General features: G+C 53.2%; 2 protein-coding genes across 5 annotated transcripts; both read left to right on the forward strand.

Moving 5' to 3' along the window:
* The first annotated feature begins 8,612 nt into the window (after positions 1–8,612).
* Positions 8,613–47,490, forward strand: ELMO2 (engulfment and cell motility 2). 2 transcript variants are annotated; one of them, XM_055438160.2, is made up of 21 exons: positions 8,613–8,724; positions 20,497–20,624; positions 20,916–20,956; positions 21,397–21,469; positions 21,797–21,847; positions 25,857–26,038; positions 27,681–27,780; positions 28,846–28,997; positions 30,934–31,012; positions 34,027–34,077; positions 38,237–38,359; positions 38,680–38,814; positions 39,440–39,544; positions 39,630–39,738; positions 40,066–40,202; positions 41,256–41,419; positions 41,533–41,645; positions 41,823–41,930; positions 42,699–42,781; positions 44,793–44,870; positions 45,990–47,490. In XM_055438160.2, the coding sequence occupies exons 2-21, from the start codon at positions 20,547–20,549 to the stop codon at positions 46,188–46,190; spliced, it is 2,163 nt and encodes a 720-aa protein (XP_055294135.1). In that variant the 5' UTR covers positions 8,613–8,724; positions 20,497–20,546; the 3' UTR covers positions 46,191–47,490. The 2 variants fall into 2 exon arrangements, with proteins under 2 accessions (XP_055294135.1, XP_055294145.1); XM_055438170.2 differs by having other exon boundaries at positions 8,655–8,724; positions 20,526–20,624.
* A 1,536-nt stretch (positions 47,491–49,026) lies between these two features.
* SLC35H1 (solute carrier family 35 member H1) lies at positions 49,027–59,182 on the forward strand. 3 transcript variants are annotated; one of them, XM_055438183.2, is made up of 10 exons: positions 49,027–49,158; positions 51,600–51,953; positions 52,260–52,410; positions 53,216–53,279; positions 53,728–53,800; positions 54,356–54,524; positions 54,604–54,687; positions 56,891–57,066; positions 58,173–58,302; positions 58,629–59,182. In XM_055438183.2, the coding sequence occupies exons 2-10, from the start codon at positions 51,834–51,836 to the stop codon at positions 58,757–58,759; spliced, it is 1,098 nt and encodes a 365-aa protein (XP_055294158.1). In that variant the 5' UTR covers positions 49,027–49,158; positions 51,600–51,833; the 3' UTR covers positions 58,760–59,182. The 3 variants fall into 3 exon arrangements, with proteins under 3 accessions (XP_055294158.1, XP_055294175.1, XP_055294168.1); XM_055438200.2 differs by lacking the exon at positions 49,027–49,158 and adding an exon at positions 49,195–49,423; XM_055438193.2 differs by lacking the exon at positions 49,027–49,158 and having other exon boundaries at positions 49,499–51,953.
* The last annotated feature ends 65,154 nt before the right edge of the window (positions 59,183–124,336 follow it).

Raw genomic sequence — 124,336 nt, forward strand, 5'->3', positions numbered from 1 at the left:
ATTATGAGCCATCATATTAGAAACCCTTCCAATATGGTGGCAGGAATCATATTTCAAAAATAATTGTTTGTGAGAAGGAACATGCTTAACTTCTGAGTGTTTAGGAAGATTCAAACATAGCATGAGTCAAGCTCACAGAGACCAGTTACCCATTATTTTTTTTGTTTCTTTGATGATGCAATACGTAAGATTTTGACTGTGTATTATGTACTAGATATGCTCTAGGTGGACTTCCCAGGTGGCGCTAGTAATAAAGAACCCACCTGCCAATGCAGGAGTCATCAGAGATGTGGGTTTGATCCCTGGGTCGGGAAGATCCCCTGGAGAAAGACATGGCAACCCACTCCAATATTCTTGCCTGGAGAATCCTGGGGACAGAAGAGGCCCGCCGGCAATAGTCCACAGGTCACAAAGAGTCAGACACGATTGAGCGACTTAGCATGCACACACATGCTCTAGGTCCTGGGGAACAAGATTGTCAATATCCCTGGTATCCTGGAGTCTACAAAAAACAGTAATATGACACCAAATGCTATAAAAGAGATTGAAGGAGAATAAGGAAACATAGTGGGGTTGGAGGAGCTGGATTACAGATGATAGTGTGGTCAGGGAAGACTTGCCTGAGGAGGTATTAGAGTATGACCTCAATAAAGTAAAAAAGTAAGCCATGTGATGATGGGGGAAGAGCATTCCAGGAGAGGGAACAGCAGGTGCAAAGGCAGAGAGGTAGGAAAAAACTGATCAAGGAACGGGAGATTAGACCTATGAGACTCAAGTAGAGTGAGCTAGGAGGAGAGTGAAAAGAACTCAAATGCCAGATCATCTGAGGTCTTGAAGATGATGGTGAAGATTTTGTCTAAGCACCCCCAGCACTCTAGAGGTGGACTACAGTGTGGCATGGGTGGATGCTGATGGGAATAACCAAAGCATTGGTCTGCAAGGAAGAGGAGAGAACTACAGAAGGAACATTTCTGGGTAGGTGAGAGGAGATGAAATACACCTGCACCTCCAGGATCGCCCTCACGGAGGATCCGAGAAGGATGCAGAGCATTCAGGCTCTGATGCAGATGGATGGGTGGATTTTCAGTGAGAAGATGAGGTTGTTTTCGTCTTGTTGTCTCTTTTCCCCTCTTTTTTCTCTTTTGTCAGAGAGATAAGGTCATAAGAATAAGGAATCGTCTCCTCTGGAGGACTGAGGTGAGGGTCTGCATTTTTCTCTGGCCCCAGTCCATTGCTGGGCACAGGTATGACACATGGTGATTTAGGTTGAGGGCAAACACAAGGGCATGATTATAGTGAAGACCAGGGGTAAGGCTGTGAGCCGGGTAAGAAGGAAGTGAGGCCACAAAGGGGATGGCAGACTACATAAATGTGGGTGGTCAGAGGATTAGAGAGCTGGGAGAAGTATTTCTATATGCTCCAGTTTCAGATGTGACTTTAGAGGAACTAAGAGAATACAGTGAATACTTACTGAGAGCTTACTATAATTTTGAAGACTACATACAACTTAATGAGCACTTATTATGTGCCTGCTGTTGCTGTTTAGTCACTTAGTCGTGTCTGACTCTTTGCGACCCCATTAACTGTATGTAGCCCGCCAGGTTCCTCTGCCCACAGGATTCTCCAGGCAAGAATACTGGAGTGGGTTCCCATTTCCTTCTCCGTATTATGTGCCTGGCACCCTGCTAAGTGTTGGACATTTACTGTATTTCATTGAATTCTCATGACAATCCACCAAGGTCGGTACTGTTATTATCCCCATTGTACAGATGAGGAGACTGAGACTCAGAAAGATCTAGTAATGTACCCGAGAACGCACAGCTTGGCCTGTATGGTTAGGCCATTCAAGATGGCTGCTCTCTTGCCCTCTGTACATCCCCCGCTCAGCCTGGCCCCACTTCACTCACATGAATATCCAATTCTCTTAATTATATGGCTTAATTAGACCCTAGTTACTAATGCTCCTACCTAGCATCAATTCCCCCTATAAACAGTCGCCTCCTCCTCCACCCAAGTAGTGAAGACTGCTACCATGCCCTCCATCTGCCACACACAACAAGGTGTGGCTCCAGGACCCTTTGTCTAAGAGTTGTTGTTGTTTAGTTGCTAAGTCATGTCTGACTCTTTTGTGACCCCATGGACCGTAGCCTGCCAGGCTCCACTTGTCCCGGGCAAGAATACTGGAGTGGGTTGCTGTTTCCTTCTCCAGGAGATCTTTCAGGACCAGGGATCAAACCCAAGTCTCCTGCTTGGTGGATTCTTTACCACTAAGCCACCAAGAAAGCCCTTGTGTAAGAGACAATAAACCATTGATGTCTCTGTCTCTGGGCTCTTTCTTTGGTCTTGCAGGTCTGGTTACAAAGGGCTCTTGTATAATTACAAGGCCCAGGGATCATAACTATCATGCCATATTGGCTGCCAATCATTGTGCTAGGTTTGTATAATGATGATATTCAGCTTCATATACTTATCCTAGTTGATTTCAGTCTGAAAACAGGGTGCCTGGTCTGAAATGCCAGGGTCTCTGCTGGGAGTGGAGATGGAGGCATCTGGAGAATTCTTGCCTTGTGTAGTAGCCTTGGTGGAGCTTTCAATCAGGGTGTCTGCCTTCCTTAGCTAAGGGATGTTTCCTTAGCTGGGCATATTACCTGAGCCTAGCCAGCTAGACTCTTGCTTCAGGGACCTTGACTCTGATCAAAGAAAGATCTGATCAAGAAAGGGGAGAAGAGGGCGGAAGGAATTCATTTTGGCTACCTAAACACCCAAAGCATCTCCAGGCTCTGTCCTTTTCTAAGCCTAGTCCTCCAGCTTCCTGTCACCTCTGTGAATTGCCACTAGCCTGCCAAGAAACTCCTTTTCTGCTAAAGTTAGCCAGAGTTGGTTCCTGAGACTTGCAATTAAAGAACCTGCGCTGGGGGGTGGGGGTGGGGGGGGGGAAGGAGGAGGAGGGAAGGTGGGGAGGGTGAGGAGACCAAGTATTATAAAGCTAAAGGGAATGACTTATTCCTTGGCTAAATGCGTACTGAACAGGGCTAAGACTAGGGTGAGGCAAGTGAGATACCCAGGGCACAAAATTTAAGGAAGCTTTCACTCTCGGGGTTGTGTAAGTGCAGGGCTGGTTCTAGCAAATAAATATGTACCCTCCCGCCCCAAAAAAGTCAAAGGCTTAAAGAACAAAGATTACTTCTCTTTCACATCAGAGCATAAGGTGACCTAGAATTATTCCAGGTCTGCCCGTAGCTTTCTCTCCATCTGATCTATTCAGGGACCCCGGAACTTTCTATGTGGTGGTCCTTCCATCCCCCAGCATGTTATATCATCACAAGGTCAAGACTGGACCCAGCTAAAGAGAGAAGAAAGAGCAGGGAGGAGCCAGGCCCACTGACCAAAGGCCTTGCCTGAAGTTTCATACGTCACTTCCACTGGCAAAAACTTCCCCAGTCTTTTTTTTGTTTCGTGTTTTTAAATTTATTTGACTGTGCCAGGTCATAGTTGAGTGGCGTGTGGCATCTAGTTCCCTGACCAGAGATTAGCCCTGGGCCCCTGCATTGGAAGCAGGGAATCTTAACCACTGGGCCACCAGGGAAGTCCCTACCCAGTCATTCTTACCTGTAAGAACAGTAACCCACTCCAGTATTCTTGCCTGGAGAATCCCGTGGACGGAGAAGCCTGGTAGGCTACAGTCCACGGGGTCGCAAAGAGTCAGACACGACTGAGCGACGGAACGGAACGGAAGTAAGGCTGGGAAGGGAAGCTTAGCTAGGCAGCCCTGTCACTGTGAGAGGCTGGGAGAAGGGGTTTTGGCAGACAGCTAGCAGACTCCACCAAAACCATTGCCCACATGGAGTCTATTTCCCAGCAGAGTCTATTCTCAGTAACAAAGGCTCCTAGGGAAACAGACTCACAGACTTAGAGAACAAACTTATGGTTACCAGGGGGGAAGAGTGAGAGGGGACAGTGAGGGAGTTTGGGATGGACATGTCCACACTGATATATTTAAAATCCATAACCAACAAGGACCTAAGGTATAGCACAGGGAACTCTGCTCAACGTTATGTAACAATCTAAATGGGAAAAGAATTTGAGAAAGAATAGATATCAATATTCATACGTATAACTGATCACTTTGGTATACACCTAAAACATGACATTGTTAATTACCTATACTTTAACATAAAAGTTTTTAAAAAACGATAAAAATAAAAAGCTGCTTGGTGTGGGGGCTCAGGGAGGGAGAGGTGTTTATGGGCTACAGTAAATGAATAAGGGCTTCCCTGGTGGCTCAGAGGTTAAAGCGTCTGCCTCCAATGCGGGAGACCCGGGTTCGATCCCTGGGTCGGGAAGATCCCCTGGAGAAGGAAACGGTAACCCATTCCAGTATTCTTGCCTGGAGAATCCCGTGGACGGAGAAGCCTGGTAGGCCACAGTCCACGGGGTCGCATAGAGTCGGACACGACTGAGTGACCGAACGGAATGGAACGGAAAATGAATAAGGCAGGAAGAGGTGGGAGAATGTTCCTGAAGAAGGGAACTGCAGGAGTTATTACCACCCGAGGCCTGTCATCTTGTAATGGGGCAGGAAAAAAAGGTCTGCTAGACCAAGGAGATTCAACCAGTCGGTCCTAAAGGAAATCAGTCCTGAATATTCACTGGAAGGATTAATGCTGAATCTCCAATACTATGGCCACCTGATGTGAAGAACTGACTTATTGGTAAAGACCCTGATGCTGGGAAAGACTGAAGGCAGGAGGGAAAGGGGATGACAGAGGATGAGATGGTTGGAAGGTATCACCGACTCAATGGACATGAGTTTGAGCAAGCTCTGGGAGGTGGGGATAGACAGGGAATCCTGGTGTGCTGCAGTCCATGGGGTCGCAAAGAGTAGGATACAACTGAGCTACTAAACTGAACTGAGACCAAAGTGGAACTCTTATGTGTTCCTCCAACCAGTTCTGTAGACAGAAGATGAAATTGGGAATGAGGAAAGCTGGACCTGAGTTCTAGTTCCAGAGTTGACCTCAAATATAATCCTTAACCTTGCTAAACCTTCAGTTTCTCCTTTGTAAAATGATGAGGATGATAACGTCAACAGTAATTCATTAATAATTAAGAAGAACAGCCTGAATAATTACAGTCTTCTGTGAAGATCTCACAAAGCAATGGTCTACTAAAAGCTTTGGTAGGCAAGGGGTGGGCAAAGTACAGCCACAGGTCAACACCTATTTTTTGTAAATAAAGTTGCATTGGAACACAGCCACCCCCACTGGTTTACATTTCGTCTGTGGCTGCTTTCAAAGTACAACAGCACAGTTGAATAGTTTTGATAGAGGCTTTAGAGCCAAAAGCATTTACTATCTGGGAATTTATGGAAAGTTTGCTGATGACTTCTGCAAGGGCTGTAGCTACGTTAGCTATTACTAAGCCACACCTCCATAAACATCATTGTATTCACCAGTAAAAGGGGACTAATAAAAGTCATCTTCAATTCCAAGATGTTTTGAGGATCAAATGAAACAACATATGTAAAACTGCTTTTCAGATGCTTTGCAGAGTGTAAAGTGCCATATAAATGGGAGTCCTTATTTAGTCTCTTTGCTGAGTATCAGTTTCATTATTTCCTCTCTTCCTTGAGCATCTGTAAAAGGGACAACAAAATACCCACCCCTCAGGGGGTTGTAAGGATCCTTGAGACAAGATGGTTAAAGCATTGACTTTAGAATCAATCAGGCACAGGCTGGAGTCTTGCTCTGCCCATCACTAGCTGCACGGTCAGTTCAGTTCAGTCGCTCAGTCGTGTCCGACTCTTTGCAACCCCATGAATCACAGCACGCCAGGCCTCCCTGTCCATCACCAACTCCCGGAGTACACTCAAACTCATGTCCACAGAGTCGGTGGTGCCATCCAGCCATCTCATTCTCCGTCGTCCCCTTCTCCTCCCGCCCCCAACCTTTCCCAGCATCAGAGTCTTTTCCAGTGAGTCAACTCGTCGCATGAGGTGGCCAAAGTATTGCAGTTTCAGCTTTAGCATCAGTCCCTCCAATGAACATCCAGGATTGATCTCCTTTAGAATGGACTGGTTGGATCTCCTTGCAGTATAAGGGACTCTCAAGAGTCTTCTCCAACACCACAGTTCAAAAGCATCGATTCTTCGGCGATCAGCCTTCTTCACAGTCCAACTCTCACATCCATACATGACCACGGGAAAAACCATTGCCTTGACTAGATGGACCTTGGTTGGCAAAGTAATGTCTCTGCTTTTTAATATACTATCAAGGTTGGTCATAACTTTCCTTCCAAGGAGTAAGCGTCTTTTAATTTCATGGCTGCAATCAGCATCTGCAGTGATTTTGGAGCCCAAAAAAACAAAGTCTGACACTGTTTCCACTGTTTTTCCATCTATTTCCCATGAAGTAATGGGACCAGATGCCATGATCTTTGTTTTCTGAATGTTGAGCTTCAAGCCAACCTTTTCACTCTCCTCTTTCACTTTCATCAAGAGGCTTTTTAGTTCCTCTTCACTTTCTGCCATAAGGGTAGTGTCATCTGCATATCTGAGGTTATTGATATTTCTCCCAGCAATCTTGATTCCAGCTTGTGCTTCTTCCAGCCCAGCGTTCCTCATGATGTACTCTGCATATAAGTTAAATAAGCAAGGTGACAATATACAACCTTGACGTACACCTTTTCCTATTTAGAACCAGTCTGTTGTTCCATGTCCAGTTCTAACTGTTGCTTCCTGACCTGCATACAGGTTTCTCAAGAGGCAGGTCAGGTGGTCTGGGATTCCCATCTCTTTCAGAATGTTCCACAGTTTATTGTGATCGACACAGTCAAAGGCTTTGGCATAGTCAATGAAGCAGAAATAGATGTTTTTCTGAAACTCTCTTGCTTTCTCCATGATCCAGCGGATGTTGGCAATTTGATCTCTGGTGCCTCTGCCTTTTCTAAAACCTGCTTGAACATCTGGGAGTTCACAGTTTACATACTGCTGAAGCCTGGCTTGGAGAATTTTGAGCATGACTTTACTAGCGTGTGAGATGAGTGCAATTGTCTGGTAGTTTGAACATTCTTTGGCATTGCCTTTCTTTGGGATTGGAATGAAGACTGACCTCTTCCAGTCCTGTGGCCACTGCTGAGTTTTCCAAATCTGCTGGCATATTGAGTGCAGCACTTTCACAGCATCATCTTTCAAGACTTGAAATAGCTCAACTGGAATTCCATCACCTCCACTAGCTTTGTTCGTAGTGATGCTTTCTAAGGCCCACTTGACTTCACATTCCAAGATGTCTGGCTCTAGGTCAGTGATCACACCATCGTGACTATCTTGGTCGTGAAGATCTTTTTTGTACAGTTCTTCTGTGTATTCCTGCCACCTCTTTTTAATATCTTCTGCTTCTGTTAGGTCCATACCATTTCTGTCCTTTATCGAGCCCATCTTTGCATGAAATGTTCCCTTGGAATCTCTAATTTTCTTGAAGAGGTCTCTTGTTTTTCCTATTCTGTTGTTTTCCTCTATTTCTTTGCACTGATCACTGAGGAAGTCTTTCTTATCTCTCCTTGCTATTCTTTGGAACTCTGCATTCAGATGCTTATATCTTTCCTTTTCTCCTTTGCTTTTCGCTTCTCTTCTTTTCACAGCTATTTGTAAGGCCTCCTCAGACAGCCATTTCACTCTTTTGCATTTCTTTTCCATGGGGATGGTCTTGGTCCCTGTCTCCTGTACAATGTCACGAACCTCCGTCCAGAGTTCATCAGGCACTCTATCTATCAGATCTAGTCCCTTAAATCTATTTCTCACTTCCACTGTATAATCATAAGGGATTTGATTGAGGTCATATCTGAATGGTCTAGTGGTTTTCCCTACTTTCTTCAATTTAAGTCTGAACTTCGCAATAAGGAGTTCATGATCTGAGCCACAGTCAGCTCCTGGTCAGGGGACCCATTTAATACCTACATCGGAGTTGCTATGCGTGTAAAAGGCAGGCAGCACGAGTGAGGCCCTGGCGCAGGGCCCGGCTCCAATCTGCAGGTGCAGTGACAAATACCACCTCCCACGGGTCCCTACCAGCAGTACGGCTGAGCTGTACCCCTCTGCCTCTGCTCGGCGCCCACGGTCAGCCCTGGGTGCGGGTATAATTAGCTCCAGCTCGGTGGTGAGCAGCCGCGGCTGCTCACAGCCTCTGACACGACTGTCACCTCCCACTCAGTTCTCCAAACCACAGTTATCCCACTGCTGAGTGCGTTCCATGCCTGCTGGGCACCCGGCCTAGTGCCATTAGAGGACATCTGAGCCCTCAAAACCTCTGATTTATCACCAGGGACCCAGGCTGTGCGAAAAGAAAAGTTTCGGGGAGCAGGGGAATGTAGGGAGGAAAGGCTGCTTCTTGCATTTGCGGGAGTACGGGGCGGGGTGGAAATCCCATTTCTCCAAAATCCATAGCCCGAGGCGGGAGCAGCAGCCTGCGCCTTTAAGAGGCCTCTGGCAGCCGGGCGGGGACCGACGGCTCCCTCTTCCCCGCCCCGGCAGTTGGGCCCGCCCTATTTTGAGTGACAGGCAACCGCCCAATTGAAGAAAGAGAGTTCAGCGTGACGGCGAAACGGAGCAATAGGAGCCCGGGTCGTCGTGCGCGGGGCGGGGTTCCGAGAGGGCCGGGCTGGCGGGAGGTTAGCGGAGCGGCGGCTGGGGGACCTCGGCGCGAGAGCTGGGCCTTGGTCGGCGCCCTGGTGAGTGTGCGGCGCCCCTGGGGCCGGTGCACGCCGGGCAGCGGAGCGGGGCCTGGCCCGAGGGTCGGAGGGCAGAGGGGCCGGGCCGGGGAACGAGAGGAGGGCTGCGGCCTGCTTCTGCCCAGGGGCCTGGGGGCTGGAGAGGGCGGGCCTGGGACGCCCCATGCTGGCTCGACGAGCCCCGAAGGGGTCAGCAGGCCCCAGGTGGGCCCGCCGGGGCCGGAGGGCACCGGGTCCCCAAGCCGGAAGGGCCGGCTGGTAGGGAAGAGGGCGGACCAGGCCTTGAGGAGCGGCGGCTAGGCCGGGTAGGGGACGCGGGGTCGGGAAGGAGGAGGGTGGGAGGATGGAACCCGGGGGCGAGACGAGATGCTGGGAGCAGGGAGGGGGTGACCGGAGGGGGAGCGGCTGGCTGAGGACTCGATCGGAGCCCGGGAGTGTGTGGGGCTGGGTGGCACCCGTCGGAAGCCTGGGGAGTCTCCCTTGACATCGCCGCCCTCTCCTGCACAAACCGGGCCGGCCCTGTAGTCCCCCAGACCGTTTATTTACTTGCATCTCTGCCGCTTCCCCCTCAGTGGAGATCTCTCTCGTCTCTCAACTGGACTGATGTAGTGTTCTAACCCATCTGCCCGCACAGGCGCAGGGGCCGCTCTCCAGTGGGCCTCGCACGGTGGCCCGAGGGATCTTTTCAAAATTCCTTCCAGATCCGTTCGCTGGCTTACTTTGTAACTGGCCGGCTTCCACCTCTTCGCAGGACCACTCTCAGATCCTCGCCCAAGCTCTGGAGATGGGATGCCACCCACCTCTCCTCCCTACTCTCGGTCTACTAACCCTTCTTGCTCAATACTGTCCTCCCACTGGCCTTTTTGTATGTATGTTCCTTCTACATACGGAGCCCTGGGCCAGATCAGGGTCTGCACCCTTCACCTTCTTTCCTACTCCCCAGAAAGTACCTTCCCCTCCTGCGTTCTTCCAGTCAAGTCAGTCCTCTTTATCTTTCAAATCTCCACTCAGGTATCAGTTCCTCTAGAGGCATCCCTGGTCCCTGACTCCCCCAGCAAGTGAATTCCCCACTTTCATCATCCTCTCTACTTCTCCTTCAGAAACAGCAGCAGTTTGACTGTATTTATGAACCTATTCGTGTCTGTCTATCCTCCGCTCCCCAGGTAATAAGGTCCACAAGGGAAAAGAAAGGGTCCGCCCTTGCTCCTTGTATTTCCTGCATCTTGCCCAGGGCCAGGCACTGTGAATATGTATTAAACATATGAATGGAGGACTTGGCTTTGGCCAGAGGTAAAGGTTGTGAGTCGCGTCTCTGATGCCCTCCACAAACTGTGCCAGGCTCTGTGCTCAAGCCTTGCTGTCCAGTGGAAATATAATGCAATCTTTGTGGTTAAAAAAATTTTAATAGCCACACTAAAAAAGCAAATGACTTCCGTGGTGATTCAGTGGCTGAGGTTCTGCACTCCCAGTGTAGGGGGAGCCTGGGTTGGATCCCTGGTCAGGGAATTAGATCCCGCCTGCTGCATCTAAGTCCCGCAGCAGCCACAAAAAAAGAAAAAGGGGAAAAAGTGAGATTACTTCTTGTCATTTTAGTGAACCTAGTAGATTTTCGAATAATATTCTTTTGACATATAATCAATAGAAAAACATTACTAGTGAGGTATTAACATTTTTGTGTGTTATTAAGCCTGTGAAGGGCTTCCCTGGTGGCTCACTGGTAAAGAATCCACCAGCTAATGCAGGGTTCAATCCTTGGGTCAGGAGGATCCCCTGGAGAAGGAAATGGCAACCACTCCAGTATTCTTCCTGGCAAATCCCATGGACAGAGGAGCCTGGTGGGCTACAGTCCATGGAGTTGAGAAAGAATTGGACATTACGTAGAGACTAAACAACAACAACAAACCTTTGAAATCTGATGTGTGTTTTATACCCAGAGCCTATCTCAGCTTGTGATAACCGCATATCAGCTGCTCAATAGGGGTGTGCAGTGCTAGAAGCTTTATATACCTGCGACATTTAATCGCCTTAAACCATTTGAGGTAATTATTGTTATGTGCATTTCACTAATAAACATAATGAAGCTCCTAGAAGTCATGTTGCCTGCCAGCAATCATCCTAAAGTTTGTGAGCGTGAACGGAGGAAGCCTGATGGGGCCCAGGACCCCAATCTATTCATTTGGAGTTTGATCGTTCTGTACCCTATCCCGCTTCCAGGAGGTGCCAGGGGAATTTGGGGGTGCCAGAAGTGGGGGCTAAACTTCTTCCCCCCAAAAATGGCACCTGTGGGTCTATACTTATTTTGCCTTGTCCATGGAGAGTCAGTGTGTCTGGGTGCATCAGTGCCACCTATGTAGGTGGCTCAGGAACAAGCAGGTTTGATGCAGTTGAAGGAAAAACCTGCAAAACCAGTGCTTCTGGGTCCAGTCACCGCAGCTCCATGCCTGCACCAACTCAGCCTGGCCCTTGGGTCGAAAAATGTTCCCAGCACGCAGCATCTCGTACAAGGTGCCAATTAACAGTCCAGCTGTTCAGTTAACAGCAGCTGGCTGAGTGAGGTCCCCATCACTGTTTGACCAGGATCTGGGGAGACTGGAGAGTGTGGTCACAGCCCTCATCTTCAGGGTGCCAACTGGGTATGCGGAAAGACAAGGCCAGATCATGGAATGATTAGATGAGCAGCTGGATACTGCGCAGCGTAGTGGAGGACCAGAAACAGTGGTGTGCAGCGGCTGTATAATGTGTTTCAGGTGCTGGGTTTGAAACCCTCTAGGCTGTGGCAGAGGGTCCTTCGCAGTTTCCTGCAGTTCCCATGTAGATGCTGCCTGGCTTAAGCAGCCAGAATCTGTGAACCCATTAGACACACTAGTTTTAACTGAGGCAGTAGAGAAGTTTGTTGAGCACCTGTTTTGTGCTGGGCATTGTGTTGGCCACTGCTCTGGAACTCCGAAGCTCTCCAAGGTTGTTCTGCTAGGAAAGGAATATTAAGTATTATAATATATATATAATATAGTCATTATACTATATTATACAATTGTTATAATATTTATTATCTATTATATTTATTATCATTATTATTATATTTTCCCTTTCTGATTGCCTTAACATATGTTCTCTTATTCTGTCATCAGTATGTTAAAGCCCGGTAGGTAGGGCTTTGTCATGCCAGGGAGACACAAGTTACCATGTTTTTGCAACTTCGTCAAGTTCACACTGTTGGAATTCTGCTTACTGTGGGTCAGGTACTATGCTTAAATGATTTACATGTATTATCGTTCACAACAACTTTATAGGGTAAGGTCGGTTGATTCAAATCCCCTTACAGATAAAGAAATTCTTAGAGCTGGGATCTAAGTCCGGGTCTGTCCCACCCGAGAACGCGAGCTCCTAACCTCAGTAAGTTACTCTGCCGTGCTAGAAGGTCAAGCTTAGAAGGGACCTCACTTACATCTAGTCCAGCCTCCTTGTGTCGATCAGGACCTAAGGCCCAGAGAGGCTCGGGCTCGTGGCAGAGCTCTCGGCCAGGCCTCCTGTGTTTGGGGGGGACACCCAGAAGCAAGGGGCGAGGCCTTCTCTTGTCCCTGACTGGTGGTGGGGCCTTGCCAGCTTCTCTGGACCTCACTTCCCGTATTCATAAAACGGGAGGCTTGGCCCAGCTTTCCAGCGAGAGCAATGCTGTGTCGTTGGGGTCAGGATTGAAGGAGTCGGGCCCCCAGCCCGGGGTTTCAGTCATCCCCCAGGGCTTCTCAGCCCAGCATCCCTGCTCCCTACACAGGCTCTGCCTCCTCACTGCAGCCCCATGGAGGCCTGCAGGGCTTCTGATTCATCCTTCTTTTCCACTTCCATGTCTGTTTCATTTCCGGAAACTGAGGCAAGTGATCTGGAAGCACTGACCCCTTCTATGTCCACCTCGATGACTGTACTGATTTGCAGAGTTCTAGGCAACGGCTCTGTCATTAGAGTTTTTGTTTCTCTCTTAAAGGCAGTCAGGTCCAGGGGCATCCTCGAGGGTATTTTTGGCATGGGATTCCGTGGGCACAGCTGTGTGCCAGGCCCTGTGCCGCCAGCCTTAGGGAAAGGTGGGCAGGGGAGTAGGTGTGGACTTGATGAGTCCGTGCCCTCAGCTGGCAACCTGGAGCTGTGGCTCCCAGCCCTGGCTGCCCATCACAGTCACCTGCTGGGGGTGGGGAGGTAGGTGTCGCAGCCACCCGGGGTGGGCCTGGACAAGGCACAACCAGAGTGGAGAACCATCAGTCTCGAGTCTGGCTTCTCAGACTGTCACGTGCGTGCCAACCAGCTGGGCATCTTGTTTGAAGGCAGCTTCTGGTTCAGCGGGTCAGGGCTGGAGTGGGTGATTCTGCGTTATCTGGAGCTCCCTAGCAACGTCGGTGGCGCTGGAAGGCAGGTCACCGTCTGAAGAGCAAGAGAAAAGGCTGCACACGCAGTTGTGAATTAGCTGGCTTGTGACCAGGTGTAAAAGATGCAAATGCAGCCGAGAGCACAGTTCACTTGGCCTGAGGTCAGAGCACCAGGAGGGCCACACACAAGAGGGGCCGTTGGGCCTCGAAGCTCGGCAGCCAGACCAGATGGAGGCAGTGACGGCTGAGACCGAAGTGTGACTTGGAAGCATCTGGCGGTTAGGGGAACGGGGTAGTCCACTGGGACATTTGGAGTATCCACAAGGAGGGTCCGTGGTGGAACTGGAAGGAGCTGGGTGCCCTTCTGAGGAGTCTAAGCGCGATTCTGTAAGCACAGGGTGCTGCAGAAGTTTTCTAAGCCAGAGACCTGGGTGGTTCTTAGAGTGGGTGTTACGTGAGAAGAAACCCAGACAGTTACCGTCTTCCCACACCCTTCATCACCACGCTTGTGGCTCTAAGTCAGTGGCTTTTAACTAAGTGTTTGGGTGAGTTTTGTGTCCCACAAAAAAACTGAGGAGAAACCTCAGCCTGCCATTGATGCAATGGTCCTTCTAGGTGTTTCTAGCAGTGATTGGCAGAATCCAAGCCTGCAAACCCAGCTTCCCTCCCCATAGCCCCGAGTCTCGCCTTCACTCAGGGGTCTGACCCGAGGGAAGTTGAGTCACTTCTCACTTGAAAAGCTGTCCGACGGAGAAGCCTCTGTGGAGATTGTGCTGTCGATTAGAAAGAGGGTGTGACCTCTGGTCCCCTTTCTGGTGCGGTGGGTTCTATGGCAGGAAACAGAAACCAACCTCCCCCATGCCTCCCCCAGTGAATCAAAAGCAAAAGAATGAAACAAAAAGCACAGCCAGCCCTGATCCTTAAAGCAATGAGGGGGGAGGGTAGAGAGCTGGAACCTTCTGGCCTGCCTTCTTCAATCTGAATTCCTTACTAATGGCCAGGGATCGGCTTTCACTTCCTTTCTGCTGGGCTCTCAGCATCCTGCTCCCAGGAGTGGTCCTCCCACCCCCCCACCCCCCACGCAGGCGTGCTTAATTGATGGAGCTCCCTGGGGCCTTTTGTAACTGCTGATTTTATAAGCACACCTTCCAGCAGCCACTTAAAGAAGGCTCACTGGAGCACGGAAGGTCCTGTTTTCCTCTTGTTTTCCCCAGCTTCGCCTTTGAAAACCTGGACTTCCATTCTCAAGCCTTAGAGTAGAATTATCTTCCCCACATTGCTGTGCATCTCTCTTGTTTGGTGGCGTTTAGAGTTTCTCTAGGCCTCTTTGTGTCTGTAGTACTTGAAAGGGGGCGGGGTGGGGTGGGGTGGCGTGGAGAGTCATTTAATTGAAAGGGGTTGATGACTTCTTTGCCCTCTGGTCCTGGATGTGGACCCAAAGCTCCCTCATCCTGGCCGTTTGCTGTTGAACTCTATGGGACTGCTGAGCAGGTAGAGCAAGAGGCTATTTATAACCCTTAGAATTTTGCAATGTTATTGAATTGCTTCGACCTAATTTTCACTTCCTTTCTAAAGTGAAAATGAAAAGAGTAATAAGCAAAGGAGCGCTGAAAGGGTTCCCTACAAGGAGCTCCTTTATCCTCGGGCTGTTTGTTATTGTTGTTGAGTCACTAAGTCGTGTCCAACCCTGTGACCCCTCGGACTGCAGCCCTCCAGGCTCCCCTGCCCATGGGGCTGTTACCTGGAGAATATTACTCTTCTAGTCTCCTGCCTCCTAATGTTTCCAAGGGAGAAAAGCAGAAGGATGTTTTCCCTCCCATCTTTTAACTGGAGTCAGATGTGCTAAATCTGATTCTCCAGTGAGACACATCCTGATGTTAGATGTGAAAACACTGGAAATGCTGTGGAGTTGGAAGGTGCTGGGTTGTGGAGGGAACACACAGCCAGAGCACCCGGTGCCCTCCCCCTTCCGTGTGGTGCCAGCCCTGGCTTGTAGGAGTTGAGGAAGTCGGAGCTGTTGGATTTGAGCGATACAGATGTTCACAGCACTGTGCTCGGTGATGAAGCTGCAGGGTTGGACCTGACCCCAAGAGGAGAGAGTGGAGAAGAGAGCTGTCTGAATGTAAAGCTGTGATGGGGTAGCCTGGGAGCCTTTGCAGAGGTGTGGACAGAAGGCCATGAGAACACGGGGTCCCGTCCTATTTCACGTCGCCAAGACTGGTGCAGAGAGGAAATGACATTTGAGCAGGGCTCTGAAGCTTGCGTACGAGCTCTCCTGACAGTCCAAGGAAGGAAGGAAGTGTGCAAAGACACAGAGGAGGAGGAGGAACGTGCCTTGACTTGTGCAAATAGCAAGTAGTCCAGGAAGGCCCGGCTGGACCACGAAGGACTGAGCCCCATGCAGGAGAGTGAGGGCGCCTTCTTTGGGCAGTGGACTCCGTTTTCTGTCACCGTGGAGAGCTCGTGTTGGTGCAGCCTCGCGTGCTCCAGCTTCAGGTCCAGCAAGCCCACGTCCTCCCCGGAGGACCAGCTGCGGGTGCAGTGTCCCCTGCTTTCATGTGGCTTTAAACAGCCGGGCTGGCTGGGGTCAGATTCTGGTGGTGCTGCTTACTAGCTGCGGGACGCTGAGCACGGGAACTTAATTTATCTGTGCCTCTGTTTCTTGTCCATAAATGGAGTAAATCACACACAGAAGAGAACCAACTATGAAGTCCCAAGGCCCAGTCTGTTTTTTTTTTTTGGCTGCTCTGGGTCTCCACTGTGGTTCTAGTACTTAGTTGCCCCGAGGCATGTAGGATCTCAGTTCCCCGACCAGGGATCGAACCCACATCCCCTACATTGGAAGGTGAACTCCTAACCATTGGACCACCAGCGAAGCTCCCCCTAAGAGCCAATCTTGAGATCCAGTCAGATGTGGTCTCTTTGTTTTTTTTGTGTGGAGAAGAGATGGGAAGGAGGCATGTGGAAGACCCTTTCTCACCCCATGTCTGATGGGGATGGTGTTCAGGGTTCAGGTGAGCATCAGCAGTGGTGACACCACAGACGTGTGTGATAAAGTGTGAAGAGGCCGTCTGCACATTACTGTTACACACAGGATGAAGCCGCCGTGTAACTGAACTGTTGCAGACGAACTAGACTTGTCTCAGTGGGCTTTGCACTTCAGTGTTCCGGCCAGTGTTCCTTAAGGGCCTGCTCCAGGCCCTGTGCGCTTCTGTTCATCTGCTTCCTCTGCAAGGCTCGTGGTTTTTGCGTCTCCGTATCTTTGGCCTGCCGTGGTCCCCACTCTGAAGCTGACTGGCCTTCTGCTTCAGAGCCCGTCAACATCCGTCTCCCTTAGCCTGTGTCTTTTAAGCTCGAGAGTGGCTTAGAGTGGTCTGTGGAGAGCGGGTGTTTGCCCTGGTCCTGTAGGTGTGGTGTGGGTGGAGAGAGTGCCAGCACACATGGCTGCCGGGCATTTGGGGAAAGGGCGGAATCGCAGGGAACAGGTGTCACAGTGTCTCTGGAAGAGTCCCAGTGACTGCAAAACCCCATGCTTTCACATGGTGTGAACATTTGGAGCAGACAGGAATCACTCAGAACTGACTTTAATAAAGAGATAATCAGTCTAGGAAATGCCATATGGGGTCATGAAGTGTAACTGTAAAATGCAGTAATGAGCGTTAGGTTTGTTTAGGAGTTCCAAAATATATGATTTGTTTCTAAGCAGTACCACTGGAGTAAAGGTGAAGATTCTTAGGCATAGAAGTTTGAAATGGGCAGTCTTCATTTGGAGTTTTAAGCTCTAGTTTAGAATCGTAGACTTAAAAGGCACATTACACGTGCTTTAGTTCCACAGTGTCGCCTCACAGGTGAGAAGAAAGCTGAGACTTGGGTGAAAGGGACACGTGCTCATCACCCAGACCCTCAGTAGCGGAGCTGTGACTAGATCCCGAGTCCTCTGGCTCTGAACCCAGGTGCTTTCTTCAGCAGGGACAGGCGTCCCAGCCCAGCGCTCTTCCTCTTGCACCTACATGGCCTACTGATTTTAAAAGGAAGAAACTGGGGCTTCCCTGGCGGTCCAGTGGTTAAGACTCCGTGCTTTCACTGAAGGTGACATGAGTGCGATCCCTGCTCCAGGAACTAATATCACATATGCCTCACTCAGGAAAAAGTTTAAAAAAAAAACAACAAATTAAATAGCAAATGGTCTTAGAGGCCATGTTACGCATTTCCACATATATGAAGTATTATATTAATATAAAAGCCTGCAGGACAAATCCATGGTGATAGAAGTCAGAAAGAAGTTGCCTCTTGGAGGGCTGGTGGGTGAGGTGCTGACCAGAAAGAGGTAGGAGGGAAATTTGGGGTGTGTGAAATGTTTATAGTGTCTTGTTTTAGGGTTACAGGAAGGTGTGTGTGTGTGTGTGTGTGTGTATATATGTATTTACATGTGTATACACACATATATACATAAGCTCTGCATTTTATTATATGTAATTTGTATTTAAGTTAAAATGATATAACAAGGATATCCTTAGACAAGGATAAGGGTGTCCTGGGGATCCAGAGATTCATGGTACCATGCCTGCTTTGCTCTGTCACCTGAGCAGAGCATCTCCACCAGGACTTGGGCCCGTTTCTTTTCAGAGATTTGTTGTGTGTCTAGGCATATAGAAATCACACGTGAGAAGTTCTGCCTGGAGCTGCAGAAGCTGTGAAAGCTCTCAGGGCCACGAGGCCAGCCCACTTCACCTTTAGGCTTGATTCAGTTGCAGCAAGCAGAAATTCAGGCCAGCTCAGTGGGGGGTGGGGGGGCGCAGGGGGCACACTGGCCAAAGTCAGCTCCATGTCTGTCCCCTTGACTGCTTTTATGCTGGGTGAACTCGGGTAGCTTAACCCACTGAGCTTCAGTTTTGTCACCTTCAAATGCAGATGTCTTCAAATAATCCTGTTCTGCCTGCTTCATAAGGCTGCTGGCAGAACTCAACGAAGTAAGTGATAGCACGTCAAAAACCATCTCTTCTGCGCTGCCGTGTTCTGACAGTGCTGGTAATAGAGATATACCGTGTGTGTGTGTGTGTGTGTGTTTGGCCATGCTGTGTGTGTGGGTGTGTGGCTATGCTGTGTGTGTGTGTGTGGCCATGCTGTGTGTGTGTGTGTAATAGAGATATACCGTGTGTGTGTGGCCATGCTGTGTGTGTGTGGCCATGCTGTGTGTGTGTGTGTGTGTATGTGTATGTAATAGAGATATACTGTGTGTGTATGTGTGTGTGGCCATGCTGTGTGTGTGTGGCCATGCTGTGTGTGTATGTGTAATAGAGATATACCGTGTGTGTGTGTGTGGCCATGCTGTGTGTGTGTGTGTGGCCATGCTGTCTGTGTGTGTGTGGCCATGCTGTCTGTGTGTGTGTGTGTGTGTGGCCATGCTGTCTGTGTGTGTGTGGCCATGCTCTGTGTGTGTGTGTGTGTGTGTGTGTGTGTGGCCATGCTCTGTGTGTGTGTGTGTGTGGCCATGCTGTGTGTGTGTGTGTGTGGCCATGCTGTGTGTGTGTGTTTGACCATGCTGTGTGTGTGTGTGTGTGGCCATGCTGTGTGTGTGTGTGTGTGGCCATGCTGTGTGTGTGTGTTTGACCATGCTGTGTGTGTGTGTGGCCATGCTGTGTGTGTGTGTGTGTGTGGCCATGCTGTGTGTGTGTGTGTGTGTATTTGGCCATGCTGTGTGTGTGTGTGTGTGTGGCCATGCTGTGTGTTTGTGTGTGGCCATGCTGTGTGTTTGTGTGTGGCCATGCTGGGTCTTTGTTTGCCGGCTTTCTCTAGTTGTGCTGAGCAGAGGCTGTTCCTGTCGTGGAGCCTGGGCTTCTCTTGTGGTGGAGCACAGCTTCTGGGGTTCTCGGGTGCGTGGGCTTCAGTACTTGCAGCTCTCGGGCTTGGTTGCCCTGGCATGTGGGATCTGCCCAGGCCAGGGATCAAACACGTGTCCCCTGCATCGGCAGGCAGATTCTTAACCCCTGGGCCACCAGGGAAGTCCAAGTGCTGCCGTTTCTGTCAGTTGACTTCTGAAGCGGCCCACCCTGGTCAGGAAATGGTCAGGAAAGCTTCCCTCTGTCTGAGACCTGTGGGAAGGTAGGGTAAGGAGCTTGTACATGCCAAGTCGCTTCAGTCGTGTCTGACTCTTTGCGACTCCATGGACTGTAGCCTGCTGGGCTCCTTTGTCTATGGGATTCTCCAGGCAGGAATGCTGGAATGGGTTGCCATGCCCTTCTCCAGGGCATCTTCCCAAACCAGAGATCGAACTCAGGTCTCTTTAAGTCTCCTGCATTGGTAGGTGGGTTCTTTACCACTAGTGTCACCTGGGAAGTCCAAGGGACTTGTACCCTGTCAGCAAAGAGGTTTGTACTTACAAGTACTGTGAGAATTGACATCTGTTCTTGGGTTGAAAAAGTGATGGCATCCATGAATACCAGCTTAGCAGCAGCTATGTTGCATGTTCCAGGAGAGGCAGGCAGTCTTCATTCGGAAGCAGAAATTGCAGGCGAGTGGTTAAACCTGGAGGATACAGGAAAAATGTCTTTTTGATGAAGAGCAAGGCCTCTCCTAAAGCTGCGGGCACAGAGTGTAAACACACATTGAAATCATCAGACCTTGGAGAGAGAATGCTTTAGCTGCTGCCTGGAACGCCACTAAGCTCTCAGTTGCCTAGGAGACTGGTCACATGGGCCCATCTTCCAGACTTGTTCAAAATGATTTATTTTCCTTTATGTTGTAGGGCAGTGGGGGAGTGGGGTCAGAGGTACTTCCGAAGCCTTGTCCTCCAATAGTGGACCTTTGTGGGGTGTCCTCACCTCCCTCCACTTCTCTTTCCGCCACCCTTGCCCTGGGCAATTGGGATGAAAATAGCATTTCCTGTCCCGCTTCTCTTCCCCATTTTCTGAACCCTGTGTCATCCCACACGGAGGAGGCTTGAGGGGGAAGGAATGGCAGCAATAAGCAGGGAGGAAACAAGAGGGCTGTGGCCAGGCCCTGCTGACTCTGGGATCAGGGCTGACCGCAGAGCTGGCGGGGCTCCTTTAACCACCCTGCCAGGAACAGCCTGTGTCTGTTCTTATTGGTCTTCGGGCGTATGTTTCTCCCTGTCAAGGTCCCAGGACAGGGCTTTGCAGTCAATATGCTCCTTTACCACAGGGCCCTCCTGGCCCTCCAGCTGAAGCGTCACTTCCTGCTGGCTTATCTGCAGTGGATAGATAGGTTTGTCCCTTTTCTACTAGCCGATCTAAGCTAAAGAGATAAAAGGCCCAAGGAAAGGTTGTGGTGGGATCTTGAAAAGCTCAAAGCAAGTAGTCCTATATGTTTCTTTGGACACTACCTTCCGATTTTTCAAAATATGTAACAAAAGTGAAAAATGAAGGCAAACTCTTCCTTTCTGATTCTTTCTCCCCAGGCAGCTGTGTCTGTGTGTCTGTCTTACAGAGGCAGGCCACTTTGGGAACGATGCCACCACCATCAGACATCGTCAAAGTGGCCATCGAGTGGCCAGGTGCTAATGCGCAGCTCCTCGAAATTGACCAGGTAAGCTCTGGAAGTGAGGGGTCAGGGAGTGCAGGGCAGGGCGCGTCTTTTGGGGTGGGGACCACTGGCATCAGGAGTAGGAGTCAGTCAAGGCCTGTCCCCTGCTCTGGAAGGCTGGTCACCACGGCCTGCGAGAGGCTTCCTCTTTGAGAATAGCTCTCAGAGAAGTCCATGCTCAGGCGCTAGGCTGAGCCTCCCTGGCAGATCCTCTCACCAGGACCCTGGCACTAGCAGGATGTGGCAGCTGGTGAAGGATCTCTCCCCCATCCCCACTACCCCGCTCTCTTTCAGAAACGGCCCCTGGCATCTATCATCAAGGAAGTTTGTGATGGGTAAGTTGAAATTGCCCCCTGTTTTAGATAGGCTAAAGACAGAGGAGCACTCCCAGACCCTGAAAGGAATTCTGCCCGAGGACCTGCAGTTAGGCAGACCCCAGTCCAGGGCTTTTATGGATCGTTGTCCCATGATGGAAGGATCGCTGGTGGGAATGTCCCCAAGACCTGCTGTCAGTCTGTAGGAGCGTCCCACCTGAGGTCCTGGTGGGGTCTGAGACCTGCGCTGAATTATACGTGCCACCTTTGTGGTGCCAGTCTCTGCAGAAGGCAAAGGGGATTACTGTTGAATACCTCAACCCAAAGCTTTGTTTTTTCCCTCCGCGTCACACCAACCGCCCAGTCGCTTCAACAGCTCTACTGAAAGTTCATTTGCAGCTTCTAGACAGGCCCCCAGGCGTGTATGGCCAGAGAGGCTATCCTGTTCTTCTGTCTCATAGGTGGTCGTTGCCGAGCCCGGAGTATTACACCCTCCGTTACGCAGACGGCCCGCAGCTGTACATCACCGAACAGGTCAGTGCGGGGGCCGCCTGAGGCGGCGTGCCGATGCCCTCAGGGAGCTTCCTCCCACTGGGGTGAGAGCTGCTCCCTGGGCAGGTCGGGGCGCGCCAGCCCTTACCCTCCTCTAGTGGCTGGGAAAATGTGACTTCTGCTTCCTGAGAGGTGCTCGAAAAGCGTCTTAGAAATTCGTGGCCAAGAAACAAGCAGGAGGAGAGGGCCTGACTGAAGAGTGTCAGTTACAACTCCTTTAAAAATGACAGAAAGTTCTTGTTGATTCAGCTTACTTGGCCAATTTTAATATTTTATCTTAGCTGCTCTTTGTTTCTCTTTGCCGCCCAGACTCGCAGCGACATTAAGAACGGGACAATCTTACAGCTGGCTATCTCCCCGGTAGGTATTCTGCTTTCCTTAGGAATTCTTTTATTTGTCGAGTGTACATGAGTCCCTGCCGTGGGCCGGACTCTGTTCTAGAAAGTAAGACTTGGAGCTGAAAAATGCCCGTCTTTGCTCTCACAGCGTAGTGGGGAGTAAACAAATACAGTATAAGGCCTCCCTCCGGGGTCTGGAGAGAAAGTTGCTTAGGGAGCTGTGGGAACTCAGAAAACGGCCCACCTGACTCAGCCTGGGGAGTCCCAGAAAACCCTTCCAGAGGAGGGGACACATGGTTCCGGTGTTGAAGGGTAAGCAGGAATCAGCTGAAGAAAGAGGAAAAGGAAAGGTTCTCCAAGCCCAGAGATGTGCTTTGTTGGAGGGGTGGGAGTGGTGGGTGGCCGAGGGCCTGTGGCAATCAGTCAGAAGCCAGCAGAAGGTTTCTCGGTGGCCTTCTTGCAGGTTGGACTTTACCCAGAAGGGGATGTGGGGGACACTGAAAGACTTTAAGCGGGAAGCAATATTTTATTTAGATTTATATTTTAGAAGGATGACTTTAGTGACAGTATGGAAGATGGCCGAAGGCATCTTCAGGAAGCCGATGAGCAGTGTTAACAGCCCGTGAAGGCAGTGGCCATGGAAATGAAAAGGTGGGTGGGAAAAGTGGAGGTGAGCTTGGTGAATAAGCTGGAAGGAGCGAGACAGTCCACATTGGCCCCCTGATTTCTGCCAGGGCAGCCCTGCTGGGTAGCTGAGGAGGCCTCCAGAAGGTGGGAAGGAAACAGGAGCTTGAAGTGGCTTTAGGAGCTGAGGGCAGGAGCAGCATCAGGATGGAGGGCAGCGTGGTCTGCGGTGAGCAGAGAGAAGGGAAACTCAGGACGGAAGAGCCGTCTTTGGATCTGGGAGACCGGTCTGTGGCCGGTGGCAGCCAGGTGGCAGTGCGTCGACTTTCCGAGGTGAGGACCTTACACTCACGACGTTATCAGGAGGCTGGGTTTAAAATGAAGTAGATAGAGAAGGTACCAGCTCGGGGACATGGAGTTGAAAAGATACACTTTCTTAAAAAGAGGTGAAACATTTGTGTATTTTAAAATCAAAAACGTTAGAGAGCCAGCGAGAGGTCTCCCTCCCACTCTCGTCTCCTCTGCCTAGCTCCCCGCCTCCTCCGACCCATCAGGGTTGTTACCTTCTCTGGCGGTTTTTCTATGTCCTTGAGAATGTTTTCAGGTGGAAGAGACAGAGGTTGCCAGCGTGGGAAAGAGGGGACGAGCGACCGGGCAGGCGGGACCTTGGTGCCCACAGGACAGGAAGGGCCCACCACCCAGCGAGGGGTTCACCTTGACTGCTTGGCCGGAGCGGGAGCAGTGACATAGGGGTGACCTTGGTGCGTCTGCAGCTTCTGTTGCAGCTTTTCGTTTGTCCTGTTACGGACACGAAACGGATGGCGACGCTGGCCCCCGTTCCCTTGGTAACGTGAGAGACTGCTCCATCCGCACAGTACCCGCAGGTGCTTTTTGCTGAATGCCTGGGTTTAGCTGAATCCTTTCACACACGGTATCGTGAGATGAGTACTCTCGATAGCCCCATTTTTCAGACCAGGAAACTGAGACTCAGGTTCAACAACTCGTTAGTTGTCGACACTTAGGACAGGTCAGAGCCGCCTCTCAGACCCAGGTCCGGGAGCCCTGGGGCCAGCGTTTGCGGCACCTCTGCCTCCCGCTTCCCTTCCTCAGCTCTTCTCGTTCTAAGGACCCCATATCTGCTGCAGACGCTCTGCCAGTTAATGTGACAGCCTGGGAGCTGTGTCCTTCACAGAAGTGCCAAGTGTTTTCCGGGCCCCTGCGCAGAGCAGGTGACTTTCCCTGGAGCAGGAGCTGCAGGAGGCGGCCTCCCAGAAACGCCATCTCAGGAGGAGAGTGAACGTTTGGGGTTGGAAGGATCTCAGTGAGATGCAGGCCAGTGCTCTTCGAATCCTTCCGTCCTGTGGCCCTGTCTCTGGAGCTTATATTCTCCACTGTGGCGGTTGGTAACGGAGGATTTCTGTGTCCTCAAGAGCCGTGCGCGGTTGGAAGGGAGAGACGTGGGTAGCCTGACTCCTCGCCAGCGGAGAACGGGGGCTCCGGTCGCTTGCTTTAGCACTGTAAGAAAAATTAAGACCCCAGGAGCGGGTTTGCTCTCCAGACTCTTCCATTCCAACTGAGACCATGAAATTAACCCACAAAAAATACAGTGATGAACCAGTAAGACTCTTTTCCAGTGAGTCAACTCGTCGCATGAGGTGGCCAAAGTATTGGAGTTTCAGCTTTAGCATCAGTCCTTCCAATGAACACCCAGGATTGATCTCCTTTAGAATGGACTGGTTGGATCTCCTTGCAGTCAAGGGACTCTCGAGTCTTCTCCAGCACCACAGTTCAAAAGCATCAATTCTTTGGCGATCAGCTTTCTTCACAGTCCAACTCTCACATCCATACATGACCATTGGAAAAACCATAGCCTTGACTAGACGGACCTTGGTTGGCAAAGTAATGTCTCTGTTTTTTAATATGCTATCTAGGTTGGTCATAACTTTGCTGGGAGGGATTGGGGGTGGGAGGAGACGGGGACGACGGAGAATGAGATGGCTGGATGGCATCACCAACTCGATGGACATGAGTTTGAGTGAATTCCGGGAGTTGGTGATGGACAGGGAGGCCTGGCGTGCTGTGATTCATGGGGTCACAAAGAGTCGGACACGACTGAACTGAACTGAACCAGTAAGATGTGAGGCACCGGCTGTAAAGTCAAGTTCAGCAACAGGAAGGACCCATGAACACGAGAGGAGGGGTCGCAGCCGTGTTTGCAGGAAGGAGGCAGGTGCTCCAAGCGGGAAGGGTCACCTGCTCAGGGGAGGCTCTTGCACCTGCTGTCCTTCTCTAAAAGCTGTTTCGAAATTAGCTGCTGCTTGTATTAAAGTTTCTCCAGGGCTGGCACTTTGAGGAGCAACGATATGGACTTTTGAGAGAAAGTAAAAATATATATATGTATCAGGCTTACCAGTTTCAGATTGAAAAAGAGACCTTAGAGGTCATCAGATTGAATTCTCCACCCAGTGCAGGAATCCCTCCGATGGCACTTTTGACAGATGTCGTCCAGATTTTCCTTGATTGCTTCCAGTGACCAAGAGCCCAGTACTTCAAGAGACAACCTCTTCCACTGACTGATGGCTTTAGTTAATAGAGAACTCTTAATGGGTACCAAATGGGGAAGGGGTGGGGGAGGGGTAAATTAGGAGTCTGGGATTAGCAGGTACAAACTGCCATATATAAAATAGGTTAGCAACAAGGTCCTACTGCATAGCACAGGGAACTAGATTCAGTATCCTGTAATAGACCATAATGGAAAAGAATATGAAAAAGAATGTATGTATAGAAAACATGTAACACTTTGGTATACACTAGAAACTAACACAACATTCTAAATCAACTGAAAGTCAATTTAAAAAAAGAAAAACTCTCCAATATTGATTGAACCATTATCTGTTGATTCATTGGAAAAAAAACCCTGATGCTGGGAAAGATTGAAGGCAAAAGAAGGGAATGGCAGAGGATGAGATGGTTCGATTGCATCACTGGCTCAATGGACATGAATTTGAGTAAATTCCAAGAGATAGTGAAGGACAAGGAAGCCTGGTGTGCTGCAGTTCATGGGGTCACAGAGTTGGATACGACTTAGCAACTTAACAACAGCATTAGTCTGCCTCTTTGTGACTTGCCGTAGGTAGTGGATTGTCATCTCTCAGATCTCTTATATTCCCTCTGTGGGACTCTTTTAATACATAGACCAGAGTGATACAGAAAGGATACACGTGGCTACAGATCTGTCTTGACCTCCAGGTGATTCCCTGATGGATCCAATAAACATTTATTTAGCAAATATTAAGCAGTGTCCACTGCTTAATATTGAGAGTCCACAGGGGCCCCTGCAAGCTGTTCACAGAGCACCGACCCACCACGGGGAGCTGATGTCCTGTATCTTGTCCTTGGCCACATAGTCCCGGGCTGCACGCCAGCTGATGGAGAGGACCCAGTCTTCCAGCATGGAGACCCGGCTGGATGCCATGAAGGAGCTGGCCAAGCTCTCTGCCGATGTGACCTTCGCCACCGAGTTCATCAACATGGATGGCATCGTTGTGCTGACACGGCTCGTGGAAAGCGGAACCAAGCTCTTATCCCAGTGAGTGTTTCCGAGGTCTCGATGGGGGCTCTCAGAGACCTACAACACTCCACAGGGCATCCCAGTCTTTTTTCCATTGAGTCAGATGCACTTATTGAGCTCTGTCTGCATACGGACCAGCATGCCGAGCACTGAGGTCCACACAGGGGTATAACTTGTGGCCCCAAATCTCCTAGTCTAGTTGGGCTCTCACAAATTCAGAGACGGGACAAAGCAGCTCTGTGCTAAGTGAGAAGTAAAACTCAGGCCTGAGGATGTTGGGAAGAGAGAAGTCCGCTCGCAGCTGCAACAATTTCTGGAAAGTAGATGTGACATGACGGAGGTTAATGAGCGGGCTGTCCGTTATCAACTAGAATAGATACTCTGTCTGTCTATTCTTAACCACGTCCCACCTCCCTCCCTCTCCAGTCGCCCCCCCACATACACCCTCCTTATACACAGACATGTGTGGCCCTCCTCTGTAATAGCTCTCCCTCGCCCTCACTGTCTCCCTGTCACCCGTTTTCGCAGTGGGTGGGGTTAGAGGGGGCATCCAGGACTTTGTGATGCACCGAAAGTGTCCTTGTGATACCCCAGTGCCAAGGGGAATGTGGCGGGAAACTGCCCTGTTGATATCAGCAGTGAATAAACAGGTTTAGTTTGTCTTCTAAGCCCATGGAACCTAAGCCAGCAGAGAGGGAGTCAGAAATCTTCTTTCAGCTGAAGTTTCTTAGTCTAACTGAGCAACTCATCTCAAGTATTTGTTTTAAGCCGTGGATTCTCTGGCTGCACGGAAATCCTGAAGCCTGTGGCTGTCGTCAGCACTGACCTGGGTGTTCCCAGTCTCCCAGGAGCACAGGGTTAGACTGGCCATGGTTCCCTCCTCTTTAAAATGGAGGTGATACCCACCTGGCGGTCCTGTCCTGAGGAGGATCATGGGTGAGATGGGTCAGAACATGTTTTGTAAACGGAAACTGGGTCTGTAAATCATAGAGCACTGGTGTGCCGCAGTCCGAGGTGTAGCAGAGAGTCGGACACAAGCGAAGGGACTGAGCCTGCACGTGCACATCCAGGTGTGTGGCGGATGCAGCGTATACGGAGCAGAGAAGGGAGAAAACATTCCAGCCCCTCCTCTCCATCAGCTCTCTGCTCAGGTTTCCCATGCCTTATCATCCTGTGCTCACCGCAACCCCGTGGGGCTAACACTGTGAGAAGAACTCCATTTTACAGAGAGAGAAATAGAAGTCTGAAATTTGCCCAGCTAGTAAGTGGTTGGACAGGAGCTGAAACCACGGGCCAAAGTTCACCGTCTTTCTCCTGCGTTCTGCTGCCTCCTGGCCTAAAGGCGGACTGGGACGCATGCTCCCTTGGGCACCCCCACCAGGTGTTGTGGTTTGATGGGGTTTGGTGGACAGGAGATGGCTGAGGGACTGTTTCCCTGAGATGAGGAAGCCTGGTCGCCCAGCCGCCTTCCCGTCGGTGATACTAGAGATCCGGGGAGGAATCTGCCCCCCGCCTGGCGTAGGCGCCAGGCCCCAGTGGCGTCCGCGGATTTCTTGCTTGGTGCTGATGCTGAAACCTGTGCCTGCTGTAGCTCCCTTCCCTCATGCGTTCCCCGGTTCTGAATCTGTATCGTTTTGTGTGTGCTTTGCACATGTCTCAGCTACAGTGAGATGCTGGCATTCACCCTGACTGCCTTCTTGGAGCTCATGGATCATGGCATTGTCTCCTGGGACATGGTTTCAATCACCTTTATTAAGCAGGTGAGGCTTCCAACCTTCCTCCCTCAGTCACCAGGTGTTCTCTAGGCTCGAGGGGAGATGCAGGCAACACAGCTGCTCCAGGGAGGGTTGCCCTTCTAGCCCCAAGGCCAGGTTTTTCATCCTCAGGCTCTGGCCCTCCTGTGGCTCCTGAAGATGTCCCGAGACTTTGTTATACTCACAGGGCCTGCACCGAGGTGGGACTGGGCTCCTAGAACCCAGTGTGGCCAAAGTGGGATTGGACTGTCAATGAGACCTGCGGTAGTGCCAGCCAGCCCGCCAGCCCCATCCCTTAGTCTCTTGACTGCTTCCTGAGCCCTCACTCCTCTTGGGATTAAAAAAAATGTTCATTTGCCTTATGTACTCTTACATTTACTAGTGTGCCTTCTGTTTACGAATCTGCAGGCGAGCCTTTTTGTCAGATGAACTCAGTGTGGAGAGCAGAGACTTCTAGTTTTGTCCTTCTAGAAGAAGAGGCAGTGTCACCTCCAAAACCTGAACTGAAAACCTATAAATGATATCTCAGCTGATCTAGATTGCACCTGTCATTGGCTTGGGACATTGAGAACTTTCTGATGCTGGAGACACCTAGGCACAAGTGCAATGACCATGTGTCAAGGATATTCTCATGGGGACTGAACAGAGAGATTAGGAGACTCAGGTCCTTTCCGTGTCCCTGAGTCTCTGTGTGTACGGGGACAAAGTGTACATCAGGGGAACAGCACGTGGCGAGCACACGAGGTCCCAGGATCAGGAAGGCCCTCTGCTCCTCACACTCAGCCCTTCCATGCCCAAACCCTTGTTTTTAAAAACAAGGGATTAAGTCCTTAGGTTTAAGGAAACACAGGAGTGGATACTATCATTTGAAATTGAGTTATGCATTATTCATGCCCGGGGATTCCCTGGCACCCTGGCCAACACAGCAGACACCACTGTCACCTGGGGCAACTGTCCAGAAGTGGGTGGCACACCTAAGGTGGGGAGAGTCCTGGGCAGGGGTTGGGCATCTGAAGCCTAAGCCTTCAGCCCTCGCGGGCTTCCTGACTGCCTCGCCCTCTCTGGCTTTAGATCGCAGGGTATGTGAGCCAGCCCATGGTGGACGTGTCCATCCTGCAGAGGTCCCTGGCCATCCTGGAGAGCATGGTCTTGAACAGTCAGAGCCTGTACCAGAAGATTGCGGAGGAGATCACTGTGGGGCAGCTCATCTCGCACCTCCAGGTGTAAGTGGGACCCTGCCATCCCGCCCTGCCCGGCCCGGCCTCCCGTGCCCTCTGCCCTGCTTCTGCCGCACCTGTATTCCCAGGTGCTGGTCCGCTCGTCACTCACCACCTCTTCCCTACTACTCACTGCCGGAGCTCCTCCCGTAATTCAGACCTGGTCATGTCACGCTCCCGCCTGAAGCCCTCTGTAACCCTCTTCACCTCTTAGGATAGCTTGAAACTGTTCCCAATCCCTCTGTGTATCACCATGGTGCCAGCCAGAATTAGATGCTTTCTCCTCTATGAGCCCAATAGTCTCTGTTTGTATTTATGACAATCATATTTATGTGAAATACTGTATTTTTTATTATCTATCTCCTGTTTTAAATGTTGAGTTGGGAACAGGGACCAGTTTTGTATCCCTTGTTTTAAGTAGAAGCTCTGTTAGTATTTGTTGAATGAACTCTTGCTGAACTAGCAGCGTGTGGTTGAGGGTACCTAGAAGTACCTTGCAGAGCATGCGTTCCGATTCAGGCTCTACTGCGGACGAGGTCTCTGCCCTCGGCAAGCTACCTCGTCTCTTCTGGCTTCAGTTTCCACACCTCTACACTGGGGTTACTCCCTCCCACCTCTCAGACTTGTGAGGATCAAAGGAGAGAAAAGGGCTAGCGTAGGGACCTGCACAGGATAGGTGTTCATTCAGGAGGGGTTTTTTTTCATTGTTGGTCATTGTTTCTTTTGGTTTTGTTTGTTTTTTAAGAAGTTTATCCCATCCTAAGACATTAACAGATGGTAAACAAAATCTAAAGACAGATGAACCCTTCGGAGCCTGTTCTCCCCTCCCGTTCTTTTTTCTTCCCTTTCAGCCACTCCACGCAATTTAAGGGGCCTGGCCTTTCCCAAAAGCAAGGATGCTGATACTTCTGACACCTTCCTACCTCCTGCCCCCTTCCTGCATGTGGGTTGTTGACTGAATACCCTGCCGGTTCTCAGGGAAGCCAGAATTCCCAGACTCTGTTGCTTTTAGCAGCCTTTTCTTCACTCAGCTATGCTCTCAGCCCAAACCTTCCCACGAGCCCAAGTGGGAAAAAAAAGCACAAGAAAATTTGCAACTCTGATTTCTTTCTCCCTGTCACTTCTCTAGGGGGTTCTTCAGCCTCTGTTTTCATGCCCCAAAAGCCAAAAAGGTTGATTGAAGTGAGGGGACTTGATCAACCCTAGATGGAGTGTTCTGATTTTCCTGACCTCAGAGTTACCTCTGTTTCTTTGTTTCTGAATTGGAATGACCCAGCCACCTCCTTAGGGAGGAGAGAGGAGCTAGGCGTTTCTTAGGGGTCAGTCTGTGAATATTTTCAACTCATTGCTGTCCCTGGAAGTCATGTCTGCTGCTGCTAGGCAGAGGGACACCTCGTGCCCTCAATTAGACTTCCAAGATGCCCCCGCCTGGCCTGGGAGCCCCGCAGCCCCTTGGAAAAGAGCCCCAGAATGTAGCTGTGACACAGCAGGTGGAGAGTTCTCATCAATTGCTGAGAGTATGAGATTCTAGTGGAGAAGGCAATGGCAAGCCACTCTAGTACTGTTGCCTAGAAAATCCCATAGATGGAGGAGCCTGGTTGGCTGTAGTCCATGGGGTTGCTAAGGATCGGACACAACTGAGCGACTTCACTTTCACACATTGGAGAAGGAAATGGCAACCCACTCCAGTGTTCTTGCCTAGAGAATCCCAGGGACGGGGGAGCGTGGTGGGATTCCGTCTGTGGGGTCGCACAGAGTCGGACACGACTGAAGTGACTTAGCAGCAGCATTTGAATTGCTGGGTCAGGGGCTCTGCCCTGTTTTAAGACTTTTGATCCTCGGCCTCCGATTGTTGTATGACAGTCTGCGAGTGATTGTTGTAAACCATCTCTTGCTGGTCAGTCTGCTAATCTCCCTCTGCCTTCTTTCTCTGTTAACACAGCTCCAACCAGGAGATTCAGACCTACGCCATTGCACTGATTAATGCACTTTTTCTGAAGGCCCCTGAGGACAAGCGACAGGTGTGTGGCAGCCTTTTCAAGCTTCTCATCTGGGCTTTTCCAAGAGAAGACTTCTCACCCAGCCAATCATGGACTCTTGGGAGAGTCCTTTGTCCTGTCCCTCTGTAGCCAGAGCCCATCAGAGTGGCTTTGCTAATAAGGAAGACCCCGGGAAGACCAAGTGGGGAGACCAACCAGGTCCTAGGTCAGGGCAGGGACCTGAAGACTTTTTCCCCACAAGGCCGAATAAATATTTTTTCTCTGATGGGCCTCATGGTCCATGAGGCAACTCCTCAGCGTTCCCGCTATAGCCAAAGGCAGCCTCAGACAGCAGGTGGGTGTGGTGACTGTCTTTCCACGAGACCTTTGGACATCTCATGTGGCTTTAGTGCGGCTACCCCTGGGTTAGAGGATCAAAATGCAGGGAGAGGAGACTCTCCAGGCAGCCCTGCCAGGTCCTGTTCTTGCCAAAGGAAGCAACAGTGGAGAGAATTAGCTTGAGGTTTCATGTGTAAAGATCCTCTCATCCAGATTCTAAACTTTTCCCTGTTTGTTAGCTGTGTGACACGATTCAAATTGCTATACTTCTCTGAGCCCCAGTTTCCTTACCTATAACGTGGGAGCAGCATCTGCCCCATTCATTCATAAGGATATCATGAGAAAAAGGCAGACCCCTGTTTTCCCAGGGAGGAAACTAGGGATGAGCGGGCCAGTGGAGCAAGCGCTGACCTCAGAGGCCAGAGCCCCAAGGCTGAGTGTTTTTCTCACCACTGCTGGGCAAGTGCTCTGACCCCTCTGGGTCTCCACTTCTCTTTCTGTGCAGTGCAAGGGCCAGGTTAAAGGATCTGCAAGGGCCCTTCCAACACCATTCTCGATTTCTCTGGTCAAAGCCCAAGAGAGATACATAAGAAAGGCTTTGTAGTTTTCGGTCCACCCCCTGGGCTCAGTAAGTTGTAATTCCCGTGGGATCATATACTGAGTTCTTGGAAGGTTCTGGTGGGAGGACCTGGAGCATCTGTGGTTCTGTCTGTCCTTGTCTTTCTTGGATGGCTTGCTCTGTTCATCTCTTCCTCCCTAGTCCTGTTGTGAACGTAAGCCGAAAGCTCATTCTTCCATCTGCTTCTCTCTGTGCTTTTTGCTTTCTGCCGGCAGGACAAGCACCTTAATCCGCTAGACCTGCCTGTCACTGTAAGTAGCACTGCCGTGTGGAAAGGGCCCTGCTCTCTTCCAGGTGGGGAGGTCAAAGCCAGGCAGAAATCTCCTGACCTGATCAGGCGGTTCAGGGAGCTCCAAGACACAGGAAAAGCTTGTGTGCTGTAAATCTCATTTGTCAGGACACGGAGGGAAGCACTGCGGATCAGAGTCAACTCAAGGATTAAGGGGCTGCCTGCCCCGGGGAACATGGCCCAGTCTGTCCTTTGTAACTTGCCTTCACGTGGGTCTGTGGTTCAGCTGGAAAAGATCAGGTTCAGATGTAGCCTGTGACTTTCGTCTAGATGATGCCAGATGCGTCGCCTTCCTACTTGGTGTAGCAGTAGTAAAGGGAAATGTGTGCCCTTCTGGATGCTTACTAGACCATAGGAATTGGAGAAGCTTTAGACAGTTCACAGAGGGAATTTGGATGCTCGTTTCTTGGTTAGAGGGAGCGCGGAGAGGTCAGCTCTACAAGGATATGAAAGAGAGTGAGTGCTTTCTCCCGCCCTCCCCTGCCAGCACTGCAGAGAAGCCTTTGGTCGAAGGCCTTTATGCTCCAGCAGCAGACCACTGGCAATTACCCACTCTCTGAGTTGTCAACGGCAAGGTTTAAGCTCCATAACCAGCCTCCCATAGCTCCTGAAGAAGTTTCTAGTCCACCTTCTTCCTCTGCCAGCCAGTGTGTGCTCGGGGGACACAAAGTAAAACTTAATGTTCCTGGCAGTGTCAGTTGTTCGGAATGTGGCCAGAAATCTAGAAGCAAGAGAGGCCCTCCAGCTCTGAGAAAGATGATTATCTGTGGAATTAAATGGAGGCAGTTTAGAAAGTGAAGTCATACCAATTAACATTATAAGAAGTGACGGCTGACACTGGAAGGAAGAGACGGAAGAATTATGAAAAACTGTCTAAAAAATTAAAAGCATAGTAATCTAGACGCATTTTGTTTAGGGGAAAATAGCTTCACATTTCAGAAGCCCCTTAACAGTGTCACAACACAGAATAATAACTGATGTCGGTTTTACTGATGGAACCAAATCCTTGGCAGTGATTAAACTATAATCATTATAGTCTCTTCAGAAATAAAGAAGGGTATATATTTTGAGAAGATTAGCACAAGAATGGTCAAAATAATGGTTCTGAGAGGACCCTCAAGGCTTCATTCCCTGGAAGATTCACTTAACTTAGGACACTGTATTTCCTGAGTGTGCTAAATAATTACTGTCAAAATCTGAACCCAATATAATAAAAAAGGCGATCCTGTCATGAAAAATTACCCCAAACCACACAACAGATTGTTCTCTAAAACTGGTCAGAAGTGAGTCATGGACCACTTACTGTTTCAGAGCATCCCACCCGAGCTCCTGCTGGTGTGGTGCTGGGGATTGGGGGAATGGTGGGGCCAAGCCCTTTCCCTGGTTTGGAGTCAGCGTTTCATTGGAGCCCCTTGCAGTCTTGGCAGTGGTTCCAGCCGGGGACAGTGCATGTGGCTTGGGAACCATCACGCTGCTCTGTGCCCTGTGCTCATTGTCCGTTGCCCGGCGTCCTTGTAACGTCTCGTCCTAAAGCAGTCTTTGTCCCTCTCTGAAGATGACTCAGTTGATTGTGCCATTGAGAAAGGAAGCCCTGTTTGCCTCATTTGTACTCTAAATGCGGGAATTTTTCAGAGTATAAAATACGTAGTTGAAGGTCTGTGAATTTTTACCCCATGTGCCCACCTTTCATTTGAAAAGAAGAAAAAAATCAAGGGGAAAAGCCCGAGAGCTGTGACAGCCCTTCCTTTGGATCGTTGTCACAGCTGCATGCCTGCCACCCAGCTCACGTTTGCCTCTTCTTCTCAACAGGACATGGCCAACGCATTTGCACAGAAGCACCTTCGGTCCATAATCCTCAATGTAAGTTCCTAGACAAGCTGTATTTTGTTACTGTTATTTTGTTTCGGTTAACTGCAGCTGTTATTGTTTGTTTTTTTAAGTAATTTTACTCATTTGCTTTTGGCTGTGCTGGGTCTTGGCGGCGCGGGCTTCCCTCTAGCTGGGGTGCGCAGACGCGTCCTTGCAGTGGCTTCTGTCGTCTTGGAGCGCCATCTCGAGGGTGTACGAGCTCCAGCAGCTGCAGCAGGCGAGCTCAGTGGTTGTGGTTCCCGGGCTCTAGAGCACAGGCCCAGTAGCTGTTGCGCAGCACGCGGGATCTTCCCGGATCCGGGAGCGAACCTGTGTCTCCTGCATTTGCAGGTGGATTCTTTACCACCATGGAAGCCCCTACGATTGTTACAGTTGTACTATTATTAGTGAAATTGCTGTGGAGCAAGGTAGGCACTCAGGAAACTTACTGGTAGGTACTTAACCCTTCCTCAGTTGGAAAGCTGTGTTTTGTGATCCTTTGAAGCAGGGTTGTCTCGAAGAGGCTGGCCCACCAGGAGCTGCAGAGCCTCCAGAGAGGTCCTTAGCCAGCTAATACTGTTTGTTGCCCCACAATTCCAAAAATAGTTTATCCAGAAGGACTGTGTTAAAATAGACACAGAAAGAGCAGTTCATTCGACTGACACCAGCTGTAACCTCGAGTTGTGTGGGGCCTTGGGAGGGATGCCCAGCCTGTGGGCTCCATGGGAGGACCCGGCAGTCCCGCCATGAAGGAGGGGTGTCGGAGGCTGTAGGTGAGGCTGAGGGTAAGCGAGCAGACCAGTCAGAAAGGGCATTCCTGTGTGGGGAAGGGGGACACCAGGAGGAGTGCGTGGTCCTGTAAAGGGCGGAGCCAGGGCGTGTGGCCGGCTGGCGTGCCGCGCTCAGTCCCTCAGTCGTGTCCCGACTCTTTGCAGCCCCAGGGACTGTAGCCTTCCAGGCTTCTCTGTCCATGGGACTCTCCAGGCACGAATACTGGAGTGGGTTGCCTTGCCCTCTTCCAGGGGATCTTCCCGACCCAGGGATCAAACTCAGGTCTTCTGCATTGCAGGCGGATTATTTACCATCTGAGCCACCAGGGAAGCCCGTGACCATCTGGAGAGGTAGCAAAGAAGACCTTGTTTTTTTTTGTTTTTGTTTTTTGAAAAACAATTGAAGAGCTTTAATCAGGATGGTGAAATAACCAGGCTGCCCTTTTAGAAAGATCATACTGCAAGGTCTGTGTTTCCTGAGGGGTGGTGGTGGGGAGAGAGCTGAGGCGGGAGGTGAGGGCAGAGGAAGAGCCAAGGAGCTTGGTTAAAGGAAGGCCATTTTATTGGTTGTCAAAAACAAGGTAAAACTGGGAGACTGCAGTGAAAGAAGCAAAATGAGAAATCAGAGTCGAGTGTGAAAGCCTTCAGAATTCTGAACGTGAACTTTGAAGTCAGCACCCGCCCCGCACTGTTAACCGGTTTTGATCTTGAGCAATCCACTTACCTTCTGCGGGCTTCGATTTGCTCACCCAGATGTGAGGACCGAATGACCGCACTGGGCTTAGCGGGAGGCCTGGCGCTCTTTGAGCGCTCTGCTCACCGGGGCAGTTCCTTCACCGTGAACAAGACGTGCAGCGGGGACGATTCGAGACGTCCCCGTGGGCGCCTGAGAAGTGGATCAGCTGCTCTGAACGGGCAGAGCTGGACGTCACCCCGCAGAACTGGCCCCTGCCTCGGGGCTCTCTCCCCGCTCAGAGCCCCCTGCCATTGCGGCAGTACGGACAGGAGCAGACGCTGCTGCCCCCACCTGCCGCGCCAGGGCCCATCCACGTGCCCGGGCAGCCATGTCAGGCACCGTCCTCTGCCTGTGTGGGAGTGGGTGCCCTTCCAAGAGACCCTGAATGAATTCCAGGGCTTGTCCTTTAACTGAATGGGTTTAGAAGTTCGGCTTGTTCCTGGACAAACCTGGCGAACAAGCAAGGCTTCCGTCTACTGTAGGAGACAGTTCGGCGTCAGGACTCGGGACCCAAATGGTCCGCTTGGAAAAGGTTAATGCACGTTCATTTCAGTCTGGATTTAGCGGAGTCGGGTCAGAGAGTGGAGGCCTCAAGGTGCCTGGCAGTTGAATGAGACTCTGTCTGATTGGAGCTGTACCTCCTTAAGCCCCTGAGGGCTGGAGAAACCACCCTCCCCTGGCTCTGACATCTCAGTTTGAGGAAGGGGAATTGTATTGAAGGAAAACCAGGCTCTCTTCAGAGTGGCTTCTTGAACTATGGAGCAAGGCTGGGAGGGAGACACAGGGACAGGCAGGTAGGGAGAAGCCAGGATGGCAGTGGCACCTGGAGAAAGGAGGAGACTCGGCGCCAAGCAGCCAGGGCGGAGGCAAGGGGCTGGGTGGGGGCGGACCGTGACAGGGAAGCTCGAGAGACGGACGGACACCCAGACCCACGGCGGAGAGGGCTGGGGTGGGAGATGAGGGCGGAGCGCGCACCGCAGGCCAAGCAGGGGCAGCGCAGGGCAGTGGCCGCGCCACGTATGGCTGTGGAGCGCTTGAGATGCGCCTGGAGAACGGAGCTGGTCGTTCTTGACAGTTTGTTTCAATTTCAGTACCCACCTGTGACTTGTGGAGCCTGTGTTGGGCCTTGCAATCCAGGGAAAGGAAGAGCTCTGGAGTCGCAGGTCGGGAGAGGAAGCCTAGGGCAGTGCTGCCGGCCAGTGGGAATACGACGTGAGCCACTGGTTTCACCGTCAGTGTTCCAGTAGCAGCATCAAACAAGAAAGGAAGAAAAATTAATTTTTTTTTATAGCATAGTACATAGGGAAAATTAATTTTGATAGCATACTACATTTAACCCAGTATGTCTGAAACCCTGTGATATCACCATATGATCAATGGAAAAATGATTAGGGAGATATTTTGCATTTTTTTTCATGCCAAGACTGATATCCAGTGTGCAGTTTACATTCCCAGCACATCTCGGTTTAGACCAGCCACATTTCCAGTGTGCAGCAGACACGGGTGGCCAGTGACTACCAGATTGGGCTGCACAGTTCTGAAGAGAGTGTGCAAGCTCTGGAGAAGGCCTGATCTAGAGTGAAAGAGCTCTAGATCCAGCAGAACTTTCTGCGAATGGACATGTTCCACACCAGCTCTCTTGCTGGACACTAGCCACCAGCCACAGGTGCCTCCTGAGCTGAAAACGAGGCTAGTGCCTCAGCTTAAAATGAGGCCTCGGAACTTGAAGTAATTTTAAGTGACTGAGAGGCACATGGCCACATACGGCTAGGGGCTCACATACTGGACAGCACAGCTCTTGAGACGAGCTAGACGGAGAAGGGAGCGCAAAAGGCCCAGGCGGCAGTACGTGTGGGACCGGGCAGGAGTTTCATTTGATGAGAAAAGACAGGAGCGATGGCGCCTCAGGCTGGCGGGTGAGATGGAGGGAGCGAGGTGTGCAGGGAGCGGGCAGGAAAGGGCTGGAGGCCGCCGCAGACGGGAGACGGGGCGGCCCGGAGGACAGCAGGGCGATGTAGGGCAGGGCAGAGGTGCAGCATGGGCGGCGGAGGAGCCCTGAGGAGCTGGGGCGAGCGGGCGTCGGGAGGAGGCGGTGAGCTCGGGGCAGGGGGCATAGTCATCAGAGAAGAGGGACTGGTGTTGGGACACAGGGAGGGGCCATAGAGTGAGCAGGGGAAGGGGAGAGAGAAGGGGTGAGGGGGGGCCCTACAGGGAGCATTAGATGCCCCCCCGCCTTGGTGTACGTGTCTTGAGACGACTGAAAGAAAATGATCTTTTTGAAATCTCTCTCCTTGATGAGGCCATCCCTAACGTTTTCCTAAGACAAAAGCGTACCGTCCAGTTCTGCCAGTGACTCTTGACACACACTCTCTGTTGTCGGGATCGATGGAATGAGGCCCAGCCCCCCACCTCCTACATCATAACCTTACCCTTCGTTCCCACTTCCCTGCCCAGGGCTGGGCAGAAAAAAAGATGGTGCCCTTGGGGCTTGCAGTGCATCAGCCCTGCCTGAGTCAGGCCTGTTCACGTTCCCTCCCCTTCTGGAGCATCCAGGCACTGAATGGGGGAGGAAACCCTGTCCCCTGCCCAGTGCTCTGTCTTTTTCCAGCATGGATGCGACCCTCCAGCAGAAATCACGTCAACCCTCTGCCCTTGTTCTTTCCAGCATGTGATCCGAGGGAACCGCCCCATCAAAACCGAGATGGCCCATCAGCTGTATGTCCTGCAAGTCCTGACCTTTAACCTTCTGGAAGAGAGGATGATGACCAAGATGGACCCCAATGACCAGGTAGCTCTCAGTGGGCTGGGCTCCCTTGGCTGGCGGCATGTGCCATGTGACGTGGCCCGTGGTGCCCTGTTTGGAGTGCCTGCTGGGCGCCAGGACCTGTGCTTCGTTGTGTCTGCAGAAACGGTTTTGTCAGCTCTCTGCCTGATAGCGATCCCTCCCTGCTGGTGGTCTGGGCCAAGCCCATCTCTGTCCTGTGTGATGCCTCCTCAGGGATTGACCGGGGCCAGGGTTCTGCCCGGAAAAACTCGGCCCACTCTTTTCTTTTCCTTGTTTCCTTTGATCAGCTGACTCATCTGCTGACAGTCTGTTTTACCTCCCAGGCTCAAAGAGACATTATATTTGAACTGAGGAGGATTGCATTTGATGCAGAGTCTGACCCCAGCAACGCCCCAGGGAGTGGGACTGAGAAACGCAAAGCCATGTACACCAAGGACTACAAAATGCTGGGGTTCACTGTAAGTTTCCCAGAGCACTAACACCGTAGACCTTCTCCCCTGACAGGGAGTGGGAGGGGCCCCCCCAGACAGAACCCTGACAGCGCCCCCTACAGACAGAACCCTGACAGCCCTCCCTCATAACATCTTGTATCATCATGGGAGCCCCGGAACCGGAGACACTGAGAAGCTGAAGGGCCCTGGACACTTGGTCCACTTTGGCCGTGGCAGGTTCACAAGTTGATGTGCAGCATTTGGCCCCTTGAAACAAACCCATCTGTAGGAGGGCCCAGGAAATGGGCCAGATGAGTGGGGAGGGGACAGCTCATCAAAACAGCTGGTTCCATGAAAAGCTGGAGTGTGTTTTGTAATAGGAGACAGCTTGAGGGTGGAGTTAATTAAATACTTACTGGGCATCTATCTACTCAGCAACCAGCAGTATTCTAGGCCCTGGGGATGCCAGACAAGTCAGCCACAGTGGCCAGGAGCCCAAGCCCTCATAGAGGTGGCACGCGACAAGAGCTTCGGCAGGGGCAGGTGTGGTGTGCCGCCCCCATGTAATGGAGGGCCGGTCGGACTTCCCCTCAAGTGAGTCCCTACACAGGGAGACCGTCGGCTCTCAAGTCGGGTGTCTCTCTTCCCCCAGAACCACATCAACCCTGCGATGGACTTCACCCAGACTCCTCCCGGGATGCTGGCCTTGGACAACATGCTGTACCTGGCGAAAGTCCACCAGGACACCTACATCCGGGTAAAGGCTGGGGCCAGCTGCCCCCCGCGGATGCCCCGTCGCCTGCCTCCCCTCTCCCTTCTTCACCCCTCTCCTTGCCCTGCAGATTGTCCTGGAGAACAGCAGCCGAGAAGACAAGCACGAGTGCCCCTTTGGCCGCAGCGCGATCGAGCTCACCAAGATGCTGTGTGAGATCCTGCAGGTTGGGGAACTGCGTAAGTGCGTGGCTCCCCTGCACGCCCGTTCCCTGTGCTCGGGAGCCCGGTGAGACCTGAGGGTGCAGCGTCAGGCGTCTGTGCAACTGGACAGCCTTCTTGGGCCTTTTTTAATCACTGAGTGGGCTATAATCCATCTGCTCTTGTTCACGGGGGTCGTGGCCGTGGCTTGTTGGAGCTGGTGCTGTGAGCATGTTCGGCAGCTCCGCCGCCACCCACTTAACCTCCCGGTCCTCAGCCTGCTTCTGTTCCTCCAGACTACAGAGGAGCCTAGGTTTCCAGACGTGGGCTCCCAGTGTCATCCTTTGCCCGCTTCTCCTTCCACAGCAAACGAGGGACGCAACGACTACCACCCGATGTTCTTCACCCATGACCGCGCGTTCGAGGAGCTCTTTGGCATCTGCATCCAGCTGCTGAACAAGACGTGGAAGGAGATGAGGGCAACAGCCGAGGACTTCAACAAGGTCAGGGTCGCAGAGCTCCGAGGCCCGGCATGGCCACCCCAGGGCCACCTGGGACAGCTGGCCTGAGCCTGGCGACCCCTGAGCTGGAAGACAGCGTGGTTGGCAGCGCTGAGTCACAGGACAGAAGCGTTGAGAGCGTCAGCGCCCCCAGAACCCTGAGCAGATGTCTCCCTACTGGACCCCTGTTCTGCCCAGTGGACCAGTACCAGCCCCTCCCGCCTTCCTGTGGGGACGGGAGGAGAGCGTGGGTTACTGGGCACCACGCTGCAGGCACCGAGGCAGTTGCACGAACTGCAGGTGGCAGAGGTCCGAGTGGACCCGCACGCGCTCACGCCAGGGGGACTCAGCAGTAGTAGCCGCTCCTCAATGCTTTCTGGGTACCTGCCTCTGACAGCACCGCTAGGCCCTCAGAAGCTGATAATCTAGGAGTCAGCTCTTTTGAAGCTGTTCATCTCATTGTAAAAAGTTTGTAAAATATAAAGAAGGGTAGTATCTGTAATCCCCTACCCAGCAACCACGACCCCGTTTATGTTTCCCTCTAGTATTTTTTTTTTCTATTTTTCCTTCGTTGATGGGGAGCTGATGGGATGTACAGATGGTGTCCTGCTTTTTACTTTAGCTGTCATTCTGAGGGAACTAACATATTTTGCACACACACCAGTAGGCTGGGCATGGTGCATCCAGAGACTGGGGTCTCCCATTCCTCGTGGCAGCCTCCATCGAAGACGTTTAAAGATGAATAGGTGGGGCCTGAGGGTGTTGAGTGAGTTGCTTGAGGAACAGATTAAGGTGCAGAGTCGACCCCTGAACCCCTGTCTCTGGCCCAGCCACCTCCTCTCATTCTCCCCGACCATCGACCTGTTGAGAGGCACGAGAAACGAAGCGTTTGTCAGCATCACAGTCCTCCGTAACCGTCTAAGGCAGTGTGCCTCCAGAGCCAGTGCTCTTCCTCACCCAGCGGATGCCCGTGGTGCCTGCTCTGCCCCGGCCCCGGAGGGCAGAGCCCGGTGTCCGTTTCCCGGGGCAGCGCTGAGGCCGCGCCTCCTCTCTCAGGTCATGCAGGTGGTCAGAGAGCAGATCACTCGAGCCTTGCCCTCCAAACCCAATTCTCTGGACCAGTTCAAGAGCAAATTGCGGAGCCTGAGCTATTCCGAGATCCTGAGGCTGCGCCAGTCAGAGAGGATGAGCCAGGATGACTTCCAGTCCCCGCCGATCGTGTAAGTGCCCGGACGGGGGTGGGAGGGGGTGCTGCCAGCGCCGCCTCCCTTCCGAAGCCCCACCACCCCCCTTCCCCGTGACCTCCCCTTATTCCCGTGCTCGTCCACCCCAGGGAGCTGAGGGAGAAGATCCAGCCTGAGATCCTGGAGCTGATCAAGCAGCAGCGGCTGAACCGGCTCTGTGAGGGGAGCAGCTTCCGGAAAATTGGGAACCGCCGGAGGCAAGGTGACCTGAGGGCGCAGTCCCCAGGCGTCCGTCCCTCCTGCCCGGAGCCCCTGCACGCAGGGCTGCGGCGTCCCTGGGGGGAGCGGGCAGGGAGCGAGTCCTCTCTTGGCCCCATGTGTGCCCAGGCCTTTCGTAGAACTCTCCTCGTTCACCTGCCTGGCTTCCCGTGTGTTCCAGAGCGTTTCTGGTACTGCCGCTTGGCCCTGAACCACAAAGTCCTGCACTACGGGGACTTGGATGACAGCCCTCAAGGGGAGGTGACGTTTGAATCCCTGCAGGAGAAGAGTAAGTTCAGGTCCCTGTTGGGCTGTTGTGTAGCCGGACTCCCTGTCAACAGATCTGAGTTCTGGTCCTGGCTGCTCCAAACCAGTTATCTGGCCTCAGGCTAGCTGTTTCATCTGAACCTGTTCCCCCGGTGGTCAGTGGTCATCCCTGCCTGGCCGATGTCAAGGAGCTGTTTGGAGATTGAGTAAGACGCAGATAGGAATGGGTTTGCAGATTGGAGAGGATGATGCGATGCTGAGTTGAAAGGCAGTGGTTAAGAGCAGAAGCTCTGAAGCCTGACTGCCTGGATTCAGATCCTGGCTTTGCTGTTAATTCTAATTAATTACAAGTTACTTCTCGTCTCCGCCTTAGGTTCGCCTATAAAATGGGAATAATAGCCACATTGCCCCCTTCAGAGGACTGAATGAGCCCTACCTGTAAAGCACTGAGAGCAGTGGCTGGCAGGGAGGAAGAGTCGTTATTAGCTCCCGGTTGCTGCGGCCAACGTTGTCACCCTTACTACCATGAAGTGGGAGTGAGGTGTCTGAGGCCCCGTTCCTTAGGGAGACCATGCAGAGGTCCTGCACTGAACCCAGTTAGATTTGACACGGTCCAGCGGGCCAGGTTCCCGGCCAAGTGGCCACAGAGGAGGGAATGACGTAGGCCGCCTTCCCTGAGCTCTTCCAGCCCTGTGGGGTGGGGGCGGGGCGTCCCTTTCAGCACTAGGTTGGGTGCAGGGGCCAACCTACAGCATAAAGCTTCCGGAAACTAATTCTCTTCATTTTTCAGTTCCTGTTGCAGACATTAAGGCCATTGTCACTGGGAAGGATTGTCCCCACATGAAAGAGAAAAGTGCTCTAAAACAGAACAAGGTGAGTGGAGAGGTGGCCCTGAGTCTGAGCTGCTGTCCCAGTGATCCGGGGCGTAGTCGGTGGTGGCTGCTTTCTGGATGCATGGCCTCCCATTCTCTCTCTCTTTAAACTGACCCTGAATGTTTTATTAAGAACAATCTGAACAGACGCCAAGATAGGTAGAACCCTCATATAGGCCTTGCCCAGCCTCATCCACCATGGCGCAATGTCCATGTCCACTTGTCCCTCTTCACTTATTACTTTGAAGAAAATCTCAAGTGTTATTTCATCTTACCTATAAACATTTAGATTGTATTATAATTGTATTAGAATTATAAGGACTCTATTTAACATAATCACAATACCGTTTTCACATCTAGAAATAAAAAGTTGTTATCTAGAATCAAATATTCCACCGATACTTGATTTTTCCACTAACTGTCTTAAAAACATCCCAGTTTGTCTACATAAAAATACATAAATGTTTATAATTTATAAGCATTTGCATGCACATACACACACACTCAAACACAGTTTGTCTGCCAAATCAGGATCCAAATAGGGTCTACACACTGTGATGGGGCTTCCCTGGTGGCTCAGCGGTAAAGAATCTTCCTGCAGTGCAGGAGATACAGAAGATGCGGGTTTGATCCCTGGATCGGGAAGATCCCCTGGAGGAGCAAATGGCAACAAAGTCCAGTATCCTTGCCTGGGAAATTCCATGACAGAGGAGCCTGGTGGGCTACCATCCATGGGGTCGCAAAGAATAAGACCCAACCGTGTGCGGGAGACACAGACACATGTTGTGAAGTCTTTTAAGGTTTTTTGTGTGTTTTTTTAATTCTTTAAAAAATGTTTTTAATTTAAAGAATTTTATTTATTATTTATTTGTGGGATCTTAGTTACCTGACCAGGGATTGAACCCAGGCTCTCAGCAGTGAAAACACAAGAGTCCTGACCACTGGACTACCAGAGAATTCCCTTTTTTAATTTCTTAATTCATAAGTTCCCTCTCCATCTTTTTCTCCCCCTCTCTTTGCAGTTCATTAGTTGAGGAAACCAGGTTGCTTGTTTGGTAGTTTTCCAGAGTCTACAATATGCTGATTGTCTCCCCATAGTGTAGTTGAGTCCGCTCCTCTGTCCCAGATCTGTAATTGGTAGCGAGACCTTGAGGCTTGATCCAGCCCAGGCCTGACCTTTTTTATTGTGGCCAGACTCCTTCCTAGATGGCATTATATTCTATCAAGAGGCACATAATGTCTGCTTGTCTCTCTTTGTGATGCTAGCAGACTCTGGACGCTCAGTGTCTTGTTTCATTAGTAAATTGAGGTTTGCAAACTAGTGATATTCCAGCGTAGTCATCCCTTTTCATGTATTAACTGAACTACTCCTCTGAAGAGAAACTTGCCGTCATTGATGTGGTTTCTCAGTGGCACGGTTTATATAAGAAGGGAGGATAAACGCTTGATTCTTTGCTTTTATGTACCTACTTTTAAAACAAGGAGTTAGGTCTCTGGTATCATCCAACAGTGACCTACTTTGTGCATGTGTTTTGTTTTTTCGTATTATTATAGACGCATGGATTTAAGCCTGTTATATTTCTTTCATTACACTTGTGTTGTTGATGCTCAAGTTGTCCCATCTGTGGCCACAATTTGTTTTTGTTGTGGTGGTTTTTTTAAAATTATTAAGACTTTCAGTTTAATTACCCATATATATATTTACGATAATCCACAGTCATGGACTCTGACATTCAATGGTTCAGAGTATTGAGAGATGAGTTCTCTATAACCCTAAAAGTATCATCACATCCCAGGCATGACTTGGGCAGGGAGTGGGCAAGTGAAGGTTGATGACTGCTGGCCTCGTCTCCAGCCCCACTTGTGCATGAGCCCTCGGACCTTGATGCCATCACATCTGAATCGGCACATTTGGTGATGGGGCCAAGTTGCTAGGACTCTGGCCAAGATCTCGGTGTGTAGAGCTCAGGCCATTCCATTGCTCCAGATAACTGGAACCCTTTCTTCTTTAGGAGGTGCTGGAGTTGGCTTTCTCCATCCTGTACGACCCTGATGAGACCTTAAACTTCATTGCACCTAATAAGTACGAGGTGAGCGGTGTGGCCCTGCCTTGGACAGCCGAGCCTTCTCTATGACTCTGCAGCTGGAGGGGAGGAATGGGCAGAACAGGCATGTCTTTCTAAAGGCAGGGGCCTCCAGAGTGTCTCGAAGACTGTGACACCAAAGATCTGCCATGCCGGGGGTCCTTCCAGCAGCAGTAGGCTGTCTTAGAAGGACAGGGTCCACTAGGGGCAACTTATTCGCCTGGAACTAGGGAAAGTCTCCTCTTTGAAGTTTCTGCATGGCCGGCCACCCACCCAAGAGAACCTGAAGGACCCTCCCTCCTTGGGTTTCTGGGGCACATGTTGTAGTGGATCTGACCTGGGCTTTGAAGCCAGGTGGATCTGGTGCTCCTGATACGGGGCTTGCAGTTTCATCTGTAGCACCAGAAGATGCTAGATTAAGAGCAACTGTGGTTAAGAACACACGTGTCTGGTGATCTCTGGGAACCACTGGAGGGAACTGGAAGTGGGGCTTCTGGAAGAGGAGACCCTAATGCAGGGGGCCTGAGCTGCCAGTGGAGTTTATTGGGAAGAAATGAAGAACTTGCAGGTGGGAGAGAGGTGAGCAAAGGTATGAAAAAGATGGAACAAGAGGAGTTCGGGAGGAATGGGTTGAGAATTCTCTGTTGTTCCCTCTTATCCTGAAACCCTCAAGTTCAGCTTTTCTAGTACTTATTTTTAACACTTACTGACTTTTTTTAATTGACTTCTTGAAACAGAGTTGATTTTTACCAGGATTCCTTTCTTGCCTTTTTCACCAAATATGCATTTCCTCCCCACCAGTACAGATTTGGGGCAATCTCAGGTAGTTGATGTCCCTGTTCTTAGATCCCGTTTTGCTGTTTTCCTTAATAGTATTTTTTTTTTTAAATCACACTTCATATTATCTTAGGTAGTTTAACTGTAAATCCCTTATAAAAATCAAAAGGTCTTTTGAGCAAGTGACTGACCACCTCCCCGCTTACCTTCGCCGTTATCTCGGATCAGTCCTGCCTGTCCTGCAGGGGGCCCAAAGAGACTCTGTGAGCCCTCTCAGCAAAGGGACCTCAGCAGGCCCTCCGGCTGACCAGGGGCCCCCAGGTGACATTTGCAACTTGCTTCCCACAGTACTGCATCTGGATCGATGGCCTCAGCGCCCTCCTGGGGAAGGACATGTCCAGCGAGCTGACCAAGAGTGACCTGGATACCCTGCTGAGCATGGAGATGAAGCTGCGGCTGCTGGACCTGGAGAACATCCAGATCCCTGAGGCCCCACCGCCGGTGCCTAAGGAGCCCAGCAGCTACGACTTCGTCTACCACTACGGCTGAGCCCGGAGCTGGAGAGGACAGTACCCTGCAAAGGGACTTGGGGCCCAGGAGGAACTCACAGTCTGGTGCCTTGTCTTTGCTTGTACAGAATCTGTAGTGACCGTGGGGGCAAGTCTGTACCAGTCACACCTCAGACTCACCTCGGACCACCCCGAGCTTCCTTTTGGTCCCCATCTACTCCGAGTCGTGAAGGCAGGGTGCTCTGCCCTTGCCATCGCTGTGGAGCCTGGGGATGGGCCATGAGGGACAAACAGCAGACACTATTGCCTTCCAGGCCAAGAAACTGCTCCTGGAGCCGGAGTCGACCACAGCCACTCACTTTTTCTCCCTGAGCCTGCTCACCGGTCTCCTGGGTCCCCCAAGGGGGCAAGAGCTGTCCCAGGAAAGGCTGCCCGCAGAGGACAGACATGCTGGGCGTGTTGAGAGCCTCAAGTGACCCAGGCCTGTGTCTCAGATCTAAGTGGAAGCCTCGGCCTTTGCTCAATAGATGCCTTGCCCTTGCCTTTGCCGTCTTCGTGAGGGCTCACCCGGCCTTGCCCGGGGCCAGCGTGCTGCTGCTCTGACGTCTCGGCTCCAGAGCCACTGGGTCCTCTTGCCCACGCATCTGCCTGGGCAGAGGGTCATGTCTCCCTGCAGGCTTGCAGTCTCTCTTCCTGGCAAGTCAGAGACATGCAGGCTGAGTCCCACCCTCTTAGCCTCGAGGCAGAGCCGAGAGGAGGCCTGGGCCTAGACTGTGGTGCGGTCACTAGAGTCCACTCCTCTCCCCTCCACATTTATATCATGTCTTTGCTTGGGGAGAAAACTCCCACCTAACCTGAACAGCCGCCCTTCTAGTTTGCGCTCCTTCGGCCTTTCAGACCTCGGGAGGTTTGCCTGCCCTGCCCCTCTCCCCCAGCGCTGTGGTCTCTGCCATTGGCCATGATTTCAGGGAGCTGGCCGGGGCCCACGGAGGCCCCCGCTATGCCCATGAGGCTTCCCTGGTGCTGCAGCACTCGTAAACCACACGTGCGGGCACCGTGGCATTCAGTATTGGTAGCCTAGCATGGTGGGGACTGCCCAATGAAGAGTGTACTGTATATTTTCTTTACTATAGGCCATACTTCTACAGACATGTATATATATTTATATAAGATCTCCCTATCCTAGGGTGGAATGTTGGAGGGAAAATAAAATGGGAGGCCAAAAAAACAAAACAAACCAAAAGTCAACACTTGCAGTTGCAAACCAAGATTGTAACCTGAGAGTGGCCAGGAGCTTCCTGTCAGTAACCATGTTTTCAATAAATACTCTTTCATGTACACACCGGTTCCCATTAACAGCTGTTTCTCTGTACTTGCTCCCTGCCCCGAGGAGCTTTCACCTTGACAAGCCTTCATTTCATTTTGTCTGGGAGATGCTGGAGCGCTCCAGCTGGAGCCCTCAGCCACTTTCCCAGAGCCACCGCCACTGCCTCTTCAGCCACTCTGCCCCACCACACGCGGGACCACACACACACTCACACACAGACCTGCCTGCTGGCTAAGGACGCTCACAGATTCTTCTGCCAGGACAAAGTGCTTTCTGCTCAGGCCTGCCAGATACAGCAGGAAAGGCATCCTGTACACCCCTGAGGACATGACCTCCCTCTTCTCCCTGCCGGGGACACAGCCAGGAAACAGCTTGAGTCCTTGTGCCTTACAAGGAAGACATGCTCCTCACCCTGTGTGCTGCCCGTGCTCAGTGCCCAGCCTGCCAGCTGGTGCTCCATACTGTCCTCCAAACCTCAGCCTTGGTAGCCCAGAGGCTTGAATGAGGGCCGTGATGAAATAGATACTTCATCTTGCTTCTGTGGAAGAAGTGGGTGAGGACAAGTGTTTTCAAAAGGCACAGAAAGCGTATGCAGTCTTGACTGAATAAAGCCAAGAGCCCCGGTGCCATTTTAGGTGTTGGTGTAAGTGCTGAATGAACGAATGCCTGGTGATGCCAGCTGGTGGGGGCAGGGCAGCAGTGGTTTGCATAAAGAACTGCTTACACTCTGCCTTGAGCCTTCTGTTCAGAGAGGCCAGGGAGCCCAGCTGGGTCACTTGCAAGGACTCCTGTTTGCAGCCAGCCTGTGAGCCATCCAGGAGTGGCTGGAGAGGGAGAGCAAAAAGTTCCAAACTGAACCCCACTATGTACGCTAGCTGGTTCTGGCCTCCAAATGGTCCTCTCTCTCGGCATGGTCTTAACACTCTTCCTGAATCCTGAAAAGTGGGTAAGATCTCAACTCCCCAGTTGGCGTTTTGGGGCCTACTGCCACCTGCCTTTTGCCTACTTTTCTAACGCATAGTTTTTGTCAACTTCTTGTAAACAAATGGGCTCCAAGCCAGACTCCAGCCTTCTTGCCCTCTTACTTCTCCTGCCTGGAATGTTCTCCGCTTACTCAACTTCCTGAAGTTGAGACCATGCTCACAAAATTTTCAGGCACTCAAAATGTTTCACCAATGTTTACTATTTATTCCCTCCCACGGATCTTCTAAGTCCTGAAACCTGATGCCTCCGACATCACTCCCTAGCTGGCTTGAGCTCCCATAGGAAAAAGCCCAGGAGAGATCGAAGTGTTTCCATGGTTGCCCAGCACTGGGTTGGAATAAGGTAAATACTTAAAATTTGTAAGTAGGTGACCTTTTCCTGGCTGCCAGCGGTGCGCAGGGCTCTTGCAGCAGGCACCTTGGTTGACCAGGACCTTGGTTGATTACAGGAGACACAACCAAGGGGGATGCTCAGGCCGGGCTCCTGGGGAGACAAGGCGCGCAGCACGCGGTTTCGTAGACCGCACGGGAGGACCAGTCCCCCGACCTAGACCCCGCCCCGGCCCCGCCCCCGACACGCTCCGCCCCTGACCCTGGCCCCGCCCCTAGCGGCTTCCGGCAGAAGCGCCCCCCAGTGGCGGCAGTGGGCCTCGCACTTCCGGCAGAAGGATCCGGGCCTGCAGCGCCGGCAGGGCGAGGTGAGTGGGCGCGCGGCGGGCCTTCCGCGCGCTCCCGGGGTTGGAGGGGAACCCGGGCGGGGCTGCGAGCGGGGTCCAGGCTCGGCGCCGCGCGCCGCGGCCGCGGGGCCCGCCGGAGTCCTGCTCCTCCCCGGCCTCGGTATCGCGGTCGTGGAGGGGCCCGGGCCTGCGCACTCTCTCCCCGCGCGGTAACCCAGGCGGGCATCGCGCGGACCCGGCCCTGCACTTGGAGAGGCCGCATCCCTCCGTGGGGTGGGAGTCGGGGGTGAGTGGTAAACACGTGGACAAACAAGGAAACGTCAGGTAGTGGGAGGTGCCACCAGGATTAGACGCCCCCTCCCCCACCCCTCCCCCGCCCCAGGCCCCAAGATGTTCAGCCAAGCAAAGATCTGCGGCCGCGAATACAAAGGACACAGGCCTGATGTGTTGGACAAATGGCCAGGAGCCAGAGTGGCGGGTGGCGGGTGGGGAGGAGAAGATGAGGTTGCAGAAGCTGGCAGAGGCCTGAGCCTGGGAGGCCTTCCCCTGGGGTCTGCTGAGGAGTTGGGATTAACCCTGTGAGGGCCTGGTCTGCTTTCTGTGCTCAGGCCACCTCTGCGGCTGGATGGCGGCCTCCAGGCTGTAGGAGGAATTGGAAGCAGGGACACCAGTGAGGAGCCTTGTTAACTTTCGAAGAGGTGCTCCCTGTGGGCTGGGGTCCTCATGGGGACTTCCAGGATTTGAACAATGGAGGGAGCGCGTGCATGACACCAGAAGCCGGAAGATGCAAGAAGTCAATTCCCAGCAGAGTGCTGACCATCCTGGTGTGGGAGCCTGGGGCGATCCGTGGAGGGGAGTGCCAAGAGATAGCTCGCCTAGTGCCAGCAGGCCCCGCAGTTGCCTGTGGGGCTTAGCAGTCAGTCTCAAGGGGGAGTGGTCCCCCCCAGCGTTAACAGTTGGCAACATCTGGAGACGTTTCTGGTCATCCCAACTTACTGGGAAGGAATGCACCAGGCCCCTAGTGCACAACGACCAGGGATGCAGCTAAACATTCTCCCACGCACAGACAGGGCTTCTCCCAGCAGAGGATTATCTGGCCCCAAATAGCACTTGTGCCACAGCTGGAAGGCCTTGGTATAGGGGAAGGAGCCTGGGCCTGGAGTTCTGTCAGAGGTGGGTTTGGTGCCCACACACTCCACTCTCTGGCCACGTGAAGGAGTCTGACGTGGGGAGCACAGGTTTCCAGAATTTCCCGAAGAGAACCGCAGCCTCTGGTGTCCTTTGGGCCAGGCCGTGCCAGCTCCCACAAGGGGGAGGGGACACAGTAAGCCAGGTTCTAGAGTACAGAACTGAGTGCTACCGACTCTGTGGACATGAGTTTGAGTGAACTTCGGGAGTTGGTGATGGACAGGGAGGCCTGGCGTGCTGTGATTCATGGGGTCGCGGAGAGTCGGACACGACTGAGCGACTGAACTGAACTGAACTGAACTGGGGGTGGGGGAGGTAAGATGTCTGATCAGAAGGCTTCCAGAAGGAGGTGGCATTTCAGCAGGGAGGAGCGTGGGGAAGGAGAGACACACAGATGGGGCTGCAGGTGGGTCACACTTGACCCGGGACCACCTGGTCTTCCCCCCACCCCAGCCTGCACGCTTTGGACGTGCCTTCAGCTTGGCTGGATTGATAAGGAGGTAGGGCTTGGTTTCATTGGTTTCCTTTGGCTGAGACTTGAAGGCAGGCACCGCCTCTTTGGAAGTAGTTGTTAGAGGCTCAGGCACAGGAGGCGTTAGTTTTCTGGTTTATTTTCAATGCTTCGAAGACCAGATTGTCCCCTGAAAATCACATGTCCTCTCTCATCGAACCATATAGGGAACACAGGGTGCCAGGTGGCTATGAGCTGTCGTGAACACCATGCCTCCTGTATGCCTGGGGCTCACCACCCGACGACGGAGCACACAGTTGGCTCTCAGGCCTGGCAAACATGTGATGATGGAGGAGAAGGGGAGCAGCCGTAGCCCTGGGGTCCAGCGCTTCCCCAGGAAGAGCCATCCAAGCTGATGATCAGTAGGACCCGCAGAGGAGGGAATGCAGGGCGTGCAGAGCGTTCGGCTCCCTGGGGCAACAGGGAAGAGCCGGATGTGTCTGGGGAAAAGCAGGCCCTGGGTGAGACAGGGCACCCAGAGCCCAGCCACAGGGCAGGCCTGCTTCGCCAGGGGTGGGTCTTGGTCTTGCTGTAAGAGCCCTGGCAGCTGCTGAAGGGCTGCAGCTGCTCTGACATGATCATATTTGCATTTTTAAAAGGTCACTTTGGTGAGAATTCATGGAGAAGAGCTCGAGGTGACAGGTTGTGGGGAGTCCCGTGGCCTGGTCAACCCCTGCTCCCTGCAGGCCAGGGCCGGGGTGGCCGTGTAGGGTCACCCGCCCCCTGCTCCAGCGAACCGGCATGGCCCTTTTCCTCTTTCTAGTCTCAGCCCGGGGGTCCAGCGAGCCACGTCCACCATTGATCATGGAGAGGGTCGGCTCGGGCCACCAGCCCCGAAGGTGAGGGCGGCACCTAGGGCTCCGTGGACGATTCCAGATTATGGAAGCGGCAGCCGGGAGGTGTGCTTGCTGAAAGTCGCAGGCCCAGCCCGCCCGGCCCCTCCTGCGGGGCGTCTTCCTGAGAGGTGGCGGCTGCCCCCGCGGGCCAGTGTCCGCGGATGGGGAGGTGCGCCCCCGACGTGGCCTTCGTGTGGAGGGCGGTGCTGACCCTCGGGCTCGTGCTGCTCTACTACTGCTTCTCCATCGGCATCACCTTCTACAACAAGTGGCTGACCAAGGTACGTGGTGGACCGTAGCGGCCCCTAGTATTTAGCAGTGGGGAGGTACGGGCTTCAGCCAGCCAGGCTGGGAGCCAGTCCACACCAGTGGTGGGACAGGGCCTCGCCAGGGAGTCCCCTAAAATACCAGGATGGAGGGGCATCAGGAAAGGGGGAGATGGGGAGTGAGCCGGGGCAGACGGGGGGTTAGGGGGCCCCAATCACTGCAGAGGCCCCTGAACCCGCAGCCAGGCCAGCAGCAGGGGGGGCCGGGGGCCAGGGGAGGGCGGTCACGGAGGCACCCCGCTCTGTGCTTGGGCTCCCCAGAGCTTCCACTTCCCCCTCTTCATGACGATGCTGCACTTGGCCGTGATCTTCCTGTTCTCTGCCCTGTCCAGGGCCCTGGTTCAGTGCTCCAGCCACAGGGCCCGCGTGGTGCTGAGCTGGCCCGACTACCTCAGAAGAGTGGCTCCCACCGGTACGTGCCTGCCTGCGGGCTGGAGGGAGGGGGCAGCCCAGAGGGGAAGGAAGGCATGAAGCTGAGCCCGGCCGGGGTCACTCCTCTCCACGCCCTCCCCACCCCCACTGCTGCCTCATGGCGGGTGGGCGGGGATGAGGGGTGCGTTGGCTCGGCCTTCCCACACCCTTGAACACGGGCATCACGACCTGGAGACGGTGGTCAGAGGGCGCATCACAGCCGGCCCTGAGACCGGGCACCAGAGCCCACAGAGCCCAGGGGAGGGGGCCAGCTGGCAGCTGCGCGGGAGGGCTTCCGGGAGTGGGGGCTGTGGGCTGAGACCTGGAGGGGTCGCGGGTCCCCTCAGAGGGGAGGCCCCGTGTCCCCAGGAGAGGCTTGGTGTGTGGGCAGGTCTGCGAGGGAACTAAAAGTGTCTCCGGAAGCTGAGGACTCAGCTGTCGGGAGAGGAAGCAGAACTGAGAAGGCAGCTGGCTCAGATTATGGAGGACCAAGTCCTGAGGGTGGGGGTGGGGGACAGTGTGTTCCATCCCGAGGGAGGTGGGAGCCAGTCTGCAGAGTTTCCGGTAGGGGGTCCTCAGTATCAGATGAACAGCCCTTCCTCATGGGGTGGGGGGCGCGGCATTCCTAATATCCAACAAGCGGGAAGTGGTTAGATAGTGGACCTTTGCCCTAGTGCTGGAGCAGCCCCCTCCCCTTTAGGGGCGAGGGGCCAGGAGTTAACCCTTCAGTTGCTGGATGGAAAAGAAAGCTCCAGGAGGGCCCCTGCCTGGGCGGGGTGTCCCACAGGTGTCCCATGTCTTCGCAGCACTGGCCACGGCGCTGGATGTGGGCTTGTCCAACTGGAGCTTCCTCTACATCACTGTCTCACTGTGAGTACTGGGCCCCTCTGGCCTTCTGTCCAGCAGGCTGGGGCGGGGGTCTGCACCTCCCTGCAAGGTCCCTGCCAGGCAGCGGGGAAGCGGGCACGGAGGGCAGAGGGAGCAGCTCTCGCTTATCTCAGATTCTGCGCTTCAGCGAGCCGTGTGTGGCTGCCCCCTTTCTCCATTTTTCTCTTCCCTCCTTAATCCTGGTCTCCACTAAAGAGCAAGAGGCCTCCGAGTCAGAGATTCCTTCCGACTACAGGTTGCGTGTCAACCCAGAGGACTCGCCTGCCTTCCTTAGGTCTTTTGTGTCCCGCGGGGCCTGCAGCCCTCAGGGAGGTCAGGGATCTCCCCTGGCCTGCTCTGGCCCCCTGGTGGCGCAGCATGGGCTCCTTTCCTGGCAGTAAGGCCGCATTGCCGGCTCCAGCAGCGCGTCACGGGGACGTTTCCCTTGCAGGTACACGATGACCAAGTCCTCAGCTGTCCTCTTCATCCTCATCTTCTCTCTGATCTTCAAGCTGGAGGAGCTGGTGAGGCCCCAGCTTTCCTCGCATCCCGCCAGTCTTGCCAGCCCCCACCGATGCTAAGAATAGAAAGCGGGAGCTGCGCAGTGGCTTGTCCCTGCCTGTGACCAAGGAGGCAAGCCCAGCTCAATGGTGCTCCGTCCCTGGGGACAGACCCGGGGTGCTGCTGGAGAAGATGTAGGAACTGGTGTGGCAGGAGCGGTGACCGTGGGAGACAGGGTTCAAGGACACAGGGCTGGGGCAGTGGGTCCTGGGGGCTCCCCGCTGTGCAGCTGGAGCCCTTCATTCGCTGGGTGCAGGGGGGTGGTGGGGCCACGTGGGGACCTAGGACCGCTGTAGGACAGCACTACTGCCGTGTTTCAGGGTCTTGGGTCCGTGCCAGCCAGATGTCAGCCCTGGTAACCCCGAGGGGAAGGGACCAGCCAGGACCCCAGGGTGGGGCAGGTAGAAGGATGCCTTGCCCCAGGGGCAGCCAAGATGGTCACTGACCCCCAAACTCCCAGGTGTAATGAACTTGAGACCCCCGAGTTGACTGCAGCTGCTCCCCACCCTGTCTTTCAGCGCGCGGCGCTAGTATTGGTGGTCCTGCTCATCGCCGGGGGCCTCTTCATGTTCACCTACAAGTCCACGCAGTTCAACATCGAGGGCTTCGCCTTGGTGCTGGGTGCCTCGTTCATCGGCGGCATTCGCTGGACCCTCACCCAGATGCTCCTGCAGAAGGCGGAACTTGGTGAGCGAGGGCCCGGGGCACCAGGCAGGGTGGAGGCGGGCCGGGCCGGGCACAATGGCTCACGTGTCACTCTGTGCAGGGCTCCAGAATCCCATCGACACCATGTTCCACCTGCAGCCACTCATGTTCCTGGGTCTCTTCCCTCTCTTCGCTGTGTTTGAAGGTACGTGGGGTCATCCACCTTGGGGGACCTTGGCACAGAGCTCTGATCTCTGCTTGGAGCCCAGCACTGTGGTAGCTGTGGAGGCTCCGGAGATCAGTGATGGTGGTCCCGACCCTGGCAGTGCCTGGTTTGGGGGCTGGACAAACACTTAAACCAAGGGGCTAGAGTCTTGCAGAATAAATGCTACTGAGAAGTCACATGTAAAACACACCGGACGGTAATGATGGTGAATGCACACAGCCCTAAAGGTATACAAGGGCTGTTCTAATTGTTCTAAATACGTTAACTCCTTTAATACTCCCCCAAAACCGCATGTGCCGGTACTGAGCCTGCCTCATCTTGCAAATAAAAGAAACTGAGGCGGAGAGAAGTCATGATTGCCTTGCTCAGGGCTCCATAGCTCATATACAGGCCAGCCCCTGGCTCTGGAGTCCCTCTCTTAACCACCATGCCTTCTTTCTCTTAGTTGGAGCAGAGTCATGAATGACTCCAGGTTGGTGGGGCGAGGCTTCCCAGACAGTGCATTTTTGGAGAATGAATGGGATTTTGAGCCCCTAATGGGGGTGAGTGCCCCAGGAAGTGGGAACAGGAGGTTCAGACATGGAGAGGTGTGTGGGATTGGCCTTGGCTGTTTCTCGGTCAGGCAGCGGGGGAGTGAGGAAAGGGCAGGTGGGCATTTCCTTCCCCGCTTCCCTCCTCACCTCCCAGGGAAGAGTTAGAAGAATCTGTCTAGCCTGGGCCGGGGGGCCACCATGTTCCTCTCCCTGACGTTTTGGAATTGGTCTTCGTCCCCTGTCTGTTTATCCTTCCTCCCAGAGTCCCTTCTGTCCTCAGGGTCATTACAGAGAATTCTGTCCCACATCCATTTAAGTTTCAAGCAGTGAAGCGTCTCAGGCCTCTCGGAGATTACTCTGCAGCCCCGTTGTCCAGGAAACTTGTGTTCTGCAGCCTCATTTTCCCCCCGTTTTGAAATCCCTCTCCATCCCTTCCTTATGCCCCTCAACAAGTGCCACACTCTCCCTCCCTTCCCGGATGTTTACACCATTTCCCCATCTCTGCAAACCCTCACCCGAGAGCCCCTGGTAGTCATCGCTTAGCAAAGCTGCATGGATTTAGCTTCTTTAATCTTTTCTGGTAAATTAATCCCCCAAGCGCCTTCATTACTTACGTTGCTCTTCCCCGAATTCCCTTCAATTTGCTGACGCCTTTGCAGTGCTGCCGAGCCCAGCACCAGACAAGATGTCCTGCGTCAGAAGGCTGTGTGCCTGGGGACCTCCGACATTCTGCTTCTCCTTGGTACTTCCCTCCAAAACCCTCACAGGGCTCGGCCAGCCTCCCGCTCCCACGAGTGTCCATTTGCCGAGTCTGGGGCTCACCTTCCCACCAGCTTCTACCCCCGGAAGCCTTGCTTGTTCTCTCAGATGGGCAGTGCTGGAGAGCCACGGGTCCTCTGAAAGTCTGGGCACAACTTGGTGTGTGGAGGCCTGTGTGGGTGTCTCCGGAACAAAGGGCCGTGGTTTTGTCGTCTCTTTGAACGTGTGTGTGTTTACTCTTTGAGAACTGTTTATCAAACTATACTGTCCAGTCTAGTCCCTTTCGTTTTGTCAGTGGGGAAACGGTGGTCCAGAAAAGGGCACATGTCTCGGCTACACCCCACAGCTCTGTAGTTAGATGGAGAAGGTGTGCATGGATGGACCCACCTGAAGTGAAGGGCCTCCTCCAGTGGTCCAGGGCACTGACAGTCCTCATGTAGCAGGTGCCCCATCTCTCTTTGGGCAAAGGGGTCTCATAGCCACCAAGGCCACAGGAAGTCACATCCCTCCCCGCCACCTCCTCCCCAGAGATGGGTGGTACACAGGTGTGAAGGAGCAAGGCGCTTCCGCCCAATGCCCCTTGTGGTACCAGCCCCCTGCTCTAGTCCAGAGGCTCAGAAGCCTCCATCAGTCTCTGTTAGGATCCTTGGCTTGTATCGCCCCCAGGCTCCCTGGCAGCTGGCCTTGCTTCCCGGTTTCCCCAAGTCCCCGGCCATCTGCTGGAGATTCTCTGACGCCTCCCATCCCGGGACTCGGGACCTCAGGCGGCGGGTGCAGGGAGGGTGGGGTGCAGCCGTGGCAAATCACACCCGACGGCTGGGTGGGGTGAGGCTGCCCAGGCAGGCACACCCAGGACGTGGCCCCCTGCTCTCTCCCCCCGTTGCTTCCAGGTCTCCATTTGTCCACATCTGAGAAAATCTTCCGTTTCCAGGACACAGGGCTGCTCCTGCGGGTGCTCGGGAGCCTCTTCCTCGGCGGGATTCTCGCCTTTGGTTTGGGCTTCTCTGAGTTCCTCCTGGTCTCCAGGACCTCCAGCCTTACTCTCTCCATTGCCGGCATTTTTAAGGTACAGTCTTGGAGGCAACCCCAGTCCTGTCTTAGAGGGGCGCCCCTCTCTGGCGGGCGTCCCAGCTCGTGCTTCCCAGAGCCCTGTGGGGAAGAGATGGACGTGCCTGTCTCACCAGGCAGTCCATCCATCATCACCACGGCCCAGGATTGGGGTGGGGGGGGCAGTCCTGCTTCACAGATGGGGAAACAGACATGAAGAGCTGCCCTCACCCAGGGATATATGGCTAGCAGGTGGCCAAGCTGACTCCACTAGGCCTGGGACATGTTTACATTTTACCAAGAAAGCCAACTCTGGTCATTAGGAAGTGGCCTGGAGTCAGGATTGAGAAGCCCCCAGTCAGACTCATCAGCACAGGGTCCTGTGCTTGGCAGTGATTGATTGACAGCATCTGCCAGGAGCACAGTGAGGGATGGTTCTATCACGGGGCCCTGCGGCTGCCGATCCTGTCTTTACCGCTGTCTAGGAGCCCCTAGCCGTCTCCTTGCATCACTTCTCCCCTTCCTCCCCCCATCATCACTCACTGCTTCCTGCTCGGGGCCGTGGACAGGCAGATCCTGATCCTGGAGCAGTGTTCCCTAAAACCAGCAGGACAGGGCTCCCTGAGGGTCTCGCCCACCCAGTGATGACGTGTGAGCCGCATTTCTCAGAATGAGTCATCTGACCAGTCCCCTTTGCAGCCAGTGCTTACAAAGAACTCCACGATCAGTGTGTCCTGTAGAGCCCAGTGTGACTGCACCCCATCCCCGCCCCACGGCAGCAGAGGCGCTCCGTGCACAGGTGCTTCTGGAAGGGCAGCTGTCCTTCCTGCCTGTGGACGTGGCTGTGGACTTGCTACCCTGTGTCCCCAGCCTGGATTCGGTCTGCCTCTTCCAGTCCGGACAGAATTCTGTGAAAAGCACCCCCACTCTGTCCATAGTAACACAGAGTGGGGGAGGCCTCAGTCTGGTCCCCGAGCTCAGGGAGGCTTCCCCCTTTGTGTTGCAGGGAGTTTGGGCAGGTCTGGCTCTCCCCTGTGGTGTGACGGCACCCCCGGGCCCCACCTTCCTTGCCAAGGAACCCCTCCCCGGCCCTGAGCACACCCCTCCTTGCCTCTCTTCCCGCAGGAAGTCTGCACTTTGCTGTTGGCGGCGCATCTGCTGGGCGACCAGATCAGCCTCCTGAACTGGCTGGGCTTTGCCCTCTGCCTCTCGGGAATATCTCTGCACATTGCCCTCAAAGCCATGCACGCCAGAGGTACCCAGAGTCCCCTTTTGGAAGCCTGTCTCCTGGTGACCCTCTGCCCCTGGATTTCCCCTCCGCCCATCCCTACCAGCAGGAGGCAGGTGGCTCTCGACCCCCTAGGCCACTCGCAGTCCGGTCCACTCAGTTCAGCTGCCCCTGCTCTGGCTGTTCCTCTAGTTCCGGGAGTTTGCCTGGTGATTCAGCCACCGCCACTCCTCCTGTCTCAGGGGTCGTCTCCAGGGAGCGGGCGGGGGCCTGGATCCTTCAGCATGTTCTCCCATCAGGCCGGGGTAGGCAGACCCTTGCTGGGTGTGTGATGCTGCTGTCTCTCTCCCCAGGTGACGGCACCCCTAAGCCCCTGAAGGGGCTGGGCTCCAATCCCGACCTGGAGCTGCTGCTCCGGAGCGGCCAGCCGGGGGACGAGGACAATGAGGAGGAGGAGTACTTCGTGGCCCAGGGGCAGCAGTGAACAGCTGGGGGGCCAGTTGGCGGCTCGGGGACCCGGGTGGTACCTCCCAGCCGCTGGGCAGCAGCGGGCCCAGTGTCTCCCGGGCCAGGCCTCGGAGGGCACGTAACTGGTGCTGGGGCTGGGGCAGAGAGCTGGTGCGCCGGGTGGGCTCCAGGCCAGCCTCGGGCCTGGCCAGAGCAGGGACCCAGCGGCGCTGGTGTCGCAGCAGGAACAGGGAGCGAGCAGGCTGTCTTAGCTGCTCACCAGGCTCTGAGAGCCAGGATGGTGATTTTAGAGAGAAGACGTTTCCAGGGGGCTGGGCTTGAACTGCAGTGCAGTTAGGGACGGAAGGTGGGGATGCTGGGGCCCCGTCACCTGGAGACTGTCCTTTCTCCACAGGCAGACCTATTTATAGCTTGGAAATAAAGGGTTTCCGGTCCACTGGCCACCTTGTGTTGCCTGGAGGTATGGGGGCAGGGGGGGCCCAGCCTCTCCCCTTCTGCCTCCTTCAGCGGACTCATCCTACTCCAGGCCGCCCGTGTCTCTCGTCTCAGGTCAGAGCCCCAGGGCCCTCTCTTGGGGCCTGGCTACAACTGCAGGCAGCAAAGAACAGGTCCTGAGTTTCATATTCTGGGGACTCCAGTGTTTTCACAGCCTGATTTGAATATTGACTCTCGTCATTCACTGTGTGACCTTAAGTTACCTAACCTCACTGAACCGCAGTCTTTTCATCTGTGGAGTGGGGATCATGGTTATCTCAGAGTTGTTCCAAGGACTGAGTCAATGTTGGTAGCAGATCAAACGTTATTTTTGCACATATTCTGAAAGTCCTTGACAACCATGGAGCCAAGACCTTAAGTGAGCAGGCATGCTAAAATTCATGGCCAGCTCTGTGTGTCTACTGGACATGTGTGGAGGGGTTATGGGCCTCTGGGACCTGGGCCTTCCACCCACCTGCCCACTAGTCTGCAGTCTTCTTTATAAAATGGAGAGGGAGGAGATGAGATGCGGCCTCTCCCTTGCGCCACTGCCCTGCCTGGGGCCGGGCAGGCGGGCAGTCCTTCCGGGCCCCAGTGCGCCCAGCACTCACAGCAGGTGGCGCCACCGCACCAGGCTTTGGCTCCGGAGACCGCCTGTCGTGGGCACCAGCCAAACCCAGGCAGAGTCCTGGGAGGAGGACCCGCCCTGGTGCCTCCAGGTAGAGGGACTTGTTATGAGTTGGTCTAATCAGATCAGAGCCAGGACAGCCCAGCCCATCAAGCCCAGGAGAACGTTAGTATTTTAGAAACAGGTTGACAGACTTTCTCCGTGAAGGACCAGATGGTAAATATTTTCCTTTTGGGGGCCACATGGCCCCTGTTGCAGCTCCTCAAGTCTGCCTTTGTGTCAGGAAAGCAGCCACAGACAGAGATACAGAAGTGAAAGGGCGGGGCCGTGTTCCAGGGAACGCTTCCTGCAAAACCAGGACTCCACCTGCATGCTGGAGTTTGCCAACCCCTGCTGTAGAAGAAGCCTTAAGAACGACTTTGAGTCCCATGCTCAGTCTTACGACTAGGAAAACTGAGGCCCAGGAAGGGGCAGTGAGTGGCCTGAGGCCCCAGGAATTAGAATTGAGGTCTCCTGCCACCAGCTCAGCTTCACAACGCAGACTTCTCCCGCAAATGGAGATGTGACACCCAGGGCTCCCCTGAGGTGGTGTCTTATCTGGTTCCTGCACCTCCACCCCCGCCCTTGGATTCTGTAGGCTCAGAGGGTAGGATTAAAGGAAGCTTGTGCTCCACACCGCTGATGTGGGGAGAGCCAGCAGACAGGAGGGGCCGGGGCCTCCGCCTCTGCCAGAGAACCTGCTTGGGATGCAGGATGCTTGGGCGGTGGGGAAAGGCTGCCAGAGCCCCGCTGGCTCAGGTGGATGAGAGCTTCCTGTCTGCTCCCCACTCCATCTCCCTCTCCCTGCACAGGGAGCAAGTGCTGTCTGGTGCAGTAATTACAGGGTGCAGAGTGGAGGGCCCCACTACCAGCACGTTGGGTTCAGTGGCAGCCCCTCACTTAGCATCTATTACCAGCCAAGCCTAGAGGAGGGCTCCCCTCTTCTCCTCCCACTACCGGGCCTGCCCCAATCACCTGGCCTCCCAGGTCAGACAGCGTCCCCCTCAGCTTTGAGCCCTGGGAGCACCCATGCTGTCTGCAGCCATTGCATCTCGGGGCTGCAGTGTCGCCATGGCAACTCCGTTGCGCACACAGGTTGAAGGAAGCTGAGGATGTGACTTGTCTCCAAGGCTGTGGCGTCTGTCCCCACGAAGCCTCCAGCTCCAGCGCTTCTGCTGAGGAGGGGGCGGGGAGGAGGGCTGACCCAGAGGTTCGAGTTTTAAGTGCTTACATGCCCACCGCCTCTCCAGGGGCCTACAGTGGGAAGAAGGTTAATGCCCCCAATACATGAGCATGTCTGCAGTTGGGGGCGTGGTGAGGATGAGGACAAGCTGGAGTTTGTCTGTGGGAGAAAGCTGAGACATGAGGCTGTACCAGAAATACCCTCATCTTCCTTCTGGTACCTTCTCTGCCAGGAGGGCTCAGGTGATCACGTCTTACCTGTTAACACTCCATTCTGCTAAAAAAATCTAGAAGTTCCAGTGGCTTGACAGTAGAGTTCCATGGCACCAAGAGAATTATCTTCGTGGAACTTGCCACAGCTTGCTGCATCACAGACTAACGGACTGAGCAGGATCCCCGATTTGCAATCCAGAGAGCTGAGGGTGGGGACCCCCAGATCATCCATTGGGGCCAACAGCATTCGGTGAGTGCTGGCCATGTGCCGGACACAGATGTGTGTCCTTGGAGAGATGGCAGATGGGACCATCATTCCTCCCGCCTAGGGAAGCGTTGAGGCGCAAGGGACGAAGGAGATGGGGAGGAGAGCACAGTGGACATTCACCAGGCACCTTCTCAGCCTCTCACATCAGTCATTTAATCGCTAACAGCCCCAATACAGTCAAAGTTGATTGTACCTATTTTCATTGCTGTGGAAACTGAGCTCATAGACATTGAGCATGACAGCGCCTAAGAACACAGCCTCGGGATTCCACCAGACCCAGGTTCACATCCCCCTTGGCCCTGGGATCAGCTGTGTGTCTCGGGCATGCCGCTGATCCCCTCTGAGCCCGTGTCCTTTTCTGTAAAGGTGGAATGCTAATATATATCTTTTAGCGAAGCTGTTGTGAAAATGTATGTAAAGCAGTTAACACATACGGGACACAATAACCATTCAGCAAATGTCAGCCATGGGGATGCAACATAACTTGCCTGGATGACAAAGCAAGTGAGAGGCAGAGCAAACACTGAGGTCCTGGCCTTTTGAGGTCACCATCCCTGCTGCCATGCCTGGGACAGTGGAGACACTTGACAGATATTTGTTTCATGAAGGAATTTCCAACAGTGGAAAGTGAAGTGAGGTTTTCCCTGGGTTCCGAGGACTAGCCTAACTTCTGAATGATCTGCCGAACAAGAAAACGCTGTCCCCTCACCACCACCCATCCCTGCCGGCCTCCCAGCCCTCCCCTTGAGCCTCCATCTTAACCACACAGCCTTGACATCAGCTGGGCCCCTTTGACCTTGTTTCATAGCAACCAGTTAGCTTGACTTCTGTTCCCATGCTTATGCACCGTTTCGTTGGCAACTAGTACATTTCCCCAGAACAGGCCCACAAGCCTTAGTCCGGCTGGCATCCTGCCGACGGGTTCATCTTTTTCTCCTGGATATCTGATGAGAACTCTCCTGCTGGGCCAACAGAGGGACAAAACAGAGAAGCAGGAGGAAATGCATTCAAATGCATTCAATAACTGTTTCTGGAGCAAGTCCCCCCATGCCCTGCCCAGCGAGAGCTGCTGGAGATACACAAGGCGTTACAGATGCTGTTGCTGTCCTCAGGAAACTTCTGCAGGGCTTTTAAATCTAATGGGTTCCCTGGGAAGTATACCCAGAGGTAAAGATTAAAGTCCAAGATGTTATTCAGAGAGGGGGCTTGGAAAAACACCTGTGGAAGGGAGGAAACGGAGGCAGGTTTCAGCGGAGGGAGGAGTCAAGCTTCAAGGAAGGTGCGACAAAGGCCTCAGTCAACCCCATGGGGAGCTTTGGAGCTGGGATGACCCTGCAGAGCTGTCCCAAGCCAGGATGAGAGAGGTTCAGGCCTTTGTACTAACACACTGATCTGTCATTGGAATTGAGTCTACCCTGGAAGGAGGCACAGCCTTGGGTGAGGCAGTTTTCTTCCAATCAAGACAGTCCTCCAAAGAGGGCTGACCATCCTTCCGGTTACACTCCCAGGGGCTCGTGGAGTAAGTCTTTCATTCCCAAAGGGTGACGTGCAGCCTGTCACAGCATCCACCACACATGGCGTCCACAGTCTGGCCCAAGGTCACTCACCTCCCTCGCCCCCAAGCACACCGGGGAGCCTTCGTGGCAGGGCTCACACCTCCCAGTGCCCGCCTTCCGCTTGTCTGCTCTGCAGATGACCGGGGATCCCTGAAGAGGAAAGCAACATCTGACATGTATGTGCATTTTCCTAGGGGAGGCTCTCTTGACCCCCCTCCCGAGATTAAGAACCACTAGTCCAAGGAAAGTGAGACTTTCCCCAAACTTCAGAACGTGATCAGAGATGCACAGTTAGTGCTCAGTGAATACGAGCGGATGGATGGAGAAATGGGCAGATGGGTGGATGCCATAACAAGACAGTGTGGGAGGTAGAGAAGGAGTGACCAATTCTGCTTGGGGCAGGAGGAGAGCAAAGATTCCCAGTAGCAGCTGTCCCTTTTGAAGTGAGCCTTGAAGACTGGCTAGGAGTTGCCAAGCAGACGAAAGGAGACAAGCATACCAGGCAGGGGCAAGAGCAGACGCAGGCACAGGTGTGAGCGCATGTGGGGACAGAGCGTTTCGCCACCACGGGAATTAGCTCACCGTGGCAGCTCACAGGTGCGCACAGGTAAGGTGGGGGAGGGGGTCTTCTCCTTTGAAAAGCTCCCAGGTTCCAAGGAGGTGTCCTGATAGGAATTACTCAGTTGTTCTTGAACAGGCAGGTGTCTCTTCTCCTCCACACCGCCAACACTTTACCTCCAGGTGGGAGGGTGGGGGAAGTCCTAAAGATAACCCCACCCAAGCGAAGGACATCTGGTCATTTACCATGTCCTTTCCCATCCTTTTTCGCCTCTGCAGTCTCTCCCTGGGAGGTCGGTGGTACCAGTTGGCCCACTTTGCAGAGGAGAAACAGGCTCCAGGAGCCAGGTGATTAGCCCAAGGTCACTCACCTCCCTCGCCCCCAAGCTTAGCCAGGAGCCCTCAGAGCAGGTCTGACACCTCCCAGTGCCCTCTTGTGCACTTCTTTGCTATGCAGCCCTCTACTAGGATGCCAGGAGTCTCACCTGCCTCCTGGGATTCCGCCAGGAAGAACTGCCTGCCGCAGGGGGACCAAGGGCCTGGGGGCAACCACGTCCCGCTGGCCATGTTTTGCTCTGGGAGTAATCCCCCACTGAGCCAAAGCCTCCGTCCTGTTCCAGGGCTGCCCTATGAATTAAACATGCCCCCGTGGTTAACTCAGTAATGCTTTTATTAATAGTTAATTACTCAGTGCGCACTGGGGAAATGAGGCTCACTCAGGCCTCGTAAATTAAGGCAGCGATCTCGTGAAAGAAGCCAAAGGGAGTTCATTACCCCCTCTGTCGCCGCCCCCCCTGGCTGGCCATTTAGCGGCGCTAAACGACGGGGGCGGGCGGAGGGGGTACCGTCTCCGGGTGGAGGTGGGAAGCGGCGGATGAACGTACTCCGGTTTCCTAGGTGGAAGGGCCTGAGCTAGGTGTGGCGAGACCTGTCGGCCGCGGGGGTGTGATGCCCTGGCGGTTGTCATCGGCCTGTGTCCTTGTCACTGCCCGGGAGTCGGCGCGGGCCCCCAGGGACTCCGGTCCAGGGCAGGGCTCCCTGTCCCAGGCCGGGAGGAGCGGGTCTCGGCGCTCCGGCCTCCGAGCCGCGGGCTCCCTTCCCGACGCGGTCCTTCTCTCAGCGGTCAGGCTTCCCCGGCTAGGTTTTTGTTGTGGCTGAAGCCAATTTCCCGTCCTGGTTTTGCGGCTGAGCTGGAGAAGGGGCTTGTGCTAACCTGGTTTAGCTTCTCTAAATTTAACTTTCTCCCATGTTTTGTTACCCCAGAGACAGAAGCCCCTTTGTTTATCTTCCTGCGAAAGGAAAGCCAGCCTCTGCTTTGAACCTACTATGTGCCAGGAGTGTCCCGCCCCCCGACCCCCACCCCTGGGTTTATGTGCCTTTGGGTCAGTGACTCTGCCTCCTTGGGTCTCCATTTCTTCATATGAAAATGAAGATCATAATACTACCTGCGTCTGGAGTTACCGTGATGATTAAGTGAAGTAATAGATGTAACAGGCTTCAAATCCTGCTGAATACATAGTAAGGTCTCTCTAAGGGGCAGCTACTATTATTATTTCTACAACTGCGTGGCCATTTTACAGATGAGCAAAGTGAGGTTTTAAATCTTTGTTTTGACTTGTTCGAGGATGCTGTACCCAGAACTTCATGTGGCCCACACCTATCACTTCCCTTCTGTGGAGGCAAAGCCAGGCGTCAGTCTCTCCTCCAGAAAGGCACACTGGCCAAGTCCCAGCAGCCAGGAAAGGTGTGTCCCTGCCTGTGATGCAGAGCCCTGCCAAGGAGGGCTGAGACAGGAGCTGGGACCAGCTTGGGTTCAAATCCTACCACACCCACTAGCTATCACATCCATCCCTGCTGCCCCAGCTTCCTCTTTGGGCAAAATAGGCTTCTGGAAGAACCTACCTCCTTGCACGGTCGTAAGGATTTATGCTTGAAAGCACCCAACACCCCTTAGCCTTCTCTGAGAGCTCCCTGCACCTGGACTCACAAAAAAACCTCCCTCCCTGGGTTGTCGGAGGCCCCCATGGAGATGATAGCATCCAACTGCCTTCAAGCAGGAAATCGTGAAAGAGGCGAGGTGCTGGCGTTCTCTGCTCAAAGGTGGAGATTTTTGGAGAGCCTCTGAGGTTAAACAGACTTCCCAGGTAGCTAAATGGTAAAGAATCCACCTGCCATTGCAGGAGACACAGGAGCTGCAGGCTTGATCCCTGGATCAGGAAGATCCCCTGGGGGAGGAAATGGCAGCACACCCCAGTAGGCTTGCCTGAAAAATTCCACAGACAGAGGAACCTGGCAGGCTACAATCCAGGAGGTCACGAAGAGTTGGGCATGACTGAGGCCTGAGCACGCATGCGGAGGTTAAAACCCCACGGATGTGCTGTCCCCTGGCCTGATGAGGATTCTCCTGGGGCAAGTGACACAAAGGATGGGGACATGTGGCCTCCTGAAACCTACTCGAGCCACGAATTGCCTTGCAGGCGAAGGTCAGCCTCTCTTCTGTGACCCCGCCTCCAAACTTCCAGAACCATACACACGGGCAAGGAGTCCGGGCAGGAGCTTGAGGAGTACGGCTCCGGGTTCATCTATAATATGTGGCGTTAGATTTAAATGTCAATGCTGCAGGCAGCTGACCCGGGTCCCCACACAATGGGCCACGAGGGCCGCCTTCACTGCCTCTTCATCTTCCTGGCGGTAGCTGACCAAAGGGAGAGAGATTTGGTTTCTTAAAAAACTAAACAGTTGTTGAGCACTCTGGCGTTGCCTGGGCAACAGCCGAGAGAAACATCTTATTGTTTAAAGTTATTCTTGCTCGATTTCAAAGGGTTGTTCTGAAAAGACCCGAATCCTCCAAGCAGCCAGGTTGGTCCTCTCTCGCTCTTTCTTCCTCTCTCTCCCCTGGCCTGGCCGGCCACGCAATCCTGGCTCCTGTCCTCCATCAGCCCCAGCCCCGTCTTCCCAGTCGGGGGCTGTGGGAGGGGTCCTGGCCGTGCTGGACATCAGGGCCTGGGAGATAATTCCCTCCTGTTCTCTGTGTTCACCCCCAGCTCAGGGGCCTCGTGTGGAATAAACACACAAGTAACAGGCCAGCAAGGAGGATCCCTGTTCCCCCACTCCACGGACTGCTTTTTCAGCCACCTGGCCTGGGATATGGACATGGGTTTGGCTCCGTGACTTAGAAGTCAGCTCACAGAGTGCCTGAACTTGGTGGAGTTGGGGCAGGAGGCGTCCCAGCCATATAACCCAGAGGTGGGCATCTCAGTTCTCAGGCCCAGCCTGGGCAAGACCAAGGTGACTCTTGTGCCAGGTCATTGCTCAGGAGGGGGGCCGAGTGTAGCCCCGTGCCCCTCTACCCTTTGAGTGACACTGTTTTGGAATTGTTTATGCATCTCTCTTCCCCATGAGACTGTCAACTCCCTGACAGCAGAGCCGCATCTATTCATCTCTGTGTGTTCTTGTAAGCTGCCTCAAATCCTTTCAGGAGCAAGGCAAATTCTGACAATTTAGATGAGACAAACATATATTTTTAATTAAAACTGTTTAGATAGTGAATGAGTACATACGATGCAAAATTCAAAGTTCAGAAGGAATGAGTACCCATGTCTCCTGCAGCCCTGTCTCCCTCTGGGGGGATAACCATGGTTTTCTTCTGATGTTTCCTTCCAGAGAGATCCTACTCATACTGAGGCAAATGGGCATCACATAAAATGTATCAGTCACATCTCTAGCTCCTGTGTCTATCACAAGGCCCAGAATACATAAATGCTTGATAAAGGTTTGTCAGATAGCTGGACATACAAACAGATGGATGGATGGGTGGAGGGTTGGGTATTGCAGGCATGGATGGATGGGTGGGTGGATGGATGGATGGACTGATGGTTGACTAGATGGATAGAGGGATGGATGGATGGATAGAGGAACAGACTGAGGGATGATTGGATGGATGGATGGATAGTTGGATGGGTGGGTGTAGCTCTTATACTGTTAGTTCCCTTTTCCCCCAGGTGTCTGAGATCCCCGACCAGGAGTTCCTCAAGAAAAACATGGAGACCCAGCATCAGACCTGTTGGCCTGTGTTCTTCAGACAGAGACATTTAATAGGTAGTTGGATTGTGGCTGTATCAGCTGGCATCTTATTTGACTGCTAATAACAGAGATCTAACTACAATGGCTTGAGTACATAAAGCTTTTCTTTCTTTGACGAGTTTGATAGGGGTTCAGCCCTCAATGATACCAGAATTGGGACAAATGGACAGGGAGGAAGCACCTTCCTCTCCATCACTCTCCACTCCAGGACTTCACCCATTTGGGGCCACAGATCCCTGGGCCTCTGGTGAAGCCTATGGACTCCTTCTCAGAATAGCCTTTTTAAATATATAGAAGATATATAGAATTACAAAAGAAGCCAGTCATACTGAAATAGGGAGGCACTAGTGGTAAAGAGCCTGCCTGCAAATGCAGGAGATATAAGAGATGCAGGTTCAACTCCTCGGTTGGAGAGAGCCCCTGGAGGAGGGCATGGCAACCCACTCCAGTATTCCTGCCTGGAGAATCCCATGAACAGAGGAGCCTGGTGGGCTACAGTCCATAGGGTCGCAGAGTCAAACACAACTGAAGCGACTTAGCATACTGAAATAGAGTTTTCAAAATATTTACAAAACAAATGTGTGTGACACATTTGTGACACACCCTATAGGTGCTTCTCTATTAACGCACTAGATAACAAGATCTAGTGACACCTCTATTAACTCCCACAATTTTGAAGTGCTGATGAGTGTCAATGATATTTTTAAATGTCTGCAGCCACTGTAATGTGATAGGAAATATCTGATTTCTGCCGGTGACAAAGTCACAGCATTGCCAGTACAACACGATGTGTTGCCCACGCTCATAATCAAGGAGAAATGTTATATTTCATGAAACAAGTGAAATAAAAATGTAAATTTCCCCCTTTTGATTTCACTGACCCCCCGAATTCTGTCTGAAGCTCCCTCGGAGGAGTCTGGTTTGTTTTGATTTGGGTTTTCTTGAAAGCCCCTCTCTCTGTCTGACACTACATATTTATTTATTAATAACTTGCTGACTGTCAGGTCTGTCCAGGAGGGCAGGGGTTTTATCTGTTCTACTGCTATATCTCTAGGACTTAGAGCACTGCCAGGCACATAAGGAATCAATATCTATGTATTTTTAAATAAATAAAACAAGCAAGGGGTGAGGCTAGAGAGACAGGGATGCTGGAGGCAGAGCTGAAGGACCTTGAACGCCACACTCAGGGGCATGGCTGTGACCGGCGGTGATGGACTCACCCTGGAAGGAAGCATGCAGACTGGGGAGATGAGAGATGGCCCAGGCTGCCTTCCCGAGGCAGCTTTGTGAGAGAGGCGCGGGCATCAGCCACTTGGCACCAGCGGTGAATGTCAGCAGCCACTTCACTCCCTACATCCCTGCCTCCTCCTCTGGCCCCACCCACCCAGTTAAACAGGAACTTTGAAAAAGCAATCAGTTCCTCCTTGTTTCCTGGGCAATAAAGACACATCAGGCGCACTTCCCTGGTGGTCCATTGGCTAAGACTCCACACCCCTAATTCAGGGGGCCCAGTTTCAATCCCTGGTCAGGGAATTAGATCCCACGTGTCGCAAGCAAGACCCAGCACCGACTAAAAAAAGGAAAGCCATACCAGGCAACAGGACTGGGCCCACGGAGCTGGGGAGGCACGTGCGAGGTTGGAAGGGTGGGAAGAGACCCCAAGGCGGCTTCTTCAGGGGGACGCCCTGGTGTCAGACCCTGGAGTCAAGTTGTTGAAGGGTCACGCCTCCCAGACGTCAGCTGGCTATTCGGAACCAGGGGTTCTGTAGCAACTTGAGAATCCCAGGAAAGGACAAACTTCTGGAGTCAGCCCTTATTCAGCCTCTTGCTCCTTAACTGCACGCGGTTGAACAGGTCCCATAAACCTTCTACACCTCTGTCTCCGCGTCTTGAAAGTGGGGAGGGAGGGTTGAGGATTCAGTGGGGAAAGTGATGGATCTAATGCGGCTAGCTCCATGCCAGGTGCATGACTGATACTCAGCAAAACACTGTCACTGTTAACACGCAGCAAACGACTGGACGATGGACCCTAGTCCCTCATTGTTCGCTTTCCTGAACGATCCACTTTATCATCCAGCCCATAAATGGGGGTTGGATGATGGGAGGCGGGCACCAGAGGAAACAAGTCCTTGGTGAAGAGACAGAAAAGTTCTGGAGTTAGGCAGATCTGGGTTCAAATCCACTGAACATCAGAAAACAAGGCTGGAACCTTCCTAGTGCGGTGAGGGGTGCTGGATACAAATGATGTCGCAGCAGAGCCCGTGAATATGTGATCACAGCCCCAGCCCTGTGCTGGGCAAGGAGGGGGAGAAACAAGAGGAATAATCCCCTGCTTGTGTCCAGAGGTCCACACTTTCTAAAGCACTCTTTCACCCCCATTATTCCACTGGAGCCTCACTTCCGCCCTTCATGAGGAGCAGGACTGAGAGATCCTCATTTGACAAACGGGGGCACAAGAGCTCGCGTGGCGATGGACTCAGGGAAACAATCTGCTCAAAGGTCGCACAGCCGGTGAGACTCCAGGATGGACACGAAGCCAGGTATGTCAGCCTGCACCTCTTTTTGGCTCAGCTGCTTAGGTATTCATCCTCTCAATGGAGAGTTTCCCTGAGCTAAGCCCCAAAGATAAAGGAGCAGACAGGACTTCCACCCTCGAGGAACTTGGACCCTGGTGGCAGAGGACACAGAGATCTCTTCCGAGGCTGCACCAATCCCAGGGAAGACTTGGGTCTGCTCACGGATGACAGATGGGGAAGCCCTCTGAGTCCAGAGTCACAGCTTTGTGTGCCCACCTTGGACAGTGAGCAGGAATGGAAGTCTTCTTTGCCCTCAGGGTTGAAATTCACTTGTTAACAAGCCCAGAGATTTGCACCAGGATCTCAGCATCAACAGGAGTCCTAAAATAAAGGGTTCCGTGGCCAGAGGCCTTCAGGAAAAGCTGCACTTCTCTCACCCTCTCTGAGTCACCCTGCTTTGCATTCGTATTCCACGTCCCTAAAGAATCCTCAGAAAAGAACCCTATTTAACTTGCTGCTAACCAGACATGCTTAACCACATCATACCCACTAATTTGGGAATATGCAGGCAGTGGGAAAGAGCATGGGGGTTCTGGAGCCAGTGACTTGGTCTTAAGCCCAGCCTTAGATGTGATTAGTGCTTGGTAAACTGTGGAAACATAACCCAGAAGAGGGGAAGTGACTTGCCCAAGGTCACTCAGCATCAGACCTTGAACCTAGGTCTCTACTCCATTGATAATGTGAGAGGTGTCCTTAGGGCATATGTTACTTTGCTTCCCCTCTGACAGGGGCAGCTCTGACAACTTGCTGGGTGTGTATAATTGGAGTCTACTAGTCTAAGCAAGTGCTTTTACATAGATTACAGAAAGGTGCCTCTTTCTCTTGAATCCACAAAATTCCATATGATGGCACACAGATGGATAAAGCATCACATGGGCTGAATTTTAGCCCCCACTAGCTTCCTTGGCCAAGTATCCTTGTGCAGGTTACAACCTGTGCAACTGTACATGGCAACCCTTACTAGCCTTTTTCTCCTCCTTCCTCCACTCTCCTTCCACCCATGTTCCCTTCATGAGAGCTGCACTCTCCCCTTAGGGTGCGAGCTGAAGCTGATATGGGAACAGCCGTAATACTGGGCTGAGCTACCCAAGCCCCAAAGCGGCATTGGCCAAAGGTGCTGACTCAGCAAACTTTAATTTATCTCACAGGCCAGGGGTGTGCATGAAGCAATTAGTGAAATAATGGTTATGTCGCACTAAAAATTATTTATAGAGTCACCGTGCACACAGCTGTGATTAAATTAGACAACCAGGGGGACTTCAAACTGCCAACAGAGCCGGCGTCCAAGGCCCCTGGCTCCAGCTGGCTGGGGTTGGGGTGGGATCCCTCATCTCCTGCCCCGCAGGTGAGCCAACCCGGAGCCAGGCAGGGATAAGAAGGGTTTGCCGGGCAGGGGTGAGGCGAAGGATGTCTGTCCCAGAGGGACCGAGCTGCTAGGACCTTTGAAGATGAACAAGGCAGAGGTTTTCACACATTTGGGGCTTAGCAGCCAATGGCAACCCACTTCAGTACTCCTGCCTGGAAAATCCCATGGATGGAGGAGCCTGGTAGGCTGCAGTCCATGGGATCGCGAAGAGTCAGACACGACTGAGCGACTGCACTTTCACTTTCATACATTGGAGAAGAAAATGGCAACCCACTCCAGTGTTCTTGCCTGGAGAATCCCAGGGACGGGGAAGCCTAGTGGGCTGACGTCTCTGGGGTCGCACAGAGTCAGACACGACTGAAGCGAATTAGCAGCAGCAGCAGTAACCCTTACAACTCTTTCAGAGTCTTCTGTTAACCCACAGGGAGTGAAAGGGAGGTGGTCTGGGTGAATTAGGAAAGATGAGCCTGGAGACCTATGAACTTGACATCGACCCCATCTGTGGCCCCTAAGAGCCCAGAGACAAGCTGGAAACCAGAGACCAATCCAATCCTCTCTTCTTGCAGCTACAGATCTGAAGTCCATAGATTCTGTCTCTTGTGTTCCTCCCACAGGTGTCAGAGATCTTTGTTCCAGCCCTGGGTTCTGAGTGAGACTTTATCCCGATCTGGACCTCCATGTACCCTGTGAGAGTTAGCGTTGGACACGGAACTTCTACAGGAAGGAACAGATATTTCAAGCACCTGTGGCATACCAGACATTGTTTATAATTGTCCCTTATTCATGTTTATCTTTATAGTCTTATTTAGCTCTTTGCAACATTTCAGGCTTCCCTGGTGGCTCAGATGGTAAAGAATCCACCTGCAATGCAAGAGACCTGGGTTCGATCCCTGGGTTGGGAAGATCCCCTGGAGAGCATAGCAACCCACTCCAGTATTCTTGCTTGGAGAATCCTATAGACAGAAGAACCTGGACGGCTACAGTCCTTGGGGTCGCAAAGAGTCGGACACGAGCGACTAAGCACAGCATTTCTGTGAGGCAAGTCATCTTTTCCCTCTTTACAAACAGAGAATCTGGGCTTCAGGGAGGTAAAGATATTTGCCTACAGCCACAGAGCAAGGGAGGGCAAAGCCATTTTGTTTCTTTTTTTAAAAAAATTATTGTATTATTTGGGGCCGTACTGGATCTTCGTCGCTGCGAGGGCTACTCTCCAGGTGCGGACACAAGCTTCTCGTCGCAGTGGCTTCTCTGGTTGTGGAGCACGGGCTCTAGGATGCGAGAGCTTCAGTGGTTGCAGCTCGTGGACTCTAGTTTCCGCTCCCGCGCACTCGAGCACAGGCTCAATAGTTGTGGCACAAAGGGTTAGTTGCTTTGCGGCATGTGGGATCTTCCCAGATCAGGAATCAAACCTGTGTCTTCTGCACTGGCAGGAAGATTCTTTACTAGAGCCACCAGGGAGCCCCAGGGCCACTTTCTTACGGCCCATCCAACTCCCACGGCGGGGCATTGTGGTGTCTGAGTACTGTGAGGGGTGCCTCCCAGATGCTGGTTGTGATGCTGGAAAGTGATAACAAGGCTTCCTTTACCCTGGACACGGGGGCCAGACGCCGGACATGTATCGTCTTGTTTCCTCAACAGCCCCTCGGGCCCACATGGAGAAACTGAGTCACAGAGCACTCCTGGAAGGGCCCCAGACTCTCAGACGGGAGCATCAGGGTGCTCATCAACAGCTGTCCGTCTCTTGCCGAGATACAGTCAGTACAGCACCGATCTCTGCCCAAAGACTGGGGCTACCTGTGTGCCTCCCGGATTCTCTCAGGGACCTGAAGGTCCTGGTAGCCTAAGGGGTGGTGACCAGGCTCCGGAGTGTGGGTTGCAGTCAGGAGACCCTGCCTCCCAGCCTAGCACCAACCCAGGCCCCCACACCCCTGGCATTTCCATCCCTCCCCGTCTGAGCTAAAGACGGGTGCAGAGCATTTCACCAGAGTTCTCCATCATCTTTTAGGTGCCGGAGTTCTTTCTGGACTCACTGGCCCTCCCTCCAAACAAACTGCTGGAGGTGCAGAGCTGTGGTGTGACTGAGCAGGGCGCTGAGTTCAAGGCTTCTCGCCCACCCCAGTCCTCCTCGCTTGCAGGCTTCCCCAGCACCCTCCTCCCCTTTCTTTCCCTCACCTCCGCCCGCAGGTCCCTCCCTCCCTCCACTTTCCTGGCAAGCTGGACCAGCTCGCTCTCCAGATGTCTGCTGCCCGGGTGGTGCGCACTCACAGATCTCCACAAACCCCATGCCTGGGACCCGCAGGAGGAGGGCTAGGTGGGGGAGGACGGAACTGAGAGAGGAGCCGGATGACCTGGGTGCCCCCCATCTTCACTTGGGTCCCCCCTGCAGTGAGGAACCTCTGACAGAGTAGGACGCATGGTCCTGCTCACTGCCCTCGGCCACTGCCCAGCCCGGCACCTCATCCGAGACAGCACTGGCCTCCAGATCCCCCTGGGTGTGCCCTGTGTCCAGTCCTCTCTCCCCAGCCTGTCCTGAGTCCCTCTGATGCCTCTGGCCACTTAGCATGCAGGCCCCGGTCTGCAGGCTGCAGCAGCCAAATGAGATTAGCTTGCCTGCAAAAGCAAGTCCCCACTCGCCGCCACCACCCCCGGCCCTGCACAGCCCCAGCTGTTCTGGGGAGCCTCCCCTGGCCTGCTGGGCCCAGCCTGTTTCTGCCACCCCATCCCCCACCCCCATCGAACTCAGGACCAGTCAGGGCCAGGTCAGAGAGGATGAGGGATGCTGCCCAACTTCATCGCCACTCCTCCTCCCTCTCACTAGCCCTTCTGGAGTCAGCCAGGGGAGGAGGGCAGGCAGAGGGAGACAAACAGGATTAAAGATACTTTCTTGCTCTGTATCCCTCGCCAGTTCTCCAGCAAACCTCCTGGGGGGAGCAAACAGGAGGCACACCCTGCCCCTTCTCCTCACTTTAAACCCCTGAGTGGGGCGGATCAAGGAGACCAGGAGTGGGGAGCCAGCAAACTGAGGACCACCCAGCAGCACTCTGTCTACCTCCCCTCCCCCGGGGCCACTAGGAATCAAGCATCAAGAAGGTCTGGCCCAGCCCCGCACCTCCCTGACTCTCTCCCCAGTCGGGGAAGGAAGAGAAGGACCCAGTTCAACCGCCCAGCCCTAATCCAGCTGGAGCCCCTGTCCCCGGTCCCCAGGAAGTTTGCAGGGGTCTATAAAGGAAACCAGGGAAAGACTGGGTCCCCAAGCAGGACCCTGGGAGAGGTGGGAGATGTTTCTGGTGTCAGGACCCGGGTGGGTGTCTCAGGAAGGGGTTAGGGGTGTGGCGGGGCCCACCCTGCCCAGGGCTTCTGCTGACAGCTGCAGTGGCTCCCCGACCACACTCCGGGGAACCCTCCTCCTCCCTGTCCCCACCTCTCCCTGTTCTCCAGCCCACAGGCTACCTGCCCCTCCAGCAGTGCCTCCATCCTGAGGCCACTCCCATGGCCCTGAGCTGCCCTGGGGCTGGCTGGGCACCATTGAGCTGCTCCTTTTAAGGTCGGAGGTTGGCACCTGCTGGCTGCAGAAGGCATGCCCCTGGCGCATCCCCCCCCCCCTCATCTATCTAGCCAGCCCAGGTCCAGGTGAGTTGGAAGGGGGCTTAGGGTGAGGGAGGGACTCTTCTCCTTGCCTGGAGGGGCAGGCTCCCACTCCCTGCCCACCCCACTCCGTCTCTTTCCCCTGTGTCCCCCACACCCTCAGCAGCTCAGCTCCTATCCTACACACTTCAACTTGCACTTCTCTCTACCCATCTCCCTGTTCAAATCATTGAATCTCTCCAAGCCTCAGTCTCCCCATCTGCAGAATGGGCATGATCCCTCCTTAACTCAAGGGCTGCTGTTGAGAAGCAATTATGTCACAAACGTGTACACCCTTGTGAATCAGAGGGAGCGGAGGGGTTGCTAATCCCAGGTGACTGGGAATCATGGAGCCTTCTGGGTTTGCTTCTTTTGCCCACAAGGGCACCCCAAGGGTTCACCCCAGCCATGCAGATGCTCCTCAGCCTGGTTTGTTTGCCGCAAGTATGGCCCCTCTGTGTTGGGCAGCAGGGGTCCCTTCCAGCTTCTGGCCCTGGCAGAGGGAGGAGGGAGCCTCGGGATGCCAGGATGCAGAGGCAGGAGGGCGTGGATTAGAAACCCATCACAGAAATGACTTTCTTATCACTCCACGACCTGAATTGACAGGACCAACTCTGGAAATTGAATTGCCTCCTCCCTCTCCTGCCTCCCCTCCCTCAGCTCCTAGTTCTCTCCCCACCCCAACCCCTATCTCTGAAAGCCCTGTTGGAAGAGACCAAGAGACAGAGACACGAGAGTGGGGTGGGCAGGGACCCCACACCCCTGGGGGCCACGCAGCAGAGGTGGGAACAAGGAAGAGACAGAGAAGATAGGGGTGACTTGTGACCTCAGCTCACAGGGGTGCCGCCCTCCCTGCTGTTTCTCCACCTGCCGCTGCACCCAGCAGGCGGGTTGGGGCCTTCTTCTTCCTGCTGGCCCCTCTCCAGTCCCCACCTTGGCACCTTCGTAGGGTCCAGGGCAGGGCCATGGTGGCTGGGGCAGAACCCTGGGATGGAGCCCATGGGTACTTGGAAGCAGCCAGAGTGTGTGCCTGGCAGAGCCCAGCTGCAGGTGGTGGGGAATGGGCGGCGGGCGGCCAGGGTCAGCCAGCTGTGTAATCAGGCGGTGCTCACCCCGGGCGGGAAGTGAGGCGAGCAGAATGAGACCCCAGCTGCCTCCAACTCCCCAGACAGGCAGACCTGGAGCATCCCATGGGAGCTCAGAGCCCAGGAAGCTCAGGAGGGACTCCAGGTGTCTGGGCAGGAGGGCTGAGACCCGGTACATAACCCTCTAGAGCCCCCATGGTACAGACCAGCCCATCCCCCAGGCCCGAGGGAAAGCCAGAAGCTCAATGCTGCTGCCCTGCAGCTGAGCTGGTGGGTCCTGGCTCCCCCTTCCCAGCCGTGTCTCCCTCACATCCCTCTCTCCTCAGCTCACCCATCTCCCCTCCCACCAGGTATCCATGCATCACTGGTCTAGTGAGGGGCCAGGGAACCCAGCAAGGGTAGGACCCCAGTCCAGGATCACGTGGTCCCAGACCTTTCCCCACCCAGCCCATCCTCCCTCCCCAAACACACACACACACACACACACACACACACACACACCCCTTCTTTAGGGTCATTCAGAATGTGTTGTTGGATATCAAGTTCACTTAGTATCAATTCCAGACACCTCTTAATCCAAGCTCCATCTTACAGGTGGGGAAACCAAGGCCCAGGGAGGGAGTAGACTTGTCCAGAGTCACATGGCAAGCAAATCCCTCTAACCCCAGCCAGTCCCTTCCTCACAGGGGGACCTCCCCTGGGTGCTCCCCACTGACCCCTAGATTCTCTTCCCAGACTTTCCTGGTCCTCCTAGCCTCCCTGCTCACCTGGGCCTCCCAGGTCTGGCCAATTGCTGGGCCCGAGAGTTAATAAATCAAGGTGACTTTGGGGACGCGCGAGAATCGGCCTCTTTCTCCCTTGTCCCTCCCATTTACATAATCCTGGCTGGCAATATGATAATGATGTTTGTTAAAGACAGAGCACAATAAATTAATACCGTTAAGTTGTTGCTGCAAAATGCAAAGTAGGTAATTTACTGCCAGCGAGGAATGGAGCCTTTAAACTGTAATGGATTAACTTTCCCAGCAGCAAATGTGTCCCTCGGGGGAGGGAGAGGGGGAGGCAGGGGCGGATCTGGGTGGATGGTAGGGGGGCTGCTTGCCGCCCAGGATCTGGGCTTCCGTGGCTGATCCTAGGTCTCCAAGGGATGTCAACCCCTTCCCACTGGACAAAAGGGGAAACTGAGGCCTGCACAGGGTTGGGAGCTGTAGAAGCCCATGGGGAGACAGAGGTGATGACCAGGGACTTCTTGTGACAACCCACACTCCTCTAGAGAGGGAGGCTGCAGGTATCCCACTTGTGGGACCCTCAGGGGAACCCCTGCTGCAGACCACCTGTTCTTAAAGGTGGCTAGAGCCGTCCCCACTCCCTGCAGGCCTGACCCCAGTGCCACAAGTGGCTGAGCCCCCAGCCCAGCAGAGGCTCAGTCCCAGAGTCAGTGGAGGCCCAGGCCCCAGCTTCTCCCTCCAGGGGTCCATATCACAGACAGGAGGGAAGGACGGGGCTTGGTTAGGGCTGAGGAAGTGGCAGAAGGGGAAGGGCACCTCGGGAACTGAGCCTGGCCTGACACCCTCCCCAGCTCCCCCCAGACACTGCCCTTAGGTCCTGGGAAGGGAGGGGGCAGCATAAGAGAAGGGGAGGGGCCATCAGGAGGGGAGTGGTGATTTCTGGGCCTGGGGGATGGGAAGGGAGTGGGGTAGTGGCAGTGGGGAAGGTGGGTGGTCCGTGGGAAGGCAGAGGCGGGAGATGCTGGCAGGCCAGCTGAGATGCCACACCGGTTGCTCAGCAGCACCTCTGGGGCAGCCCCTCCATGAGGGCTCAGGCAGCCCCTTGGTCCCTAGGAGACGTACTGCAGCCCCAGCTCAGGGCGGGCCGCAGGTCTCAGAGACCCCGGCAGAATTCTAATTTCCCATTTATCTCTGCAGCTTTTCCAGCTATATTAAAGGGGCGACGCTCGGCAGGAGGCTCCCAGGCTAATTGGATTTGGGCCTCCTCTCACTCCTGGGCAAGGGAGGGGGTGGATGGGGGTGGGGCAGCCCCGGCTAGGGGAGGGATGCTGGGGACCTGGGCTGGGCCTGGGCTCAGTATGGGTGGCTGTGACCCGGGAGTCCAGACCCCTGGTTGTATCCTGACTGCTGTGTGGCCTTGAGTAAGCCTCTGTCCCTCTCTGGACCCTCGCATCCCTCATCTTAGATGATGATGAAGATAATAACAACAACAACCATCTCTTACTCAGCATTTCCTAGGTACCAGGTGCTGTCCAAATTGCTCTATGACAGCACACCTCTAATCTCAACCGCAACCCAATGTGGTAAGTATATTCCATTGTACAGATGAGCAAACTGAGGCACAGAGGCATTCAATAATCTGTTCAGAGTCTGGATGACACCCACAATGAATTTTTTACGTTTGTCACATGTCTGGAGTCCCAAGTTTAAAAGCTCATGCATCCATGCTAAGTCACTTCAGCCCTGTCCGACTCTTTGCGACCCCATGGACTGTAGCCCACCAGGTTCCTCTGTCCATGGGATTCTCCAGGCAAGAGAGATCCAGGGGTTCTTCCCCACCCAGGGATCGAACCTGCATCTCTTACATCTCCTGCATTGGCAGGCAGGTTCTTTACCACTGGAGCCACCGGGAAGCCAGTTACACGTAATTAAAGCCAGAGTTGTGGTGGCACTCCCTATGCCCATTTTGCAGATGGAGAAATGGAGGCCTAGTCCATATGTACTTTCAACTTAAAGATTATGTCACTCCCAGGAAAGCTCCATTTTATTCCCTTCCAGGGTTGCAGGCTGGCATTTCCAAGGCAGAAGGCTGGGTTTTCAGAGGGTGTATTTGATGCTAGTGTCTGAGCTGGAGCAGGGGTCCATGTGCCCAATACCTGCCCATCCTCCATGCTTGGGCTCAGACCTCAAACCTCGTATCCTCTAGGCCTGCTGAGGTCCCTCATCTCATACAAGGGCTAAGCTGGAGGGCGGGCCTCACCTCCTGAGCACAGAGGTGCTCAAGATCCTGACCTGCACTGGATCCTGTTCCTAGAGACCCTGGGACGAGGTCCTTTGCATAAGTTACCTCATCTCCTCTATAAACCAGCCCCATAAGCCATAAAAGGACTCTTGAGAGTCCCTTGGACTGCAAGGAGATAAAACCAGTCCATCCTAAAGGAAATCAATCCTGAATATTCATTAGAAGGACTGATGCTGAAGCTCCAATACTCTGGCCACCTGATTCGAAGAGCCTGATGCTGGGAAAGATTGAAGGCGGGAGGAGAAGCGGATGACAGAGGACCAGATGATTGAATGGCATCACCGACTCAATGGACCTGAGTTTGAGCAAGCTCCAGAAGATAGTGAAGGACAGGGATGCCTGTTGTGCTGCAGGCCATGGGGGTGCAAAGAGTTGGACACGACTGAGCAACTGAACAGCAACAGATAAGCCGTACCACTTGCATGCTCATTTCACAGACAAAAAAAAGGAGGCTCTTGTGAAGCACTTTGTTCAAGGCCTCCCAGTAAGGACTTGGTTGAGCTGAGATTCAAACCCAAGTTTGTCTGAATCTAGAACCTGAGCTTTTTAAAAACTATATTTGGCTGTGCCAGGATTTAGGTGCAGCATGTGAGATCTTCACTCTCTTTGCAGCAGGCAGGATCTTCAGTCTCAGCATGTGGGATCTTTAGCAGCAGCATGCAAACTTGTGGCTTGTGGCATCTAGTTCCCTGGCCAGGGATCTAACCCAGCCCCCCTGCACTGGGAGCATGAAGTCCTAGCCCCTGAACCACCAGGGAAGTCCCAGACCCTGAACTCTTAATAGCAGGCTTTCCCAGGCAGGGGAAAGTCAGGACACAGAAATTCCAGTGAAGGATGCCCTGGAACCAGTCATTGGAACCAGTGTCTCCAGTGGAAGGAGCCCTGGACTGGGAACTGACATCTCTACTTGGCCCCAGACTGACTGTGTGATACTTTACTTCTCTGAGTTCAATGGCAAAATGGAGATAATAATAGAGCCTACCTTAATAGGCGAGTGTATTGCAGAACTATTTAGAAAAGCAGTGCCCGGCACATAGTGGATGCCCGAGCAAAGGCAGCCATCCTTTCTGTGGTTGAATGCACACCAGCCTCCCAAGACTATTGGGGTAGCACATGCCTGCTCCCCGGTCTCAAGATTGTCAGTTATGAAAGCGTCACGTGCAAGGCCTTCACGTTTCAGATGGGGAAACTGAGACCCAGGTGGCAGGGCCGGGACACAGCCCCAGGGCTCCTGGTGGCCTTGCTCCAGCCAGGGGGACGGTTTTCTTTCCAGTTTCCCTTTGCCCTGTGTGTCCGCTTCTGTCCATCCAGGCCTCCCTCCAGTAGGAGTCCAGCTGGAAGGCTGACCCTGGCAGCCCTCTTTTGTCCAGCCGCTGGCAGGAACCTGCCTAAATAAATGCAAAGAGACCCCCCCTCTGGAGGCTGCTCTTGCTGTGTCCCCATCCAAATGTTAATTTTGCCAGGGCCGTGATAAATCTTCCTGTCGCCTCCACCCACTTGAGACATAGATTTCATCCTATTGAGAGGTGACACTTCTGCCCTTTGGTACCAGCTATCAATTTCAGGCGGCGCCCAGAGTGGAGAGAGATGAAGAACCAGGCTGAAGGTTTACCGCCTTCAGCCACCCCATCCTTCCCTTAAACCCCCATGGGGCCAGCGCACCTGAGACACTGTCTCCTGCCCTTCCAGAAGAAGTACTGGAACCCCACGACTATCTCATGGCTGTCAGCGATTCCGTGCTCACCTGCCTGACTTTCAGCTGCCAACACCTGAGCCTCTTTCTTCTTTTTTTAAAGATGTGTGTTTTGTTCATATTTTTAACATTTATTTATTTACTTGGCTGCGCCAGGTCTTAGTTGTGGCCCGCGGACTCTTGGTTGCAGAACGTGGGACCTGGTTCCTGGACGGGGATCAAACCCGGGCCCCCTGCATTGAGAGCGAGGAGTCTTAGCCCCTGGACCACCAGGGAAGTCCCCTTTTTTCAGGCCTTCAGCGCTAGTTTGCTGCCCAGATGGCAGACTGGAAAAGCTACGGGATAACGCCCGCAGAGTAGCTCTGAACTGCTGACTCTTTGGAGCTGGAGTTTGGGCGCCTCAGCTCTCTTGCTCTTTGTGGGGGTGGATGCTCGTGTCCACGTGCTGGCCCCCAGAATCCCCTAGTGGAGTTAAGCTCCAGTCACCCACAGTGGTAAAGGGCTTGGTCATCACCCCCTCATTGGCTCTCTCCCTTCTCCCCTGTCACTTCCCACCCTCCTGCTCCTGCTTTCTGGGATTACCTACCCCAATCAACTGCTTGACCTTGAATCCTTTTCTTCCGGTCCCTTTCCACAGGAACCCAAACTAAGATGCTCAGGAAACCTTTCTTAGCAGCTCAAGATGTAAAGCGCTGTAGTTAGCAATGGAGATATGGGAGAGGTCTGACATTTACTGAGTGCCTACTATGTGCCAAGGTCACAGAGCCAGCAAACGAGAGTCAGTATCCAAATTCAGGCAGCTCACTCTCTTACTCACTAGACGGAGGCATGAAAGGAGCCCGGGTCTACTTCTGGGTGTGATCAACAACTCAGTTGGGAGAAATTCTCCCAGGGGTCGGGCAGGCAGTCTCCTGCAAGGTGCTGAAGACATCATAATAAAAAGATACAAATAAAAAGATATCCTGCTCTCACAGGGGCTGGCGATCTGGTGGGGGAGATAGATGCATAGATAGAAGACAGTATGGCTAAGACCCCTCCCGGAATGCTCTGCAACATCTTCCCTACAAGGTCTTCTTCTTATAGAATCTTGGGGCATTTGTGGTGGGAGGCAGCAGAGAGTTTGTCTATTTCAGCACTTTCATTTTATGGACCGGACATCTGAAGACCAGGAGAGACAGGGACTCACTCAAGGTTGTAATCCAGGGCCAGGGCTCTTGTCTTTGAATCTGGCTGAGCATCAACCTCCACCCTGCCCTGCACTTCCCACCTTCACCCTGGCCTGTGTCTTGGTCTTACCCTGCAATTCCCCAACAGAGGATCCATCATAAGCAATTCTCAAAACTCAGAAGCCTCAATGTTAACAGAAATCAGGTTTTACTACATAAAATGTTTAAATTTCTGCACAATCTAAGGAATAAAAATGTACAGACTTAGGATAAACTGTTTGCACACGGCAGGTTAAGGGTTAATAGCCTTAATATACAAAGAACACTTACTAATCAATAAGGGAAAGACAATCAGAAAAAAAATGGACAAAAGATATGAGCAGGGGAAACCAGTCTAAGGAGTCGATGCCAGGGCTTTGGACTTCTGAGGATCCCGAGAGTAGTAAAACTGTTGCAACTTGTTAAATAAATGCTATTCATTATTAAAAGATCCATTTGTAGTGTGGGTCGCACATTACTGCTTGTTAAACCTGTTAACGTGCTAGGAGTCCTCCCAGCTGTCTTATTTACAGTTATAATCATAGGAAAAGCTGGCCAAATGCCAGAGCTATGACCCCTGTGGTGGGACCCACTCCCTGCCCCTCTCCCACTGCCAGCCCTATGCCTGTGGTCCCTCAGTCCCAAGCAAAGTGACCTTAGAGTCAAGTTGCCTCTGCATCACTCTGGGGCAGACCCAGAAAGAGCTTGGCTGGCGTATCAGGATGCCTGGCCCTGCCCCTGACTGTGTAATCTTGGCTCCCACCTCTGGACATCAGTTTTCCTATCTGTAAAATGGGTGTGTTGGCACCAATGATATCAGAGGTCACTCTAATGCTGATGAGCCAACATTTGGAGGGAGGAGTGGCAGGGGGAGATTTGGCACCAACCACCTTCCCTGTCCCCCCACCCCTACCCCGACCACCCCATGCAGAAGGGCATATGCTGACCTAATCAACTGAAACTCAGGGAGTCATTTTATGTGACTTAGGTCAGAGATGTCATTTTACAAATGGAAAGTCAGAGGCCCAGAGAAGAGCAGGGACTCAGGTAAGGTCTTCCAGCCCCCCAGTTAGGACTAGAACCCCCATCCCTGGATTCCTCCTCTTTCTCCCTGAAAGGGACGCAGAGGCCAGAGATGGCTGCAGAGCCTGAGTTCTATGGCTCGCTGCCCTCCTCTCCCAGCTTCTCTCTCCTCCTCCTTGACTCTATGGAGATCCCTCCCGCAGGACCATAAGCATCCTTGCAGAAGAAGAGGCTTGTCGGGTGTCAGGCCAGCAGTGTCCACCCAGCCAGCCAGACTCCCTCTGTCTCTGCTCTGAAGACAAACCCTGACCCCGAGTGAATGATGCTCCCTACACTGTCTGTCACTGGGAGCCGCATAGCCCTTCAGGTTAAGCATTGCCTGCTTCAGGAAGTCCCCAAAGGGGCACCGAAGTCCTACCGAACACCTGCTCCGTTTCATCCTGTGCTTAGTATCCTTTATCTTAATGACTCCTCTTCCATCACTCTCAAATTGAGTCAGTGTGTGCCCAGGGCTGGCAGTGAGCAGATCAGGGCTTGGAGCCAGAGAGTGCCACTTCCTGAGTGACTCTGGGTGAGCCATGCAACCTCTCTGAGCTTTTCAGTAAATGGAGCTGTCACAGGGAAACATTTGGAGAATAAATGAAAGGTATTAGCCCAGTACCTAGGACATAGGGGGAGGCCAATAAAAAGTTGCAGCTATTGTTATCTGAAAAATGGGATTAATAACATCTACCTGAAGGTTCTTAAGAGGAGGTAATGACATGATGGATCTAAAGCAGATGGCAAAATATCAGGTGCCCATTTAGGACCATCCTGGGGCAAGACCAAATCTGACAGCGGCGGTGACTCAGGCAGGGGTGTTCAGCTCCTTTGTGGACAAGAGGGGTTCATCCAGGTGGCCCCGGGCGCTTGCCGCAGAGATGGCCACCTCATCAGCGCCCAGCTGGGGCTGACCTCAGCCCTGTCCAGCCTTGGGGTGTGACCCAAGCCGGGCGTGCGAGCATCGAGCCTGGATGAGAACCTGGAGCCCAGGAAGACACACATGATCAATACTAAGCCAATCTCCCACAAGATTACCCTGGCCTCTGATATCTAGTCGTAAAGAAAATCACTCAGCACACTAGGGAGAAGTGAAAAATGCCACGGATTACAGTTTGGGATGTTCCAAGTGAGAGTAAGTGAGTTCAGGATTGTTTCCTGCAGTAAATAATTCATCCACTTTAAATTTCGTTTCTTCTTACCAATGTCTTTCTGCCCTGCCTCTCCCACCAGCTCCCTCGCAGACCTGATCTCGCCGAGGCTCCCACCCCACCTCTGTTCGGGGCTTCCCTGCAAGCCAGCAAGGAGCTCGGAAAACAAATGTTTTGAGGCCGTTAATGACACTAATCATCTCTCACTGCTAATTAGTAACACTGCCAAGAGAAACTTCTTTGTGACCCAGCGGGAGGACCACCCAGGTAGGAGAGCCTAAGTTGGGGCAGCCTTGGGGAACGTTGGAGCTATGCTGGGGACCCAGGCAAGGGGTAGGGCCCGGGAGAGGGTCAGCCCGCTCGACCAAGGGTGGTCTGGCCGGAGACAGCTCCTGCTCTAGAGGACCCCATCCTCTGCTCCATTGGCTTCATTCTTCAGGGGTGATGGCTTGAGGTGGGGCTGAGTCTCAGCCAGGAGGCCAAGAGAGAGATCTGGCAAGCAATGGTCCCTTTACCACAGCCACAGGCACTTCAGGGTCCCAAGACAAAAGCGTTTAAGAATCAGTTGAATTACCTGGGGGCTGAGAGGGGGAGAATTAGAGTGGGTGTTTGGGATTGACATATACACACTGCTATATTTAAAACAGATAACCAACAAAGATCTCCTGAATAGCACGGGCAACTCTGCTCAATATTCTGTAAGGACCTAAATGAGAAAAGACTTTGAAAAAGAATAGATGCATTTATATGTATAACTGAATCACTTTGCTGTCAGACCTGAAACTAACACAACATTGTTAATCAACTATACTCCAAATTAAATTTAAAAATTTTAAAAAGAATCAACACAGCATTGTAAAGCAACTATACTCCAATTAAAAAAAAAAAAAGGAATCAATTCTGAGACCCGGGGCAACTTTTAACACCAGCAGCTGGGTCTCTAGGAGATGAACACTCAACAAGCAAACCCTGGGGAGGTGCTGAACACCTGATGTCCAGGAACTCATAGCTTGGCGTGGGGAGATGGATAATAACAGCCAACATTAATGGAGTTTTACTATGTGCCAGTCACTGTGCTAAGAATGTATGCAAATTCATTGATTCCTCCAACAACCCCCTGAGGTAGGTAGTTTTTTGGGCTGGGGTTTGATTTTTTTGTTGTTGTTTTTTGATAGGTATTCCTTTTATCTCCATTTTACAGATGAGAAACCTGAGCCACAGAAAGATCAAGTAATTAATTTATCCACAGTCATGATAAGGCAGAGCCAGTAGTGGATTCAGGGAGGCTGGGTCCAAAGTCAACCTGTTTTAACCACAAAACCTCTAATGGGGACATAAAAGAGTTTTGATTCAGCATGAGTCACACTAGAATAGGGTCCATTTGGGGTTGCAGGAGCATGGAGGGAGCATGCCATGCAGTCTTGGGTAATCAGTGAAGGCTTCCAGGAGGAGGTGAGGTCTGAGAGCATCTCGAGGACTGCGTGGGAGTCCACTAGGGGAACTGGAGGTGGAAAGGAGGTCCAAAAGAGGGCAAGATTCAAGTGGTCTAGTGATGTTTGAGGATAAGGAGTGAGGGGGGGGAACTGTAGGAGACCAAGGCGGGGAGACTGGAGGCTCCAGACGCTGTGCCAAGGGTGATAGGGGCCCCGCAGGGAGAGCAGCAGAGAAGAGCCGACTTCAGGAAGCCCCTTCTGGCTATAGGATGAAGGGCGATGGTAGGGAGAGGCACATGGGAGACCGGTGGTGGGCCAGGGAAGGGCTGGCCGGGGACTAGGGAGGAGGAAACAAATTCAGTAAGTGATTTGGAAGTAAAAGAGGGCAGAGTGACTGATGGATTGCAAGCCAGAGGGAGGATAAAAGACAGGGAGAGTCAGGGACGTGGGACCCACAGATTCCAGGCAGACAGGAGGAGACCACCGTTCTTCCCCCGCCACCCCCGGTACAGGGGAGCCCTGCCAGGCCTCTCGGGGCGGGGGCACAGCCGGCTGATTTCAGCCCACTTTGGACTGTAGGGGGGCCCAGCCGCCAGCAGCTGATAAGGCAGAAAAGTGCCCAAGCCTGAAAGGTCCCCCAGCCAACTAACATCTCCTCCTCCAGCGCCTTGACTCCCACCGTTCGAGCTTGATTCTCTTGGGTTAGAGCATTGCACGCTCTCTGATGGGGAGATGGTATTAGGCCTTGAACTCCTCTTACACAGCCTTGTAGACAAAGCGCACATCATCTTCTTTGCAGGGGCTGCTTTCTGGGGTTCCCTCAGGCAGAATAAATTGTTCCCTCATCTGTGGTGCCAGAGTGCCTTGTATGCTTGCATAGCCCTGATGATATTAGAGTGAACTGGGTTTTCCCCCCTCTGTCTGCTGCATTAGCCTGGGAGTTTCTGGAGGGGCGAGGCGACAAGGCATCCGTCTGTTTGTATGTTTTTGCAAATGAGAACAATTTTGCGTGAATGCAATTTTTTAAGCGTGTCTCCCCTTTTAGACTGAAACCTCTGAAAGGGGTCTCTTGTCCTATTTTATTTATCATGCTGGAACATTGACTCTTTTTTGGTATTTGGCTTTATACATTTCAACACACATAGATTCATGTGACCACCAACTGAATGCACTTTGAATTCACATAAATGGTATTATCTTCAGATCCCCACTGGCTTCTTAATCCTTTCATTTCATGTTGTAAAGACCCATCCATGTCTATCACTGTGTACAGTCTGTTGCACAAAGAGCTGCCTAGATCTCCATGCTCTGTATCCCAGAATGTGCCTGACCCCTCCCCCAGGGAGGTCATCCAGGTCACCTCACCTCCCTCCTTCACCGCAGATGCATTTGAGATGAGCACCCTCCAGATTTGTCCCTCATGGACATGCTGAGAACTTCCGTGGGTCACAGGTCACCATATAAACAAGGATCTCTAAATCTCGTGTGACTCACAAGGGTGTCCCAGACCACCTTGGAGGCCGGCAGGCCATGGAGAGCACAGACACGGCTATTCCAGGTGTTAAAAGTTGACACCCTTCCACCCTAGTGGCTCAACAGCTGCCTGCCTGTCTTGTAAGTCTCCCAAGGGCTCAGCCCACCTTGACCTCCAGCTCCTCTCGGAGCCCCTGACTTCCCCCAGGATCTAGCAAGTAATGGGTTACACCTCACCCAGAAAAGGCCTCCAGGGTCCTATTCTAGTTCCCAATGTCCATTCACAGCTGTTATACATTTTGAATATCATCCTTGTCCATAATCCCATGTCAGAGAAAGAGCATGAGCAGGGCCCCAGGGCTTGAAGCTCAAGTCCTCCCCAGCCAGTCTCTGGAAGCTCCCTCCCCCTACTGGAGCACAAGACCAGCACTTTAGGGATGGCCATGGCCTCCCTAAACACACTTGCATCATTCCCACAGCCACCCTGAGAGCCAGGGAGTGGTTCTCCCCATTTGACAGATGAAGAAACTGAGGCCCAAAACGTGGGAGTGACTTGCCCAGGGTCACGCAGTGATACGGAGCAGAGTCAGGACCCAAGAAAGCTTGCAGATGGAGATAGGCCCATTACAGTTCTCCTCTGAGAGGTCCCCACTGCACACCACATGCGGTAAAACACCCCCACCCCCACCTTGTGCATCTCTTGCGCATGAGTATGGGGGAGGTGAGTTGAATTCCTGTCGACGAGTTGGCACAATGCTAGGTTTTGTAGACATTTAATTAAACACTCATTAATTTCGATTTTGCAGTTTTCATTTTGTGTTTTGGAGCTAATCTTTTTTCTCCTTTTTTCCTTTCACGTCTCTAACTTTTCTGTAGGCCCTCAACAAGAAGATTAAGGGCCCTTCTGAATGGCTGAACGATCACCTGTGGTTCTGAGTCCTGTGGGAAACTGGGCCCAGGTCTGTCCTGGTCTCAATGATGGGCCCTTGGTAGATAACCAGGCTTCAGGTGTTCTGGGGGATGAGGGGGCATAGAATTCAATCAAGCTGGGGTCATTCCCTCAAGGGGCCCCAATCTGCCTCTGAAACTCAACATTCCCAAAGGCGAAGGCTCTCTAGTCCCAGGAGGTGTGGGCTCAGGGTGTCTGAAGGGAGTCAGTGTCACTTTGCCAGTAAAGGTCCATCTACTCAAAGCTATGGTTTTCCCATTAGTCATGTATGGATGTGAGAGTTGGACCATAAAGAAGGCTGATCACTGAAGAAATGATGCTTTCAAATTGTGGTGTTGGAGAAGACTCTTGAGAGTTCCTTGGACAACAGAGAGATCGAACCAGTCAATCCCAAAGTGAATCAACCCTGAATATTCATTGGAAGGACTGACACTGAAACTCCAATACTTTGGCCACCTGATGCAAAGAGCCTACTCACTGGAAAAGACCCTGATGCTAAGAAAGATTGAGGGCAGGAGGAGAAGGGGGCGACAGAGGATGAGATGGCCGGATGACATCACCAAGTTAACGGATGTGAGCTTGAGCAAGCTCTGGGAGATAGTGAAGGACAGAGAAGCCTGGTGTGCAGCAGTCCGTGGGGTTGCGAAGGGTCGGACCCGACTTAGCGACTGAACGACAACAACAGGGAGTGAACGCAGAGATTCTCTGAAGCTAGCAGTTGGGGTGAGGGTGGGGGATCCCTGGTGGAGAATGGAGGGTACTGGCAGGCTTTAAAAAAAACGTTTATTTATTTGGCTGCATCGGATCTTAGTTGTGGCACGCGGGATCATTTTTCGGGGCACGGGCTCAGTAGTTGCCGTACGTGGGCTTAGTTTCCCCTTGGCACATGGGATCTTAGTTCCCTGACCAGAGATGAGACCCGCATCCCCTGCATTGGAAAGTGGATTCTTAACCACTGGACCACCAGGGAACTCTCTGGAAGGCTTTTTTAAGGTAGGCAGGAAGAGGGAAGAGTGGAGACCTGGGATGCCAGGATTCCAAGCTTAGAGCCCTGGTCCAGTTAATAATAGTGTCAACCAGGATCTACCGGGCACCTCCTGGGGGCCAGGTGCTGGCCTCCTGTCATTTCAGTTCATTGTCATGACATCTGTGGGATGCAGGCAGGGCACCCCAGTACAGCATGTGTGGATCCATCAGAACATCCACCACTGATGCCGGAGCAAGTCCTTGAGCTCCCCAAAGGGGCTGACCTTCTGGATCGTGGGCAGGACAGGCATCCTAGGTGGGGCTGGGGTGGTAGCAGGGAAGAACATTGGGCCCACTGGCTGTTTACTGACCAGTCTGGAAGCACTGCAATGTTTGAACAAGCCCCGCTGAATATCAGTTCAGGTTATGGATATTTTATCATCATCTCCACTTTACAGTCAAAGAACCATGCTTGGAGAAGTGTGGGGCCTTGCCACCTGTAGGTGGGAGGCGCTCCTCAATTCAGACATCTATGTGGCTGAGTCCAGGGCGTGTTCCTTTTATCATGAAGCTTCTAGCTTCTGGATTCTGACTGTTTTCTCTTTCCCCAAAAGGCCTTGACAGAGGCCTCCCGGCTGCAACCTCCAGTTCGAAGGATAGCAGCTTAAGCAGGAGACAGGGAAGGGTTAACTAGTGGTGGTCACGGCACCTGGTGGTCATGGCATGCCCCTCAGGCCTGGCACCTACCCTGGACTTTCATATCCACAGGCTCCAGGTGAGAGAAGCTGAAGCCTGGCCCGCCAGGGACGCAGCAGCGTGGTTTCCCTTTGATTCCCTGGGAGGCTGCCTGTTCCAAGCCCAGAATCAAAAGCAGGCAGCAGTGGCCAGGGCCTTGGGGTCCCCAGCACAGTGGCCTTGGGCTGTCCCATCTCACCTGCTTGGCCTGGGCTGCCGCTAGGGATCCCCTTCTGCCAGATTCTTTGGGACCAGGCAGAGCAGGATACAGGCTGAGGGAGGCTCTGGGACACAGGGGGGAAGGGACAACAGTGTGAAGTCAGGGCACTAGGGGCTCAAACCCAGTATGGGGGGTTTGCAGTTGGGGGTCCAGGAGGCTGGAGCGAGGAGAGAGCGCGGGCCTTCGAGAAGCACAGAGGCTGATCCCCCCAGGCCCCTGCAACCTCCCAGGGTTTGGGCAGGTCTCAAGGTGAGAGCTGTGGGGGACCCAGTGAGGAAAAGCAGCGCATTTAAAAGGAATTAGTCAGGAGAAGGTGACAGGCCCATTCTGAAGCAAGACGAATGGGTTTCAGTTGGCGAAAATGATTCTAATTTATAATCTGCTTCTTGCTGCCGCTCGCCAATTAATTCTCTATAGATACATAAATAGGCCGCGTGTTTGCTTTGCTTCAAACATAATAAACGTTACACTCTGTCCTCTTCTTTTGTGCCGGTTCCTGTCACGGCATTAGTCCCCACAGCTAATTCCTCACACCTGTCTCTGCCACTCAGGGGAGCAGAGCTGAGTGGGGAGGAAGTGCCCGGCTCCAGGAAACCCGTGGCACGGAGAGATAAATGACCGATCCAGAAGCGTGGGCACCTGCAGCAAGGCTGGGCTCCCCACCAGCCCAGGAGAGACCTAGGCAGGCAGGCAGGGAGGGAGAGGGATGGAAGGAGGGGAGTCCCAGCCTCCTGTGCCACAAACTTAGAGACCGTCTCCCCACGGAGGGAGGGAGGGAATCACCCATCATTACCCTCTGTCCTTCCATCACTGGCTCTGGCTCAATGGGCTTCAGAAACACATGCCTCCTGGCTCTTCCTCAAACACACCCAGCCAGCCTCTGCTCCTGGCTTTTGCACTTGCCCAGAAGGCTCTTTCCCTCAAAAGCCACCTCCTTTGAGTCTTATCTTTCTTCATATATCTCATCTAGCAGTGGGATATTTCCCAGACCCCCCTTCCCAAAACGGAAACGCCACCCCCTTTGACACTCTTGGTGCCCTGTCCTGCTTTAAATCGCTCCTTAGCACTGTCTAACATACCATGAATTTTACTACTTACCCCATTTATTGTTCATGGGGTTCTCAAGGCAAGAATACTGAAGTGGTTTGCCATTCCCTTCTCCAGTGGACCACAATTTGTCAGAACTCTCCACCATGACCCGTCCGTCTTGGGTGGCCCTATACGGCATGACTCATAGTTTCGTTGAGTTAGACAAGGCTGTGGTCCATGCAATCAGATTGGTCCATGTATTGTCTTCCCCAGCTGGAATGGGAGTCCTTGAAGGGCAACCCCATGCTCACTGCTGTATCTTCCAGGCCTTGGGACATCATAGATGTTCAGTAAGTATTCGTTGAATGAATGGATGAGGTGGCAAAGGGAGGGGCGGGAGGAACAGGGGAGGCCCAAAGACTGAAATGATTTCTCTGTCTGGCTTGTCATCTCACCCAGATGCCCTGCAAGGCCAAGGCATGGGGAGGGGGGTTAACCTGCCCAAGGTGACACCGTGGGCTGTTGATGGAACAAGGACTAGGATCTCCAGCCTGAGCTCCCGCTAAGGCAGCTAAGGCAGCTCAGGCCCCCTTAGCATGTACGCCTCATGATTATTCTTCCAGACTGGGTGTGGGGAAACAGAAACTCAAGGAGGCAGCATGACTTACCCAAGGCCCCAGCTGTTTACTGAGTGAAATGCCTGTGTATCTGCTGTAGAAACAGGCACTGATTTAGAAGCAGTGACCCAGACAGATAAGATCCCTGCCCTCGGACTTCCCTGGGGGCCCAGTGGTAAAGAATCCGCCTGCCAGTGCAGGGGACACAGGTTCGATCCCTGGTCCGGGAAGATCCCACATACCACAGGGTAAGTAGGCCAGAGCAACACAGCTACTGAGCCTGCGCTCTGCAACCAGAGAAGCCACCGCTATGAGAAACCAGCACACCACAGCTCGAGATTAGCCCCTGCTCGCTGCTGCTAGAGGAAGCCCACACAGCAACGGAGACCCAGCGCAGCCAAAGGGAAAAAGAGAGCGCCAGGGATTTGTCCCAAAACACACAGAGAACTGTGGCCAGAGCCAGGATCGGGAGATCTCAGACTTCCTGGGGTGACTAGCTCCCTCTCTGCTGTTTCTTTGTTTTCCCTTTTTCTGCTCTTTCTTGGACCATGATTCATGATGGCCTCCTCAGCCTGACAGTGAAGGATACCCATGTGGGGCACCAAGGGGGGAGAAACAGGGGATATGTATTCCAGGTCCAATGGAGGGCAGAGGAGGGTGAGCTTCATGACATCTGGTGTGGTGGCACTGAAGCTGGGTTTTGAAGGCTCAATAGGAGTTTTCCAGAGAGACAAAAGAAGACAGAGATATCCAAAGTGGGCAGGAGTGGCTTTATAAAAGCTCAGAGTGCAATGAAAAAAAAAAAATATATATATACAATTCCCAAGATGTAAGGGATGAGAAGGAAGCAGCAAGAGCTAGAGCTGGGGAGCTGCTGATGCTGGAGCGGTAACGGTGGGCTTTCAGGTCACTACAGAGAAGCTATTTTTAGATGGGTCCTCCTGCCTTATCAGAGCCAGGTGAGTGAGGTGGTACAGCAAGGGCCACTTCCTTGTGATTGAGGGCCTCCAGGGAGGGAAAACCCAGCTTCTCCAGTGGCTACTGGAGCTCAGCAAGTCACCCCATGGTGGGTCTCTCCCCCCAGCCCCCTGCTGATTCTTCTCCCCCCTTCCCGCTGGCTGCTCTTCTCCAGGCCAGGAATAGAACCTCACATCTGACAATCCTCAGCGGTGTTTAAATTTAATGGGCCCTCCTGCTTTTTTCCTCAGCACCTGGGCTGGGCGCCCTGCAGCAGCCTGGGGAGAGGCAGGTGAATTATTCAGGGACAGTGGAGTGTTTGAAGTGTTGGGGGGGGCGGTGTGTGGCAGGGCTGTCTCACTCTCCCACCCCAGGGGAGGGGTCCGGGAGGGATGGTCCAGGTGCTCTGCTGGAGCTGTTCTGCTCTCGCTGTGACTTTAGGGCCTTTCAGGAAAGCCCAGGGGAACTCTCTTCCCATCTCCAGGCAGCCACCTGCAGTGTGGGACCTCAGGGCTGCAGACACTGTGTCAGGCTGAAGTGAAGGGAGGGGAAGAAGGGAGAGGCAGTGGGCTGCTTGGATGTGGATACAAAGAGAAGAAAAGGGACAGTGTGTCTGGGGCGGGGGCGGGCGGGGGGAGGCAGAAGGCTGGAGTCTAGTCCCAGCCTGAGGGTCCAAGGGCTGCATCAGGGATTGGGATGCAAGCAGAGATGAAGGGAGAGAGCTTGTCAGGGGCCTGGGGGTGTGTCTGCTGTCCGTGGTGCTGCCGCAGCCTGGCTCCCAGTGGCCATCCGAGACCCGCACAAGTTCCTCTTGCTCAGAAGTTCCCCAGGCACTGAGCTCCTTCTTACACATCAACCCAACCCACCCACATCCCCACACAGAGCAGGCTTTCCCTGTTCTAGCTTTTCAGCCATTTTCCTTCCTCTCTTCTCTCACTCATTCGTTCAACCAATATTTATTGAGCATCTATTAGGCAGTATCCACAGGACTCAGCAGTCCACAGAACAGACTCGGTCTTTTAACTCCTGGCGTTTGTTTTCCATCCCTGCACTCCCTCCCTTGAGGAGAAAGGGGGAGCGAGGAGGAAGGAGCCTGGCTTTAACTCCTTTTCTGTCCTTGACTTGCTCTGAGTCTCGGGCTCTTCGCTCTCCCCCGTCTAAACCTTCCCCGTCTGGCGCATGGGGCTGATCGCCCTCCCTTTCCAGGATGTTCTCTTTATTAATTACAGCAAGTATTGATTCTAAGTGTTGACAGGGATTCGCTCATTCACCCAGCCCTCTGACGTAGGCACTCTTAGCAGCGGGCCTGTTTTGCCTGTGAGGCAACTGCGTCGTGGAGAGATGAAGTCACTTGCCGAGCACTGCAGCTACGTGGGGTAATGGGTTTTGAACCGAGACAGTCTGGCCCCAGGATGAACACGGTGGGGTGGTGTTTAAGTACGCAGCGGGCGTTGGGCGCCAGGGGCTCCCCGCAGCGCGCCCGGTCCCTGCCGGGTGGCCTCGCCCCACCCGACCCCCGCCCCGCCCCGCCCCTGCGCCCCGGGTCTCCGGGGTGGAGGAAGCCTGGGGTCGGTCTGCAGAGGCTCAGAGCTCTGCGAGCTCCTCGTGGGGGGCCTTCCTCCTCGTCCGGGTCCCAGGGCCCTTCCTGGGAGGGGCTGGGGTGCTCCCTGACTGGCCCCGCGACGCCCTCCGGTGCGCTGGAGGCCCCAGTCCCCGCGCTGACATTTCTTTGGTTGTTCATGTCACGGCCCTTCAGTCTGCGCAGTTTTACAAACGTGCTGCGGAGATGAAAGGCGCCGGGAACAGCGACTGGAGAGCAAGTTCGGAAAAGCTTTTAACTTCCAGCTCCTACAGACAAAACGGGAGGAGGAGGGGAGAGGGGAGGAGGGGGAAAATAAAGGGAGGACAGAGGAGGAGCGGGGGGGGGGGGAGGGGGAAGGGAAGGGAGGGAGGGAGGAAGGAGAGGATGAGAAGGAATGGGGAGGAAGGCAGAAAGAGGAAAGGGAGGCGTTGAGAGTGGGAGAGGCGGGAAGGCAGACAGCGGGAGGGGGAAGATGGGACAGACAGCCAGACAAGACAGGTGGAGGGAAGGCAGAGGGAGGCCGAGGGACACAGAGAGGAAGGGACAGAGAGGTGGCCGAGACGATGAATGAGCGAGGGTGGACAGACAGAGAGGAAAGTGGACAGAGGAAGACAGACACAGGGACACAGCTGGGGGAGAGAGAGAGAGAGGAAATAGCCAGAGAGAAGAGTAGCAGGGCAGCTAGAAAGAGACAAACCAGGGGACAGACAGTAAGAGAGAAAGAGGCAGGGGACCGGGGACACCAGAAACACCGACGGACAGAAGACAGAGGGGGACTGAGCAGGGGGACAACCGGACAGTGGGTGAGAAGGCAGCAGACAGACAGAGAAATGAACAAGGCGACAGAGAGGGAGAGAAGGCCTGCAGGTGAGGACAGAGAGACGCGAGGCCCCGTGGGTTCTCGCCGCTGAGTAAAGAAATACAGAAAAGGACGGCCAGGGAGGGAGGCAGAGCCTGGAGCTGAGGGCAGCCTGTGCAAACTCTTGAGCAGACCCTTCCATTAAGGCGCTCAGTCGAGGAGGGGAGGCGATTCTGTTTCTCAGGAGACGTTTGGCAATGCCTGGACACATTTTTGGTTGTCACACCGAGGGTGGGGATTGGGGAACGTGCTGGCACCCAGTGAGCAGAGGCCAGGGATGCTGCTAAATATCCTACAAGATACAGGACAGCCCTGCCCAACTAAGAATGATCTGACCCCAAATGTCAATAGTGCCATGGTGGAGAAACCCTGGGCTTGAGGGAGGGAGATACCATGGGGCCAGGGGATGGCTCCAAAGGAAAACACGCCCTGTCTCGGGACAGTGTTGGAAGCATCTGATGGATGTGAAAAGAGGCCTTTCGCAAACCTCTCTCCAGATTCGTTCTAGCCCTGTGGCCCACCCTCTCCCACTCCTCCTTATTCCATCCCTGTGCCTGGCAGAGCAGGATCGCCCTCGTTTGCACACTCACCAGGCTCTAATGCAATCCCGCACAGGTTTGGACCTCTAACTGAGTACCTATGATGCATGAGGCACTTTGCTCGCCTGGAGAGGTATCACACACCAGTTCAGTATGCAGGCTCTGGTATGGTTTGAATCCCGGCTCTGCCACAAACGACTAGTGTGACTTGGGGCAAGCTTCTCAGGGCCTCAGTTTCTACATCTCTAAGTGTATATGTTGGTTAGCTACACTTACGAGAATCAAATGAAACGATCTATGTAAAGCAATTAGCACCGGGGCTTGACACATGGCACGTGCTTGCTAAAAGCTAACTCTTGTTATTATCATGTCATTTCATCTGCACAAGGACACAGGGAAGTGGCTTGTCCAATACCACACAGGCGACTCTCACCCAGGTCCTCTCCGTGGGCCCTCAGTCACAGCCTCTCGTTGCCCCTGTCACACGGCTTACCTTCTCCAGGACCAGAGGGCAACATCAGAACCAAGTGGCAAGCACCAACCTGATCTCACGGCTTGCCAGCTGTGTGATCTTGACCTTTCAGCCCTCTGTGCCTTGGTTTCCCCAAGTGTAAAATGGGGGCTCATACTAGTTAGCATCTGATTATTGGGAGGACTTCAGAGGAAAATCATGGCATACAGCCAGTGTTCCATCATGGCTGAGGGTGATCTCAGTGTGTGTTCACAGCCGAGTGCAGTGCCTGGCCCAGGGTGGATGTTCAAATGAGGTGTTGTTGGAAGAATTAGAAATAATGAAAGGGAGCCTGAAGAGTCCTCAGAAGAGGAGATGCAGATCCAACAAGAGTCACAGGGAGATGAGAGATCAAAAGAAAGAGGCGAGAGGGAGTCCCTTCAATGAACATTCATGGCGCACCTACTGGGTGGATGCAGGTGCAAGTTTCAGTGTCCCAGGGCCAGAACTACCTGCGGACAATGACACAGATGTGACTCTGAGACAACATAACCCGGCAAGGCCTGGAGGGGCTGAAAGGGAGGGGGAGGGCAGTGAGAGCAAATAGCCAAAGTGAGTAGGAGGGCAGGGAGAGAACAGAACGCCTGCTGATGCCTCTGGAAGGGTTGGCCTCTGGTCTCTGAAAGTGTGCAAGAGTGGAGGCTAAGAACAGAGAGGAGAGGGGAGGAGAGAGAGAGAGGCAGGGCTGGGAGAGATCAGTGAAGGGGAACAAACTGAGAGGAGGACTTAGGGGAGGGAACAGGCTGGTGAGATGGAGAATAAATCTCAAATAAGTAAAAGTGATGGAGTTTAGTGGGAGGGGCCAGAGGGGCAGCCATAGGGAGAGATGATTCCAACCACCTGGAAGGAAAGAAGGACCAGGACATGGGGACAGATGGAAATTAGGGAAGGAGGCAAAGGAGGAAGCGGCAGGGGGGTGGGGGGCTGAGGTAGAGCCTGGGTCCCTGAGGACCCCCAAGAGTCCAGGGACCCTGGGGTGCCCTGCTCCTCTTGGCCTTGAACTTCATACATCATTATGTGTCTGGTCAGTGACAGCATGACAGGATAGAGGTAGAAACGGGGGTCCTGTCTCCTGCCATCCTTCACTCCCTATTCAACAGCCCTCTGGGGGGAGGCTTCCAAGGGGACACCCAACCCAAGAAAAAAAAAGGATCTATGGAACTCAGAGGTCCTAGTCCACCATCAACAACCTCATACTGAGAACTGAGGGGCCAGGGGTTTCCTCCGTTAGGCCTCATCCTAGAGAGATGGGACTAGAGAGACCCATGCAGCCAGGAGAAAGAAACCAGGCCAGGCAGAAAGACCTCAGGCTTTGGACTAGCTGGATTTTAAAGAGCTTGGAAAATGCACCAGGACATGGAGGCAGGTATTTTATTGGGAGGCTCTGGGGGCCAAAGTGGCGCTAAGTTGAGGACAGGGATGCTTGCCTACTTACTCTGTCCAGCATCACCCTGCCCCAACCCAGGGAGAAGCTCCCGGGATACTGACCAGGCACCTCACTAGAGACGGGGCCCTGGCCCTTACCCACCTCAACAGGCCTCGATTATTTCTGAAGCTAGAGGGTCAGTGCGGGGTGGGGGGGGCGCGGGGAGATACTTTCTGGGCAGCCAGCCAGAGGCGGCCGCTGGAGAAACCTAACCCCCACCCTCTCCTGCGCCCCCCTCCCCTGAAGCCGGGCTCCCCTCGTAGTGCGAAGAAAACGTGGAACCCTGGACGCGGTAGTCAAGTGGTGAAGGGTCAGATCTCAGACTTGGGGGCTCCGGGGAAAGCTGCCAAGCGGGGCGGGCGACGGCGCCCCTCCTGGGGGCGCTCCCTTCGCGTGCATCTGCGGTTGGAAGCAGAAGGGGCACCGCCCCCCGGGGGTTCCTGGGACGCGGCCAAGGGTGGGACTGAGAGGCCGGCCCCGGCGGCGGGGGAGGGGCGCGATCCGGGGGCGGGGGCCGGGGCTCCCCGGCTTCGGGGTCCCGGCCCGGCGGCCGCCTGCGGCTCGGCACGGCGCGGCGCTCCTGCCCGGCGGGCGCTGCATTCTCCGAGTCTCCACCAGAGGCTGCGGGAGGAAGGAAGGGATCCGTCCCTTGCACACTTCCCCCCTAGTCAGACACGCACACTCCCTCGCTCCCGCTCGCTCACTCCCTCGCTCTCCCTCGCTCTCTCGCTCACACACACGCGCGCACACGCCGCCGCGGCTCCCCCTCTCGCGCCCGCTCTCCCTCCGGCTCCTCCGGGGCGGCCGCCGGGCTCCGGACTCGCCCGCCCGCCCGCGCCGGGGCTCCCGCCCCACGCAGCGTCCCGAGGCGGCAGGACTGGGGGAGCCCCGGGCCGCTCCCCGAGGTAAGAGCGCGGGGTGCCGCGTGAGGGGCGGCCGGATCGCCGCCGAAGGGAGGCTTGCCCGGCCGGGAGGGAGCCCCCCTGGCCGGCGGGAGTGGCCCGGCAGGCGGCGCGGGGCTGGTGAGGGGGGCGCGCGAGCCTCCCGCCGCAGGGGGAGCCCGGTGCCCGCGCCCGGCCCCCGCGTGCCCCCTCCTCACGGCGGGGCGGGCGGGGAGGGAGTTTCCCACGTCCAAACTTTCCCCGGCGCGGAGCCGAGCCGCCGCCTCTCTGCCCCCGAGCCCGCGGCCCCCACCCGCGCCCGCCCGCCCACCCCGCCCCCTCCAACCGCGCCGGCCGCGCGCCGCGGAGCCGCCGGGACCCCCGCGGGTCGCCGGGTGGCAGCGCCCGGGGCCGAGCCCGCGCGCTGAAATGGGGCTGGGGAGGGGGCGCACAGCCTCAGCCCGGGGGGGCCGGGACCCAGGCGTTCCCGGCGCGCACCCCCCCACCGCCACCCCCTGCTATGGGGTTTCGACTCCCGGGCCCCTCCCAGAGGCGGGGTCCGAGCCGGGAAATACCGCACGGCGTGAGCGTGTGCGCGGGTGTGTGTGTGTGTGTTTGTGTGCGCGCGCGAGGTCGTGCCGCGTCCGGGGGCACCCGGAGGCTGACTCAAGCCGCGGCGACACGCGCGGCTGCGGCCACCTCGGGGGGAGGGGGAGAGCTGGCCCGCGGGGACCCCCCGCCCCTGCCCCGCGGGGCCCACCAGCGCGACCCCGCTACCCTGGGGCCGTCGGGCCGGGTGGCGGACCGGGCAGCGCTGCCCTCTTCCCTAGCATCCGGCTCCGGCAATAACGTCCCTTCAACGGAAGAAGGACAGGGCCGACAGCCTCACGTCCAAAGGGAGCGCCGCCTGGGGCTGACCCTAGGGGGCCCGGGCGCTGGTGGGGGTGTTGTGGGTTGTACGGGCGCGCTGGGTGCTGGGCGGCCCGCGGAGGGCACCCTCGGGCGCCCGTCTTACTAGGGCCTCCGGACTTGACTTCGCCTCTCCTTCCCGAGCGCTGTCAGGCCCCTGCCCCAGCCCGGGCGCGGCAGGAGACCACCAGGCGGGGCTGCAGCGGGAGAGCTAATCTGGAGCCCCTCGGGGTCTCCCCGAACTGCAGGGGGCACCCCCTGGCGGCGGGCGGAGAAGCCGCCGTTCGAAGCCGCTGGAGGCTTCCCACGTTCGCGCTCCCGGGAACCCTCTTGTCTTCTCTGCCACCCCTTCGCCTCCTGGCCTGAGGTTGCGCAAACCAGCTCTGCTCTCTAGGTCTGGTTCCAGCTTTCTCCGGGTCCCTGGGTCTGGCCAAGGTGCCCCCCACCCCCCCACCCCACCCCCAGCACGGGCAGCGGCACATTTGAGGGTTTTACCTGCTGCCAGCCCTCTTAGGGAGCCCCTCCTGCGAGGTTCTGGGTCTTATCCTCTTCCTCTCCCGCTAGTCAGCGCCACTGTCACACCAGCCTCACGACTGCCTTGGAACCCACAGGCTCCTCCCTAACCACCGTGGCCCTCTCCCTCCTCACTACCCCTACACTTGTCCATCAGTGCCCACTCTGTCCCCCTTAATTGCCCCTATTCTACGGTCCTTTGGGGGCTTTTTGTCTTAACGCCCATCCTTTGGTCTTGACCCATCTATCACCATTTCTCCTCCACCCATCACCCATCCTGCCTGCCTCAGTTTCTCCCTGGCCCAGCTACTTCACCCACCCCTATTCCTCTCCATCTTCCATTGTCTGGGACGCTCCTCTTCCTTTCTTCCTGGAAAGGAAGGCCACTGTTGACATTTTAACCCTGCTTCCTAGGGGTGTCTGTGTTCCCTCCTGGGACCACCCCTGCCAGGGCCTGTGGGGCAGGCGCTTTGCAAAAGTCTCTGAATCTCTTTCAGACTAGGGGCAGCCGTCTGTCCCGAGCAGCCCTCTCAGCTGGCTCCTGGAGATGAAGAACCCCCTCCCCTATTTCTGACATTAGAGATCACCTGGTCCCCCCCTTCCCCATTTAGAATCCCAGGTCACACGATAACTGATAGCCAGAGACAGAATGGGATCCCAGGTGTCCTGACTTCCAGGCCTCATCAATTCTCCTTACGTGTGGGGCAGATCTAGGGGGAAACGAAGCAGTTTCTTACCTTCACGTGGCAAGCAGAACAAGAAGATGCCTGCTTAAATGAAAGAGGTGTTTAAATTAGACCCCCACCCCCACCCCTGCCATTCACCTTGGCCAGTACCAGGGAAAGCTGTTGAAATGTCTTTTGCAGAGAAGCCTACATAATAGACCCTGAGGATGCTGCAGTTCAGCCCCTACAGGTTCGATGTGACCCCTAGCAAGTCCCAGTCCTTCTATGAAAAGTGTGTGTGCTGTGTTCTCTAGCGTTTTGGTTGGTCTGGAATAATTGTGCCTAGAGGCGGGATTTCCAATCCCCCAGCTGTCTGCCAGGCCTCTGAGGCCTTGGCAAAACTCTGCACTTCTCGGCCCTCTGGGGGAGGGGTGCTGGGCAGGGACCCCAGGAGGGGCTGTCTCCTCTGAGTTAGCAAAGTTTGGAACAGCCAGTTTATTTACCACATGGGCGATAGGAGTCAGCCAATTAAATTTCCTTGCCTCTCTCTGTTCTTTTTTTTTCTCCCCTTTTTTCTTCCATCAGGAAGCTCCATTCGGAAATGCAGCCTCAGGTATTCCGAGAGAGAGAGAGAATGATTCCTGTTTATATAACTCGGGCAGCAGCCAGTGCGGCTCAGCCTGGGAGGGGGTGGGAGCTGAGAATGGAGTCAGTGTGGTTCCAGGAAAAGAAGAGACCCTAAGGAGATGGCTTGGGCTGGGGCCTCAGGCCTGGGAGCTCCCCCATCCTGCCCTGGGGTGACCCAAAAAGGGCACTAGGGACTGTGGACAGAGAATCCACCCCGCTAAGTCTCGAGGAGACCCAGGCCTCAGGCTAGGCTTAGGGAGTAAAGTTTCATGCCCCCCACAAGGGTTGGGTGTAACCTCCACCGCCCCTGGACTCCTCCAAGTGCCCTTAAGATGGAGCTCTTGAGAAGCTTGTGTTTCGATATAGGCCTCTCTAGAAAAAGTCTAGACTTTTTTCTAAAACCACCAAGGGCGGGCTCTGACCTTAACTTTTTCATCAGGGCAATGGGCATAATTGAATTTTGTCTTTTCTCCCATGGAGGAGTCAAGGACTAATAAGAAACTTGTTTGAAAGATGGTCTGAGCTCTAGGTATCTGCCAGAGGGAATGTTTTTCTCATTGAGAATGATGCAGAGTGGCTGGCAGGACAAGGTGGATGGAGGCATGACTGTCATGTACAGTTGGGCAGGTTGTTGACTGTTCAAGGAGACTCAGTACAAAAGGAGACTAGGGCCAGAAATCCATCTTAAACTCCACTCAGCAAATAAGGTGCCCTCATGGTAGACCATGTCCTTCCTCTGGAGGAAGGGACACCGTTCTCTAATTTACAGAGTAGTTTTCATATACCCTCTGGCCATGGGCCTGTAGTGCTACAGGCCCCCAGAGGAAGATACTTCTTTAATTCCCACAAAAGTAGCCCTCCTAGGGGTTAGGGATATACATGCTGCTTACTCCTTAGCCCAGTTCTTTTAACCTTGGGGACACCCTCCTGAATACGTGAGTCTGGGTCTGAACACACGATGTGCAGGGACCTGGAGGGATTCCCTTCCTCCCCCAGGTCTCCTTCCATACCCCATTATCAGGCCCCTGTCTGTGGTCACACTGAGATTAAATGAGGAGCTTCTTGATTTCTCATCAGACCCAGAGCCTTCAGCCATCCACTTGCAGCTAGTAACCTCTTTTGTGTAATATAAACAGCTAATTAAGAACGTGGGCCTTGGAGTCAGACTAGCCTGAATTTGTGACTTGCTAGCTGTGTGACTTCGGGAAAGTTACTTTGCCTCTCTGAGTCTCAGTTGCCTCCCTTGAGAAATGGGAGGGAAAAGGTTCTACCTGCCTCACTGAGTTGTGAAGACTACAGGCGCGTGAGTATGTAGGGTGCTTAGCAGAGTGTTGTTGCTGCTATTATCCCTCTGTCTGTCCCTTGGTTTCCACGGGGCTGAAGACAGCAATTCCTCTGTTTAGTTTTGCACATGATTTTGACCGCCTGCACCCCTGATGAGTCAGGACCACTGGGATCTGTCTCTGACTTCCTTCAAGGGACAGGCCAGTCCCTGCATGTGCCTGGGGCATCAGAACACGTTTGAGATTCCCACAGGTTCATTTCACCCTAGTTTCTGCCTCTTTTCTCCTCTCCCATCTGTCCCACAGTCCTTTGCTCTGGCTCAGACCTCACCAGCTTTGCCTAAATCATTGTGGCAGCCCCCTTCCTGGCCTCCCAGCCTCTGATCCCCTCCCCACCGCAATCCCTGCTGCAGCCAGAACGATCTTTCTCTAACGCAGGTGGGATCGTGTCACTTGCTTGATTAAAACCCTTCCATGGCTCCCCATCGCCTACTGAATTAAGTCCAGACTCCGCACCGTGACATTCAAGGTCCTTGTAATCCGTCTGCATCCTCCTTTATCTCCCACTGTGCCTCCAATCCAACACTCCCGTGTTCAGCCACACCTGCCCTTCTACCTGAACGCCCTTCCCCTGAAGATCTTTCAGCGCATTAAAGACCCAACTCAAATAATACCCATCCAGTGCACCCACCCAGTCGTCTGACTATCCATCCATTCGTTATCCAGTTTAAAATATATATTTACACATCCTTGTCAGATGTTTACTATGTGCTAAGCACTGTGCTAAATGCTAGGGATACAACAGGGAACAAGCAGACAGGATCCCAGCCAACCGGAATCTGATGGTCCCAGGAAGGAGGCAGACGATTAAACAATTCTCATAAGCCATGCTAAGAGCCAAGCCTCAGTAGAGGCTTCCAGGAGGAAGTAGTGGTTAAGCAGGGACCTGCGGGTTGATTAGCAGCTATCTAGGAAATAAAAGGGGTGGGGCAGAGGAAAGATGGGAACAGGCTCCAGGCCAGGGAGTGAGGGGTACCCAGGTCCAGAGGTGAGAGAGAATATTGGAGGAACTGCAAGTTCAGTTGGCTGAAATGGAACGCAGAGAGCTTGGGGTCCAGGAAACATGGCCAGCGAGGTGGATGGAAGCCTGGTCCTGTGGGTCTTGAGAGCCACGAAGAGCAGCTTGGACTGCGTCTTGAGAGCTGTGGAGATTGACTCAGGGGTTTTCAGCAGGGGAGTGATGTGACGACACTGCCTTGAGAAGCCTCACTTTGCTGCTGGGTGGAGGATTGGTGGGGGAAGATGGTGTTGAGTGCTGCCAGTGCCCGGGTCTGGGGAGTAGCGGAAGATGGTGAGGTTGGAGGAGGAGGATGGCAGGGCTGGGAGATTGGGTAGACGTGGCAGACAGGAGGAGTCCCTGTTTCTAACTTGGGAAGCTGTGTGGGTCATGCAAGGAGCAAAGCTTTCAAGAGGTAGAAACCAGCTGTGGACAGAGCCTATGTGAGGTGCTGTTGGGACAAGCTGTGGAGATGACTGATGGATAGTTGTACAGAAAGGACTGGGCCACCCTGAGAGTTCTAGGCCAGAAATAGATCTTTGAAGCTGCAAGGATGGATGAGATCACCCAAGGATAAGTGTAGAATGAAAAGAACCTTGAGGGACCCTCAAATTTCAAGGACAGGGACATCCCAGGAAGGTTTCTCTGATCCATCCAGATACATAGGAATGACTTTCATCCATCCTGAGCCCCCTAGCAATTAGATTCTGTTTTGTTTTTCCTATCTGCATGTATCATCAACTGAATCCACAGTTCTTAATCAGGGGTGATTTTGCCCCTCACCTCAGGGGACATTTGGCAATGTCTAGAGACTTTTCTGGGGCTTCCTTGGTGGCTCAGCAGTTAAGAATCCACCTGCCAGTGCAGGAGATGTCAGTTCAATCCCTGGGTCAGTGAGATCCTCTGGAGAAGGAAATGGCAACTCACTCCACTACTCTTGCCTAGAAAATCCCATGCTCAGAGGAGCCTGGTGGGCTACAGTCCACGGAGTAGCAAAAGAGTTGGACATGACTTAATGCCTAAACAACAACAGAAGACTTCTCTGGTTGTCACAAATAGGTGAGGGACTGCTCCTGGCATCTGGTGGGTAGGAGCCAGGGACGCTGCTAAACATCCTACGATGCACAGGATAGGCTCCACAGCAAAGAACTATGCAGTGTCAAATGTTGATAGTACAGAAACTGAGAAACCCTGCCCTGGATGAGAAGATCCTGAAGGCAGGCTCTGAGTTTTTTTCATTTTTTTCTCCTGGCATCCAGCATAGCAAGTGACATAGAACTAACTACCCCCGCTGAATCAAATTTGGGTTTGAGGAGCGGGGGTGTGGGGGTTCAGTTCATTCAGCAGTGAAGCCTACAGTACCTACAACCCAGCCTTACCCAGGGTTGCCCGGCCCATCTCCAGAAGGCTGGACCAGCCCACCGATACAGTATGGACGGAACGATGAACCGATGGGACAGACCCATTGAAAAGCTGCCAGAAACCCCAGAGACTGAGGGCATATTGCTGTATATATTTTGCCAGCCTCATTTTTCCCTTGTCTTGTTAGCTTCTGTCATTTCTTTATCACCCGAGTAAATATATGTTATTTTTTTAACCAGGCAAGTTACAGATAAACAATATGAGAAACATGACAGCCTACTGATTAAGAACATGGGCTCTGGAGTCAGAGAAAGCCAAATTTAAATCCTGGCTTTGCCACTTACTGAGTGAGCCTCTGTTTCCTCGTCTGTAAAGTGATTTTAATGAACCTAGCTTATGGGACTGTAGAAGAGTAAATGATGTGATAAAGACAAAGGGCTTAGCCCAGCGCTGGGCTTGTTGGAAGTCTTCAATATGGAGTCACTACATATGTGTGTGGGCTTCCCAGGTGGCTCAGTGGTAAAGAACCCACCTGCCAATGCAGGAGATGCAGGTTCAATCCCTGAGACGGGAAGATCCCCTGGAGAAGGAAATGGCAACCCACTCCAGTATTCTTGCCTGGGAAATCCCATGGACAGAGGAGCCTGGCGGTCTACAGTCCTTGGGGTCACAAAAGAGTTGGACATGACTTAGTGACTAAACAATAACAACTTGTGTGTGTGTGTGTGTGTTTTAAATTTATATGTATGTATATAAATGTGTCTTTTTGTACATGAAGGCATTTTTAGTTAGCCATAATCCCACCACCATTTGGCTAACATTTTGATACATATCTTCCTGACTTATGTGGATTTTTAAAAAATAAAAATGGCATCCTGCTTTATCCATAGGCCTTTGTAACCTGCTTTTTTCTCTATATAATATATTGTGAATGTCTTGCCATTTCAATAAATATACATCTACATCATCATTTTTTAAGAGCTGCATGATTCTCCACTGTGTGGCTGGACCACCATTCATTTAACCAGCCCCCACTGTTGGACATTTGGGTTGTTTCCAATCCTTTGCGATTACAAACAATTCTGCCATGAACATCCTTGTACACACGCCTTCACGCTCTTGTCCGATTTCCTTGGGGACCACTTGGACATTTTTGGCAGGAGGCATGTGGCCCTGACCAGATTCCTCAAGCAGAAGCCCTGGGACCCAGAAAGGAGGGGCTGGGGGTCCCCAGGGGAAGGAAGAGGATGCCGGATGGCCAAGAAGTGTTTTCATCCCCGGAAAGCAGGTTCTGATGTTAACACTGGGCTTCTCTAGGAGCAAAATAGCCCCACCCCATCTCTCTGTTGTCACTGTGGGGCTTGCAGAGAAAGGTGCCAGGGGTGGGGAGGTGGACTCTGTGTATGTGTGATAGGCAGAATGACAGGTACCACGCAGGCAGGGGGACACAAGGTAGAGGGGCCCGGGCAGGCTGATGGATGAGCAGCTGAGGCAGATGGATCCAGGTCAGTGGGCAGACAAGATGATGGGCAGTGATGGGCTGGACAGATTCAGGGGACCACAGACATAGGGCCGCGGCCTCACAGTGGAGCCCACAGGAGACAGGAGCTGAAATCCTGTATTCAGGGACAACAGGGAGTTCCTGGGAGATGCAGCCAGGGTCCGAGGCCAAGAGACTCCTAGGAATTCTTCTAGCGGCTGCTCAGGATTTAGCACATCAGAGTTGAAAGTATCTTTAGGTGTGGATGGGCCCAGCCCTCCTCTACAGATGGGGAACTGAGACCCAGGGGAGGAGGGAACGTGCCGAGGGTCCTACAGGGTCTTGGCAACAGACTGGTTCCTCTGCCTCTAATTTAGTCCTTTTTCGTTTCCATTCTCTGAAACGATCCTCTCACCTGGGCTTGAAAGGAAGAGGACCAGGCTGGCAGAGGGGGAGGTTATGACCCAGGAGGGGAGGGGAACTGGGAGGTCAGAGTGAGCCTGGCCGTGAATCTGTCCTGTCCCCCTCCCACGATTCTCTTTCTGCCACCCTCCTGGGTACTTCTGAAAGCAGAGACCCAGGAGCCAGATGGAAAGTTCCTGCCGTGGCTCTGTCACTACCTCGATGACCTCTGAGTCATCTCACCTGTGCCTCAGTTTCCCACCTGTACCTACCTCACAGATTTGTTGAGAGGATTATACTAGTGAATAGAAGTACAGCCCTGGGACGTCCCAGGTTGTCCAGTGGTTAAGAGTCTGCCTTGCAATGCAGAGTGCGCAGGTTCGATCCCTGGTCAGGGAACTAAGATTGCACATCGGAGGGGGGCGGGCAACCAAGCCTGCACACCACAGCTACTGAGCTCAGGCACTTGGGAGCCTGTGCTCCGCGACGAGAGAAGCCCATGCACCTCGACTAGAGAGGGGAAAATAAAATAAAGAAGCCCTTAAGGAGTGCCTGGCCCCTAGGAAGTGCTCCATGATGTTAACTGCTTATACGCCACTATCTTACCTTTACTTTTCCTTTGACTTCTGTATGGTGGGTGCGTGCTCACAGGCACCCCCACAAGCACGCTGTATCCTCCTCGACGGCAAAGACTGTCTTTCCCACCCTCTCATCTTCGCTTCTCACCACCAGGGCCCTCTTAGCCAGCTGGGCACGTTCACAGTAGGTACTGACGAAAGGTGTCTTTTTAAGGCTTGTTATTTGTTTTTGGTCGCACTGGGTCTCCGTTGTGGCCCTTGGGCTTTCTCTGGTTGCAGAGCGCAGGTTTCTCTCCGCGGCGGCTTCGCTTCTCCTGGTTGCAGAGCTCCAGGGCTTCAGCAGTTGTGGCGCTCAGGCTTAGTTGTCCGGTGGCATGTGGGATCCTCCCAGACAAGGGGTCTACCCTGTGTCCCCTGCACTGGCAGGCAGATGCTTCACCATGGGGCCACCAGGGCCGTCCTCAATGAATGTGTCTTGACGTGGCTCGTGGACTATATGCTGTGGAAGGGATTCAGGAGGCAGCTGTGTTTTGAGGTCCAGGAAGGCAGCGTCACAAGAGGGGGCAGGGAGGTGGTGGTGGGGACAGCATGAAGGAAGGGGGGAAGCTTGGGGAACGTTTGGGTGACAGCTCCTCGCCTGCTGTGACCAGAGCACCGAGCCCATTAAGGGAGGCGTCAGAGAGGCTGAGAAAGGAGGCGGGAGTTGAGCCGAATTCAGAAGGGTGGGCCTCTAGACAGGGGGACCCAGGCCATAGGGAGCTGTTGACGAGAGCTTTAAGGATGATCAGGCTGATGGTGTTGTTTTAGGATGGACTTGAATGAAAGAGAAAGGAAGTGGTGAGCAGGGGCAGCTGGAATTGTCCCAGTGACAAGGGGGTTTGAGGCTTGAATGATGCTGAGGGGAACAGGGGCCAGGGGGCCAAGATACCGGGGAAACAGGATCAACAGAGCTGGTGGTTATGGAAGATGAGGGAGACGGGAGAATGAAAAATGATGAGGTCTCAGGTCTGGGTGTCTGGGAGAACTGGGGTGCCACTGACCACGTTAGGGGACTACTTGGGAGATATGGGGAAAGCGGAGATGCCAGCTAAGATTATTCATCCATCCAGTGTCCCATCTAAGCCGTCCATCCATCCACCATCCCATCCATCTTCCTCCTGCCCACCGGCCTCCACTTGAACGTTCAGCCAGCAAGTCCACCTCCGCCTTCTCCCTCCTCCGCCCCTCCATCCATTCACCCGTCATCCACTGCACAGGCGCCACCACTGCCATTCTTTCCATCTTCTGCTGCCCATTTGTCCACACCCATCCATCTATAATCCTCCAACTGATTCATTCATCCGAGCTACACTTCTTGTGAGCCTACAGTGTGCCAGGCTCTGGTAAAATATTTTGCTAGCTTGATAATTAAGATAGTGATCAGAAAAGCCAATGAAAGGGACCAGAATTCTTTTATCTGAAAAAAAGAAATTTGAGAGGCCTCCATCTGTCGCTAAAGTTATAGGGGATGCCCCGAAAGAAGGTGTGTTCTATCCCCAGGATAGAATAGAGGACATTGGCTGCACTTGCAGCTCGAAGGATTGTGGTTAGCTTGCAGGGAGGACTACCTGAGTGATCATTACAGGTATGTGAAGTACCTCCCTGATCATGCGTTTGGGCTAAAGGGGGAAATGAAATCTATAGGGGTGACTTAGAGGGCATGAGCGTAGATTGGCACACTGATGGAGCTGTGGGTGGAGAAGGACTCAGGACTTGCCTTGAAGAACGGTGGGGGAGCGGAAAAGAGGAGGACCAAGGTGAAGGGAACCTGCGGGGAGGCAGACAAACCTGTGGCTGGAATGAGCCAGGACACAGTAGGGCCCCTTAGTTCTGAAAACAACCCCTCACTCAGCCTCCTTCCCTTCACAAGCCAACATCTCTCTCTGACCCCGCAGCTCTTACACAGCCCTGTCCCCTTCCCAAAGCCCCTGCCCCCCATTTAGTCCTTGACCCCTTCCCTGAGCCCCTGTTCCCTCTTCAAGCCTTTGTTTCCCCAAGACCCCCAATCTTCTCACAAATCCCCCACTCTCAGAGCCCGCACCTCTTCTCTGAGCCCCCATCTCTTTGTGGGAGCCCTCTCCTCTCATGGCAGAGAGCCCCCAGACTCCCCAGCAGAGCTTTCGCCCCCACTGCAGAGCCTCCACTGCCTCCTGGAGCCCCAGAGCCTCTCACTGAGCCCCAGCCTCTCCTGGACACCCAGGTCCCTCGCGGAGTACATACCACTTCACTTCACTCCGGGCCACTTTCTGCATGCATTTCCTATGTTCTCTAACTGCACCTCTGTCCCTGTTCTGAACCCTCCTCTCCTCTCTGAGTGCCCCCCCAACCCCGCTATTCCCTCATGGAGCCCTTCCTGCCACCCCCATCTCAGGGACCAGACCTCACACTCCAGGTTCTGTGTGCCAGCAGGCACTGACTCCAGCTTTATAGCCGTCCCTGGAGCTCTGCATCAACCCAGCCAACCCACAAGATCCTCACAGCAGCCTGTGCAGTACCCTGGGGAGTGCTTTGGGGATGGGAGGGTCCTTCAAGTGGGCCGGACTCGGGGTGGAGACCAGCAGCTTTGGCAGCTCAGCTCGATTCCATTCCTGGGCTGTGAGAAGCTGGAGACTCTTGACTGCTTCTGGGTTAGGAAAACGACCACAAATTAGAGAAAATGCTTTGGGAAATTGCTCTGCTGGGGGAGAGGGAGGTCACCTCAGAATGGAGGGAAAATAGCCTGAAGCCAGCACCGGCTCCCTGTGGCCTCAACCATAGGCTCCAAGCCATCTGCTTGGCATTTGAGGCCCCAGTGCGTCATCTGACCTGGTCACCGGCTGAGTGCTAATACCCACCTGGCCCAGCTAAGCCGTTGCTCCCAGGTCCATCCTCACCTGCAGGCCTTTGTGCACCGGGGCTGATGTCTTCCCCTACTCAGCCTGATCACCCTCATCTGGCCCTTTGCGAGCCATTGTCATCCATCTTGACTCTGATAGTCCCTCAAGGACAGGAGGGCTTCCCGGTGACTCAGCAGTACAGAATCCCCCTGCAATGCAGGAGATGTGAGTTTGATCCCTGGAATGGGAAGATCCCCTGGAGAAGGCAATGGCTACCCACTCCGGTATTCTGGCCTGGAGAATCCCATGCACAGAGGAGTCTGGTGGGCTACAGTCCATAGGGTCCCAAGGAGTCAGACACCACTGAAGCGACTGAACACGCACACACAAGGACAGGACCGATGTCTTCTATTAATGGCAGACAGGCAAATGGATCTAGGCACCCATCCTCATCTGCTACATACTGGCTGAGTGGCTTTGGGCAAGTCTCTTTGACTTTCTGAGCCTCAGTTTCGTCATCTGTAAAATAAAAATAATTTTCTTCTTCTTATTATTATTTGTAATATAAGATAATCACAGTACCTGCTTCATAGGGTGTAGTGAGGATTAAATAAACTAATATTGATAAACAGAACAGTGCCTACTGAGCTCTTTCTAGAGGGTTTGTAAAATGAAACTGATGAAACATTCAGGGATGCGGGTGTGGACAGCACAGGTGCTCAAGCAGGGTAGGGAATGGGCTTTCAGAATTGGACTTTTGTAGAGCTAGAGTCCAGCCAGTTATCCATCAGATTGGCCTCTTCCTGAATAAGGAGAGCATGGGTTGTTCTCTAAGTGAAAGGGCTTTTTCTGGAGACCACTGGAGTGCTTCGTTCAGAGGAGGATGGGCCCAGGCACACTGCACACAGAGGCTGCCTCTGCAGAGGGCAGCAGGGAAAGGCACCCAGGCTTCTCAGAGGCATCTCTGAGCCCTGAGGCCTCACCTGCCCGTTTCTCTGGTCCAGTGGGGTCTCCTGGCATGAATGTTCTCTCCCTGCCCGTGACAGGTGGTTGCTGTGTTCCTGCGACCAAGACATCTGTGAGGGCATCTCAGGGAACTCCCTCCCACAGCCTGGCTGAGCAGGGAGTGAAGGGTGCGTCCTAGAACCCGCTGCTCCTTGTGGCACTGGGGAAGTACAGTGATCCAGGCACTGTCCTGGCCCTTGAGGAAATTTGGGAGAAACAGCCCATTCCTGGAGCCCCTTTTCCCCTGGGGTCCCTGTTGCCTCATTTGTCCTCTTCCTTTTTACAGAGTGGTCCCTCTACCTGCCCCTCCCTTTTTCTCCTCCTCCCAAGGCTCATCCACAAGCAGGGGACGGGAGGGGCTTCCAGGGAGGAGAGGGAGTTTGTACAAACTGGGGGCATGACTGGAACTTCTGATTGGCTGGTCAGGGCTATTCTTTTCCCTGGTTGCCATAGCAGCCATTTCCTGGGGTTGTCAGTGATGAAACTCATAACATTGTTTTCAAATAATCCGTGTAATTGAAATAACAATTGAGCTGTTAACTCCTCTCTCACACCCAGACTGGGACAGATCCTCCTTGCCTGATACCCTCCTGCCCACCCTAGGAAGCTCTGGTCCCTGCCCACCTCTCCAAGAGTCCAGCCCCTTTCTTGGGTTGGAGGAAAGGGGAGGAGGTAGATTTATTATAAAACCCAGGAAACCCAGGCCCATAGAGTTGAATTAGAACTCATAAGCCAGAATTCACACCCCGCGCCATCTTTTGCAACCAGAGGTGCAGAGGAGGAAACCAGAGACTTAATCAGGATCCCAGAGGAAGGAAACAGCTGAACTGAGACATGCACTTTGGTTCACAGGTGGAAGTTGAACTTGATGTATCACATGGAGGGACTCGAGCTTATACAAACTTTAAGGACTTGAGCTTTTCTGAATCTTTACCCACCTCTACCCCCATTTTTCAAGTGAATGACTGAGGACCCCGGAAGTTAAGTTTGATACAAGTATTTTTTTAAAAGTAACTTTTCAGAAAATACTTGTTGAATGGGTGGATCGCACAGAGAACAGACCACTTCTCTCTCTCTCTCTCTTCACTGCCCCCTGCCTAAGGCAGGAACTAAGATCTAGCTTCCTCCCTCAGAGGACTTCTTAGAAAAGGGGGTTGAGAGCAATTCGGGGACTTGTGGCTTCAGAGAAAGAGGAGGACAGATTCCTGGAGGAGATAATGGGAGACATTCCTGAAGTACTGAATCCCCCGCCCCCACTGCCACCATCCACCCCTGGTCAGAGGCTGTGTATTCAGAAGCATAAATGTGAGGAATGCAGGTCCTTGTTCAATCCTCGGTCTGGGATGGATTGAAAAATGGAAGAAGCAAGGCCTCTTCTATTAGTAAATGTCTCTGTGCACATGTAGGGAATGCAGGTCTGCACAGACAGCTCCCTATAGTGGCAGCTCCACTAAGGATAAAAGCCTTAAGAAAAAGAAAAAAAAAAAAAAAAAGTGTATCTGGTCGCTGTCCAAGGTACTTGCTGGGGCTGCAGACTGTGTGGGTGGCTGGGGCGGCAAGCACTTGCTGGGACTGGGGGTGGGGACAGTTCTCTGAATGTGAGACTGGGTAACAGCAAAAGGTTGGCTTCCTTCCTTGGATTCTAGAGTGTTGGAACCGCTAAGGGTCTTGGCAACCACCTACTCCCTCCATTCATTCATTCTTACTTACTCAACATGTATTGAGCACCTACTCTGTGCCAGGCACTATGCAGGCCACAAGGATATGAAACCTAGGGATACCCAGTTTTCTTCACCTTCAAGGACTCTTTCAGTCTTTTGGGGAATACACACACATACACACACCCTTCATGGGGGAAACGACTTGGGCTCAGTCAAAGGATGAACTGGAGTTCTTCGGGTGAATAATGGAATAAATAGCATTTCAGAGAGGCAGCGTAAACAAAGGGGAGTATTTACAGTTTAGAGAACGACAAGAAGTTCTGTGTGGCTCAAGTATTGGTTGCCTTTGAAGAAACTGAGTTCTGTAAAAGGTCAGTGACTTACCCAAAGTGCCACCTGGAGCTGGGGCTAAAACACAATACCTTAGTTTTTCAGAGAACCAGAATTTCAGAACTAGTTGGGTCTTTGAAAGACTCTAGTCCAATCTGCCCATTTTTCAGGTGGGAAAATAGAGGGTCAGGGATGTTCAGTACTGTGCTTGGGGTCACATAATAAAGATGCAGCGGAGCTAGGATTTGAAATCTGGTCTGTTTGATATCAAAGCCTGAACTGTTTTCATAAAACCAAAGCTGGGAACAGGATGCACTCTCAGGGGCAAGTTCTGGCTGCCCCAGTAGGACCATTGTGTAGAGTGGGACAGGCAGCCAGGGCCAGCTCCTGTCGCATTGTTCGGTGCACTGAATACTTGCACAGGAGGAGCACAACTTGAGCAGGAAAGCTCAGAAGCAAGAGGCTCCTCTTGGCTGGAGTGAGCTTGGTCCTACTTGCAGTCCCGCCCCGACCCCCTGGGTGACCTCGAGCAAGACATCGCCTCTCTCCAGGTCTCAGCTTCCATGATCATGTATATCATAGGGAGCTCCTCCTTGCCTTCCCTCTGGACAGCTGTTCTCAGTGGCGAGGGGGAGTGGGGCACGATTTGGTCCCCCCAGGGGATGAGTGGCAGTGTCTGGAAACAGCCTGCTTGACAGGAGGTGCTCTTGGCACCTAGTGGGTAGAGGCCAGGGATGCTGCTGAGCACTTGACACATGAAGGACAGCCCCCACCACAGAGAACGATCCAGACCAAAATGTCAACAGAGCCAAGGAGAGGCTCTGCAGTCTGAGCCTTGTTTGTGAAGACCAAGTGAGACCACCAGGGCGGGCACCAAGTACTGTGCAGAGATGCACCCCAAGCTGTAATGCAAAGAATCCGAAGTGGCCTTGATGTCGGGCAGACCTGACTGTGTTGAGAAGTACTTAACCTCTCTGAGCCTCCATCACTTCATCAGTGAAACAGAGGCAATAATAATAGCACCTATCTCTGGAAACTGTTGAGGGGGTGTGATGAGATCATGTATGCAGATGGCAGAGGAAGATGGCAACACGAGAAGTTGGGGGGGCCACCTCCAGAGGGGGCACCCCAAAACCCTCTGCTGCAGATGCAAACTCTGAGCCTTTTAGTTCCAACTCCAGAGTCAGCTCTGCCATGCAGAGCTATGGGATCTTAGGCATCTTAACCACTCTTTGCCTCAATTTCTCACCTGTAAAATGGGGATGACAATAGTACTTACCATATAAGTACTTTGGGGGAAGGCTTTTTCATTCATTTTTATGAGTTAACAGAGGTAAAGCCCTTAGAATGACACAGAGTAAGTGCTATGCAAATGTTAGCTACTAATGTTATGGTGGTGATTGCTGTTTTTATTATTATTACATGAATTCTCTCTGGAGCAAGGCACTCACACAAGTTGCAAAAGGTGCCTCAGACACTGGCCTGTCCAGATGCCATCTCTCTATAGCTTTCTGTTTGTCCCTCCCCACAACTCAAGCCCCCCCGGCCCCACCATGGACCCAGCCTGGGAGCCCCTCAAGCCTGCCTTAGCCGCTGCTGTCTCTCTCAACTGTTCCCACCCTGCTTGTCTATGAATTCTGATTCATGAATCCCATCTCCACCCTTACCCTCCTCCTCTCCTATTGAGCCTGCCAGAGCCAGAGATAGCTGTGAGAAGCTGAATCCATGGGGAGGGAGATACGAGGTACCTGCATCTCACTCTACAACTCAGGCCCCATCACAGCAGCCCTCAGGCCTGAACACTCATATCCTGGGTCCTGGTCCATCTGGACTAGCCCTTGGCTAAGCCTTCAGAGAATGGGTAAATTCTTGAGCACGGTGTTTCTCAGCCTCAGCACGACTGACATTCCGGGCTGCATCATTCTTGGTAAAGGAGGGCCTCTCAGTGCATTGCAGGATGTTTAGTAGTCTAGGCCTTAGTAGAGACCATCCTCCAGTTGCACCAAAAATGAGCCCAGACATTGCCAAATATCCTCCGGTGGGAGAATCACTGTTAGAACTTTGTTATAAAATGTGAGTTTCTGTCTTATACTGATACTATGCTGGCAGAGATGCTTCTAAGACCTAATGAATGTCCTCAAATTGGGCCCCTGATGCCACCCTCAACTTTGTCTCATTTTCCAACCAAAATTCTGATCCTTTGACCCAGAGTCAAAACCAACTGGCCACAAGCATCAGCCTCAACTCCCAGACTCTCGGCTCTAACCCCGAATCTTTTTTTTTTCACTTTAAAAAATCTCATGTATTTGGTAATTAAATGTCCACTTTTAAATGATGGGTATATCTAAAAAGCTATAACAAGGAAAATTAGAAAAGATTTGTAATAAAATAAAAGTGAAAAGAAAATTTACCAGAATTTGCCCAAACCCTGACTCTTAACCTTGAATCTAAAACTTCAACCTGTTTCCCAAACCCCACACCTTAATTCAAATCCTGTTTTTAAACCCTTGATCTGTTCCAAAACTTCAGATTTCTTAGCCTCTGCCAGGTTCCTCTGTCCATGGATTTCCCAGGCAAGCATACTGCAGTGGGTTGCTATTTCCTTCTCCAGGGATTTTCCTGACCCAGAGACTGAACCCAGGTCTCCTTCATTGCAGGCAGATTCTTTACCGTCTGAGTCATGAGGGAAGGCCCTCTATATCCATCAACAGGTATATATATATATATATATATATATATATATATATATAGACTTTCTAGGTGAGGCTAGTGGTAAAGAGCCCACCTGCCAATTCAGCAGACATGGGAGATGCTGGTTCCATCCCTGAGATGGGAAGATCCACTAGAGGAAGGCATGGCAACCCACTCTAGTAATCTTGCCTGAAGAATCTCATGGATTCTTGGTGGGCTATAGTACATAGGGTCCCAAAGAATCTCATGGATTCCTGATGGGCTATAGTACATAGGGTCCCAAAGAGTCAGACACGACTGAAGTGACTTAGCACGCACGCGCACACGCGTGCACACACACACACATATACAACTGAATCACTTTGCTGTACACCAGAAACTAACACAACATTGTAAATCAACTATACTTTGATTTCAGAAGAAAGAGGAATCAGTCAGTCAATCCACAGGTTAGCTCCAATAGGAAATCTACATTTCCTGGAGAAGAGAATGGCAACCCACTCCAGTATTCTTGCCTGGAGAATCCCATGGGCAGAGGAGCCTGGCGGGCTACAGTCCATGGAGTCGTAAGAGTTGGACACGACTTAGCGACTAAACCACCACCACATTTCCAGATCCTTCGAGCACCAGCTCCCAAAACTAATCTCTGTCCCTTTTGGCCTCTGGAGATTCTTAGGTCAAGCTCTAGCCTCCTCCCTGCCGAGGTAGCTTCAGGTCTCCAAGGAGAGGCAGGAAGGGCTGCGGGAGTTAGAGGCTCCAGGAGGCAAGTATCTCAGAACCCCACCCTCGCACCACTCCTGGCAACCCATCTGGAAATTCTATTATTTATTCATCTGTTTATTCAAACATTTAATGAATATCCACTCTCCAGGCTTTGTGTTGGACACTAGGAAAACTGTGGAGAATTGAATCCATTGCTGCCTACTGTCTACCGGGGGAAAGAAAGAAATAGACAAACAAGCAGACAGCTAGTTCAAAACAGTGATTCCAGAGTCATTCGAGAAATGGCCACCGAGCACCTATTATACGGCAAGTGCCTTTCTAAGTGCTGGCGATACAGCCTTGAGCACAGAAGACAAAGCTCCTAGCGAGCTTCCATTAAAGGGCAAGGAGGCAGACGATAAGTCACAGCTGTATCCGACAGGGCTGAGTTCTGTGGGTGCTGGGGCAGGGAGCAAACAGGGCGGGAGCACGGGGGCCTCCTGAGAATGGGGGGGCTGTTCCCTCTCAGGTTGTCAGGGAAAGTCTCACATTTAAACAGACATCTGAAGGAAGGGCACAAGTAAACACTGCACATATCAGGGGCAAAGGTGTTCCCGGACAAGAGGACCAGCAAATGCAAAGGCCCTGAGGTGGGAATGTGCCCATTCTATTCAGAGAACTGTGTGGCTGAAATGTAGGGAGGGGCGGTGATGGGAGGAGGCCTTCAGAAGTAACCGGCAGCTGTATCCTGTTGGGTCTTATGAACCATTTTACCCAGAGAAAGGCGAGAAAGGAATTTGGAGAGAAGGAGTGTTATGATCTGATTTATGTTTTAACGCCAAAGCCAAAAGCAGTCTGTAGGGGGTTACCGGCAGAAACAGGGAGACCAGCGAGGAGGCTGTTGCAGTAACCCAGGTGAGAGATGCTGGTGACTTGGACCAGGCTGTAAACAGTGAAGGTGGCAAGAAGAGTCAGATTTTGGATCTATTTTAAGGTAGAGCTGGCGGGATTTGCTGATGGATTGGCTGTAGGGTGTGAGATAGAGTGATGTCAAGAAGGACTCGGAGGCTTTTGGCAGAAGCAGCTGGGATCATGGAGTTGTCAGTTACCAAAATGGAAACGCTGGAAGAGGAGCAGCTTTACATTTATTTTCTTTTATTATTATTTGTGTGTGGAGGGGGGCAATGGGTAGATAGAAGTCAGGAGTTCCGCGTTGAGCATGATGAGTTTGAAATGCATTTTAGACTTCCAAGTGGAGATGTTGAACAGGTAAGTGGATTTAGCAGTTGGGGTCATGGGAGAAATCTGAGCTGGACACACACACGTGGGCATCATCAGCAAATCCGTGGGGCTTCAAATTGTGGGACTGCATGTGGTGATGCAGTGAGTAGGCGCAGACAGGAAAGATGAGGGGCCCAAGAACTAAGCCCTGGTCCTGTCAGCATATGGGGAGCGGGGGATGGGGAACAAGGTGGAAACAGCAAAAGGGACAATGAAATGCACAAGGTGGCGAGGTACAGGATGCTGGGAGGGTCGAGGGATGCTGTCTCTGCTCCCGGTCCCTCTTTCTTGCAGTTGCTCTCACACCTTTCAATGAAGTCATGAGTTAACACAGAGAAGTTGCTAACAGAGAAGGGAGTTGATACTGGACGAAGGGAGACACCAAATTTATGGCAGCGAAGGAAGGCTTCATATATCAGCGGTGACACTGGAGCCTGGCTTTGAGCAATTAGTAAAGATCCCCCATCAGACAACATTGGGGAAAAGCATTCCAGGGAGAAGGAACAGCACATGCAAAGGCTTAGAGTCCTACGACCACCAGGGCATGCAAATGAGCCCTTGGTTCCTGACCCTCCAAACCCTCAGCTCACTCCCTCTCGGGGAGTTGCCACTGGGGCCACCTTGGAGTCCTCCCAACAGGTCCCTCACCCTCGCTCCTGCTGTGTCCGGAGGGTTCAGCCTCCTGTAGATCTCTAGACACAGCCCTCTCCTCTCCACTTCCCTGCCCTGCCCTGGGACCAGCTCACCATTGTCATTTACCTGGACAGCAGTTACTTCTCCCTTGTTCCACCACTCTCTGCCCACTGTTTGTTTCTCAGCCACCCTGTGAGGGGCCCTGCAAAAGGAGGGTGGGTGTCCCACCGGCTTTACACATGCAGCAGGCTGAGTGAGTTTAAAAAACAGGATAAGGTTCATGGCGATCCTCTGTTTCAGAAGCTTTCAACAACTTCCCCTTACTCTCAGGACAGAATTTACAATTTAACAAGACCCTGCATGGTGTGGCCCCCTGCCCGCTTCTCCAGACTCCTTTCAGCCCTGCTTCCCCATCACTTCTGACACCAGCCTCCTGCTGCCTTACAGGATTCTCGACTCGCACTCCATCCAGCCTCAGGGCCTTCACCTGTGCTGTTCCCTCTGCTTCTCTGCTCTCTCCCTCCCCACCGCCACTGCTTCAGTTAACACCCACGCAGCCCTCCTGTCTGAGAAAATCAGACATCCTCAGGGAACTCTTCCCCAGCCCCTAACTGGACCAGTCCCCCCGTTTGATGCCCTGCTTGCTCCCCCGTAACTTTATTTCATCATCATCATCATTTGTTTTTGTGGGGTTTTTTTGGCCTCAATCAGGGATTGAACTCCCACGCCCTGAAGGGGAAGCGCAGAGTCTCAGCCGTTGGATCACTAGGGAAGTCCCATTGTCATTTGTTGTAATGCTATCCTGAGTTGATAATGATAATAATAGCTAACAATTATTGAGAACTTCGTGCTCAATAGTAAATGATGCTGTATTACATGTTTTCACATGTTTTTAGTCATCTAATTGCTCAAACAACCCTCTGAGGTAGCTACTATTCTTGTTCCCATTCTACAGAGGAAGAGACTGAGGCCCCAGAAGAGGTTATTTGTGCTGGGAAGATCACACAGAAATCTTTAAAAAAGAGTGGGTATAGGTGTACATATAACTGATTCATTTTGCTGCATAGCAGAAACTAACACAACATTGTAAATCAACCATATTCCAATAAAAAAATTTTTTTAAAGCTCAAGCAGATAGTAAAGTGCCAAACTGGGATGTGGACCCAGGCAGCCTGGCTCCAGAACCTGCCAACGTCTGTCTTTTCTGCTTGATGTTAAACCCATGAGATGAGGGTCCATGTCTGTCTTGTTCACAGCTTCGTCCCCTGCACCCTTCAGAGGGCTCAGTAAATGTTGAATGAATAAATGAATAGGAGTTTGAGCGGTACAAGGTTCATGATGTGGGAATGCAACCAAGGAGGCTGGAGTGATGGACAGCACGAGATGTGAAAGGCCCTGTGTGGCAGCCACAGGAGTCCAGACTTGGCCCTGGTCCATGGGAACCATGGGGCTTCCTCAAGCAGAGTAGAGTGGAGCTCAGATGAATATGTTAGCCAGATCCTGCTGCTGGCTGTTGAGGAGGACAGCCAGAGGTAAGGTCCTTTCCTACCCAGCAGCCAGGCGAGACTGGCACCTGCCCCCTCCCACTTGGCCCTATTAGCATTCCGCGTGTGGCTTGGGCTCTACAATTAACACAAAGGTACAGTCATTCTTTCTGACTGGCGGACTCGGGGGATCAGCCGATCAGGGGCTGGCTGCGCGGGGCTTCTGCTGGGAAGGCATGTCACAGCACAGCGGCCACTGAAATGAAAAGCTATTAATAATGATCCTGGAACTTCACTCCCATCAGCTGTTTGTTTAAAGGTGTTCCGTACTTGGAACCGCCTGATTTATGTGGGCAATAACGCGCCCCGGTCGGTCTGTACTTTTTAAAGCAGGGCTAATGGGGTGAGACCAAGACCCTGGGGGTTGCTGGGAGATAGGGCTTGAAGGCCAGGCCTGGTCAGCCTCAAACCTCAACTCCCTGCCCAGCACCATCTTAAAAGGCCCTGGAGATGGCAAAAAGGAAGAGCTAAAAGAGCCAGGAGAACTGGATTCAAAAAAGGCCCCTACACTTGACCAGCTTAAGCTTATCTGTTTCCCACCCAGCTCCCTCCAGCCTCAGTTTTCTCATCTGCACTTTGAGTAAAAGAAAGTGAAAGGCACTCAGTCACGTCCGACTCTTTGAGACCCCGTGGACTATACAGTCCCTGGAATTCTCCAGGCCAGAATACTGGAGTGGGTAGCCTTTCCCTTCTCCAGGGGATCTTCCCAACCCAGGGATCGAACCCAGGTGTCCCACATTGCAGGCGGATTCTTCACCAGCTGAGCCACCAGGGACGCCCTTGAGTAAAAGAACTGCAGCTGAATAGCAGTGTTGTTAGGAGCATTCAGCAGAAGCTCATGAAGCTCAGTAACGTCTTCATTTTCTCCCCCTTCTTTTTGGAAAACTGTCTGCAACGCCTGTCCAGTTCTCTCCAGGAAGGAGAAGCAGTCAATCCACTTCTATGGTTACAATTTGACATTTAAATTTCTGAAGGCCTCACAACAACACAGGGAGAGGGTATCGTGCCTATTTTAGAGGTGGGAAAACTGAGGCTGAAGGGAGAAAGAGACACATCTAAGGTGACCCAGCTCAAAGTCCACTATGATGTGAGTTCCAAATGGGCAGAGATTGGATGTCCACCACTGAGTACCCAGCTCTTTGCACAATGCCTATCACAGAAGTACAATATATGATTGTTGAATTGAAAACATAAGCTGTCAGAACCATTAATCTTTGACTTGGAGGCCTATTGCCCTTTTCATGTTGAATCCCAGGGGTAGTCATAAGAGCTGGGTGCTATCCCCACCTCCTGGGTAAGTTAGATAATGGGGACATTGGATCATATGACTCTACAAGTGGTTTCTCAGCCTATTGACACTTTCAGTTCAGTTCAGTCACTCAGTCGTGTCCGACTCTTTGCAACCCCATGAATCACAACATACCAGGCCCCCCTGTCCATCAGCAACTCCCGGAGTTCACTCAAATTCATGTCCATCGAGTCGGTGATGCCATCCAGCCATCTCATTCTCTGTCGTCCCTGTCTCCTCCCACCCCCAGTCCCTCCCAGCATCAGAGTCTTTTCCAGTGACTCAACTCGTCGCATGAGGTGGCCAAAGTATTGGAGTTTCAGCTTTAGCATCAGTCCTTCCAATGAACACCCAGGACTGATCTCCTTTAGAATGGACTGGTTGGATCTCCTTGCAGTCCAAGGGACTCTCCAGAGTCTTCTCCAGCACCACAGTTCAAAAGCATCAATTCTTCAGCGATCAGCTTTCTTCACAGTCCAACTCTCACATCCATACATGACCACTGGAAAAACCATAGCCTTGACTAGACGGACCTTTGTTGGCAAAGTAATATCTCTGCTTTTTAATATACTATCTAGGTTGGTCATAAATTTCCTTCCAAGGAGTAAGTCTCTTTTAATTTCATGGCTGCAATCAGCATCTGCAGTGATTTTGGAGCCCAAAAAAATAAAGTCTGACACTGCTTCCACTGTTTCCCCATCTATTTCCCATGAAGTGATGGGACCAGATGCCATGATCTTTGTTTTCTGAATGTTGAGCTTCAAGCCAACCTTTTCACTCTCCTCTTTCACTTTCATCAAGAGGCTTTTGAGTTCCTCTTCACTTTCTGCCATAAGGGTAGTGTCATCTGCATATCTGAGGTTATTGATATTTCTCCTGGCAATCTTGATTCCAGCTTGTGCTTCATCCAGCCCAGCGTTGGGTTGGATAATTCTCTGTTGTCAGGGGCTGTCCTGTGCACTGCAGGATGTTTCACAGTGTCCCTGGCCTCCACCCACTAGATGCCAGTAGCACCCCTCCAGCTGGGACCTGCAAAAGTGTCTCCAGACATTGCAAATGTTCCTGGAGGTCAAAATTGCCCCTGGTTGAGAATCACTATTCTAAGAGCATCCTTGAAGCATCATACAAGCTCTGTTATGTTGTGGAGGTCTCAGGGGTTGGGGAGAAGACGGCACTTGAACATTTTCACAGAGTCACCTTTTCCCACTTGTCCTGTTAGAGGACAATTCTTCTCCTTGCCAGAGCCAATTTCCTGGCAGTTTCTGCTGATGATGCTAACCTGGTCCACACACAGAAAGTCACTTCCTTTTATGTAAGGTGAATTTCCCAGAATGCATTGCAGCGAAACTCAGGGGCTGCTGGGTCCCTCTCAGGTTCAGAGGTGAAGGAGAGATCTCAGGCTGTTGGGGATGAAGGCTAGGAATGACATGAACTGGTCTCCAGGGAGGTTCTGGAGGATTTGGAGAGACAAGAGAGTCATAGGCAGATCAGGGGGCAGGTACCGCTTCAGCAAAGAAGAGCTTGTATCAAATGGCCTGTACCCATTCCAGAATGTTAGACATGAGGGCATCCTTCCTTCTCCCACAGACCCTGCCTCTCACTGTCCTACCTGGGGAAGCCACCCCTTTTCCCAGGGGACACAGCTCCTCCTGGCTCCAAGTCCTTCCCTCCCTCTCTCCCACTGGGACTCATTACCCAGAGGAGGCCTGGAGGGGCAGGAAAGGTGGAGGCTTTGATGTTGGGCCCTGAGGGTTTCAATTGCAGCCACAGTGGAACTTACAGCCGGGTGGCCTTGGCCGCATCACATGATCAAGAGTGACCGACATTCAAAATAGTTAACAACTGGAACTGCACAGACCCTGAGCGGGCAGAACAGACGATGTCTGGAAAGGGAAAAAGGGCCAGCAGGGCTGGCTGCACACTGTCAGGCCTGCCTCTGTGCCTCTCCTCCATGTCCACAGACTAGCAGCATACCCACCCCTGTGGGGCTGTGGGATGAAACAGAGGGAGAGCGCCCAGCACCGCAACTTGCATACAGCAGGCAATCAATAAATGTCCCTTGACTTCCCCAGAAGATGCAAAAGTGCTGAGGTTTGCATGCCCTGCAGTGGACCTCGATCCCAGCAAAGACTTCTCTTTCCAGATGTTGAGGAAAGTGTCTAACGAGCTCACCCCACCCCCTCCAGGGCTCAGGAGCACAGGGTCTGGAGAGGTGTTCAAGGTCCAGATACATCAACAACCACCAGCGAGCTAAGACTGTGGGCCCCAGACCCTTGCCCCCAGGGGTCTTCACCCTGCCCAAAGGCCCTGGAGCCCCTCTGTCACCCATCCCCGGAGGACCTGGAGCTGTCACTCCATCCTGGCCCAGCCAGCCCCCCTCTCGGTGTGTTTAGGCAGCTTGTCATTACGAAATCCATTTTCTTATCTCTTACCATATCTATTTTTCTAATTCTTACTTAACGAGCTCCCCTGAAAATAAGAAAATCATTGGAACAATTTCCTTAAGTGTGAAAGATTAGTCTGAAATCGGCATTAAGGGGACTAATTACCTTCATTCTCCCACCTTTCCGACAGCCGTTTGTTAGCAGCAAGGACTCATTCATCTGCTGCTCAGGGAAGGCCGTCAACATTTGGCTGCAATGGGATTCTCCGCTCCCGCTTTCACTCACAGGGTGTGTGTGTGTGTGTAAGAGAGAGGGGCAAATGAATGCCCCATGGGTAGGAATGGGGGGTGAGGGTGATGCCGTATTCAGAATC

Source organism: Moschus berezovskii, chromosome 15 (genome assembly GCF_049115385.1).
Source record: "Moschus berezovskii isolate FMDL1 chromosome 15, NW_MosBer_1.0, whole genome shotgun sequence".
Taxonomy (NCBI): Eukaryota; Metazoa; Chordata; class Mammalia; order Artiodactyla; family Moschidae; genus Moschus; species Moschus berezovskii.

Excerpts from the sequence above, each read along its gene's own strand:
- SLC35H1 (XM_055438183.2), top strand. The coding sequence starts at position 51,834 with ATGGGGAGGTGCGCCCCCGACGTGGCCTTCGTGTGGAGGGCGGTGCTG. Across the intron at positions 54,688-56,890 it reads TCTCTTCGCTGTGTTTGAAG|GTCTCCATTTGTCCACATCT; the intron begins GTACGTGGGGTC and ends CGTTGCTTCCAG. Across the intron at positions 58,303-58,628 it reads CAAAGCCATGCACGCCAGAG|GTGACGGCACCCCTAAGCCC; the intron begins GTACCCAGAGTC and ends CTCTCTCCCCAG.
- ELMO2 (XM_055438160.2), top strand. The coding sequence starts at position 20,547 with ATGCCACCACCATCAGACATCGTCAAAGTGGCCATCGAGTGGCCAGGT. Across the intron at positions 20,957-21,396 it reads ATCAAGGAAGTTTGTGATGG|GTGGTCGTTGCCGAGCCCGG; the intron begins GTAAGTTGAAAT and ends TCTGTCTCATAG. Across the intron at positions 28,998-30,933 it reads CTCATCTCGCACCTCCAGGT|CTCCAACCAGGAGATTCAGA; the intron begins GTAAGTGGGACC and ends CTGTTAACACAG.